The following is a 112497-nucleotide window of genomic DNA, read 5'->3' on the forward strand; positions in this document are numbered from 1 at the left end:
TTCTATATAATTATCTCTCACATTCTTGGTAGCTAAGCACAAGTCCCTGTGGCAACCCAGTTGTGTAAGAATAATCAGTCAAGAGAATAGACATATTTCTTTTGAGGGTGGGCGATAGCATTAAAAGTAAATTTTAAAGGCAGGAAGTAAAGACAGAAAACAAGGCATTTTACTTGGAAAAAAATGAATTGCAAGAGTTGTGTGGCATGACAACATGACCCAGAGACAAAAGCAGTAAGGAATTTCTAAAACTGGTTCTCTTGCATAAAAACAAGTCATTGCAGAGCATTCTGAAAAATCACCATGAATGGGGTTGAAGTGGAGAATCACCATATATTGTATCCACACTGTCTGGAACTTTGGGAGATCAAGGCCATTCAGGTGATGATAAATCTTCCGGTTTCCCTCTCTATAGTAATCTGATCGATTCATGTGTGAAACAAACCTTAGGGATAATGTAACCTTGGAATTCTGTACGGCACGTTGTGTCCTGTGGTAAGCTCTCAAGGCTCTCTTATTCCTATCGTTGAACCTCATGGACAACAGCCTTGGTATAGGGCATCTTCACCCTATCTTCCATGCCAGGGACATGGTTGGCACCTCCCACCTCATCAATCTATTGAACTTTTGTTGTAACAAAAAACAACATTAGGAGCTCTATTTCCAGATTTCTGAAACCACTACACATCTGACACAGTGAAAACCAAGCGGAAGGAAAAGTAAAACTCACGCAAATTCTCCTACTGACAGGAGCCCATCCTTTAACACTTCGACCTTTGCTTTTTACTTTAGGAAAATATTTAACTGGAGGGCATCCTTATGGGTGTTTTAAAAACTTTGTGTGGCATGTAGAACAGAGTGGAAACTTTATGCACTCCCCTCACACAATACATTTTTATTGATTGATTGAATTTATATTCCCACTCTTCTTTGCCATCTATATGGTAGGATGCTCATATCTCTGTTATTTCCAAACCTGGTAAAGACCAAGCCAGCTGGGCAAATTATAAGCTAATCCTGTAATTAATGTAGATGCCAAGGTACTAACAATAATTCTTGCCTGTAATAGTAATTTAGCCTGCAATATTAATACTAGAACATCAAAATCAGTTGGACTTCCCCCCCCCCCCAGGCTGCTTTAAATAATAAAAAAACCAACACAGCTAAAAAAACCATCTGAAATATATATATATTTCTGATACACACACAGGCAATTTATTTTTGATACACTGAAAAATGGATTTCGTCACGAATTTACAGATTGGATTAGAATTTAATTTCATTCTTTAAAACCTCTTAATACCACCAAAGAACTGATATTATTGCATGTTTTTGATGCATGTAGAAATGTAATAATAATAATAATAATAATAATAATAATAATAATAATAATAACTACTGCTTTATTTTTTACTTTTTCAGGCATAACTAGATTTATTATTTTCCTAAAGATACCTTTTGTAAAACAAAAACAAAATATATTGACATAGTATTTCATTTAGCTATGATCCTTATTATACTTCAAAATTACTGTCACAGCCTTAATTCATAATTCAGGTAATTTACTGTTTTGCAGATACTGTTTTGCAGTATCTGCTTCACACACACTTGTATAGGTATTATCACTTGACATTCCATTCATTTTTGGACCTTGTTTTACTTCTGTTCTGTTTACTGTGAATAATTGGCATTGCATAATGGCCAATGTGTGGCACTGAAAAGTGAGGATAGGAACAATGTGTGGCACTGAAAAGTGAGGATTTGTTGTTGTTGTTTAGTCGTTTAGTCGTGTCCGACTCTTCGTGACCCCATGGACCAGAGAACGCCAGGCACCTCTGTCCTCTACTGCCTCCCGCAGTTTGGTCAAACTCATGCTGGTAGCCTCGAAAACACTATCCAACCATCTCGTCCTCTGTCGCCCCCTTCTCCTTGTGCCCTCCATCTTTCCCAACATCAGGGTCTTCTCCAGGGAGTCTTCTCTTCTCATGAGGTGGCCAAAGTACTGGAGCCTCAGCTTCACAATCTGTCCTTCCAGTGAGCACTCAGGGTTGATTTCCTTCAGTATGGAGAGGTTTGATCTTCTTGCAGTCCATGGGACTCTCAAGAGTCTCCTCCAGCACCATAATTCAAAGGCATCAATTCTTCGGCGATCAGCCTTCTTTATAGTCCAGCTCTCACTTCCATACATCACTACTGGGAAAACCATAGCTTTAACTATACGAACCTTTGTTGGCAAGGTGATGTCTCTACTTCTTAAGATGCTGTCTAGGCCTGTCATTGCCCTTCTCCCAAGAAGCAGGCGTCTTTTAATTTCGTGGCTGCTGTCACCATCTGCAGTGATCATTGAGCCCAAGAAAGTAAAATCTCTCACTACCTCCATTTCTTCCCCTTCTATTTGCCAGGAGGTGATGGGACCAGTGGCCATGATCTTCGTTTTTTTGATGTTGAGCTTCAGACCATATTTTGCGCTCTCCTCTTTCACCCTCATTAAAAGGTTCTTTAATTCCTCCTCACTTTCTGCCATCAAGGTTGTGTCATCTGCATATCTGAGGTTGTTGATATTTCTTCCGGCAATCTTAATTCCGGCTAGGGATTCATCCAGCCCAGCCTTTCGCATGATGAATTCTGCATATAAGTTAAATAAGCAGGGAGACAAAATACAGCCTTGTCGTACTCCTTTCCCAATTTTGAACCAATCAGTTGTTCCATATCCAGTTCTAACTGTAGCTTCTTGTCCCACATAGAGATTTCTCAGGAGACAGATGAGGTGATCTGGCACTCCCATTTCTTTAAGAACTTGCCATAGTTTGCCGTGGTCGACACAGTCAAAGGCTTTTGCATAGTCAATGAAGCAGAAGTAGATGTCTTTCTGGAACTCTCTAGCTTTCTCCATAATCCAGCGCATGTTTGCAATTTGGTCTCTGGTTCCTCTGCCTCTTCTAAATCCAGCTTGCACTTCTGGGAGATTTTGGTCCACTTATTGCTTGAGCCTTCCTTGTAGAATTTTAAGCATAACCTTGCTAGCGTGTGAAATGAGTGCAATTGTGCGGTAGTTGGAGCATTCTTTGGCACTGCCCTTCTTTGGGATTGGGATGTAGACTGATCTTCTCCAATCTTCTGGCCACTGCTGAGTTTTCCAAACTTGCTGGCATATTGAGTGTAGCACCTTAACAGCATCATCTTTTAAAATTTTAAATAGTTCAGCTGGAATACCATCACTTCCACTGGCCTTGTTATTTGCAGTGCTTTCTAAGGCCCATTTGACTTCACTCTCCAGGATGTCTGGCTCAAGGTCAGCAACCACACTATCTGGGGTATATGGGACATCCATTTCTTTCTGGTATAATTCCTCTGTGTATTCTTGCCACCTCTTCTTGATGTCTTCTGCTTCTGTTAGGTCCTTTCCACTTTTGTCCTTTATTATGGAAATCTTTGTACGAAATGTTCCTTTCATATCTCCAATTTTCTTGAACAGATCTCTGGTTCTTCCCATTCTATTGCTTTCCTCTATTTCTTTGCATTGCTCGTTTAAGAAGGTCTTCTTGTCTTTCCTTGCTATTCTTTGGAAATCTGCATTCAATTTCCTGTATCTTTCACCATCTCCCTCGCATTTTGCTTGCCTTCTCTCCCCCGCTTTTTGTAAGGCCTCATTGGACAGCCACTTTGCTTTCTTGCATTTCCTTTTCATTGGGATGGTTTTCGTTGCTGCCTCCTGTATAATGTTACGAGCCTCCATCCATAGTTCTTCAGGCACTCTGTCCACCAAATCTAAATCCTTAAACCTGTTCCTCACTTCCACTGTGTATTCATAAGGGATTTGACTTAGATTGTATCTTACCGGCCCAGTGGTTTTTCCTACTTTCTTCAGTTTAAGCTTGAATTTTGCTATAAGAAGCTGATGATCTGAGCCACAGTCAGCTCCAGGTCTTGTTTTTGCTGACTGTATAGAGCTTCTCCATCTTTGGCTGCAGAGAATATAATCAATCTGATTTCGATGCTGCCCATCTGGTGATGTCCATGTGTATAGTCGTCTCTTGTGTTGTTGGAAAAGCGTGTTTGTGATGACCAGCTTGTTCTCTTGACAGAACTCTATTAGCCTTTGCCCTGCTTCATTTTGATCTCCAAGGCCAAACTTGCCAGTTGTTCCTTTTATCTCTTGACTCCCTACTTTAGCATTCCAATCCCCTATGATGAGAAGAACATCCTTCTTTGGTGTCACTTCTATAAGGTGTTGTAAGTCTTCATAGAATTGGTCAATTTCAGTTTCTTCGGCACCAGTAGTTGGTGCATAAACTTGGATTACTGTGATGTTAAAAGGTCTGCCTTGGATTCGTATCGAGATCATTCTATCATTTTTGAGATTGCATCCCAGTACAGCCTTCGCCACTCTTTTGTTGACTATGAGGGCCACTCCATTTCTTTTACGGGTTTCTTGCCCACAGTAGTAGATATGATGGTCATCCGAACTGAATTCACCCATTCCCGTCCATTTTAGTTCACTGATGCCCAGGATGTCAATACTTATTCTTGCCATCTCATTTTTGACCACCTCCAACTTACCCAGGTTCATGGTTCTTACATTCCAGGTTCCTATGCAATATTTTTCTTTACAGCATTGGACTTTCCTTTCGCTTCCAGGCATATCCGCAACTGAGCGTCCTTTCGGCTTTGGCCCAGCCGCTTCATCAGCTCTGGATCTACTTGTACTTGCCCTCCGCTCTTCCCCAGTAGCATGTTGGACGCCTTCCGACCTGAGGGGCTCATCTTCCAGCGTCATAACTTTTATATGCCTGTTGTCTTTGTCCATGGAGTTTTCTTGGCAGGGATACTGGAGTGGCTTGCCGGTTCCTCCTCCAGGTGGATCACGTTTGGTCAAAACTCTCCACTATGACCTGTTCATCTTGGGTGCCCTGCTCGGCATAGTTCATAGCTTCTCTGAGTTCTTCAAGCCCCTTCGCCACGGCAAGGCAGTGATCCATGAAGGGGGAAAAGTGAGGATAGGACCTGTGAAAAGTGAATGAGTAGACAGCAAGAATGTTTTTCTTTATGGAAGCGATGAAATATGACTCTTCAGCTGTCTGAAATATGACTCTTGGACGAACGGAAAAATCCACACAGGAATACAAATTTGTTTCAACCCGCTTATGGAGACAATCAGAGGCCACAAAGACAAAGAGAAAGGAAAAATATATGAAAACAACTAGAAGAGATGTGGAAAACAGGAAGAAAGGATTGGACAGAATTCTGAACATTACAGTATTTGGACAGATTTGTGGACTTTTAAAGCAGCAGCAAGAAGAGGATTGGATCCCTTTCGGAACTTGAAATATGGGTACCCCCAACAAAAAATTAAAATTAGGCTCTGTAATTCAGAACTTATGTGATTTGATTTGATATGATTGGTCTGTTAATAAAAATTATTTTAAAAAAATAAATCCGGCCTTTGGAAGGTCTGGGAATCAGCATGTTTTTACATGAGTAGAATGTGTCCTTTTATTTAAAATGCATCTCTGGGTTATTTGTGGGGCCTGCCTGGTGTTTTTACATGAGTAGAATGGGTGCTTTTATTTAAAATGCATCTCTGGGTTATTTGTGGGGCCTGCCTGGTGTTTTTACATAAGTAGAATGTATGCTTTTATTTAAAATGCAACATTTATTTAAAATGTTATTTGTGCAGTATAGGAATTTGTTCATTTTTTAAAAAAAAAATAGCCCCCCCACACACACACACAAGGTCTGAGGGACAGTGGACCTGCTGAAAAAGTTTGCTGACCCCTGAATTACAACCCAATGTAATGGGGTGTCAGATATTTTCACAGTTTAACAGCCATTTTAGAAGCGTGGGTCTTACTACTCATCCCCAAACATAGCAGCCTTAAAAATGTGTTATGTGGAAAACAGGGTTCATAAACATCTATATCCATTCAAAATGGAGGGTTTTAAAATAAATCATTCCAACTTAATAGAAAACAAAATTATGAAAGCTGGGTAAATTAAATTAAATGGGAAGTTTTTGCTAAGCTTAAAGACCACACTTCCCTAGCCAAACTGTCATTTTTTGTGATTTGAATATTCTGGATCTGCTACATACAATCTTCTTTATTTGTTTGAAGTCTAGGGCTACTGTACTTTTCTAATATCACACAGATGGATGAGCAAGGGGTCAAAAGGAGCAACATTTTATGAAGTCTTTTTTTTTACATTAAACTTATAACTATTTTTTTTGACAAAGTAATAATCATAAATAAATAAGTATAAAAATGTGCACCCCACCACTGAAATCATTCCGTTGTAACTATCCAACCCCACAAAATTTCAACAACTCTTGCGATGGTTTGACGCCTTTCTGTTTTAACAGTACAAATTCTACAAACACCTTCCATATCTCCTCAAAATCATTTCTCCTGCATATTCCCTGACTTACCTGCAATTATGCATAACTTCTTTTATCTTTATCATTAATATTTTGATTTTTCCAGTGTCCTAATTTCTTCCTCTATCTTTTTTATGTCTTCTTGTTTTTTCAATTTACTAGATTCCCAAATACTAATTCCCTTCATCATCGCTTTCATTGTATCCCATATTATTGCTTGAGTACTTTGTCCCTTCTCATTAATCTCCCATATGTCTAATAATTATTTCCCTATCTTATTTACTGTTTGACTGTTATTGAAGATCCTCGTGTCTAGCCTCCGTTTTATGGCTTCCTTATAATTTTTCTTTATTTTTAATACCATATTAACTAATGCGTGCTTGGTTATCTTTATTATTCCAATTTCAGTATTCATTATTTTAGATATTAAGTTTTTTGAAGCAAAGATGTAATTGATCGTTGAGTAGGACTTATGCATTGGTGAAAAGAATGAATAGTAATAATAATAATAATAATAATAATAATAATAATAATAATAATAATAGTGGCTTCCCCAGCCACTCTGGGCGGCTTCCAAAAAAATATTAAAATACTGTAATACATTAAAAGCTTGCCTAAACAGGGCTGCCTTCAGATGTCTTCTAAAAGTTTGGTAGTTGTTCTCTTTGACGTCTGGTGGGAGGGCATTCCACAGGGAGGGTGCCACTACCAAGAAGGCCCTCTGCCTGGTTCCCTGTAACTTGGCTTCTCGCAGTGAGGGAACCGCCAGAAGGCCCTCGGTGCTGTCAGGTAGAATGATGGGGGTGGAGACGCTCCTTTAGATATACTGGACTGAGGCCATTTAGGGCTTTAAAGGTCAGCACCAACACTACGAATTGTGCTCGGAAACGTACTGGGAGCCAATGTAGGTCTTTCAAGACCAGTATTATGTGGTCTCGGCGGCCGCTCCCAGTCACCAGTCTAGCTGCCGCGTTCTGGATTAGTTGTAGTTTCCGGGTCACCTTCAAAGGTAGCCCCACATAGAGCACATTGCAGTAGTCCAAGCGGGAGATAACCAGAGCATGCACCACTCTGGTGAGGCAGTCTGCAGGCAGATAGGGTCTCAGCCTGCATACTAGATGGAGCTGGTAAACAGCTGCCCTGGACACAGATTTGATCTGTGCCTCCATGGACAGCTGTGAGTCCCAAATGACTCACAGGCTGCGAACCTGGTCCTTCAGAGGCACAGTTACCCCCATTCAGGACCAGGGAATCCTCCACACCTGCCCGCCTCCTGTCCCCCCAAAACAGTACTTCTGTCTTGTCAGGATACAACCTCAATCTGTTAGCCTCCATCCACCCTCCAACCGCCTCCAGACACTCACACAGGCCCTGCACCGCCTTCACTGGTTCTGATTTGAAAGAGAGGTAGAGCTCCTGGATGCTGCCTGTGATCCGTGCCTCTAGCTGCAAGAACTTCAAAAGAAACATTTAGGATGAAGCGAATGCACATATTTCAAGGAAGGAGGGGGAGTAAAGACTGCTAACAGAAGAGATCTCTGATAAACAAGATGAGTCGGCAGAACAAGAATTAACCAGATGAGGACACACCAAGACTCGGAATGGCAAAGGGACTGGATGGGGGAGGGGAAAAAAACTTTACTTTCTTTCCTCTATGTGATTAAACAAGAATCCCCCCCTCCCTCACAAGTCAGAAATGTCGTTTGAAGGACTTAAGCTGTGGATTTATGTCTGTGTGGAGATAAACTTTCTAACCAAAGCATGCTTTAAGAAGAGCGTGGAATGTATAAGGGCTTTGGAATGATGCAGTTAAAAATACCGTCGCCATATTGGGAAGTTCTGTCGGAGGACTTAAGTCTGGGAGGAGAAAGAGAGAAATAGAGCTGCTTTTATATTGTGGGTGAAACTTCTCAGAGGGACTTAAGAACGACAGTTCTGTGATTAATGATGGAAAGAGCGATGTTATCTATGAATGCGATGATATATGGAAACCATCTCAATTTGAGGATTGGATGAACAGAAAAATTCACACAGGATTATTATTGGTGTTTATCGGTTTAAGGAGATTATCAGAAGAGATCATAAAGAAAAAAGAGAAAATGTACGAACAAGATGAGATGCGGAAACAGCAAGATAAGACTGGATAGAATTATGAACTTTGTTTGGACTGATTTGGACATTAACGCAGTAGCAAGAAGATGATCAGAATCCCCCTTCGGATCTTGAAATATGGGTCCCCTCAACAAAATTTAAAATTCGGCTTTGTAATTCGGAATTTATGTGATGTGATTTGATTTGATTGGTCGGTTAATAAAAAATATTTTTTTAAAAAAATTGTGGGACAGATGGTATTTTGTGGTTCGGTTTAGCAGGCTATACCCTGGATTTTGTGTTCTGCTCTTGATAGTGGGAGCAAATATTTATTATGGATAAAGGTGTCACAAATAAACAGCTAGAGGTGTTTCCACAGGCAAGCAACCTGACTCAGTTTCTGTAAGCAGGATTGGGGAGGGGTAGCAGAGCACACCTTAAGCAGGCCACCTGCCCCTATTCTGCACACAAACACCCAAACACACACTCTCCATCCCTGTGGAGCTAGAATTGCCCTCATGTGCTAGAATGGAGGTACAAAGTGGTTCAAGTCACAGGGCGGTTTCCCCCTCACATGCTTCCTGGAAAATCAGTGGAGATGTTTGCAGTTGGCTTGATGCTAAAGTGCCTGAGATCATGGGGACTGAAACATCATTCTGATTAACTCTAGCCATTGGCATTTTCAAATGGAGATGATGGGAGTTGCCATACATCCAGAATTTCCTGGACATAGCCGGAATATGGCAGTCGCAGTGTCTGGGAAGATGCTTGAATATCCAGGAAAATCTGGACATATGACAACCCACTTGAAAAATCTATATTTTGGTGAATTTCCTTTAAAATAGTTCAACTTCATTTTTTTAAAAAACAACAACTTGGGGGGGGTTCAACAAATTTACCAAGAAAAGCTGAACAAGTTTCACTTTTTGAAATATGGCAACCCTATGGGAGTTGTACTAGCAGCAATGTCTTCATGGCATATAGCGTCACTCCAGGGACTGATTTGTGTGCTTGTGGAATTAATGGATACCATTGGCAACCACTGAAATTACTCTGCTACAATTTGGGATAGTCAAGGGCTCTGAAATGTTCCTTTTAAAAAACAGTTTCAAGGTGCAATGACAGGGGCAGGATCCCCTTCCTCTATTTGTTAACTGGGGGGGGGGGTAGTTTAGCTGCTGCCTATGATAGCTATTCGTCTGCTTTAAAAATGAAGGAGGCAGATGACATTGCTACTACTTGCTGCCATGGGTAACTGTAGACTCCAAACTATTGGAAGTAGATTTTAGGGCCCTGTTTCGCCAAACTGTCTAAATCCACCAAAATTTTGATTATTTGAATTTTCAGTCTGTTCCTTGGTAGAATGAAGTAAACCTTTAGTAGTTGCTATCACTTCCACCAGGCAATGGACCTCCTCCTGTATCCATTCAGCCATTGATTTCTTCCCCATCCCAAAGTTCTGCAGCGTGGAGAGAGTGAAGTGATGCAGTTCCTTCCATTTCTTTTTATTCCTGGTGCTGATCCCTGGAAGGATGTGAATATCTGGTCATACTGCTTGGTGAGCTGAGGAAAGTATTATGGAGGTGTATGATTCATTAGGCAGCTGCCTTAAAAGACTGCTACTAAAAAAATGTTTGTGATCTTAGCATGCTTTAATGGGAGGTATAGGCAGCACACTTGCATGCTGCTTCCTACGAGTAAGCAAAGTGAACTAAGTGGGACTTCCTTTTGGATAGGCATGCATATGCACAGTTAGGTTGTAATACTGTGCTCTATCATGCATGTTTTCTTGAGAGTGAGCACCAATGAACTCTGCGAGAAAACATGTATGGAATCAGAATGTACATCCCCTCACAGAGTTCAGATTCTCAGAGTTCTCTGGGAAGAGGGACTGATTGTTAAACCACTCAGGGTATGGTAGTTGTGTAACAGGAATAAGGGTATCCAAACAACTCTCAACACCCTTAACAAACTACAGTTCCCCAGGAGTCTTTAGGGGAAGCCATGACTGTTTAAAGCACCATAATAATGTTTTAAACATATAGTGCAGATGGAGCCTGATAGCTGAAGGGGCTTACTTGGTACCCCAGTTATAAATGCTCACCTTAATACAGGAAGACTCTTTAACCCAATAATGTAACAAATAGATACTGTCACACTAACCCAGTTTTTCAAGGGACCTATGGGGTGTCAGTACGCTCCAGAAGACCTACGGTTTTCATTGTTATTCTATTTGAGAAGAGTTAAACCACTTCCAAATTCACTCATGCACTAAGTGGCAAGAAAATGGAAAGTTAAGGTGCCTCAGGTTAATTTCCATGCCACATATAAGCAATGCACACTGTATACTGTATGGTGCTCATATACAGTAAAGAAAGGAAGAAGTCAGCAGGTGAATATAAATATGTTTACTGAGCCCAACATTTTTTTTTAAAAAAGAACTCATTTAAAAAATAAAATAAAGCAAACCTATAGCAACAAATTAACTTGAAATCTGATGAGGACTCCCGGAATATCACTTTCATTGAAACCCTACAAAACATTATATTACTGTCAGGGAACTGACATCTAAAGCGCCGGAGGCGCAAAGGCTCACTGAGGGTGAGAGAGCAGTAGCAGCGGAAGAGGGAACCAGTAGAGGGCGAGCAAGAACTCCAAGGGAAAGTGAGTCGGAGGGATGGCTCAGAGACGCTTCAAGCGAAACCAGTGGGGAGGTCTCAGGACCTCCTATAGGGACACCCACACCTCGACGGAAACTGTCACGCCGAGAGGCCAGACGACGTGTTTCCGTTAAGGAGCTTTTATGTTGGAAACGTTTCCGAAAGCAGCCACTTTCGGATTCTACTAGTGATTGACGCAGCCATGCTGGAGGGGCTCCGTCACAGGCAGAGGTTTGAAAGCCTGATCAGACTCTGAGGGACTTGCATTTTACGCACAAGCAGCTCATCGTCCCATCACAGCAATCCGAAAGTCTCCGAAAGCCAGCTTGTGCAGGGAGAAGCATCATGAGCAATCCAGCCGGAACCGGGGGAGCAGGAGCAGCTGGAGGAGGTCCAAGCCTGGAAGAAAGGTACAGGGAGTTGGAGATCCAGTTGGCGCTGCAAACGGCGAGGCTTGAGGAGAGGAGGGCTCAGGATGCAGAAAAGGGAAAGGAGAAAACCACCCCGCTCGCCAGAAAGGTGCCAGGATTGGTGCAGAAATTCGGGGGGGATCCCAGGAACTATCATGCCTTTAGAACAGAGATGCAATACGCTCTAAACTTGCAGTTTGATGACTTCCCCGATGAGGAATCGCGAGTGGCGTATGTGATTGGCCATCTCGAATCCGGGGCGAAAGATTGGGTTAGACCCCTGATGGCAGCGAATAATGAGATCTTAAAGGACACGAGGAAGTTTTTTCGTGCCATGGACCTGATGTTTTCCAGCGATATTGAGCAGGGGGTGGTGCGAAGGCAGTTAATGGCTTGCCAGCAAGGAAGCAGATCTGTCCGTGAGTACTGGACTGAATTTACCATGTTGATTCACAAATTGGGGTGGGACCTATCGGCGGAGCCCATCCAAATGCTTTTCGAAGAGGGGCTTTCTTCAACCGTCAAAGATGAGCTTTCCCGGGGCCCCAGGGCGGAGTCTATGGACCAGTTAACCAAATCTGCGCTGGCCATAGGAGCGCGCCAGGAGGCGAGGGCTATGGAAAAGCGGGAAGGGAAAGGAGACCGTTGGAGGGAGTTCCGCATTCCAGACATTCCAGAGCCACCTTTCCCGCCGGCAGAGCCGATGGAAGTTGGAACAGCGCGGGCGCGCGCAGTTTCAAATCCCAGTGAAGGGCGGAAAAAGGAGGGAAAGAGCGCCAAGAGATGTTATCTCTGCCAACAGCCAGGGCACTTTGCCAGAGTTTGCCCACAAAGAAAGGAATGGCAAGGGATGGCAGGAGCTGTTGGGGGAAAGGAAGAGGAAGGCAAGGAGCAAGTAAAAGCCAACGCCTGGCTGCCACCGTTGGGGCACAGCAGCCAGGCCAAAGAGCAATGAAAGTGCCCATGCCAGAACCCCCCAGACCCGCCTTAGTGATAGAGGTGTTACTAGAACTGCCAAACGGACACCCACTAAAGGTCAAGGCGCTTTTGGATTCAGGCAGCTCCTGTAATTTCATGAGTAAGGAGTTTGCAGCTGAGCACCAGATACAGACTATCCCTTTAAGTAACCCCTTGCAGGTGACTACGATTGACGGCAGAGAGCTGTTGGGGGGAGAAGTTAGCCAACAGACTGTCCCGATGATAATGAGAGTGGCAAGGCACACCGAACAGATAGCGTTTAATGTGGCCATCCTGGGAGGAGCGCCCATCATTTTGGGGATGAGCTGGCTGGCGCTACACGATCCGCTAGTGGGCTGGCATCAGAGGGTGGTCTCCTTTGGGTCAGCGCATTGCCTAGAACACTGCAAGGAGGGGAAGGTTTCGGGAGGAGACAGAGTCACCCTAGCGGGGATGGAAGTGATGGACAAAGGGAAGGTGCCCCCGCAATACGCAGATCTGAGCAACGTATTCAGCGAAAGGGAAGCAGACAAACTGCCACCGCATAGACCCTTTGACTGTCAAATCAACCTACTCCCAGGGGCCCAACTCCCAGTAGGCAAGCTGTACGCCATGTCAGACAGGGAGATGCAGGAGCTGAGGGAGTTCATTGACAAAAACTTGAAGCGAGGTTTCATCAGAGAGTCCCGAGCGGTGGGGGGCAGCCCAGTGTTTTTTGTGGACAAAAAGAACACAGACAAACCGAGACTGGTGTGTGACTTCAGGGCCCTCAATGCAGTGTCGGAGCCCCTGGCTTTCCCTATGCCCCGAATTGATGACATTTTGACCAGAGTAAGGAAGGGAAAGATTTTTACTAAACTGGACCTGCGGGGGGCGTACAATCTGATACGCATAAGGAAGGGAGATGAATGGAAGACCACCATGTTTACCCCGTTGGGAGCCTTTGAATACCTCGTTATGCCCTTCGGTCTACAAGGGGGCTCCGCGTGTTTTCAAGCTTTTATAAACCACGTTCTGGGACCTTTGCTCTACAAGAATTGTGTGGCCTTTTTAGACGACGTGTTGGTGTATTCGGAAAATGAGGAACAGCATGTGAGGGACGTTCGAGAAGTGTTGGGCAGGCTGCAAGCCAACCAGCTGTGGGTGAAACTGGAGAAATGCCAGTTTCATACCAAGGAGGTGGAATTCCTGGGGTACCGCTTGTCAGACAAGGGATTGGCCATGGATCCAGGCAAGGTCCAAGCGGTACTGGAATGGAAGACACCGAAGACCAAGAAGGACGTGCAAAGATTCTTGGGATTTGGGAACTTTTATCGGAAGTTCATCAAGAACTTTGCCCACTTGACGGCGCCCATCACCGACTGTCTCAGCAGCAAGAAGAAATTTGTTTGGACGGCAGAGGCGGATCGAGCCTTTGAAGAACTGAAAAGGGCTTTCGCCTCGGAAGAACAACTTCTGCATGTGGATTTACGAAAACCCATGAGAGTGGAAACAGATGCATCCGACCGGGCGGTAGGGGCGGTCCTTCTTCAACCGGGGAGGAGTGCGTCGGAGTGGAGACCGTGTGCCTTCTTCTCGCGGAAGCTGAATAAGTCCGAGAGGAATTACACGGTGTATGACAGGGAACTACTTGCCATTCACGAAGCATTCCGGAGGTGGAGACATTTATTAATTGGGGCACAACACAAGGTGCAAGTGTGCACCGACCACAAAAATTTAGAGTATTGGAGAACAGCTCGAGTGCTCAACCAACGACAAGTGAGATGGGCACAGGAATTCTCCAAATTTAACTTTGAGATTTGTTATGTGCCAGGCCCAGAAAACGTCAGGGCGGACGCGCTCTCACGCAAACCAGAATATTGGGAAGGGGAGGGGGTGATCGAAGAGAGACATGTCATCCCGGAGGACCGCTGGGTGTGTGGGGCGGCGATGGTGGGGCAATGAGAACTGGTGGAGGAAACGGAAAATGATGAATATGCCCAGGATAAGCTCAGAGGTCTCAGGGGGGAGGGCGAGAGCCCCGGAGGTTTTGAGGAAAGAAATGGGGCATTGTATTACAAAGGGGCACTGTATATACCCGAAGGTGAATTGAGGGGGAGAGTACTCAAGCAGTTGCATGATAGCCCCACGGCGGGACATTTTGGGCAACACAAGACCATGTGGTTGGTTACCAGGGAATTTTGGTGGCCTAAGGTGAGGGAAGATGTAAGGGAGTATGTAAGAGGGTGTGACCAATGTCAGCGAGCCAAAGGGGAAAGAAGGGCGCCGGCAGGGTTATTAGAACCTTTACCCACACCAGAACGGCCTTGGGAAGCGATATCAATAGATTTTATGACGGATCTGCCAAGGTCCAAGGGGAAAACAGCCATCATGGTAGTAGTAGACCTGTTAACTAAGATGTGCCACTTTGTAGCATGCTCACATGCAGTCACAGCGGAAGAAACGGCGAAGTTGTTTGTGGAACATATCTTTAGGTTGCACGGGGCTCCCTCGAGGGTGATCTCAGATCGAGGCAAACAATTTACTTCCAGGTTCTGGAGGAAGCTCATGAGCTTGTTACACGTGGAAGTCAATTTTTCAACTGCCCGGCACCCTGAAACCAACGGGCAGGCGGAAAGGGCAAATGGCATTCTTCAACAATATCTTAGGTGTTATGTCAATGACAGAGAGAACGATTGGGTCGAAAAGTTGGCGTTGGCAGAATTTGCCTACAATAATGCGGAGAATGTGTCCACAGGGATGAGTCCCTTTTTGGCTAATTACGGGTGTCACCCCAGGGCATTTCCAGGGGAAGGAGGGGAGAGATGGAGCGTCCCAGCGGCTGAACATTTTGTAGAAGAGATGGAAGCCATCCATCAGCAGCTCCAGCTCAACTTAGAAAGGGCTAAGGCACAATATAAGAAGCAGGCAGACAAGAACAGAAGGGAAGGTGAAACCATAAGGGTGGGGGATCAAGTGTGGTTGTCAACCCAAGGGTTGCCGTTCAAAGGGGGTTGTAAGAAACTGAGGCCCAGAAGATTGGGGCCCTTTGAGGTGATTCAGCAGGTCAACCCGGTAGCTTTCAAACTCCGATTACCCAATCACATGAAATTGCACCCAGTGTTCCACAGGTCGTTACTGTCACCATACAGGGGAGGAGGTGAAGGGGAGCACGTCAGGGGACCAGCCTTGGAAGAGAGGGAACGCCGCAACCATGTAGCGGAAATCCTCGATTCCAGGTGGAAGGGAAATCAGGTGGAGTATTTAGTGGCGTGGGAAGGGGAACCGGAGTCAGAAAACACCTGGGTAAGTGCGCAGGAAGTCAATGACGAGGTTTTAACAGAAACGTTCCATCAAAGGTTCCCGAGGAAACCTCAGCCGATAGCAAGGTTTAGGAGGGAGTATTTCGGCACCACCGATGAGGAAGAGGAAATGGAAGGGTTCGCGGAGTCGGAGTTGGAAGAGGGAGTGGACTCTGATGACGAAGAGTACCTAGAGAGTAGGAACAGCAACAAGTGGAAGGAAGTGTTCGCGACGTCGGAAGATGAGGGAGGTTCTTTCAAGGGTTTTACCTCCTCACCGCCAGTAGGAGAGGAGACGGGAGGGGGTGAAGGGGGCCCTGGAGGGGAGGTGGATGTCAGGGAACTGACATCTAAAGCGCCGGAGGCGCAAAGGCTCACTGAGGGTGAGAGAGCAGTAGCAGCGGAAGAGGGAACCAGTAGAGGGCGAGCAAGAACTCCAAGGGAAAGTGAGTCGGAGGGATGGCTCAGAGACGCTTCAAGCGAAACCAGTGGGGAGGTCTCAGGACCTCCTATAGGGACACCCACACCTCGACGGAAACTGTCACGCCGAGAGGCCAGACGACGTGTTTCCGTTAAGGAGCTTTTATGTTGGAAACGTTTCCGAAAGCAGCCACTTTCGGATTCTACTAGTGATTGACGCAGCCATGCTGGAGGGGCTCCGTCACAGGCAGAGGTTTGAAAGCCTGATCAAACTCTGAGGGACTTGCATTTTACGCACAAGCAGCTCATCGTCCCATCACAATTACCAATGTTTTATTTTAATTTAACAAGAAGAAGAAACCCAGCAACACTCCACACCAACAAACAATTGTATGATCCAAAATAAAAATAGGGAATAGTGAGAGACTGCCAGGAAGTTGTGTATGTGTGTGTCTTACCTTTTGATATGATTTGGACAGATGCCTGAAATCTATTTGCAGGAGGTTCCCCACAAAGGACAATGGAGTAGCACCTGCTGGTAGTTGGCTTTGTTTCTGGTACTTTTTGAATTCCTTGTACATACTTGTCCAGGGTGGGACATGGTTGCTCCACATAAAAGACTTCCCTCTTGCAAGAATGCTTAAAGCTCATGTGTCCAAGGCAACATACACATGGATTTTCAGAGACACATATAACAGTTAAACAAATTTTGAGCTCGAGTGTGAGGAACTAGAAGAGCCAGTTTCATGGTGCTAAAAAAAAAATGTATGTGATGCAAATAAATCAGAGTGAGTGTTCATTAAATAGCTGGCTCCCCTGAAAACTCCTGGTGCTCAGAGAATGGGTGTAACATTATAATACTGACTATACAAACAGTATTCAAAGTGGACCTAGGACTGAAATCCAGAAAAAGGTAGAAATAGGAGGGTTCTTATATGCAACTTGGCAAGTGATGAGCAGAAGATGCAAGAAAAACATAGGTAGGACTGAGGAATGTTAGGGAAGTCCAAAGTTGATACAGTGCTGTCTTGAAGGAGTGTGGCTACCATTCATGGGGAAATGGAGAGAGAGATAAAAACTGTGTATGAAAGTGAAAATCTGTTACCTCCCTGGAAGAGCAAAGGAAGCTTCTTCTTTATGAGGGGACGCTCTTTTTGCAAATTGTCTCAGATGCCAAGTGTGGTGGTGCGCACAGGTATCAACAAAGAAGGGCATTAAACCATTAAAAAATCATAGTCCAAGATTTCTTGCACCTGTTTATCTAATATGTGGCAAGTTTCATGCCCCTCAAAGGGTCTACTATGCCCGTAATTTCATCCCATTTTACCAACAAATTAAAGGGGGAGGGGAGATACAGGTGTTTGCAGCAATTTGTTGTGAAGCTTTATAAACACCTTCAACAAGAAACTGACGTGTGATATTATCAAATGCTTTTTCTGCATCTGGAAACGTAACTACTCGTTCAAGATTTGTTTTTCATGCATAAATGAAGTTGTTGGCATTCGTCTGTCTCAGGAGACAATGGAGGAGTGCAACTTTGTGGGTGAAGTCAAACCACTGGAGGGTTACAGCACCTGCTGTGGCTGTTGAGACCAATAAGGAACAGATGCTGTATATAAAGGTGACCAGTTGAGCTGCTGCAGATGCACAGCTAGATTTATTATTTTTCTAATATTATCCTTCATTATGCAAAATCCATCTTGATCTATATGATTTTTAAATATGACCCGTTTTAGATTTTTTTAAAAAAAAATGCTATTGTTATAGACTTGTTACAGAATTCAATTTACCCATTTGTAATATCTCATTCTTCACTTTAGAAAGTTATTGTGCTAACATACTCCTAAAGGTCAAAACACTGAGATTCCATCTGCTCCCAAAGCTTTATTGATCTTTGCCCTTTTTACTGTATCTATCACTGGATTGATGCTTCTAATGTAGAAGTAGCTCAGTTGTGGTTTTCCAAGTGTTGCACTACAACTCTCAGCAGCCCCAGCCAGCATGATGTGAGCTATAGTTTGGAATATATAGTTTTTTCTAAGTACTGTGTGATTCAGATCTCCCAATAATCATATTCTTCCTACTTCACATATACTGAGAGGTATTGGCACCACCCATTTTGCTTTGTTGCTGTCACCGGATCATATTGAACCGTCTGATGAATTTCAGTGGCAAGTCTCCTTTCATCAGGCCACTGTCCTCATACAAAGTAAATATATCCTTGTCTTTGGCATCTCCCACCAGCTGGAAGGTGAAGTTCTGGAGCAGAGCACCGAAGAACAGGAACAGCTCCATCCGAGCCAGGGCTTCCCCTGGGCATGCCCGTTTTCCTGGGTGAAAAGAAGGGGGCAGTGCTCATCAGTCACCAAATACCTATATAGTGCCCAAGAAACTCAGCCAACACATTTTGAAATAATGGAACTGCATAAGAAAGACAGCAGTGAGACCATTTCTCAAGTGGTCCTGCAATTCTCTGTTTCCACTGTGATATGAAGGTGAAGTGTTTCGGGCAATATCTTTTTGGAGATATTGGTCTCATGTCATTTTCTCGATTCTTTGGCTGATTGGTGGACTTCTATTCTGAGCATGTTATATAACACTAAAGTACTGCTTGGCTTATTCTCCTGCCAGAAAACACAATAATGTGGCCTCCGTCTGTGTGTATGTGTAAATCTTTGCTGAAAGCTACACATAAGCAGTTTCAGAGCAAAGAAATATAAAAGATTATGTGAGTGTGAGTTACTCTTTCCTCTCATTTCATCATGCCAACTCTCTTTCTTAACACAGAGCCCAAGTGGTTCCTGTAGGTAGTGGTCCAAAAGTTGGGAACTGAACTGTCCCTTCCTCAGGCTGATGCTTACAAATTTTCTGCTCAAGATGCAGGAAATGGAGGACAGATGCAGAGAGAAATGTCTTGTGGGTAGACAATCCCTCCCCAAACCTCTTACTTATCTCCTGGCAGCACTATCACTTCCTGGAGTCCAGCTGCCCACCCATCCACATGCCAGCTGCTGGACCCAACCCCACAATATGAGAATCTAGGTCCATAGAGTCACCTGCAGAAAAAGGCATGAAGGCAGCCCTGTTCCGGAACTGGCCCTTCTCATCCAAGAAGTGACCCGGGTTAAACTCTTCTGGAGTTTCCCACTGGAGAGGATCAAAGTGCACAGTTGAAATCTCTGCACAGACTGCCGTGCCCTTCAGGGAGAAGATACAGATTTCATTATTTGTTTCAGCTTCATAAACATAAGACATTCTGCCTCTGTTTCAGTGATCTTTGACAGTGACTTACCAATCCTACCATTCCTGGTTATGGGACATTTATCTGATTCTAATAAGTTCGTGACTCCATGCACATATTATATGCCTTCTGTTCATAATTTTGATACAGTATAGTGTTATAAAAATACTGTCAGTATATTATTAGCCGACATGCTGCTTGTTGTTTTTCAGAGTCATATACATAATAAGCAGCCATCTTATGGGAGAGGCTGATTCCTAAGGTTGGTTGTCATATATAGAAACAAGTCATTGCACAGCATTCTGAAAAATCACCATGAATGTGGGGGTGAGGTTGTAATCAGCATATCTTGTCTCTGCACTGGCTGGGACTGTGGCAGACCAAAGTCATTGATGGGATGATAAATCCCTCCCTCCCCCTCTCCACAGTAACCTGACCATTTCACATGTGACACAAACCTGGGGGATAAGATAGCCCCGAAATTTTGTAGGACGTGTTGTTGCACGCGGGATGCTCTCAAGGCTCCCTTTTTGATATCGTTGAACCTCATGGAGAACAGCATTGGTGTAGGGCATCCTCACCCTATCTTCCATGCCAGGGATACGGTTGGCACCTACCACATCATCAATCTCCTGTTGAACTTTTTCTGTAAGAAAACAAATTCAGCTCTACTTCCAGAATTCTGAAACTCCTTCTCCTCTGACATAGTGATAGCCTTCAACATTCTCCAACCGGAAGGAAAAGTAACACTTACTGACATGAATTTGCATCCTGGCAGGAGCCCATTTTTAAAGATGGCATGCAAAGATGAAAGGAATTCGGCTTTTGTCCCCTTTGCTAAATGGGATCACCTTAGGTTACTAAAGAATGTGGGCTTTTTATCTTAGAGATGTTCATGAAATCATGCAAAACATGTTGAATAAATGGTGTGGAAACTTTATGCAATCTCCTCACACAATACCTTTTATTCATTCATTAAACTTTTACCCCACTCTCCCCCCCCCCAAAAAAAAAGGAGTCCTGGGGTAGTAAATCAGGGTCAACAAAGGCAAGGGCTCAGGCATTAGGCTCAGGACAGAAAAGATAAAGTTCTTCTTTACATGATGCATATTTAAAAGTCATAATTTGCTGCCACAAGACAAATTCATGGAGCCATTAGAATCAGAGTGAAAACCTCTGTTGGGGAGCCTAACGTCTGAATACCAGGGACTAGGAGGACGGTTGCTTTGAGGGATGGAGGAGGAAACCATTTAAAACTGATTCATACACGGAGTTAGGCTCGGATAGGATCGCCTCTGGTATCCAGTGGCTACATCTGTCTAAGGGGCTGGCGCTAATGTAACCCACTGCTTTAGATCATTTTAGCAAGAGCTGAGGCAGGGAGCAGCCAGCATTATGAGCAAATAGCCTGTTCTCCTTTGTGTAAGGCTGTGAACCCTAAGAATAGCTCAGTAGTGAAGTTTCCTTAAAGTTTTAGGTGCAGTTATTCATTACATCGTAAGGTCCTTCTTTGTTGAAGTATGTGTTTTATAAAGGGATGTAAGTTTTAGTTCCTGAGTGCCAAATTCGCTGGAGCGAAGTGCTGTGGAGTTGAGGTGAATGAGAATATGCCCTTTTCCCTCCGGGAAAGATAAACATCAGTGTCCAGGAAGACAGAACATGAAGGACAGAACGCTGGGAGGACAGTACTCTATTGTCATATTAATTTATGAGAATTTTATCAATTTTTCATAAATTATATCATTGATGTAGAATCCGTATTTATGTGCTGGTTACTTTTGGAAAATTGGAGATTACAGTCTCTGCTAACCCAGAAGTAGTTCCTCAGGTTAAGAACTTTACCTCAGGATGAGAACAGAAATCACACGGAGGCAGCAGGAGCCCCCATTAGCTAAAGTGATACCTTAGGTTAAGAAAGTTTCAAGCTAAGAACGGACCTCCAGAATGAATTAAGTTCTTAACCTGAGGTACCACTGTGTGGGAATAGATCGGCTGACCTAGGAGAAGACATTTTGTGAGCAAGTTGTACTGACTGTGCAGTTTTAATGTTTGTTTGTTTTTTCTTTCTCTTTACAATTACTCTTTCCACCTTGGAAAGGCAGAGCCTTTCAGTCTTTTGGGCAATTTATGTACCTTGCATGTGTGGCAATCTAGCCATCACCAGCAGGGCACAGCTCAAAACTTCGCTTGTGGACAATGACCCAGCAATAAAGAGTTCCTGCACAATCACAATAAGCTCCTCTTTGGTGTAGATGGCCTCTGGATTGGTTTGGTCCTGTAAAAAGGAAAAGGAAAAAGAGAAGAATTTAAAATATCCATTTGAAAGAGTAATGGAGGAAGTGAGACATCTCAATAAATGTAGTAAATGGATGGAGCACAATACTTGCATGGTTTATTGCAGTGTAAGTACAGTGTTGTTGTTTTTTAATTGAATATGCCGTATTTTTGGCCCTATAGGACGCACTTTTCCCCCTCCAAAGATGAAGGGGAAATGTGTGTGCGTCTTATGCGGCGAATGCAGGCTTTCACTGAAGCCTGGAGAGCGAGAGGGGTCGGTGCGCACCGACCCCTCTCGCTCTCCAGGCTTCAGGAAGCTATCCGCAAGCCTCACGCGCCCGGTGGGAGGTCCCACCGGGCACGCAAGGCTTGCGGGCAGCAGCCTGCAGCCCGAAGCACGGGGCGTGCTGTGGAGCACGCCCCATGCTTTGGGCAGGTGTCCGCAAGCCTTGCACGCCTGGCGGGAGGTCCCACTGGCGCGCAAGGCTTGCAGGCACCAGCCTCTTTTGGGGGCTGGGGTCGGGGGAAGCTCGGGCTTCCCCTGTGCCAGCCCCGCGCCTAGGGAGGAAATAAATTTTTTTCTTTATTCCCCCCCCCAAAAAAAATCTAGGTGCGTCCTATGGGGCGGTGCGTCTTATGGGGCGAAAAATACGGCAGTTTTATTCAGGGACATTTCTCTAGAAAAAGGGGTGCTGTTTCATGGAGTTGCATCCTCCAATTACATACAAATGAATATACCCCCCCCCAAAAAACTACTATACTCTATCAAATAACTCATTAATTATTTGATATGGTGTTTATTTGGGGGGGGTATATTCATTTGTAAGTAAGATCAGATTTTCAAATGATGCTAAAGGTCTTGTGGCATTTAATGGTCAATCCAATCGACTCAATCTACTTGCTGATCCAGAGGTGTTGCTGAAGGAGGGCATCGGGGAAACTGAAGCATTAGGCAAGCTGACCTGATTGGCAAATAATAAAAGTAAATCATAATTGTTGTGTCTGAATGCACCACCTGACATTAAGAATGTCAAACTCTGGAGGGTCTGAGACATCTCAGTCTTTTCCATGCAGTAACTCAGAAGGAACACAAAACCTGAATGGCTTATTGCAGCATATCTATAATGCTGAAAATAAAAACATAACTGAAAACCAAATAATAGAACCATAAAGAAAACAATCCCATGTATAGATATAATGATGGGCATTATTTTTTCATCTGCTCTCCTGTGCTTGGTTTGATGTCTAAATAAACTTGAGGGAAGATGCCCCCACCTGAGATTAGCCTGGAGATCATCACAATGGCCAACCACCACAGCCAGAATGCAGGATCAGAATGGGGGAGGGCAGCAGCCATATGAGACACTTTCAAATGTAGGCACAAACAAGAGACATCTCAGAAGCGTGGAGAAGGGTAATTATATAACCTCCTACCTTCTCTGACTTCATAAGGAAGCAGTCAATATAGTCACGGGGGTCCTGATAATCCAGGGTCTCTTTGTGGGATTCCACCCTCTCATTGATGAAAGCATACATTTTTTCAAAACTTCCTAAAATCTTTTTGTGCTGTCCAGGCAGGTAAGGCATTATTTTCGAGAACACATTATAAACCTGGAACAGAAACAATACATAACAACTATATATAGAATTTATCATTTTAGAACTGCCTGCTGAGTCTATGGATTTAGGGATGTTGGAGAAATCAACTGCAAAATGTTTGCAATCCATGGCTCCTTCAACAGGAATGACAGGATTTAAATTTAATAAACAAACAAACAATTGTAAATAAATCCTCTCTCCTCCTCCTCTTCCTCCTCCACTTCTTCTCGGTCTCCTTTATTTACAGTCTACTATAGTTACATATTCATTATCACTAGATCCTGCCCATATCCACTGAGGCAGAAATCCTAACTATGCCTGCCCAGAAATGAGGCTTACTGAATTAAACTAGGCTTACTCTGAGCTATGTGGGGTTAGGATCGCAGCCCTAATAGACTTCCTACTGTGAATTGTAAAATAAAACATTGTTTTTTAAAAAGCAAATGCATTGTTTATTTTTTGTCCTGCTTATTCTCTGAAACAAAATAATATAGAAATAGGTTCTAGATCTTTCTACAGCAAAGACTCATTTAAAATAATGTTAGGTTAATTGTACCTTGTATGCAAGTCTGGCCCATCCATGAAGTGGAGTGAAGCAGGTACCTCAGGTGGTACTTGAAGGGTACCCTCCTTATATGTCCTGCCCACCCCACTCCTTTTTCTGCTGGCTAAGAATTCACCTTGTTTTGTCTCAAGTCATGAAATGGGATGCACCACCCCTGCTTGAATGTTTTTGTGCTTAGTTGATACATGTACCATACATATTAACTCTGAGTAGACTAGAAACCAGAACACTACGGAGACAAGTTCAGTGGCAGAGCACCAGGTTTGCACGCAGTAGGGCCCAGGCTCAATCACTGGCATACAAGGAACTCAAGAGTAGCTTGTAGGAGCCATGCAGTCTGAGCTTGTAGCAACCAACCCATACGTCCTCACATGCTGAGCTTCTCAGACAGACCAGAGAGAAACAAAGGGTTAATTGCCCAGTCTCTCCCACACTTCTACTTATCTTATGCCTAGAAAGCACAGCTCCAAGCAGATTTGCACTTGGCCCATTCTTTCTAGGCACAGGTCTGACTGGTTCTGCCTTTGCCCTGCTGATTCCCCCCAGGAAACCCACTCTTTAGTGCTTAATCAGAACAAAGACTCTCCTCCCTAGAAGAGAGGGGAGTGGTTGTGGGCAGGAGCCCGAGCTCCACCTCCCCCACTCACCTGGCTGGCGCCCACCCCCATCGGCAGGCACCCAACCAGATGCCTCCGAGGGGGCGTTTTCAGCAGCCTAAATGCTGCGGCGCCAGCCCCTCCTCGGCCTCATTCTCCTTCGGCCCATCACGAGTCACGCACCCTCCACTCCCTTTGAGCTCAGGGCCTTAAATTTTTCCTATGGACCTTAGGTTGGTCACCCTGGTTGTCCGGGGGGCCTGGTAGGAATTTTTCCATTTGGCATTAGGCTTTTTTGTTTTTTCGCCTACCTCGTAGCAATCGTCACAACTTTCGTGGTATTGGTGGGTAGGTTAGGCATTGGAAAAATGTGTTGTGGTGTCGAAGAGCTAGGTGTGGCCATCGCCTATGCCTTCAGCATTTGGGGTATTCCGTTATAGGAATCTGGCGGTCGTGTATTCTGTCTGATGCCTGTTTGGCGGGAGGCCATGGCACGACCCTCAGTGACATCAGGGGAGAGCCTATAGTTGGATGAGCACCAACAGGCTCCACCTACTGGTGAATAAACCCCCTTTGATTTAGACATCCAATGCCTAAGCCAATACCTTTTCATTGCTGTAATCAATAAAGTTGTGGCCTTTTCTTGCCCATTAACCTTATATTTCGTGTCCTTGTGTATTCATTTCACATTGCGGGGGTCGGGTCCTCGAACCACAAACAGCAGTCTGCAGAAAACCTGATTGCTGTTTGTTCCAATTCAGTACCAAACAATGGGTTTTCCTGGGGGAAAGTGGTGGGGCAATCTGAGGTGTGGATAACCTCATAGTTGTGAGGGAAGCTTTTTAGTGATATCAATTGAAAGGCAATCCATGATAAGAATCAGTGCCATTTTTCTAGAAAGAGAGGCACCAGAACTCACCATGAACACCTTCCTTGTTCTCTTAGAATGCCAATAGCACGCACTTGAGAGGTGCCAGAACTGAGTTTCACTGAGTTCCAGCTGAAGAAAAGCCCAGGTAAAAATATTTTCCTTATACTCCCTGGGAAAGGGGAGTGTCCAAGTTTCAAACTCATTTCCCCTGCCCCAAGCAGATATTCAGCTCAGCTCTGACTGTCTTTACACCCATATAAAAAACCTTCCAGTAGCACTTCTGTTTCAGTGTATCTGAAGAAGTGTGCATCCACACGAAAGCTCATACCAATAACAAACTTAATTGGTCTCTAAGGTGCTACTGGAAGGAATTTTTAAATTTTGTTCTGACTATGGCATACCAACACAGCTACCTACCTATAACTAGAACCCTTTAGATAAGCAATCTTTTGATAATGAATAACTGGGAAAATTCACCACTAACCCGGGGAAGTCCTCCACCAACATGCCTACAGAAGAATTTCTCTAGGTCTGTATTTTGAGTGGTTAATTTGCTGATGCTTTGCAATTAAAGCCAAGATGTATGTGATATTGTGTCATGTGGAATTTAATGGAGACAAGGATCAGAGAAAGTGGAAAAGGTAAAGGGGAATATACCCCAGGGTGCACCTGGCTTATACCAGGCCTATGTCCATTAAGATGAACCAAGGTTCTGGGTCCATGGGATATACTTGTAAGAAGGAACAACATACCTGTCCCATATAACTCACAAGGTAACCCACAAAAGCCTCCATGATATGCAGCTTCTCCAGGAAGACCTGATCTTTGTACTCAAAGCGACTCCCAAAGACAACAGAACAGAGCACATTAGAAACAGCAGTTCTCAAGTGTTTTCTTATATCAAAGGCCTGCCCTGCAAGAGCAAAAGGACACAGTCAAAAGAGTTTGGCAAGGTGGATATTCTCTCCCTCTGCCTGCACGACAGAATAACGTAACGTAAACCAGAATTCCTTGCACAATTGAACCTGACACATGGTGCATTTTGTATTTCCCTTATACAGTGGTACCCTGCAAGACGAACTCCTCGGAAGACGAAAAACTCGCTAGACGAAGGAGTTTTTCATTTTCTTAGCCGCTTCGCAAGACGCATTTCCCTATGGCTTGCTTCGCAAAACGAAGCTTGCCCCGCAAGCTCCGGGGATAGCGGGGAAGCGCAGCGCGTCTTCCCCGCTGTCCCCGGACCCCTTTTGAACCAAGGGGCGGCAACGGGGAGAAGCAATCTTCTCCCCTCCGCCCCTTGCTTCAAAAGAGGGGACAGAGGGGAAGGCGCGTGCGCCTTCCCCTCTGTCCCCGGAGATTGCGGGGCAGGCAACGGGGAGAAGCAATCTTCTCCCCACTGCCCCTTGCTTTAAACAGGTCCGGGGACAGAGGGGAAGGCACACGGCGCTTCCCTTCTGTCCCCGGACGGTCTTCATAGGAACGCATTGATTGATTTTCAATGCATTCCTATGGGAAACCGTGCTTCGCAAGACGAAAAACTCGCAAGAAGTAAAAACTTGCGGAACGAATTAATTTCGTCTTGCGAGGCACCACTGCATTAAAAGATGATTAAGTTCCTTTTACATGGAAATGATAGTATCAGCAGCCCCTGTATTCCCTTTATTTAGCAAGATGTAAATGCAGCTTAACTGTTGAGGATAACATTATGGACTCCCCAAAGGAGGAAGATGTGCTACCCCATATCTGTGGTCAAGAATTCCCTGCACAAACAGAGCTTGGTGCATTCAAGGTGTACCTTACAACTCAGCCAAGTTCTTTAATAGGAATAAATTCATGAACACCTGTGACATAACTAACAGAAATCCCACTTTCTGGGACTGTTCCTGCCCTGAAGGACATCAAAAATGTGTTTGCAATAAGGATAACTTGGGAATACCTTTTGTGGTTGCCATTGCCTCCACCAGACAGAGAACTTCTTCCTGCACCCTCGCGGACATCGCTTTCTTCCCCATTCCAAAATCCCGCAGGGTGCTGAGTGTGAACCGGCGAAGCTCTTTCCATCTTTTCACAGATCTGCTGGACAGTCCTGAAAGCAAACAGGTGAAGACCCTTCCATTAGAAAGAGGTTTTCTCAGCAGGAAGTTTCTACATTGTGGCACTTTGTCCATTCAGACTATATTCCCATTTGTAGTTGTATCAAGCCATGGGTGGTTTGTATGTAACTTTGTATCACATAATAACAGTGCTGAACTATAGCGTGAACATGTTGTGTCGTTTCTCCATATTGTTAAATGGTGCTGGAGGAGAGAGGACAGGCAAACTCTTCTATGGGTCATGTCATATCACGGCTTTCATTAAAATATCTGTTATGGGCAAAATGTTGGATTTGGTAAAAGAATAAAATTTCCTAGATGCCTAGATCCAGGTTTGGGGCAAGTACTCTTTGGTAAGAGAGCCCCCAGCAGAGATTTAACATCACAAAACATGCAGCAAAGTAAAGCATGGGAATAGGCTTTTGGACCTTGAAAACATGCCCTTCTAACTTCTTTCCAAATTTTCCCAGCTATATGCTTATAAGTGGTAAGGGAAGGGGAAGAACAAAGAGTTTGGTAGCCCTTCCTTCCAAGCTGAGCTAGCTAAGCTTGGCATGACAGCTGACTTTATGATCTTAACACCTTCATGTGTTTAGAATTAAGCATGTTGGTTATTTGAGACTGACTATATCCCTCACAGGACGCGGGTGGCACTGTGGGTTAAACCACAGATCCTAGGGCTTGCCGATCGGAAGGTCGGTGGTTCAAATCCCCGTGATGGGGTGAGCTCCCATTGCTCGGGCCCTGCTCCTGCCAACCTAGCAGTTCGAAAGCACGCCAAAGTGCAAGTAGATAAATAGGTACCGCTCCGGCGGGAAGGTAAACTGCATTTCCGTGCACTGCTCTGGTTCGCCAGAAGCGGCTTTTTTAAAAATGAATATTTATTAGCATTTTCAAAAAAGAACAACACATATAACAACAAAGACAAAAATAAACAAAAAAATACAAAAATCCAAAACTTAAAAATAAAAACAATTAAAAACACCTGAAAGTTCAAATTCTTATTTTCTTTTAACTTGTTTCTCAGACCTCCTCACACCTCCCCTTCATGTATTCCAATTTAAATTATTGGCTCAGCAAATCCTTAATTTACTTCTCCATTTTAACTTAATTTATTCTAACATATTATTATTTTATTTTTCTTCTTTCTTCCATTTCTCCAATTTATATTTACAAACCTTATTTTCATTTAATTTAGCCATTAAAAAAATATCAATTTTAACTTAACCAAATTTACACATCAATATTTATACCTCATTATTTTTTCTTAAACATTTTAAACATTTTTCCTAAAGTCGACCAAAATTTCCCTTCCACATCTTTCCCAATTTCCATACCGATAGCAAAGCAAAGTAAAAATAAAGCAAACTATATTTATATACCCTTTGGATTCCCAAACTCCACCCAGAAGCGGCTTGTCATGCTGGCCACATGACCCGGAAGCTGTACGCCGGCTCCCTCAGCCAATAAAGCGAGATGAGTGTCGCAACCCCAGAGTCGGCCACGACTGGACCTAATGGTCAGGGGTCCCTTTACCTTTACCTTTACATCTCTCATAGTAAAGGAAGAATTCAGTTCAGGGCTCTTATTTTGGGTGGGAAACTCCTGTTTGCGGTAACATCTAGCTCCACCTGAGGTTGAAAAAGGGAGGGCTCGATGTCTGCTTATTCCTCCTTGGAGACCCCTGAAAATGAAGACTGCTTCTCCCATTAAAATGGAAGCAATAAAAAAAATAAGCACAGGACTCCTACCTACCTTTAAAATGGCTCACTGTATCACTGAAAGGCAAGGCAGGACGCCCACCAAATTCTTCAGCATGATCCAACAGAGCATCTTTCACCACTTCGTATCCACAGAGTACCACCATGGGCTTGGGACCCAGCCAGACAGTAAAGATAGGACCCCATTTATCATAGAGCTGATGGTAGAATTTTAAAAAAGCATGGATTATTAGGCAACACCTGTTCCGGATATATCAGTGGTGGCTGTCCCATTATGGCAACCAGGGTTTAGCCCTACCAAGTGAAAACCCAGCAATTTATTTTTAAATCCCCCCAATCTCAAAGCTATAGTCTTTTTTGTTCCACACACTCTCCCATTTCCATGAGTACTGGATACTTTTCTGTCAATCAGCTCTCTGCACCACTCAACTAACCACAATCCAAAAGTGTTGCTCTAGCTAGGAGGTCCCACACTTTTCTTTCTCGAAGCAGAAAAGCCTATTTTTATTTGACCTAGCTATGCAATTTCCCCCCTTTCATCTACTGACATTATTTCAATTCAACCAAGATAACTGAAGGCAAATGGCCTGATAATTTGATAGTCCCAGGGGCTAAGTGTTCTTTATTACTGCATTTGCAATAGTTCAAGATAAAGCCTATTTGAGAAAGAAACTGCTTTTGCAATTTTTATGGATGTTTATTGTTTGACTTGGTGATATTATCTTGTGTTGATTGCCGTAGTCATTGTATCACCACCCTGTTCCTTGTTTTATCAACAAGAAGTAGGGCAGCAATATGAGATTCTGCACATTTTAAATTGGAATGGAGCTGTGTGAAGAGAGCCTATTGGAAAGCGAAAGGGTGTGGTGGTCAGACATATTTGAGTAACTGAAGAAAAGGGTTTAGAAACAATGTGGGGCTGTTAAAGGGAAGGAGGAGAAAAAAAGAGAGGAGTTGATGAATCAGCCAAAGAAATTGCTATGTGAATTACTAAGTGCTGAAGACATTTATTTAAGCACAGATCAAGGGAAGAATCAGCAGACAAGTGCTGATTAATAAGGATTTGTATATAAAGCTGGATGGATTAATTGCAAAATGAAATATGAGTGAATGAAATGATCTGGTAAGAAAAAAGTAAATGAATTTAAAGCGACCCTAGGGAAAATTAAGTAACTTATAGAAAAGAAATATCAACTGAATTCTTTTGGAGAAATGGGTCAGGGGAAAGGCACCTACACCAGCCACTTCTTAACTCACAAAGAGAATGTTCTGTTCACAGCAGAAGGGTGGCTGGGTGACTATCCAGTCCTGGGACCCAAGGAAATATCTTCATGTTTAAAGTTTAATATAGGGGGCACTGATCCAACAGGAACTGAGCAGGAAGAGCAAACAGTCTGTCAATCATTATGGATGTTTATGGGGATATACACTGAAACTTTTTCAAGGGCATCATAGGAGGCTATTGACACTGGTCATGTGTCTCAGTCAAGGCAAATGCACAGCCTTGATCAGGAGGGCTAAACCAGTCAAGAGAATAAGACAGTGTGAACTCTGCTACTGCAGAAACATTTATATTTATATAAACGTTTACATTTATATACCACCCCTATCTTCCAAGGAGCTCAAAGTGATGTACATGGTTCTTCTCCTTCCCATTTCATTCTCACAACAACCCTTTGAGGTAGTTTAGGCTAAGAGATGGTGACTGGGCCATGGTCACACAGTAAATTTCATGGCCGAGTGGGAATTCAAACCCTGGTTTTCCAGGTTATAGTCCAATCATTACACACACACACACACACACACACACACACAGTGTGGACTGTGCTAGTGCTGAAACGTTTAAAATGAACTGACAATGTAGGAATACCCTGAATTTCCACTCAGGGTGAATGAGAGAATGAGCAGCCAGTTGAAATGCATTATTTAGAGCTTGGCTGAAACTTTGGGGCCAGCTTTTTTTAACCATTCTGGCGGGGCAGGGATAGAAATTCAGATGATCCCAAATATTAGGGGCAGGATAACTTTGGTGAAATTTCTGTGTGAGAGCATTCATAGTGTTCACCATATTTAACGTTTCTGAGGTGTCTGAGGGATTTTTCATATCTGAACCCCTTTAGAAAAAGTATTTCTTCAGGAAATGGAAGTCTTGCACAGAGGAGAAGAATGAATAGAAAGACAAACTCCCCCCCCCCCAAAAAAAAACCAAGGCAGACAACAAGTAATGCAAAATTAGAATTTGAAGAGCATACCTCTGAAAACATTAAGAATAAGACCTATTTAAATATCTAAAAGTGGGAAATTAGCTAGGGAAGAAGTTCAAATATCTATTTATTTATTCCATTAATATACCAGCATTATCTTCCAAGGAACTCAAAGTGATGTACATGGTTCTTCTGCTCCCCATTTCATTCTCACAACAACCCTGTGAGGTAGGATAGGCTAAGAGATGGTGACTGGCCCATGGTCACCCAGTGAGCTTCATGGCTGAGTGGAAATTCAAACCCTGGTTTCCCAGGTCATAGTCCAACACTCTAACTATTATGCCACACCCAAAGGGTTTAAAACATGTGCTAAGACAGGAGAAATGAACTCCAGAGAACCTGAATGAATTCTTTGCAGATGTATACATTGTTAAGGTGTAGGGCAGATACATATACCTGAGCTTACTTTTTTCTAGGAGCAGGTTTGGCCCTATCATGAGGCAGAGAGAGGCAGCGGTCTCAGGCAGCAAATATTATGGAGCAGTGAGTGGAGAGAGCGGAGAGTGTACATGCACTAACAGAGGTCACTGCCCTGAAGGTGCTATGGAGAATGTTAAGATAAGAGTCAATGGCATGCTGGACTTTTGTACATCGAACAGGACGGGGAGGAGGCAACTTTTGCCTTTTGTTTCAGGCAGCAAAACACCTTACGAAGGAAGTCTACAGAATGGAAGCAAATAGGGGTGGCATTGAAACGGGCAGGTTATTGTAGAACTGGAAAGTTGCCAACAAGGACAATTAAAATCATCAAGAGGCTGTGCCTCTAGGAAGAAAAATTAAAACATTTGGAGCTTTTTGTGTTTAGGGAACAATGTACTAAGAGGAAACATAACAGAGGTGAATCCAATTTATCATGGTGTGGGGTAAGAAGACTAGTTTGCTTTCCTGGCCCAGTGAAGCGGAATGGTGGGACAATCAGGATAAGCACAAAGAGCTCCTTCTCAGAGGCAGTACTACCGCAAGATGTCTGGATGGTCATCAACTTGGACAGATTTTAAAGTGGATTAGACAAATAAGGCTATCAATGGCTGCTAGGCAAGATGGTGATACATTACCTGCAGATGACACATAGTATGCCTTTGAACATTAATTGCTAACAGGACAGCAACATAACACCCCCCCCCCAACAGCATACAAATTGATATGGCTAATTTGACCCAACAACCCCTCACGCTCTCTCTCTCACACACAAACAAAACTCACTGTAATCAACCAAATGCAACCAACCAGTCTCTTTCGCTGCCAACAAAAAAGAAATAAATGAATACAGTAGTACCTCTGGTTACGTACTTAATTCGTTCTGGAGGTCCATTCTTAACCTGAAACTGTTCTTAACCTGAACCACCACTTTAGCTAATGGGGCCTCCCTCCGCTGCCGCGGCCAAGTAATTTCTGTTCTCATCCTGAAGCAAAGTTCTTAACCCAAGGTATTATTTCTGGGTTAGTGGAGACTGTAACCTGAAGTGTATGGAACATGAAGCGTATGTAACCCGAGGTACCACTGTAGATGCAAGAACCATCCATGTGATGCTAACACAAAACCCCACACATACACTATGCAAAAGATGCAAATATCAATACTACCCTTCGAAAGATCATTAGTCCCACCTCTCTCTCCCCACCTCTTCCTCCCTCCTCCCCCAACCTCACAGTGCCTATGATAGTAATGTCTCAACCAAGCATTACTGACCTGTAGATAGGGCTCTACTAACTGAAAACAGAGACATTATGCAGGAGCGAAACTCGGCTTTCTTTCACCTTAGTCAAAGACCCAGTTTGGCATATCCCCGTCCCCATTTATGTACACATACCTACAGGTTGGGAGCCTCAATGGTGCCCCCTGGAAGCATCACTTGGGGGGGGGCCCGGCTAGGCCCCCCCATAGCTACACCACTGCGTAATATGTCCCTTTGTTATCCATGAAAATCTATAGCAGCAATAATAATAAACACTGACTGCTAAGGCAGGGGTGGGTGCAGAGCAGAATTGCAGGAGAATGTACATCTTGGAGAATGGATAGGTCTTTCATCTAGTCCCTCAGGATTCTTTGTATGTTCTTAAAGATGGTGCTCTCTGCAGCCTCTCAGCAAGGCAGCACTTCCAAGAAGAGACAAAGAGAATGGGAAACGTTCCTTTTATTACTTCCCGTCTGTTCACTTATGATGCAGGAATATTTGGGCTTCTCAAAGCAGCAGACAGAAGCAGGCATACCCAGACTAAAGAAGGGAAAAATTAACTTTGTGCCTTCCTGTCTCTCTGTCCTTTTATTCTAAATCTGCTTCACGGCACGAATGAAAAGTGAAAGTGGTCTCCAAGAGGTGGACTTACCTTTGCATAGTTTCTGCTCAGAGGCAGGACGTCTTTCTGCAGAAGATTGCCCAGAAGAAACCAAGGAGTGGGCCCTGGAGGTAGTTGGGCTTTCTTCTTGTACATTTTGATGGAGAACAAGAGCAAGGTGAAGAGGAGGCTGAGAAGCAACAGAGCTTCCACCCCCATTTTTCTCTGTGTCCTTTTGGTCAGAATTCTAAGAAAATACTTAAGAAAGACGAGGTGGAAGAAAGCTGCCTGCTGGAGACCCAACCCAACTCGGACTCTGGATTATCTCTGTTGCTCTTCTGGTGTTCGTTTTTTAAATGTGGCCTTTAATAATTAACAGGGAGAGTTATTCATTAATATATATTGAACTTAACCTTGACTCATAATTAAAAGAGGAATGCCCTCTGGGGCACATGAGAGATAAGAGTACATGGAGGCTGCTGGCAAATATATGCTGAGAAGCCAGTCAGTAAAAAGGTGTGTTTACCTGCTGCAGGCAGTGGTGTAGTGTGGGTTGTCAGCACCCGGGGCAAGGCAAGTAATTTGTGCCCCCTAACCCAGTAGGGGCAGAGAGCTGCGAGTGTGAGCACGCCCCCCCATGTTGAGCCCAGTGCGGCTGGCCCCCCCTGCACCCCCCACGCTACGCCACTGGCTGCAGGGAGGATGTTTACCTTCTTTTTTGAATCTGCACATGCGCCTTTAAACACACTTTACTTATATCTATCATCTATCAATCTATCTATCTATGCCACATTAAAACTGTGAGTGAGGTATAGATGATAGATGTTTCCCAGCTGCCTTTCTTGGTGTGCTCACAGCAATGTAACTTTTTATCTGCAAGTCAGCAGGATAGAGTTGCTTGGGATGAAAATGGAAAGGTGGAGGTTGATAGCCTGAACACATATTCCACTATCACCACCATCCCACATACACGACACACACACCTGCATACGCCAGCTTCATCCTGAAAAAAGTCAGAATAATGCTCTGTTGATTAAAGGAGAATGCAATCAAATACATGCAACACCTAAAGAAATAAATTCAGAGTTTCTAATGTATTATTTTTTGTTGTATAGGAAAGAAAAGTAACCTTGATCTGTGAATGCTAAAGTTTATTTCTGCATTTGGTTCTTCTGCAGTTAGATCTAAATCCATGGCAAGCCTTTGCAGCTGAAAGAAATCAAGGATGTCCTTGATAGTATGAAGATGGAGAAAGTCAGGGGAGACATCAGGTAACAAACTTTTCTGCCGACAACGGTCAGTGGCTGGTTTCTTAATTGGATGCTTTTTCTTGCTAGGCCCCAGGCCCGAAGAGGAGGGGACATCTAGTTGGGCATACATCCCCTTGCCCCTAGCTGGGACACATGAGGTCTTCTTCTTCTTTGGTGATCAATCTTAGCAGAGTAAAATTGTCTTCCATGAACACGGTTTTAACAATGAGTCCATAAGTGACTGTGGAGTCCCCTGGGTCAAGGAGATGTAACTTTTTAGAAGGCATCTGAAAGCAGACTTGTATAGCTTTTTATATGTGTTGGAAGCCTTTCAGAGTGTAGATACTTGTCCAGCGTGGGACATGGTTGCACCACATAAAAGATTTCCCTCTTGCAAGAATGCTTAAAGCTCATGTGTACAGCGCACATATGTGTGGATTTCTTGAGACATGTGTAACAGTTAACAAATTTTGAGCTGAACTGTGCGTGTGAGGGACCGGAAGAGCTAATTTAATGGCACTTATTTATCTCCTAGAACAGGCATAGGCAAACTTGGCCCTCCCGAATTTTTGGAACTACAACTCCCATCATCCCTGACCACTGGTCCTGTTAGCTAGGGATGATAGGAGTTGTAGTCCCAAAACATCTGGAGGGCTGAGTTTGCCTATGCCTGTCCTAGAACCACCAGATTTCTCCCAGCACCCCAATCCCACCCACACATAGGCCACCAACCCCAATCGGACAACATGCGAACCTGGGCCCATCAGGTCACCTGCAGAAAAAAGGCATGAAGGCATTTATTTTTTATTTTTTGGAATTGACCCTTCTCCTCCAAGAAATGACCGGGTTAAACTTTTTTGGAGTCTGCCAATGGTGAGAATCAAAGTGCAAAGTTGTGAACAGTGGACAAACAGCAGTTCCCTTCAGGGAGAAGATGCAGATTACAGTACTCATAAATATAATAGGAAACAGCTTTCTTTCATGATGGAAGATATCACTGTCTCTTTTGTCAGAAAGTGATTTTTAAAACTGGTTCTCTAGCATAAAAACAAGTCATTGCACAGCATTCTGAAAAGTAACCATGAATGGGGTTGAAGTGGAGAATCACCATATATTGTTTCCACACTGTCTGGGACTTTGGGAGATCAAGGCCATTCGGGTGATGATAAATCTTCCCGTTTCCCTCTCTGTAGTAATCTGATTGTTCCATGTGTGAAACACACCTGAGGGATAATGTAACCCTGGAATTCTGTACAGCACATTGTGTCCTGTGGTAAGCTCTCAAGGCTCTCTTCTTCATATCGTTGAACCTCATGGACAACAGCCTTGGTATAGGGCATCTTCACCCTATCTTCCATGCCAGGGACATGGTTGGCACCTCCCACCTCATCAATTTACTGTTGAACTTTTGTTGTAATAAAAAACAACATTGAGAGCTCTATTTCCAGATTTCTGAAACCACTACACATCTGACACAGTGAAAACCTTCAACGTTCTCCAACTGGAAGGAAAAGTAAAACTCACGCAAATTCTCCTACTGACAGGAGCCCATCATTTAACACTTCAACTGTGGCTTTTTAGTTTAGGAAAATATTTAACTGGAGGGCATCCTTATGGATGTTTTAAAAACTTTGTGTGGCATGTAGAACAGAGTGGAAACTTTATGCACTCCCCTCACACAATACATTTTTATTGATTGATTGAATTTATATTCCCACTCTTCTTTGCCATGTATATGGTAGGATGCTCATATCTCTGTTATTTCCAAACCTGGTAAAGACCAAGCCAGCTGGGCAAATTATAAGATAATCCTGTAATTAATGTAGATGCCAAGGTACTAACAATAATTCTTGCCTGTAATAGTAATTCAGCCTGCAATATTAACTTTAGAACACCAAAATCAGTTGGACTCCCCCCCCCCCAAGACTGCTTTAAACAATAAAAGAGGCAATTTATTTTTGGTACGCTGAAAAATGGATTTCTTCCTAAAGATATCTTCTGTAAAACAAAAACAAAATATATTGACATAGTATTTCATTTATTTAGGATCCTTATTATACTTCAAAATTACTGTCACAGCCTTAATTCATAATTCAGGTAATTTACTGTTTTGCAGTATCTGCTTCACACACACTTGTAAAGGTATTATCACTTGACATTCCATTCATTTTTGGAGCCTTGTTTTACTTATGTTCTGTTTACTGTGAACAATTGGCATTGAATAACTGGCAATGTGTGGCATTGAAAAGTGAGGATAGCAACACATTATGCATTATGCGGACCCCCAGAATGAATTAAATTTGTAACCCGAAGTACTACTGTATGAGGAAAACTTTTTAAAAAACACACACACTGCAATAGTTGATGATGTGGAACATTTTATTAAGTGCCAATGAGCCCATGAACAGTTGACTGAACATTAGGGATTGAAAGGTCTAAGGCTCTTCCCGTTTGCCATGCTAAGAAAACTTTTAATACCTGATATCTAGGGCTACTACCCTTATGTGAAACTGAGAGGTGTTGAATGAGTGAAGGAAGGCACCTTGCAGGACTCCTGTTCTACCTACTACAAATATTCTGGGAGCCACTGACCACATTCTTTCTGCTTATCTTTTGTCACAAGATCACACTGAACGTCTGATGGCTTTAATCAGAGGACAGACATTTTTAGCACTGAACTCCATAAGCAAAGAGGCTAAATCAATATCTTTTGATGCTCCAACCAGCTGGAAGGTGAAGTTCTGGAGTAGAGTACTGAAGAACAGGAAGACCTCCATCCGTGCCAAGGCTTCCCCAATGCATGCCCGTTTCCCTGGCAAAGAAAAAGAAGGCACAGCTAAGCAAAGATCTACACAGTGTGTAGGAAACTTGGACTCAGCTCCAAAAAACAACGTTTTGAATGCATTCTAAACATGCAATACCAGATGACGACAGAGAGCAAAAAAAATTTATATGATAAAATAATTTGTTATAACGATTTAATTTCTGACTTATTTATAGCTTTATTTTTTCTGTGTGCAGATCCACTCCTAGTGAATTCATGCGATGTTGGTTTGGGGACTGGAAATACTGTTAGGTATCATTCATCAAGAAACAAGAAAAGTGGGAAGATAACTTTAAGGACGTTTTCTATGCATTCTGGTCAAACATGCCATGCAGCTTCTATACTGAGGCTTCCATATTGAGTTTTGGTTTTTGAACGTTTCAGAACTCGAATGGTCTTCCGGAATGGATTAAAATCGAAAACCAAGGTACCACTGTACTACTATTATTACCACCACTACTACTACATCTGAAGGCGGCCCTGTTTAGGGAAGCTTTTAATGTTTGATGTATTACAGTATTTTAATATTTTTTTGGAAGCCGCCCAGAGTGGCTGGGGAAGCCCAGCCAGATAGGCAGGGTATAAATAAAATAATAATAATAATAATAATAATAATAATAATAATAATAATAATAATAATAACAAAAAATTTTATTTATATCCCGCCCTCCCCAGCCAAAGCCGGGCTCAGGGCGGCTAACAAAAATTAAAAAGTACAAAAGTACAGTACAAACAACACTCTAAAATCATTCATTATAAAATTGATTCAAATCAAGCCACTGGCAACCATTGTGCCAGAGCTCCACGAAGATTGCCGAGGGAGGGAGTCAGGCTGTGCCCTGGCCAAAGGCCTGGTGGAACAGCTCTGTCTTGCAGGCCCTGCGGAAAGATGTCAAGTCCCGTAGGACCCTAGTCTCTAGTGACAGAGCGTTCCACCAGATCGGAGCCACAGCCGAGAAAGCCCTGGCTCTAGTTGAGGCCAGCCTAACTTCTCTGTGGCCTGGGACCTTCAAGATGTTTTTATTTGAAGACCGTAAGTTTCTCTGTGGGGCATACCAGGAGAGGCGGTCCCGTAGGTACGAGGGTCCTAGGCCGTATAGGGCTTTAAAGGTTAAAACCAGCACCTTAAACCTGATCCTGTACTCCACCGGGAGCCAGTGCAGCTGGTATAGCACCGGGTGAATGTGGTCTTGCAGCGAAGACCCCGTAAGTAGTCTCGCTGCAGCATTCTGCACCCGCTGGAGTTTCTGGGTCAGTCTCAAGGGCAGCCCCACGTAGAGCAAGTTACAATAATCCAGTCTGGAGGTGACCGTCACATGGATCACAGTGGCTAGGTCAGGGCGAGAGAGGTAAGGAGCCAACTGCTTAGCTTGGCGGAGATGAAAAAATGCTGCCTTTGTTATAGCCGCAATCTGCGCCTCCATGGAAAGGGAGGTGTTGAAGATTACACCCAAACTCTTAACGGATGGTGCTGGCACTAATTGCACCCCCGCAAGAGATGGGAGTTGTCCCCCCGATCCCATATCATCCCGTCCCAGCCACAGGACCTCTGTCTTCGAAGGATTTAGCTTCAACCGGCTCCCACGTAACCATCCAGCAACAGCTTCCAAACATCTGGTCAGTGTGTCTGGGGCCGAGTCAGGATGGCCATCCATCAACAGATAGAGTTGGGTGTCATCAGCATACTGATGGCAACCCAGCCCAAAACTCCGGACCAGCTGGGCGAGGGGGTGCATAAAGATGTTGAAAAGCATCGAGTATCGCACCCTGAGGTACTCCGCACACCAAGGAGTGGCGCGATGACAAATCCCCCCCAAGCGCCACCCTCTGTCCCTGACCAGAGAGAAATGAGCGCAGCCATTGAAGGACTGTGCCCTGAATCCCCACGTCGGCAAGGCGGTGGTCCAGGAGTTCGTGATCAACCATGTCGAAAGCTGCTGACAGATCTAGAAGAATCAGCAGCCCCGACCCGCCTCGATTATTATTATTATTACTACTACTAAAACTACTACGGGACACAGGTGGCGCTGTGGGTTAAAGCCTCAGCCCCTAGGACTTGCTGATCGAAAAGTCGGCGGTTCGAATCCCTGCTGCGGGGTGCGCTCCCGCTGCTCGGTCCCAGCGCCTGCCAACCTAGCAGTTCGAAAGCACCTCCGGGTGCAAGTAGATAAATAGGGACCGCTTACCAGCGGGAAGGTAAACGGCGTTTCCGTGTGCAGCTCTGGCTCACCAGAGCAGCGATGTCACACTGGCCTTGTGACCCGGAAGTGTCTCCGGACAGCGCTGGCCCCTGGCCTCTTAAGTGAGATGGGCGCACAACCCCAGAGTCTGTCAAGACTGGCCCGTACAGGCAGGGGTACCTTTACCTTTACCTTTAAAACTACTACTACTAATAATAATATAATGATTGGCCTGATGTATGGATGGGCAAGACATGAGATTCAGTTCACATTTAAAGCTCAGTCTATCAAATGCACCCTTTTTGAAACCATATGAGAACGGAAACACAACCAATCTTCAAGATTTTCACTTGTACAAATTTTCTGATGCAGTTCTCCAGCGACAGAATGGGAGGAATTCAACTTCATGTTTTCCAAATATTCCAGTTTATTGACCCTTTTCTAGCCTCTGACCCAAACACTGTCATATGTTTTTGTGCCATCCCCTACTCACAGAAAATACCAGGGAGGGAAATATAATTACAAGACTGGCACATCCAACCAGGGAATGACTTTTACTCTCATTTTACTTCAAATCACAGTGCCTTTGTGAGAAGAAGCCTATTAGAAGCTGGACAGAGGGCACGGCCTCCTTTTAACAAGTGGTGCATGCCATCAGCTTACAACAGGGTGCCATGTAATCCTTCAGGAAAATTGCAAAACATGGGGTAAAGGACCCCTGACAGTTAAGTCCAGTCATGAACGACTCTGGGGTTGCACTGCTCATCTTCCTTTGCAGGCCCCGGGTGCTGGTATTTGCCTACATACAGTTTTTCCGGATCATGTGGTGAGCATGACAAAGATGCTTCTGGTGAAACCAGATGTGATGGCCTGGGATTCTGATTCTGATGCTGATCCTTAAGAATCCCAGACTGCACAGGATCCCCCGCCTCCATAACCAGCTGAGCAAGGGCTGGGGCATGAGCCTGAAGGGTCCTCACCTGTGCTGGATCCTCAGGTGCAGGCACCAGCTGACTCTGCTCTGGCTCCTGAGGTGATGGAGGACCCATTGCCTACAGGTGCTCCACTCTCAGCCCCGTCAGAGGAAGCTGAGGTTGCCTCTGAGTCCGGTAACCCTCCAGCCTCTCCTGAGCTGCAGAGGCTCAGGGCAGAGAGGCAGAGGGAACTAAGTTCCTGCAGGAGGAGTACTCGCCTCCATGCCAGGAGAGGCGAGTCACCTGAGGATCCGGGCCACCCTATGCCTTGGGGCAGATCAAAGCCAGCCAGCCCCAGTCCCAAGTTGCGGGAGCAACATTGTTGGTAGCCAGTTCCTGCCTGAACCCTGTCCTGCTTTCCTGCCGGAGCTCCTGACCCACCCTGACTCCCTGCTTGCAAGCCTGTTCCTGACTTCACTCAACTCCCTGCCCTGCACCCAGCTTTAGTTTTGATGAACTGCCTCCATATTTCACCTTCGACCTCGGACTGTACTCGGACCTCCCCTCTCGGTTGACCCACAGGACCAGCACACCAGAGCAGTGCCCGGAAATGCCGTTTACCTTCCTGCCACAGTGGTACCTATCTATCTACTTGAACTGGTGTGCTTTCAAACTGCTAGGTTGGCAGGAGCTGGGACCAAGCAATGGGAGCTCATCCCGTCACGGGGATTCAAACCTTCTGATTGGCAAGAGGCTCAGTGGTTTAGACCACAGTGCAGCCATATCTCTTTCCGTACACTGTCTCTTGAAAGAAAGTGGAAATGGCATTGTTTGCACATAGGTTACCACAGGCTTGTATAGTTACCTGTTGAAAAGGGTATGAAGGTATCTTTCTTCTTGAACTGGCCTTTCTCATCCAAAAAATGTCCTGGGTTGAACTGTTCAGGAGTCTCCCACAGGAGAGGGTCACGGTGCACAGTTGTTAACATTGGAGCAACAACAGTGCCCTTCAGGGATAAAAGATGGCAGATTTACATTATTGGTCTCAATTCATGACTATCTAGGAAATAGCCATACTATGATAAAATGGTGAAGCTAACTTAGAAGAATGGGCTTCCAATAGGGATGAGCTGATTTCCTCTGGTCTGCTCCTGTATTACTCCATAAGTACACACTGCCTTACATTCAACTAAATGTAAGTACCCATTTATGTACCCATTTTAAATCTAAAACACCTTTTTGTGTGCTTTCTTGTGTGCTTCTGTGTGCATTTTCCCACTAAAACATTGATTTTAGTATATATTTTCCCCATAAAAGATACATTTTGTATGCATAGGTCTGTGAAAGACTAATTCCGTTGGTTCATTTTAAAATGTGAAACGAACAAACAAAATTCTCCTCTATCACTAGTTCCTTCAGCTCATTTGCTTAGGCCAACAAAATCACTACTGATCTCCACTACTGATCTCATCCCTGCCTCCATGAGGGCAGTCCAGGGCCATTTTTACAATCAGTTCCTAGAACTACTCCATTTCTTCTCCACAATTATCATGGCAAAATGCTGGGCCATCATACCTTAGGGAGGGTGAACCCCCTGAATTTGGTATCACAAGACGTTGTATGGGGAATGGCCTCATTACTTAATAGTGGGTATCGTAGAAGCTCATGGGTAACTGCATTGGTGAAAGGCATCCTCACACGATCTTCCATGCTAGGGGCACGGGTGCCACTCGTCACCTCATCAATTTCCTGTTGGACTTTTGCTGTAATGAAAAAGACTCAAGAGATGTATTTCCTGGATTCAGATTCTGCTTCTCATCTGACAGAGTGAAAAACTTGGGCACTCTCCGACATCATGAAAGCTCATGCAAACACAAATTCTCCTCTTGAGTGATTTCCACTCATTCCTTTGTACCTTACTACCACTTGATCTCCTGCTGGACTTTTCCTGTAACAAATTTCATTTGGAAAATGTGCTTCCAGAATTCTGAGGCCCCATCTCTTCTGGCAATGTTCCTACTCCTGGGCATAAGTGCCATTTGAAGACACCAGAGAGCCCTCAAAACCCTTTTTATTTTTTAACAATGAGGGGAGGTTCTGGCTGAAGCAGAATGCTAATGGAAACCTCCTAGTCCTTGGGATGTCTTTTCATGTGTGATTACTAGTGGAGCCCATCATAGTCCCATCCGCTTTAAACTTCTCTGGGATATCTAAATACCTTGAATATGTGGCAACTTAGCCATCACCATGAGGCCAGAGATCAAGAAAAAGCTTGTGGTTCCTGTCCCAGCTAAAAAAAGGCCAAACACTGTCATGACAAGGTTTTCAGTTCTGAAGGTGTCACCAGCAGGCTTTTTTTCCTATGAGGCAGAGGGAAAGGGGGGGGGGAGAGAAAATTTCACTATAAAGCAAATGGCAAAATGGAGACAGCTTAGCCTGTTCGAATGAACATCATGGGTGAAATCCTGCACTCACCCCAAGAGGTGTTTAATCCAATCACATCTATTTAAAATAGAATTACTTTAGAAATATAAAGAAAAGCACTTGCATATCATTGCTTTACAAACGTTGTGTTGTTTGATTACTGGAATGTTAGAGCTATCCAAGATTATATATGGGATCAGAAATTATAGGAGTGATGGCAGTAAAAGAAAGTGTAACTGGTTATGTATTTTTGTTTGGGCAAAGTAGCTGTCCATGTTACTCATATAGGCTGTAAACTGAGTGAACCAATTTTATTTTTATCGTAAGCACTTGCATTGTTTTGTACAACATTAAGCATAGACTTTAACACTGGGCACAGGATACCTCAGCCTAATGAATAATGATAATAATTAAAAATGTCTTGCAAGGAGTGGCCGAGAGAAGTTGCTAGGGGAGGAGGCAAAGACAGAGGGGCACTCTGGTTGGCCTGGTATCCCTTCCCCACATGGACTAGGACATGACTGTGCACCCATGCCAGTGCAAATAAATTCTTGACCCACATACCTTCTCAGACTTGATAAGAAAGCAGTCAATATAGTCACGGATGTTCTGAGGATCCAGCGTCTGCCTGTGTACTTTCACATTCTCACGGATGAAAGCACACAGCTCATCAGTATCAGAAAAAATCGTTTGGTGCCTTCCAGGAAAGCAGTCTAATATTTTAGGGACAGCAGAGTACAGCTGAAATGAAGATGACACATACAGCCTTAAATATTATGAATCCATCTGGCTCCTGGTGGAGTACAGGATCAGGTTTAAGGTGCTGGTTTTAACCTTTAAAGCCCTATACAGCTTAGGATTCTCGTACCTACGGGACCGCTTCTCCTGGTATGTCCCACAGAGGAACTTACGGTCTTCAAATAAAAACATTCTGAAGGTCCCAGGCCACAGAGAGGTTAGGCTGGCCTCTACTAGAGCCAGGGCTTTCTCGGTTGCGGCTCCAATCTGGTGGAACACGCTGTCACAAGAGACTAGGGCCCTGCGGAACTTGACATCTTTCCGCAGGGCCTGCAAGACAGAGCTGTTCCACCAGGCCTTTGGTAAGGGCGCAGCCTGACTCCCTCCCTTGGCGATCTGCACAGAATTTTTGCTTAATGGTTGCCATTAATTTGATTTTAATTAATTTTTATAATGAAATGTTTTTAGAATGTTGCATTATTTTATTGTTGTTAGCCGCCCTGAGCCCGGCTTCGGCTGGGGAGGCGGGATATAAATAAAAATTATTATTATTATTATTATTATTATTATTATTATTATTATTATTATTATTGTTGTTGTTGTTGTTGTTGTATAACTATGCCACAAAGATTCTGGCTGAAAGGTGATAAAGCAGTTGTTGTTTTTAATCACTTATTTTGGAAATCCAGCAAGAACTGTTGAGCTTCTGGTTCATTTTACCTCATTCCTAAGGGCTAGGGATGATGGGGCTTCCCTTGAAGATGATTCAGAAATGTCAACTGGTCCAAAATCCAGATTCCTGGTTCGGGTTCTGTTTAAGTCTCACATAACCTTTGTTTTTTAAAAGCTGCACACGTTGGCAATTTGTTTCTTGGCCCAATTCAATGTGTTAATATTAGTTTTTAAAGCCCTAAATGACTCAGGCTCCAACTACCTGAAGAAAATTATTTTTTTCCTTTCCTGCAGACTTCCTCGGGTGCTAAGAGTGGCAGAGGGGACCCTATTGGTTGTTGCACTGCCCTCAGAGGCTCATGGTCCAGAAAAAGGCATTGTCTGTGGCAACCCTTCAGTTGTGGAACTTCCTCTACACAGAGGTGTGCCTGGCATCTTCATTATACAGGATTTGACGAATGCTGAAGACATGCCTTTTCACTCCAGCTTTTGACATCTGAGGTGCATATAAGTGGTTTTCAACCATTTTTAACTTTGTGTTTCAATTGTTGTAACCTGCCCTGGGACCTTAGGGTGAAGGGCAGAACAACAAGAACAACGACATCCTGGGTAGCTTGTTTTAACTGATGATTTGGCGTGGCTCCCCACGCTTGGCAACTCCTCCCACCAGGATACCTCTATAGATGTACAAATGTGCCTCAGTCTGTTCCAACACTCATTCTCACTTTCAACTGGAATTTCCCATTCTCCTGCAATTGGTGCATTTTGCACAAGTCTTTCTTCTATTTTGTCATCCGCTAATGTGGAAATGTCTGCCATTTTAAATGCATATCATATTGCACAATAGACAGACCTATCCCAGTAATCAACAATTATTTAAAATTGAAAAATGAAACAAGTAAGGCTCCTGTTGGGACAGAAATTTATGTGGTTCCCTTTACTGATTGTGAAGTTTTATGAGGGCAGTAAATTTCAGGGGAGCAGTTTGCGATTCATAGCAACAATTCTCCCTTCCCCCCACACCCTCATGGCTCTTTCTTCAGTAGCTTGGGTAGGTACCATTTTCTTACATTAGGAAAAACCTGTATGCTGCTTTGTTCTGGGGTGTTGTGGGGATGGAAACTGTAGGGTGTAGCCCCTGTTGGTGACTGCCATTTTTTGTGGTGGCAGCCATTTCTCTCTTGCAATGTTCCACAGTTATATTGTATCCAGAGGGAAATGGTAGTCAGGCAACTAAAGGGGGTGGGGAAGCAATGGCAAAGTAAAAGGGGGGGCAGGAAAGGAAAGGGAGATCTGCTGCTGTCAGGGGCTCAGGAGCAGAGGCACAGGAGAGGGAGGAAATGGAGAGCGAGGGGGAGGAATCCGAGGGAAGAGTAGGCGATGACAGTGGTCCGAGGAATTCCCTGAGTCTCTCCAGCGAATCGGAAGAGCTGCTGTCAGGGGCTCAGGAGCAGAGGCTCAGGAGCAGAGGCACAGGAGAGGGAGGAAATGGAGAGCGAGGGGGAGGATTCCGAGGGAAGCGTAGGCGATGACAGTGGTCCGAGGAATTCCCTGAGTCTCTCCCTATCCCCCCCCCAGGATTGTGGTGGGGAACTGCCCTTGCCTGCTGTGCCCTATACCACCCCCGAATTTGTGGGGATGGGGGCACTAGGCACAATGCCCTCCTGTGGGATTTTGGTGCTCCTGGACGCCATCTCTGATCCGTGCCACTAGCTGCAAGAACTTCAAAAGAAACAATTTGGATGAAGCAAATGCACATATTTCAAGGAAGAAGGGGGAGTAAAGACTGCTAGCAGAAGAGATCTCTGATAAAACAAGACGAGTCAGAGGAACAAGTATAAATCATGAGAAGATACGCCAAGACTCGGCATGGCAAAGGGACTGATGGGGGAGGGGAAAAAACTTTCCTTTCTTTCCTTTATGTGATTAAACAAGAATCCCCCACCCATAAGTCAGAAATGTCATTTTAAGGACTTAAGCTTTGGATTTAAGGCTGTGTGGAGATAAACTTTCGAACCAAAGCATGTTTTAAGAAGAGCGTGGAATGTATAAGGGCTTTGGAATGACGCAGTTAAAAATTCCGTCACCATATTGGGAAGTTCTGTCGGAGGACTTAAGTCTGAGAGGAGAAATAGAGCTGTTTTTATATTGTGGGTGAAACTCCTCAGTGGGACTTAAGAACGACAGTTCTGTAATTAAATATGGAAAGAGCGCTGTTATCTATGAAGGCGATGATATATGGAAAGCATCTCGATTTGAGGATTGGAAGAACGGAAAAATTCACACAGGATTATTATTGGTGTTTATCGGCTTAAGGAGACTATCAGAAGAGATCAGAAAGAAAAAGGAGAAGTTATATGAACGAGATGTGATGTGGAAACAGCAAGATAAGACTGGATAGAATTATCAGTTTGGACTGATTTGGACATTAATGCAGTGGCAAGATGATGATCAGAATCCCCCTTCGGATCTTGAAATATGGGTTCCCTCAACAAAATTCAAAACTCGGCTTTGTAATTCAGAATTTATGTGATTTGATTTGATTTGATTGGCCGGTTAATAATTTTTTTTTTAAAGAAATCACTGGAAATTCGTGATTGTGTCAATTTCCATCTCAATCCTGTCGAAGACATTTTCAGAACATTATTTTCATCTGATAGTTAGGCAGGCACACATTTGTGAACCCTTTGTGCCATTGTTCATGCTACAACAAGCTAGGTTTTGTTTTTCCTTTTCATGGTAGAAAGGAAAATGTTTGCAACACAGAAGGAACAACCTACCAGTCCCAAGAAAGATTGAAAGAAGACCATTTGGTTCTCTATAATGCGTTGGTGCTTTAGGAAGGTCTTGTCTGCGTAGTCAAAGCGAGTCCCAAAGATGACTGATGAGATCACATTGGAAACAGCGGATGTGATTCTAGCTGTCGGATCAAAGCCCTGTCCTGTAGGAGGAACCGAAGACAGTCAGCAAGGCCTGATGAAAGTGGAGCCCACCATCTTCAGACCCCAATACAAAATTAACTCTAAAAACTGTTTAAGCAGTTTGAACCTGGTAGATTGCATTTCCATCTATCCCAAGAACCAAGTGTTAAAGAAATTAAAAGTAGTAGTAAAATGCTGTAATCAAGAGGGCTGTGCACAGCTGTACCCCTGACACCGACCTGATGTGAGGCCTGAATCTGGGTCCACAAATTGGCTCCGACACAATATTCAGGGCAACCTGGGCAACACTCAAATTGTATCCAGTCCTAAATCAATTCAGGGGGCTGTGCTAATTTTTATTTTTATTTTTAAACTCTAATTAAACATAATTTTTGGGAGGTGAGAGGCAGAAAAAAAGAGGCACTCGGTTTCTTCTCTCCCCCCCCACCTACCCCATCCATAGTCCAAATAATGAATCCCGCCCCCTCATTTCTCTGTCATAACATTCCGCTTAATTAACTCATTTGATGCCAATTCTGTTAGTATTGCCTGCAGCAGAGTTTCAGTTGGCTCACAAGGCCATAAAAATAAACCCAAGGAATGGAAATGTGTTGATGATTACATGGTACAAAGATGCTCCAACCAGAATCTATTGATGAGCATAGACTGAGCTCACAAAGACAAGAATTATGATGTTGAAGATGGAATTTTGAATAAGTTAGTAAGTATAAACACATTAGTATTACAGTGGTACCTCAGGTTACATACGCTTCAGGTTACAGACGCTTTAGGTTACAGACTCCGCTAACCCAGAAATAGTGCTTCAGGTTAAGAACTTTGCTTCAGGATGAGAAGAGAAATTGTGCTCTGGTGGTGCAGTGGCAGCAGGAGGCCCCATTAGCTAAAGTGGTGCTTCAGGTTAAGAACAGTTTCAGGTTAAGTACGGACCTCCATAACAAATTAAGTACTTAACCCGAGGTACCACTGTATTAGTAAATAGAATCAAAGAAGCCATGCATGGGGGGGAGGGGAGTCACAAGTGTTTATGGGAAAAGGTGTAACAATAGTTGATTAAATGTGGATATACAACTGCAATGTTAAAGGCGAAGAATACATGACGAGTTTTATTTATAGTATTTGAATATTCAAAGTTATGTGTCTTACCTATATCATTTGAATATGTAACGTATATAATTAAATAAATAAATATAAACCCAACAATTTTCACTGAAACAATTTGCACACAGTATAGTCTTCAGTGTGCACACCTAAGAAGTGTAGGTAGACTGTCATAGGCATTACTGGATTAGTGGAAAATATTAAGGTGGAAGTTCAACACATGAGTTGGGGTTCACATGAGCGTGGAGAGAGTTGAAAGGACAAATGGGAAAAGCTTGCCTCCCTGCTGCCACTGAGCCCAACAGCCACATATTCTAACTATGTCAGAAGCTTACATACTATAAGTGCCCATTCCAATATACTGGTACAATTGAATAAATGCCCTCTCCTTGCCCTGGGATAGTGCTTTCTCAGTTTTATTTTTTAATGAGCTAGGTGACCTTTTGTGGCTGCCAGTGCCTCCACCAGGTAAACAGCTTCTTTCTGCACCCTTTCAGACATTGATCTCTTCCCCATTCCAAAGTCTCTCAGTGTCATAACTGTGAAACTGCGCAGCTCTCTCCATTGCATGTCACTAGAGTTGTCTAGCCCTGGAAAAAAAGAGGGGAAGGTCATTCCGTCAGTTCTTGACCCAACAGGAACCAGCAGGAAGTTTCTACATGAAAAGGTGGTTCTGGTGCTTTCCACCTTAAAATTATATCCCCATTTGTAGTTACAGTTCAGCAACCAGTTGTTCCCATTCTCTCAATTATCCTGATAAGGTAGGCCACAACAGCCCAGTCCCAGGTAAGATCCTCCCCCTATTGTGTGGGCAGGTGGTCCCTCTCCCTACCCGGCCTGATCACCTTGGCAACGCCTCCCCAGGTGGGATTGGGCAACTGGCTGAGTTAGGCGGAGACCTCCAGGTATCCCACCTGGGGAAGATGAAGCCAAGCCTGTGGTAATGGTGCTACATAGGGTAGAGGGGCTGCACACGACCATGCAAAGGGCGCCCCCATTTAATGTGGGGAGCGGTCATTCTCTCAATTATCCACAACAGTCCCGTGTTGTGTAAGGGATTTTTGCTCTTTGGTAGAGTAAGTACGTCCAGTTCAGCATACTAATGGATGGCAGGAGACAGGACACACTGCCTTGCCTGACTCCAGGCCACAGTGTTGGCTGCTGTTGGGGTGGGAAAGTGAAATCATGTCACCCATGCTCAGAATGGCATGCTTTGGCCCAGGAGAGACGTAGCAACATATACAGTTGCTATTTTCAGTTTGCAGACTCAATAAATGGATGATGTTTTGAGTGGCAAGTTTATATTTATGAGTGTTTATGGGCGGGACAGTTTCCCTTGGGGGCCAGAAAGCAGCTTCTTTGGGGGGAATTGATTTTCAAAAATGGTTCTTGCTTGATAGTGTTTGTCTTTCTTTCTTTCCTAGACATGATGCTTATTATCATGGTTATACAAATAGCAGCTACAGAGAAGTCTGAGCAAAACTGTGACCATGGAGGTTAGACTCTCTCTACATGCCACCATGGTAACAAAAATCACCTCTCTGAGGCTTCTAATTGCCTCTTAAAAGCTCTCATTGGTGCACATGGGGAACAAATTGCCCTGAAATGCATATACAGCATTAGAAAGACACTTTTTGATGGCAAGTAGAGAGAGTCAAGCTTCTCCTTCCCATTGTCTATGGCCCCAAGATTTCTTTGTGCTGGCTATTTATGAACACAATGTTAATGGTACACACACAATTAGTTTGGCCCTGAATTGGGGACTGCATTACAAATCAAAGTAAAGCTGAGCTATACATAAAAAACAGGAAGAAATAGCCTACCGTGGCCTTTGGTCATTCGTTCACTGATGGGGCTGCTAAAACGCCCACCAAACTCTTCAGCATGATCCATCAGAGCATCTTTTACCACATCAAATCCACAAAGCACGACCATAGGTTTGGGTCCCATCCAGACAGTGAATATAGGGCCATATTTCTCAACCAGCTGAAGACACAAAGACAGTGTTATTTAATTAGGCAGTGAAACTTCCACTGGAGTAATTATCTTAAGGAACGGTTGCAATATCTCTTTGGGCACCTGCAGCTTGTTTTGTGCAGGGTTTTGCAGGCATATGCTTCAACAAGTCATTGATGCAGTAACAGTGCATTAGTGGCAGAATTCAGCTTTATTAGTTGTTCTGCAATACATCTCAGTATTATTACATTATTGCCATCTGGAGGGATACATTTATTTTTTTCATAAAATTTACATCCATGCATTGTATATACTGGAGTGCAACAAAAGACACACACACCTGAACATCTGGGCTATAACTAGCTACAGGATTTAAACAGGAAGCTATGGGACATGCACTGACTGGAACAAAACAGTGTGTCCATCTCAGGACTTTTGCAAGTGCAAACAGTATTCGAAATGGGATTGCGTATAACTACTCCAATGTCATCATGGGTATAGTGGTACCTCAGGTTACATACGCTTCAGGTTACAGACGCTTCAGGTTACAGACTCTGCTAACCCAGAAATAGTACAGAAATCACGCTGCAGAGGTGCGGTGACATCACGAGGCCCCATTAAAGTGCTGCTTCAGGTTAAGAACAGTTTCAGGTTAAGAACAGACCTTCAGAACAAATTACCGTATTTTTCACTGTATAAGACGCACCCGACCAGAGGACGCACCTAGTTTTTAGAGGAAGAAAACAAGAAAAAAAATCTCTCCTTCTCTGCGCAGCGCCTCTTTAGCGAAGCGGAGGAAGAACAGAGCCCCTTCCATTTATCCTCCCACTTCGCTGAAGACGCACTGCGCAGCTCTCCCTCTCTACACACGCTCCATAAGACGCACACACATTTCCCCTTACTTTTTAGGAGGAAAAAAGTGTGTCTTATGGAGTGAAAAATACGGTAAGTACTTAACCTGAGATAGCGCTGTATCATGAATGCGCAATGAAAAGGACATCTGGATGGCTTCTTGGAGAATGGGCTGCTAGAATGCTGTTGTTCCTGAATGAGGAGGAACCACATTTAGAACTGCCTCCATAAAAGAAAGAAAACCTTCTGAAATAAATCTTATGTTCAGCCCTACCAACTTCATCAAGTGTTTGATTCACTTTGCAAGACAGGTATATAAAGAAAAGAAATTTAGCTGCCCCTTTAACAGGTATGACACTGCAATAGGTATCACATCATACATTTCAGTATGATCAACCACTGCTTCATATCTCTAAAGCATAACCATATAATTATGTCCAGGCCAATCAATGAATACAGAGCCATGCTTCTTGACATGCTGCCTGGTTCTGCTTCAGCTTGTTATTTATCACATTTGGGGACAACTGCCCTAAGTGATCTTCTAACAATTATTTAGGTTACAGTGCAATACTGTTATGGAAGTATATTGGAATTTACTCCCATGTGACCTACCAACCACAATCAGGGTTTTAAAGTATGCACAGAGTCTCCATGACTAGTGGAGAGCTTTTCACATGTTATAGGTATCATGCAGTGGAAGGGACAGGGCTTGGCAATGTGCCTACACTACCTTTGACTGGTTGTGTTTGCACATATACCCGAATACAGCTAGCTTGCAACTTAATGGTTTCAGAATTCCATCTTGGAAACCACCCTGTAATCGGCAGATGATGAGCAGTATAGAAATTTAATTAAAAAAAAAATGAAATTAAGTAAAAATCAAATGTATATTGCTGCTGCTGTGGTTTTTCTAAATGGATATTGTTATTTATTGTGATTCCTTTAATGGGCTCTTCAGTTAGGGTGCCTCCAGACTGTCATTATTTTGCAAGAGGGATTCAAGCACATACCATAATTTTGGGTCTGTGCAGTTAACATAATCCTAGTGCAATCAATCCACTTTAAAAAGAGGACTTTTTGCTGTTTTGAAAGCGATGGGGAAATACATTGAAAAGCCTGGGATGAATAAATGACTATAAGCAACCTGCAAGCTAACCAGGATGAATGAAGAATGAATGAATCCTCATTATCATAGAACCACCCTGCAAGCAAATCAGAACAATTGTTCAATAAAAATATTTTTTAAGCTTTGTGCAAGCAAATCAGAATGAATGCTGAATAAACCAATGGTCTGGAGGGATCTTAAGTTGATTCAGGGAAGCTCTAAAGAGCATGCAAAATAGACACATGCCAACAGTAAACAAAAACCTAGTAAAATCAAGTAATAAACAATGCAAATAAAAATAAGGAAAGAGAAAGCAAGCAGAAATCTGGGCCTTTATTGTAAGGTAGAATGGAAAAGTATATAAGCAAAAGAGGGAACAATTAACCTTCTGTCTTTCCTCTACACATTGCTTCATTCCAGACAATGGTTGTTTATGCCATGCCACAGGGACATGGGAACAGAGAGAAACCGCAACAAGAAACAGCTTTACCTTTGAATAGTTTTTGCTCAGAGGCATGACATCTTTCTGCAGCAGGTTCCCCAGGAAGAACCAGGGAGTGGGGCCTGGAGGTAGCTGACTTTTCTTCTTGTACATTTTTAAGGAATAGAAGATGAAGATGAAGAGAACCCAGAGAAGGAGCAGAGCTCCTGTTACAGCCACTTCCATCTTCCTCTGAGGCTCTTCTTTTGGTCAAATATATCCAGGAAACTACTAAAGAAAGACAAGGTGAAAACACAGCTGCTTATTAGAACCCCAGCCAAGCCCCACTTCAACCTTCTCCAAATAATCTTAGCTCCTTTATTTCCAGTATGTGTTTCATTAGGAAAGGTGGGTTAATCATCCACATAAGCTCTAGACCTGGGCTGAAAATAGGTTAATTTCTATGCTCTTCAACATCAAGGTTGGGTACAGACTTACATGTAACTGATATGAATGCTCATTTCCTTTAACACAGTCGTACCTTGGAAGTCAAATGGAATCCGTTCCTGAGGTCCGTTCAACTTCCAAAATGTTTGAAAACCAAAATGTGGCTTCTAATTGCCTGCAGGAAGCTCCTATAGCCAATCAAAAGCTGTGGAAGCCCCGTCAGATGTTCAGCTTCCAAAAATAGTTCACAAATTAGAACGCTATGTTCCAGGTTTGCGACGTTCAGGACCCAAAATATTCAAGAACTAAGCTATTTAAAAACCAAGGTCCAACTGTAATATATATTTTTAAACCACAATATCCACATTCAAACACAACCACCCGCCCAGCACCGACAACCTCACCCTTTTATCCATCCATGGGCATCCTAATGATGGTAAGGATGATAGGCCAGACCCCTCGGTGAGTAGATTCCTAGTCAGATCTGAACTGGCATCTCCCGATTTCAACCAGCATCTAGAAGTAATTGCTCTACTTCGCAGCAAATAAATTCTGGAAATGCCACCAAGTTTTGACTGAAATCAAGTGAGCCACGCACCCACCCTGAAAGGAAATATATAACTCTCCACTGCCTTATCTACCTTTGTCAAATGTAGTGCAGCAAATCATACGAAGACTGAATAAATTGGGAGAGCTTTCATGGCCAATGAACAAGCCGACCTGAAAGTCACATTGAGCTTGCCAGTCTGGATGAACAGGAAGTGTGTTACAACACAGATAGTGAAGCAATCACCCTTGTTAAAAGAAGCATTAGTTCAGACTGCATGGTACAAATAACCGATGTGCAATCGATAACTGCTATTGAAAACATTGTCAATATTTGGTGCGTTCGTCCTTCATGTTCAGTCACGTTCAGTCACAAGTTTCTTACCTGATGCATCTTCCAACTTGGACATAGGATATGATGAAGGAAACAGGATATTTTTGTAGTAAGTTAATATATTTGAGAAATACTTATTGTCATGCCTGCCTCTAGAAGATTTTCGTATCAATTAAAAATTAGGGCTTTATTTGTGGAAAAACTCCTGAGTAATCTTATTGTGCCTTAAAATATTTATGTTATCTCAACAAAACATGTAACTAAACTTAGCAAAACGCTATGGTCTAACACACAGCCCAAGGGTCACATGCAGCCCTCAAGGTCCTTTTTGGTGGCCCTTGGCAACATTTGATGCCCCCCCCTCAGCGCTCAAATTCCTTCCCAAAGCCAGGTAAGCAAGACACTGGGATCTAGGAAGGAGGCATGAAGGCCGGCTCTGACAGGGTCCCAGAGTCCTCCTGTCTCCATCACATAGCCTAGCTAGTGCTTTTCCAGCTTTGAGAAGGAAGTGAGGGGGCTCTAGAATGCTGCCAGACCCTCACGCCTTCTTCTTCCCAAAGCCTAGCACCACGCTTAGGCAGCATGAAGTTTGGTGGGGGGTTGTCAAATTTGGGCTCACTTGCTCCTGCTGTGCTGCATGGCAATGAATGACCCATAAGTACTCTTGCAGCCCACTTGCAATCAAAGGCTGGACCTACCCATCCATGAACAACAGATGGGTAGGGGAAGAACTTTTCTCTTGCTGTGAAATTTAAATGAAACTGAAATTTAATCCAAGCCAGAGGAAGCAGGAGAAAGTTCAACTATCCTCTCCTTCAAGGGTTCTTCCCCTCAAAGTATTCAAATTCAGCTGCAGAAAACTTTTTATTGGCATCTATAGCATTAAGTAACAGGTAGAAATGTGCTCTGTCAGTTCTTCCATGCACATCTTTTCCTGCATTCTTTCGACGAATGGAGGTGGGGGAGACAAGAAGCATATTTTGAGCAAGAAGCCCCAAAGGCAACTTCCTTCTCTCCACATTCTTCTGCTGCTACCCCACCCCTGACCCCAAGCAAGTAAACATGCTGACCTGGGCATCTTCTATATAATTATCTCTCACATTCTTGGTAGCTAAGCACAAGTCCCTGTGGCAACCCAGTTGTGTAAGAATAATCAGTCAAGAGAATAGACATATTTCTTTTGAGGGTGGGCGATAGCATTAAAAGTAAATTTTAAAGGCAGGAAGTAAAGACAGAAAACAAGGCATTTTACTTGGAAAAAAATGAATTGCAAGAGTTGTGTGGCATGACAACATGACCCAGAGACAAAAGCAGTAAGGAATTTCTAAAACTGGTTCTCTTGCATAAAAACAAGTCATTGCAGAGCATTCTGAAAAATCACCATGAATGGGGTTGAAGTGGAGAATCACCATATATTGTATCCACACTGTCTGGAACTTTGGGAGATCAAGGCCATTCAGGTGATGATAAATCTTCCGGTTTCCCTCTCTATAGTAATCTGATCGATTCATGTGTGAAACAAACCTGAGGGATAATGTAACCTTGGAATTCTGTACGGCACGTTGTGTCCTGTGGTAAGCTCTCAAGGCTCTCATATTCCTATCGTTGAACCTCATGGACAACAGCCTTGGTATAGGGCATCCTCACTCTATCTTCCATGCCAGGGACATGGTTGGCACCTCCCACCTCATCAATCTATTGAACTTTTGTTGTAACAAAAAACAACATTAGTAGCTCTATTTCCAGATTTCTGAAACCACTACACATCTGACACAGTGAAAACCAAGCGGAAGGAAAAGTAAAACTCACACAAATTCTCCTACTGACAGGAGCCCATCCTTTAACACTTCGACCTTTGCTTTTTAGTTTAGGAAAATATTTAACTGGAGGGTATCCTTATGGGTGTTTTAAAAACTTTGTGTGGCATGTAGAACAGAGTGGAAACTTTATGCACTCCCCTCACACAATACATTTTTATTGATTGATTGAATTTATATTCCCACTCTTCTTTGCCATCTATATGGTAGGATGCTCATATCTCTGTTATTTCCAAACCTGGTAAAGACCAAGCCAGCTGGGCAAATTATAAGCTAATCCTGTAATTAATGTAGATGCCAAGGTACTAACAATAATTCTTGCCTGTAATAGTAATTTAGCCTGCAATATTAATACTAGAACATCAAAATCAGTTGGACTTTCCCCCCCCCCCCAAGGCTGCTTTAAATAATAAAAAAACCAACACAGCTAAAAAAACCATCTGAAATATATATATATTTCTGATACACACACAGGCAATTTATTTTTGATACACTGAAAAATGGATTTCTTCACGAATTTACAGATTGGATTAGAATTTAATTTCATTCTTTAAAACCTCTTCATACCACCAAAGAACTGATATTATTGCATGTTTTTGATGCATGTAGAAATGTAATAATAATAATAATAATAACTACTGCTTTATTTTTTACTTTTTCAGGCATAACTAGATTTATTATTTTCCTAAAGATACCTTTTGTAAAACAAAAACAAAATATATTGACATAGTATTTCATTTAGCTAGGATCCTTATTATACTTCAAAATTACTGTCACAGCCTTAATTCATAATTCAGGTAATTTACTGTTTTGCAGTATCTGCTTCACACACACTTGTAAAGATATTATCACTTGACATTCCATTCATTTTTGGAGCCTTGTTTTACTTCTGTTCTGTTTACTGTGAATAATTGGCATTGTATAATGGGCAATGTTTCGGAACTTGAAATATGGGTACCCCCAACAAAAAATTAAAATTAGGCTCTGTAATTCAGAACTTATTTGATTTGATTTGATTTGATATGATTGGTCTGTTAATAAAAATTATTTTAAAAAAATAAATCCGGCCTTCGGAAGGTCTGAGAATCAGCATGTTTTTACATGAGTAGAATGTGTCCTTTTATTTAAAATGCATCTCTGGGTTATTTGTGGGACCTGCCTGGTGTTTTTACATAAGTGGAATGTATGCTTTTATTTAAAATGCAACATTTATTTAAAATGTTATTTGTGCAGCATAGGAATTCATTCATTAAAAAAAAAAATAGTCCACCCGCCCACACACACAAGGTCTGAGGGACAGTGGACCTGCTGAAAAAGTTTGCTGACCCCTGAATTACAACCCAATGTAATGGGGTGTCAGATATTTTCACAGTTTAACAGCCATTTTAGAAGCGTGGGTCTTAGTACTCATCCCCAAACATAGCAGCCTTAAAAATGTGTTATGTGGAAAACAGGGTTCATAAACATCTATATCCATTCAAAATGGAGGGTTTTAAAATAAATCATTCCAACTTAATAGAAAACAAAATTATGAAAGCTGGGTAAATTAAATTAAATGGGAAGTTTTTGCTAAGCTTAAAGACCACACTTCCCTAGCCAAACTGTCATTTTTTGTGATTTGAATATTCTGGATCTGCTACATACAATCTTCTTTATTTGTTTGAAGTCTAGGGCTACTGTACCTTTCTAATATCACACAGATGGATGAGCAAGGGGTCAAAAGGAGCAACATTTTATGAAGTCTTTTTTTTACATTAAACTTATAACTATTTTTTTTGACAAAGTAATAATCATAAATAAATAAGTATAAAAATGTGCACCCCACCACTGAAATCATTCCGTTGTAACTATCCAACCCCACAAAATTTCAACAACTCTTAACCCCCATTCAAACCTCCTCGTCTGACATCTTTAGAGGTGTAGAAATACTTTTTTGTTTTGCAATGATGTTTATGAGTAAGTCTTACTGCCTTTGAACAGCTTTGCTGGTTTTTTTATCATGCAACTTCCAATTGTTCATTGATATTTTCTTTACTTGTTTTTTACCATATCACTATTACTATATTAGTGAAATAGTCCATATTTTGCTGTTTCGTTGCATTTACTGCAAGCGACCTTTGAAAGATTTTGTGTTGGATAGCAGAGCAAATCTGATCTTTTGGCCATTTAAGTACCTTGAATGTGTGGAAATTTAGCCATCAAAAGGAGGCTGAAGACCAAGGCACTGCTTGAGTTTGATGTCCCAGCAATAAAGAGTCCAAACACGCACTGGACAAGCTCTTCGGTGCTGTAGATATTCTCAGGATTGGTTTGTTTCTGTAAACAAGGCAGAAGGGAAAGGAGGGTGGAGAAATTGAAACATCTCATCCTATTCCACACAATAGCCTTGGTGGTCTGGTCTGTCATGGCCTTGTCTTCTCAAGGCTATAAATGGAATGAACTGTGTTAACTTCAAACACAAGATTTACATTGCTCATTGCAATATAAAGATATTGTTGAATATAAAGACATCATTGAGAACCAGCGTGAAGGGAAAAGAATTTCAGGCCACAATCTCATGTATGATTTCATTTTGGTCAGCTGCCTGGGTTGATGTCTAAATAAACTGGAGGACAGATGTTTCCATCTGAGATTAGTTTGGAGATGGACTTTAGCAGCCACCAAAGCCAAGAGAGGGACAATGGTTCAGAATGTGGGAGTGCAACAACAATGAGGGACAGTTTCAAATTAACTACAAATGAGAGACCTCTCAGAAATGTAGGGAAAGAAAGTTGTGGATCTCCCTACCTTCTCTGACCTGATAAGGAAGCAATCAATATAGTCACGGAGATTCTGAGGATCCAGTGTCCTCCTGTGGGACTCCACTCTCTCACAAATTAAGGCCTTCATTTTTTCACAGTCTGCTAATATCTTCCTGTGCTGTCCAGGTAAGTAAGCCATTATTCCTGGGAGTAAATTATAAATCTGGAACAGAAACAATGGGAAAATGAGGAAATTAGATAAAATGCAATCATAAATGAGATAAATGAGAAATGAGATAAACTGTATTTGATTCTCTCTCATTCAGAGGTTATTAAATTAATGTGGCTTTAGGAGGTTACATGACCTACATGAAGGGTTGTGGTGTTAGAGCTGTGTGGTATGGGGAGAAAACCATATGGGATCCTTCGCTTTGCCTATGCCCTTGACCTACCTACTTTTTTTGCTGTCTCCACTGCCATATAACCAGTAAGACTTCCTCTCTGGATTTACTACATGTGTGTATAGAAGTATTCACTTCAAAATTCATGTACCCAACAAACCTCATCACATGAGCAATGGTTGAAAAAAATGCTTCCTTTCATTCCCTGATATCTGTAATCTTAAATGTGTCTACTCCCACAATCTTTTCCACATTTATTCAAAAGCAAGTCCCACTGTGGCATACTACCCTGTGACAGGATGCAATATAAGCAGGAAAGAGACACAAATGAGATGCCAAACATCGTTTGGGGCAGCGAGTGCTGTGTCTACTCAGAAGTAAGTATTATTGAATTACTCCCAGATAAGTGAATTTAGGATAGCAAGTGGGTCTGTCTCCCATTAGGAAACCCAGCGGAATATCCCTGTGAAGTATATCTTGGACACATTGGGAAGGGACCCTGTTTCTAAAATGATCTCTGCATATATCTCTGCAAGGTTTGTTTTCACCAGACTTTCCATGCTTCAAGTTTGGAGAGTTCTGATCATCTCATACTTCTACTGCTTTTCATAGTCATTTCTGATGGTTCCTCTAATTCTTTGTGTTGTTAACCTTCATTCTTTCACAGCCTCTGAGTTGTTCCCACAAGCAAGTTAAAAACAAACAATGATGTGTTTCTGTGTGGATTTTATTTCTATGATTCCCCTCTATAAGTTCACAGCATCTCCTCACACACTGGTGTTTTTGCCAAATCAATCCAAAAGTCTTTTCACTGCTGGCAGCCTCCATCTTCACTCAGTTCTGATAAAATCAAGTCTAAGCGTCTGCTCGGTAATTTTCCCAGACCAGTTGCATCAAACATTAGCCTTTCCAGGGGAGATTTACCAAATCAAACTGGAAACACAAATATAATGACATATTAAAGGCTCACCTCCCCCTATTAATATTTGTAATTCTACAGCCCAGTCCTGACTTCCAAACATGGCAGATTTCCAAATTGAAAGTGCGACACAGTTCCCACATAGATTCCAGGAAACCGTCCTGGGTTTTTTAACGTCTCTCTGGTGGCTAAAGAGATCCTGCTTCTGTCTGATGTCAACAAATTGGAGAATTTTTTATCCTCTTCCAAGCAAGTCAAAGATAGAAAGCCTTAATTATATAGTATTATTATTTCCACACAGTTTATAGTTTTAGAGCCATATTATGTTAACAAATACAAAACTTTCCAACCTCACTTGTTATAGATAATCTAAATGGTTCTTCTGGTTTCTTGTTGATTTTTTTTTTTTTGTTTGCCAAATAATATAATAAAGCAAAGTACAGTAATAAGAGAGGCTCCGGCCCTCTTTTCTTTCCACTCCAACATCCCGACTTAGATGTTAATCCTTCTTCCACTCAGTCTTTATTGGCACGTCATTGGCTGGGTTAATTAGCAGAGTAATTCCTCCCTCCTCACTTGAAGCGTGTCCAAAACTTAAATCCAATTTTTCATCTTAAGAAATGGAACTTGATTCGCCAGCTCCTCCTTCCTTCCAAATTTGGGGCTGGTTTGTTGGGTATCCGTAGATGAGACTGTGTCTTCCCATACCCCCAGGAAGATTTTGGGAGGCTGATTACTCCCATCTCAGCCTCTAATTACCCCATGAGAGCCAGAGTGATTGACTTTTCAGCCATCTTCCATGGCGCCTCAAGCATAAGTCCCAGAGGTGGCAACTGTTAGAGTTATTCAGCAGAATCCCTGATCTAGACCTTATTTAGAACAGTCTTAAAAACTAGTTACAATAAAATAAATGTTGCAAAACAACAAAGTAACACATTGCAAACAAGCAATGGGGTCAGTCCTTTATGGAGTTCACTAAATCTTCCACTCTTTGGTCCCAGAAGGAGATCCTGAGCTTCTTCATCCTTAAAGAACTTCTCTGCTGCTGCTGCTGCTGCTGCTGCTGCTGCTTCTACTGCTAGTAGTAGTAGTAGTAGTAGTAGTAGTCGTGTCCAACAAGCACACAGAGAGACTTTTCAAGTTTCAGCTTCCTGCTGTGAGAGCTCTGCCACTCATGTATCCAGAAATAAGTCATCAGGTCACTTATCTCACTCCAATGGAAAAATAGGAGCCTTCTCTGATGCTTTTGTCAGAGTGCAACATTTTTGCTTAAGGTTACAGCATTCAAACACCGCATTTTATGTAAACTTACAACTTTAACAAAAATGTGATGATATTTTTGGCATTATTTGCATAAAGACATGCCACTGGGGTGAAGAACTGAATTGGAGTGCAGTTTGTTATGTGGGAGAAAGGCCTGTAACAGATCACACTGAGATGAATTGAACCCCATTTTACATCCCTGCTGGTGACATAAGTAAATTTGAGAAAGCATGCCTGTTTGAGTGCAGAAATCGTTATCAGTAGAAACACAGAGGTGGAAGAAAGACCCTCAGGTTCAGCATGCAGAAGGAACGACATGCCTGCATTGATAAAGTACGGTGGCAGCCCATGAAGTCCTGCATAATACGCAGGTTCTCCAGCAGCACCGGATCTTTGTAGTCAAACCGATTCCCAAAGACAACTGAAGAGAGGACATTTGAAACAGCACATGTGAAGCTTCTTCTTGGGTCAAAGGCCTGCCCTGCAATAAAAACAAGATACAGTGAGTGGGGCCTGGCAAGTTGGTAGTAGTAGTAGTAATAATAGTAGTAGTAATAATAATAATAATAATAATAATAATAATAATATACCCCTTCCATCTGACTGGGTTGTCCCAGCCACTCTTGGGCTTTTTTTTTGTTTGTTTGTTTTTCTTTTTGGGGGGCTTTTTTTAAACTGATTTATTTTCCTTTTGGCATCTCCCTGGAATTTACATGACACCTTCTGAGATTTATTATATTTAGTAATACAGAAGTACAGTTTAAGTGTGAGGATCATAGAATTAAGAAATGGGAAGCCGAGGGTCATCATTGCAGGAATCCCACTCACAGCTGTCCCTGCTTGGGCTCGAGCCACCAACCTATGTACGTATATGTGAAATCTAATGTTTAAGTATTCAGTGTTTTGTGATTTATTCTAATATGGTAATGGAATAAAATTTATTTTAAAAAAGAGATAGATAGGTAAATAGATAAATATTTGATATGTCGTTGTGGAAATGGCAGTCTTCTGGCCTGGTAATAAATTGGGTTTCCCCATCTCACTTCTGATTCCCTCCCTTTGCAATAGCAAGATCTTTTGTTTTGTTTTCATTATAAAGGGAGAAAACAGCAGGGTGAGAAAGATTGGTTGCAAACCATTTTGAGTACTGGTCTAGTTAGAAACCAACACACAATGGTTTCATTTTGCAAGTGATTGGTTTGCATTTCGTATACGTAACTCCCAATTCAAGTACTTACACCCTGCATCAACATGACAGATGCCACAAGGGCAGGAGGACAATGAGAGGAGAGAGAAAGAACTACCTTCTTATCCCTCTCAACAGCCAAGTGGGTGAGAAAAATTCCCTAGCTTAGCTTTAAAAACAAATTAATTATAGAACCATTCCCCCAAAAAAGAATATAAAGCTTGCCCAATATTTAAAGAGAGAATTAAAATCAGTCTGAAGTAAGAGGAGACAAATTACAATCACCAACAACAATCACAAAATAAAAAACCACTTCCTGTATTGAAGGATGGCAGAATTTTCTTTGGAAGACATTAATAATAATAATAATAATAATAATAATAATAATAATAATAATAATAATTTATTATTTATACCCCACCCATCTTGCTGGGCTTCCCCAGCCACTCTGGGCAGCTTCCAATTTTTTTTAAAAAAAAACCTGTAATACATCAAACATTAAAAGCTTCCCTAAACAGGGCTGCCTTCAGATGTCTTCTAAAAGTCTGGTAGTTGTTATTCTCTTTGACATCTGGTGGGAGGGCATTCCACAGGGAGGGCACCACTACCGAGAAGGCCCTCTGCCTGGTTCCCTGTAACTTGGCTTCTCGCAGTGAGGGAACCGCCAGAAGGCCCTTGGTGGTGGACCTCAGTGTCCAGGTAGAACGATGGGGGTGGAGATGATCCTTCAGATACTGGGAGCCAATGTAGGTCTTTTAAGACCGGTGTTATGTGGTCTTGGCGGCCACTCCCAGTCAGCAGTCTAGCTGCCGCGTTCTGGATTAGTTGTAGCTTCTGGGTCACCTTCAAAGTTAGCCCCATGTAGAGCGCATTGCAGTAGTCCAAGCGGGAGATAACCAGAGCATGCACCACTCTGGCGAGGCAGTCCGCAGGCAGATAGGGTCTCAGCCTGTGTACCAGATGGAGCTGGTAAATAGCTGCCCTGGACACAGATTTGACCTGTGCCTCCATGGACAGCTGCGAGTCCAAAATGACTCCCAGGCTGCGTACCTGGTCCTTCAGGGGCACAGTTACCCCATTCAGGACCAGGGAATCCTCCACACCTGCCCGCCTCCTGTCCCCCCCAAAACAGTACTTGTCTTGTCAGGATTCAACCTCAATCTGTTAGCTGCCATCCAACCTCCAACCGCCTCCAGGCACTCACACAGGACCTTCACCGCCTTCACTGGTTCTGATTTGAAAGAGAGGTAGAGCTGGGTATCATCTGCATACTGATGAACACCCAGCCCAAACCCCCTGATGATCTCTCCCAGCAGCTGCATGTAGATGTTGAAAAGCATGGGGGAGAGGACAGAACCCTGAGGCACCCCACAAGTGAGAGCCCAGGGGTCTGAACACTCATCCCCCACCACCACTTTCTGAACATGGCCCAGGAGGAAGGAGCGGAACCACTGTAGGACAGTGCCCCCAGCTCCCAGCCCGTCAAGACGGTCCAGAAGGATGTTATGGTTGATGGTATCAAACGCCGCTGAGAGATCCAGCAGAACTAGGAAACAGCTCTCACCTTTGTCCCTAGCCCGCCGGAGATCATCAACCAGTGCGACCAAGGCAGTTTCAGTCCCATGATGAGGCCTGAATCCCGACTGGAAGGGATCCAAATGGTCCGCTTCTTCCAGGCGTGCCTGGAATATGGCTCAAGAGTACCTTGTGTGGCCACCAATTCTTCTACCAGGCAAAGGGCTTCCTCTTGTATCCTCTCAGACATTGTTTTCTTTCCCATCCCAAATTCCCACAGGGTGGATAATGTGAACCTGCGCACCTCTCTCCATTTTGCCTCATTTCTGTTGACCAGTCCTGAAAGGAAACAGGTGGAGAGCTCAATGTACAGAAACCAGCAGGAAGTTTCAATATGAGAGATGGTGCCTTCCTCCTTCAAGCTATATTCCCATTTGTAATTGGAAACAGGGGTGGTTCCAGACAACTGGTTTATTCAGCATTCAGCCTGATTTGTTTGCAGCCTGATTTGCTTGCACTGAGATTATACAACTGGTGCATGTTCACTGCTCTTTGCTTGCACAGCACAGACTTCCCACCAATCAATACTTATCTCACACTGTATAGTGCATTTTCTGTCATAAACTGTGTTTACTGCATACCCTCCAACATTCAACACTAAAAGTCCAATTGTTTTAATGTGGGTTTGCTGAGCTCGTAGGCCATAGCACTTAAATCCACTTAATTGTCCCGATCTGGATATAATGTGCCTGTATACTAATAAGTAGCAATGACAATGTAATCAAGCGAAGTAAATAATATAACTCCTAACTCAAAGTTTCCATGTAAAAAAAGTGGTATATTTGCTAAATTTTTGACTATGTTATTATGAAACTGTTACTATGTCATTTTACTGTTATCATGAATTTTTTTGTAGTGTTTGAAATGCATAGCTGTCAAGTGTCCCTTATTTGAAGGGACAGTCCCTTATTCCAGCGCCATTTCCCGCTGCTGCCCTTATTGATGGATGTCCCTTAAATGTCCCTTAAATGATGTCCCTTTAATTTCAAAGGAAGCAGCTCCTCTCCCTCCCTCCCTGCCGGCCAGGAAGGCTCCAACTGTGTTGCTTGGCTGTGTTGCTCACCCAATAAGAAGTATAAGAATGACTGGGGGGGTGGAGCTTGCATGCCTTGTGTGTGGCTAGTTAATGTAAGCTGAGGGGTTTTTTGAATGCTGAGCGCCATTTTGTTGCATGTGCTGCTGCAAACTTTGCAGTGCAAAGCCAGGCTGGGGAGCCATCTTAAGTTGAGGCTGCATGTGATTCAGATTCTATTCAGTTGAACCTCTGGTTACAAAGTTGGTTGGACAGTGTTTTCGAAGCTACTGTACCAGCATGAGTTTGACCAGACTGCAGGAGGACAGGAATACTGGAGTGCCAGGAACAGGTGAGGCTGCAGGTCCCTTATTTTGGCTGCTGGTCCCTTATTTTCAAGGCTGCTGGTCCCTTATTTTCAACTTTGTAAGTTGACAGCTATGTTGAAATGTATTCTTTCTTTGTTGTAAGCCATTTTGAGCGTGATTTATTTGTGGAAAAGGGGCATACAAATCAAATGATGAATGGATAAAAGATGCAGCAAGCAAAAAGAAGAAGAAAGGGAGATAAAACATTGACAGAACCATAGATCTGTAGAGATGGAATGGACCATGAGGGTCTTCTAGTCCAATCCCCTGCGATGCAAGAACCTTTCGCCCAATGTGGGGCTCAAACCCACGACCCTGAGGTTGAGTCTCATTCTCTACCAACTGAGCTATCAGATCACAATCATCCTGAAAAAAGAAAGAGCAACAGCCAAAAAAGAAGAGCAGACTGCGTATCAATCAGCAGCATGAGCATGGACATCCCCACAAAATTTCCCTCGGATTTTCATTCCCTGTGTAAACGGACCCACATAAGATGTAGACAATGATTTACCATAATCTATCTGGAATGGGGGGGGGGCAGCAACTTGCAGCAATGCTATATCAGCAGTTCTTCACACACGTCACCTTTTCACACACTCAAGCACTGGTTTGCCAAAACATATTGTGCTATCAGTTGGTTTACATAGGTAATCCAAACTTAAGCACAGAAATGCAATGCACCCCTTACCTCGATATTCGTTCACTCTTTCTATGAAGGGCATTGCAGGACGCCCACCAAATTCTTCAGCATGATTCATAAAAGCATCTTTCATTGTTTCATATCCACAAATCACAACAATGGGCTTTGGTCTGACCCAGACAGTAAAGATGGGGCCATATTTATCAATGAGCTGAAAGTAGAATCAAAGACAAGCAAGGTTCATTGGGCAATGCTTCCTTTTGACACATAAATCAGGGCAGGGGTGGAGAAACTGTGTTCCCTGGGCCAAACCTGGCCTGCCAGGCTTTTTCTCACAAAATATATTGACCCACCTCTCAGCTGGCATCATGGCAATCTTAGGGCAGTGGGGAAGATTCACAAAAGCTTGCATAAACTTCTCCTATGCAATCTATGGCGTGATTCAATCTGGAATGCTGTGCACAGTTTTGGTTGACTAAGGTGAAAAGGAGATATTGTAGAGCTGGTGGGGGAAAGTCCCCAAAAGGAAAACTAAAATGATCAAGCAACTACAGCAGCTCCTCTGTGTGGAAAGGGCACAACATCTGGATCTTTCTTTTTTTAGGAAAAAGTTGAGTAAGAGGAGACAAGACAGAAGTGTGTAACAGTGTCATGGTCTGAAGGAAGCGGAGAGAGAGACTTTGCTCCCTCTCCCATCTCTTTCCTGGCAGTCACCCAGTGATGCTCTGTAGTGGGAAATTCAAGAGAAACACAAGGAAATACAGTCATACAGCTTAATTCTCAAACGTTTTGGCTCCCGAACACCGCAAACTTAGGACTGTTTCGGTTTGCGATCTATTTTTGGAAGCTGAATGTCTGATGGGGCTTCTGCTGCTTCTGATTGGCTGCAGGAGCTTCCTGCAGCCAATCAGAAGTTGCACTTTGATCTCCGAACGTTTTGGAAGTCGAATGGACTCCTGGAAAGGATTCCATTCGACATCCAAGGTATGACTGTACTTCTTAGACACAGCACAGAGTTTGGAATTCATGGGAGGCCCAGAATTCGAAGGCCATTGACATAATCGTCTTGTCCATCTCTCTGGAGGAAATAAAAACGCTTGCTGGCAATGTGACGGCACGTAAGATGTGGAATGCTTTGAAGAGAGTGCATCTGCCGGTCATCCCAGCTCAGAGTCTGAATGCCCAGGGTGTGAATGTATCAGAGGCCGTGGCTGTTTCCCAGAATGCGAGTGAATGCAGGGATGCAGAGGGCACCGGTTGCAAGCTGCAGAGGGAGCAGACTGTGATGTCAGCCCAGGCAGCATTCCAGCCTCCAGGGGGAGCCAAGGAGTCGGCAGCTGAGAGCTCTGTTTCTCGTGGGAGCCAAGGTCATCTCCTTTGCAGAGGCCGGAAGGCCAGAGGTAAACAAAGACAGATGCCTGCAGATGGCCCGAAGCAGAGGGGGTGTGTGAAAAGCACATGCCAGTGGAAAACAAGGCTTTGTTAGCAGGCACAGCTTCACCAAAGGCTAAAGGCAAGTCTGATGGCCAGGAGCAGGGGGGCAAGCTGCAAAAGCCCACGCCGGTGGAAAACAAGGTTTTGCTTGCTGCAAAGACTGCTCCAAAGGCTAAAGCCAGGTTTATTGTGGACTCAGGTGCGAGTCGCCATTTATCGAAGGATCGACACCTATTTATCTCCTTCACACCTCAAGAAGGAGAGATCCACCTGGCTGATGGAAGGATGTTGCAAATTGCAGGAGAAGGGACTGTTAAACTTGCAAGTTTGCACACAACCATCAGTAATGTACTTTATGTTCCAGGAGCTACGGACAATTTGCTGAGTGTCCCACAGCTGATTCTGCGTGGTTTTGAGGTTTCCTTCAAGAGGAATGTCTGTGTCATCAGGAAAGGCAAAGAGGACATTTTGCATGCAAGGTTTATAGATGGTTTATTCTGTATAACTTATGATGACAATGCTGTTGTGTCTAATGTTGATTCTTGTTGTGTGGCACAAACTAACAAGGTTCTTCATGCACGATGTATTCATGAAGCACATCGAAGATTTTGTCACATGTCTTGGCAAGCGCTAGCCAAGATTCCAGAGTTGGTTGAAGGTTTGAACATCAAACCTTGTAAATATCACATGAAATGTGTATCTTGTGCAGAGAACAAGGTGAAGGTTGCTCCAAAAGGCAAGGAGTCTAGCAGGCAGGCTTCCAAACCCTACCAGCTAGTGCATGCAGACCTGGTTGGTCCACTTGCGCCCTCTTTGGGAGGACAAGGTACTTAATGGTTCTAATTGATTCTTTTTCCAGGTACATTCATGTGTTTATGCTTGAGCAGAAATCGCAAGCATTCCCTAAGTTCAAGGCATTCTGTGCTTGGTTGGAGAATGTTCGTGGTAAACGTATCGGCTGTCTTTTTACCGATCGGGGCAGGGAGTTCACTTCTCAGCAGTTTGAAGCTTTCCTGACTGAGAAGGGAATCCAGCATGATTTGTCAACGCCTAGATCGCCATGGATGAATGGACTTGCGGAGCGAGCAAATCAAACTTTGCTTCAAGGCCTGAAAACCTTGTTGCATGATGCCAACCTCCCTGAGAAGTTTTGGGGGGAAGCTCTGTCAACAGTTGTTTATACCGTTAATCGGAGACTGTCATCACCTATAGGTTGCACTCCGTACGAGAAGATGTTTGGTAAGAAACCGAACGTCAAGCACATGAGGATCTTTGGTTCTGACATGTGAGTACACACCCCACAAAGCAACAAGCTTGGGAAGCGTGGGGCACATGGTTTGTTCATGGGGTACGAAAAAGGTGCATACAGGGTATGGATGACTAACTCTATGTCCATTAGGTTCACCAAGAGTGTTGAGTACAATCCTAAGTGGGGGGGAAATGTGGGAATTTTCCAGAGTTACCCAGAGGAGGATGGAGGTGGTGTGCACAAACCAGATAATGTTGAGAAAGCTGAGGATGATGATGGCCAGAGTTCAGATTCCAGTTCAGTTGGTGGCGCTGCTGCTGCTGTCAGTGACAGTGATGACACAGCAGACTACAAGAGCGCAAAGGCCTCAGTCAGACCATCTGATGCGTCTGACAATGAACTGGAAGAACCACTGTTCACCATTGGCTGATGCTCAAGATAGCTGCAGAGGAGAAACTGCATGTTTCCCACCATGATATTAATACAGCTTTTTTGTACGGGATTTTGGGGGAGGAGCTGTATATGATGGAATGCAGATACAGAAGGGAATGGTCTGTAAACTGCGGAAATCCTTATATGGTCTCAAGCAGAGGTCCAGGCGTTGGAACACAAAACTCACTGAAACATTGCTTTCTCTAGGTTTTCACCAGGGCAAAGCTGATCCATGTGTGTTTGTCAAGGAGGAGGGGCAAAACAAACTGTATTGTTTATGCTTTGTTGATGATCTTCTGATGGTTTGGAAGAATCAGGCTTTTTACCAAAGCACCCTAGCTCAGCTGAAGGAGCACTTTGACATGAAGGATCTTGGTGAGGTATCCAACTATCTTTCTCTGCAGGTGGAGAGGGACCAAGCAGGTAATTTTCTGGTATACCAAGCACAGAAAATTGCTGATGTATTAACCAGGTTGAATTTGGTTGATGCAAACCCAGTAGACACACCGATGGTGACAGGTTACCAGGTAGATAGTACTGCTGAAGCGTTCTCTGACACTACGCTGTACAGATGTATTCTAGGCAAGTTGAATTTCATTGCTAGATGCTCAAGACCTGACATTGCTGTAAGCACTAACCTGCTTAGAGACATGCTAACAATCCTACTGTTCAGGATTGGAAAGCTCTGAAGCGCATAGCCCGTTATTTGAAAAGGACTATGCACTACAGGCTGAGGTTCACCAGTCAGAAGACTGGAGGTCTTGAAATCTTTGCAGATGCAAGTTTTGGAAGTGACACCACGGATGGTACAAGCACTTCTGGAGTATGCTACATGTACAACCACTATCTGTTTGACTGGTTGTGCAAAAAGCAGACAACAGTGAGCCTAAGTTCCTGTGAAGCAGAACTCAATGCTCTGTCATTTTCACTCATGGATTGTGAATGGTTGATGCAACTGTTTAAGGACATCGGGGTTTCTGTGAAATGTCCTATACAAGTGTATCAAGACAATAGATCCTGTTTGGCTTTGCTGAACTCAGAGAGTTGCAAGCAAAGAACCAAGTATTTGCAGATTAAGCTACATCGTGCAAGAGAGTGTATTCAAAAAGGACTGATTCAGGTGTCCTACATGGCAGGAAATGAAATCCCTGCTGATCTGTTGTCTAAGGTTGTTAACAGAGAACAACTTAAGGTTTACGTACAGAGGTTGCAATTGGGTTGAACCACAGGTACTACAGGTTACACGGAAAGGGGGGGGATGTTAGGATATTTCTGTTCCACCTTAAGAGAGAGCAGGCTTGTGAGTCACAGAGTCTGCGTATTTCCTGTTTCTCAGGATGTTTATGTTTGCTGTTGCTTTTGTTTTCTCTCTCTGTGCCAGAACACGGTAGCAGTCGGTCATGTTTTTCTTTGTTCTGACCAACGCTGAATAAACATTCTAAATGATACCCTCCTGAGTGCAACTTTTGCTGTGTGAATTCTGCTGACAGAGTGCGCACGAGCCCAGGAATATGGCAATCTATTTCTGAGGTTTGATGTCGCTAATTGCTGATACTGCGTGACCACGGGAGGTCGATGGATCGTCTGGCAGCCGGCTTGGGGGCTAAGATGGACTTTATCTCCCTGGCAGTATCCCAACACTCAGTTCCACCAAGACAGATTTCCTCAAGCTATAATATGGCCATCAACTGTAGCTTTATCCTCCATCAAAATTCATGGCTGTTATTCATTCATTCATTATTTTTTACTTTTTAAATTTCTATTGTGCTCTTATTCTGAGGATTATATCATCATCATATTATTATTAATATTAATTTAAAAACATAGAAATTCATAGCATAATAACAACAAAAACAATACCCCCCTCCAAGTTTGAAAGGTATAGATTGCTTAATTAGCCAAAGGCCTGGGTGACAATGAATATTTTTGCGTGGTGCCTCAGGATATGTAATGAAAGCGCCAGGTAAGCTTCCTTGGATAGAGCATTGCACAAATGGTGAGCCACCACAGCGAAGGCCCGTTCTCATGTTGCCACCCTATGTAGTTCTCACAGAGAAGGCACAAAAGAAGGTCCATGTTGGTTCATATGGATCCCCATACTCTCTACAGCCTTATAGCATGGGAAAAGACAAAGAGGATGGGAACTTTCCTATCATAAGCTCCATTCTGTTAACTGAAGGCTTCACAAAGCAGCAGACACAAGCAGACATACATAGACCAGACAAGGAAGAAATTAAATTTGTGTCCTCCTCTCTGTGTGTGTGTCCTACTATTCTAGGCAAAATCCTATTCATTACATGGCATTTATGGACAGGGAAACTCACCTTTGTATAGAACTTGTAGAGAGGCAGGACATCTTTCTGCAGGAGATTTCCCAGCAAGAGCCAGGGAGTGGGACCTGGGGGTAGCTGGCTTTTCTTCTTGTACATTTTGAAGGAGGAGAAGAGTACAGTGAAGAACAGGTAGAGAAGGAGCAGAGCTCCTGCCCCAACCACCTCCATCTTTCACTGAGCTCTTCTTTAGGCCAGAAATCCAAGAAAATGCTTAAGAAAGTCAGGAAGGAGGCAAGGCCATCAGCTGGAGACCCAGCCAAACCTGTCTCTGGAATATCTCTAACATTCCAACCCTGTTTTTATTCTTTTCCATGTGATTTTTTATTATTAGCAAGAGCTAGTAACTCATTAAAAGAATGTCACTCTGACCTGAACTCCGAGTTAACCCCCTAACCCTTGGAAATGTGAGATCTCGTGAATGGAGGCTGGGCACTGATGCACATTCATTGTGAAGTCAGCCAGGGAAAACATTTTCTTTTCTGGTGCCAGTCAAAGTCAGCAATACTGAGCTGGATAGACCTTTAGTGCAGTTTCCATTTTTATACAGGACTATGAAGTTTGTGCTTCATAGATGTGGCTCTCACCTGCTGACTGCTATGCATCTCAAGTAAGGCTTTCTTAGCTGCATTGCCCCATGTATGGGACTGGCCATAAGCCAAGAGGCTCAATTAGTGATTTATCTTTTTTTCTTTTTGGGCATCTAGCTGCCCTGATCTTTCTGCAATTGTGTTTTTTCTCCACTGACTTCACACTGTGGGACTGGAGAAGTGTTTCCTTAATTTGGCCCAATTGGCATTTAGCCCAGGTAAGTGAGAATATTTAAGAAGAGGTTTCTGCAGTATCTGAGGCACTATTGGGTTGAGGACACTCTTTAGTCACCTTCCATGGACTCTGCCTTTGTGGGGTGGGTCCTTGGAGTGCCTTTCGACTTGGCATGCTCATTAAGGTGAAAATAGGCTGAGGGTGTGCATGTCAGGTGAACATACCAGTGGAAGCAGATTTAGGGAAGTGCAACGGGTTTGGTGACACTGGGCACAGAGCTTCTGAAGTGCCACTTTTATTTATAATGGAGCACAAGAGGAGGGGGGCAAATTTTTGACCCCTGAAATTTGAGACCCCAAGATCTGCCACTGACACCAGGGAGGGAGAATGCTTTCCAAACCTCACTGAATTACCACAGCATGTGGTCATAAACATGCCCAGGAGGTGGGTTGGATATGTTATGTTTTATTATCACATTTTTGTATTGCATTAGGTTGTTATAAGGTATACATTCTTTGTTTCGTCAGCTTGTAAACCGCCTTGAGTATTGTAAGCTAGAAATAATAATAATAATTAATAATAATAATAATAATAATAATAATAATAATAATTTATTATTTATACCCCGCCCATCTGGCTGGGCCTCCCCAGCCACTCTGGGCGGCTTCCATAAAAACCAAAAATACAGTAAAATCACACGTTAAAAACTTCCCTGAACAGGGCTGCCTTAAGATGTCTTCTGAATGTCAGGTAGTTGTTTATTGCTTTGACATCTGCTGGAAGGGTGTTCCACAGGGTGGGCGCCACTACCGAGAAGGCCCTCTGCCTGGTTCCCTGTAGCTTTGCTTCTCGCAATGAGGGAACCGCCAGAAGGCCCTCGGCGCTGGACCTCAGCGTCCGGGCAGAATGATGGGGGTGGAGACGCTCCTTCAGGTATACTGGACCGAGGCCGTTTAGGGCTTTAAAGGTCAGCACCAACACTTTGAATTGTGCTCGGAAACATACTGGGAGCCAATGTAGGTCTTTCAAGACCGGTGTTATATGGTCTCGGCGGCCACTCCCAGTCACCAGTCTAGCTGCCGCATTCTGTATTAGTTGTAGTTTCCGAGTCACCTTCAAAGGTAGCCCCACGTAGAGTGCATTGCAGTAGTCCAAGCGGGAGATAACCAGAGCATGCACCACTCTGGCGAGACAGTCCGCAGGCAGATAGGGTCTCAGCCTACGTACCAGATGGAGCTGGTAAACAGCTGCCCTGGACACAGATTTGACCTGTGCCTCCATGGACAGCTGTGAGTCCAAAATGACTCCCAGGCTGCGCACCTGGTCCTTCAGGGGCACAGTTACCCCATTCAGGACCAGGGAATCCTCCACACCTGCCCGCCTCCTGTCCCCCAGAAACAGTACTTCTGTCTTGTCAGGATTCAACCTCAATCTGTTAGCCGCCATCCATCCTCCAACCGCCTCCAGACACTCACACAGGACCTTCACTGCCCTCACTGGTTCTGATTTAAAAGAGAGGTAGAGCTGGGTATCATCTGCATACTGATGAACACCCAGCCCAAACCTCCTGATGATCTCTCCCTGTGGCTGCATGTAGATGTTGAAAAGCATGGGGGAGAGGACAGAACCCTGAGGCACCCCACAAGTGAGAGCCCAGGGGTCTGAACACTCATCCCCCCCCCACCACTTTCTGAACACGGCCCAGGAGGAAGGAGCGGAACCACTGTAGGACAGTGCCCCCAGCTCCCAGCCCCTCAAGACGGTCCAGAAGGATGTTATGGTCGATGGTATCAAACGCCGCTGAGAGATCCAGCAGAACTAGGAAACAGCTCTCACCTTTGTCCCTAGCCCGCCGGAGATCATCAACCAGTGCGACCAAGGCAGTTTCAGTCCCATGATGAGGCCTGAATCCCGACTGGAAGGGATCCAAATGGTCCGCTTCTTCCAGGCGTGCCTGGAGTTGTTCAGCAACCGCTCGCTCTATCACCTTGCCCAAGAATGGAAGATTTGAGATTGGGCGATAGTTGGCCATTGTGGCCGCATCTAAAGATGGTTTTTTAAGAAGCGGTTTAATAACTGCCTCTTTCAGTGGGTCTGGGAAGGCTCCCTCACGGAGGGAAGCATTCACCACCCCACGAAGCCCATCGCCCAGTCCTTCCCGGCTAGCTTTTATAAGCCAGGATGGGCAAGGATCCAGGAGATAGGTGGTTGGTTTCACTCGTCCAAGCAGCCTGTCCACATCCTCGGAGGTAACAGATTGGAATTGATCCCACTCAACTTGACTAGACAGAACTCTAGCACGCTCCCGCCCTGGCCCTGCTCCCATGGTGGAGTCTACTTCTTCCCGAATCTGAGCGATTTTATCTGTAAAAAACTTTGCAAAATCATTGCAGGAGAATATGTGGCCCATGCTGGGCCCCGATGTTACAGGTGGTTCCGCTAAATTGTGAACCAGCTGAAAAAGTCTCCTGCTGCTGTTTTCTGCAGATGCAATAGAGGCGGTGAAGAAGTTCTTCTTCGCCGTCGCTATCGCCACTTGGTAGGCTCGACGTTGAGCTCTAACCTGTGTCCGGTCAGATTCGGAATGAGTTATCCGCCACCGGCGCTCTAGCCGTCTCAACGATTGTTTCATTGCCCTCAGATCCGTGGAAAACCACGGGGCTCTCCGGGCTCCATGCAATCGGAGAGGGCGCTTCGGAGCCAAACAGTCAATAGCCCTGGTTAACTCCACATTCCAGCGGGCCACCAGGGAATCGGCTGAAAGGCCATCAACAAGGGATAAAGCATCCCCTACCACTCTCTGGAAACCATTTGGATCCATTAAGTGGTGGGGGCGGACCATCCGAATTGGTCCCACCTCCCTGCAGAGGGGATGGGTTGCAGAGAAGTCCAGTTGCACCAGGAAGTGATCTGACCATGGCACTTCTTTTGTTTCACTTTTACTTAGTGTCAGATCACCAACATCCATAGAGGTAAACACCAGGTCCAAGGCATGTCTGCGGCTATGGGATGGGCCAGACTTATTCAGGGACAGCCCCATGGAGGCCATGCTTTCCACGAAGTCCCGAGCTGCCCCTTGTAAGGTCGTGTCGGCATGGATGTTAAAATCCCCTAGGACGACCAAGCTAGGTGTCTCCAGGAGAACATCCGCCACGACCTGAAGCAGCTCAGGCAGGGAATCCTTGGTGCAGCGGGGAGGTCGGTACACCAAAAGGAATCCTGTACTGCCCCTATTGCCCAACTTCCAGAACATGCACTCAGAAAACTGGGTCTTCCCAATAGGACGCCTGGTGCAAACTAATGACTTTCTAAAAATCACTGCAACCCCCCTCCCCGCCCACATGACCTGGGTTGCTGTGCGTAAGAGAAACCTGGTGGACAAGCAGCGGCAAGGACAGGCCCATCTGCTTCATCCAACCAAGTCTCTGTTACACATGCCAGGTCAAGTCCTCCATCCATGATCAAGTCATGGATGGCAGTGGTCTTATGAATCATTGACCTGGCATTGCACAGCAGCACCTTCAGGTCATGAGGGTATCCCTTGCTGATTCTAGTACCCATCCGGTCAGGACCAGACCCGGAGGCAGGAATAGTCCTCAGACAACGACTAAACCTGCCTCCTCTGTAATGACATGGTCTGGTCTTAGCGTAACTCCTCCTCCTACCCGTGATCACTGAGATCGGTTGTCCCAGTGCATTCCCCCCTGTGGAACATGCCCCAGCCATTTTGTGGGCTGGGGCCCACTCCCCGGCAGCCCTGACCCCTCCCCCTAAGAACAAAATAACAACTTATACAAACAAACAAAACCAATAAAACAATACAAAAAAATGTAAAAATTACAAAAACATCAAAATAAAAAATAATAATTCCCCAAACCCAACCAAACATCCATCCCACCCCCACCCCCACATACAAAAAATCCAAAAGAATTTTTAAAAAAACATTTTAAAAACACTCTGTGCCCCTCCTGCAGTAACACTGTCCTAGTGAGGCCTGTCAGGCCCTGCCCCAGGCCAGATGGTAAGTGGCAAGAGCAGGGCCCTCAAGCACTCACTCAGGGGAGTCCTCCTGGGCAGCAGGCAGCAAGCACCATGCAGTCCTTATGAGGCTTCAGGCCCCACCCCAGGCCAGATGGTACGTGGCAGAAAGGAGCAGGGCCCTCGGCACTCACTCAGGGGAGTCCTCCTGGGCAGCAGGCAGCAGGCACCACGCAGTCCTTATGAGGCTTCAGGCCCCGCCCCAGGCCAGATGGTAAGTGGCAAGAGCAGGGCCCTCAAGCACTCACTCAGGGGAGTCCTCCTGGGCAGCAGGCAGCAAGCACCATGCAGTCCTTATGAGGCTTCAGGCCCTGCCCCAGGCCAGATGGTAAGTGGCAAGAGCCAGTAGAAAGACAGTACGGTGGGGTAATCCATTCTGGGCTAATCTTTCTGCTTCCTGGAACACCACAAGAAATTACTGGGTAATCTGACCCATCACTCTGACAGTATCATGACCAGATGCAACATAAGGCAGTGCCAGAATTCTTGTGCAGAAGAAGAATCCAGTTTGACACAAGTGTGAAAACCTTCACCTGCTGAAATTCCCTCTACTACCCTACTATGAAAAGCACAAGAGAGTTCTCGCCTTCAATTCAGAACATTTTAATCATAACCTCTATATTTGCTTCTGACAAAACAAAAAATAGATACAAGTTCAGAAAGGTGGAATTTCTGGTTCTGGATGTATCTACAACCTTTGTCATCTATCTTTTTCAGAGGCTGTTTAGGCTTCTCCAGGGTTATCTGGAGGATAAGATGAGGAATCTGATTGCTTTTCTGCAATTGGCACATCATCTAGTTTCACCCTCAGAGAGGTGGGATTCTGGCTTCTAAAGGATCTGTGACTTTTGCAATCTGACCAACACTTCTGGCAAATGGAAAGAAAAACCTACAATTCTCCTGGACCAACACTGCCCCTTCACCTACTGCCCCTTCACCTTCAAAAGCATGGAGCTGTACTCACTTCACTAGTTTTGGCAGCAAAATCACCACCTTTTTGACTTGCTTTGCAGAGGTGACTCAGCCTACTGAGCCTTATCATCATGAGTTCGTTGCAGTTTAATATTATGTCACAGTGACATCTCTGCAAGGGGCTTTGAACTGGCAAGGCAAGCTTCCCCCTCACACAGTGAGCACAATTTGGACAGTGAGGGCTTGGGACTTAGGCTCTTTTTGTGGTATTTGGGGGGGGGCACTACATAGAATTAGTCAGGAAAATGTGGCCAGCAGCAATGCATTGCCACTTCCAGGGGCTTTTTTACTTAAAACATTTCAATGAACACAGCAAACACTGTCCTTTCTAGCTGCTTCAAGTGGCTGGAAATAGTTTTTAAGAAAAAGGGGGAAATTGACAGAAAGCCCACAGACTGCCGTGTTAAAATGAAGGGGTGGGGTGAATAAAAATAACCATCCCCAGAAAGGTCTATAGACATGCAATCTGATTTGAATGCTTGTGTTCCAATCTGGGCATGATCATTAAAAAAAGAGAAAATGAAAATGAAATCCACTTTCATCCCTATTAGTAGTTGGACAATATATTAATATAGCATCCAAAACCAGTTTAAAGTCTATATTGTGCTGTCGGTTTCATAATTTTTGACCTGGTAATATATTGTGAATCACAATGTGTGTGCGCGCGCACGTGTGCCATGCAAAACCACAATGGGGGGAAAACCATGAAGCCAGCCAATGCCTCTACATAGCTCCATCCTTATTTCAGGCATTGTGATATATCAGTATATTGCAATATTTACCTGGGGATATTTTGCAATGTTGAAATGCAGATATTGCCAACAGCCCTATTTGTAGTTAAACTGAAATCAAGAAGCCATGTATACTTGAGAGAATAAAGATCCCCTCAATTTAATCAGTAGAAGAGAGTGAATGTTTATAACAGTATACAGTGTTACCTCAGGTTACAAATGCTTCAGGTTACAAACTCCACTAACCCAGAAGTAGTGCTTCAGGTTGAGAACTTTGCCCCAGGATGAGAACGGAAATTGTGCGGTGGCGGTACAGCAGTAGCAGGAGGCCCCATTAGCGAAAGTGCGCCTCACGTTAAGAACGGTTTCGGGTTTAGAGCAGACCTCCGGAATGAATTAAATTTGTAACCCGAAGTACTACTGTATGAGGAAAGCTTTTTAAAACACACACACACACACTGCAATAGTTGATGATGTGGAACATTTTATTAAGTGCCAATGAGCCCATGAACAGTTGACTGAACATTTGGGATTGAAAGGTCAAAGGCTCTTCTCGTTTGTCATGCTAAGAAAACTTTTAATACCTGATATCTAGGGCTACTACTCTTATGTGAAACTGAGAGGTGTTGAATGAGTGAAGGAAGGCACCTTGCAGGACTCCTGTTATACCTACTACAAATATTATGGGAGCCACTGACCACATTCTTTCTGCTTATCTTTTGTCACAAGATCACACTGAACGTCTGATGGCTTTCATCAGAGGACAGACATTTTTAGCATTGAACTCCCTAAACAAAGAGGCTAAATCCATATCTTTTGCAGCTCCAACCAGCTGGAAGGTGAAATTCTGGAGCAGAGTACTGAAGAACAGGAAGAGCTCCATCCGTGCCAAGGCTTCCCCAATGCATGCCCGCTTCCCTGGCAAAGAAAAAGAAGGCACAGCTAACCAGTTACCCAAAGATTTACACAGTGCACAGGAAACCTAGGACTCAGCTCCATTAGTCAAAAAAACGACGTTTTGAATACGTTATAAACATGCAATACCAGATGACGACAGAGAGCAAAAAAAAAATTATATGATAAAATAATTTGTTATAACGATTTAATTTCTGACCTATTTTTAGCTTTATTTTTCCTGTGTGCAGATCCACTCCTAGTGAATTCATGCGATGTTGGTTTGGGGACTGGAAATACTGTTAGGTATCATTCATCAAGAAACAAGAAAAGTGGGAAGATAACTTTAAGGACGTTTTCTATGCGTTCTGGTCAAACATGCCATGCAGCTTCTATACTGAGGCTTCCATATTGAGTTTTGGTTTTTGAACGTTTCAGAACTCGAATGGTCTTCCAGAATGGATTAAATTCGAAAAACAAGGTATCACTGTACTACTATTACTAGTACTACTACTACTAATAATAATATAATGATTGGCCTGACGTATGGATGGGCGAGACATGAGATTCAGTTCACATTTAAAGCTCAGTCTATCAAATGCACCCTTTCTGAAACCATATGAGAACGTAAACACAACCAATCTTCAAAATTTTCACTTGTACAAATTTTCTGATGCAGTTCTCCAGCGACAGAATGGGAGGAATTCAACTTCATGCTTTCCCAAACATTCCAGTTTATTTACCCTTTTCTAGCTCCACACTAGTCACTCCGCACAGTGACTCCTGACCCAGATGTACTTTAATTTTTTCCAAACGATATCATATGTTTTTGTGCCATCCCCTACTCACAGAAAATACCAGGGAGGGAAATATACCGGTAATTACAAGACTGGCACATCCAAACATGGAATGACTTTATAGGTCTCTCATTTTACATCAAATCACAGTGCCTTTGTGAGAAGAAACCTATTAGAAGCTGGACGGAGGGCACTGCCTCCGTGTAAAAAGTGGTGCATGCCAAAAGCTTACAACAGGGTGCCATGTAATACTTCAGGGAAATTGCAAAACATGGGGTAAAGGACCCCTGAGAGTTAAGTCCAGTCATGAACGACTCTGGGGTTGCAGTGCTCATCTTCCTTTGCAGGCCGAGGGTGCCGGCATTTGCCTGCATACAGTTTTTCCGGATCATGTGGCGAGCATGACAAAGATGCTTCTGGTGAAACCAGATGTGATGACCTGGGATTCTGATTCTGATGCTGATCCTTAAGAATCCCAGACTGCACAGGATCCCCCGCCTCCATAACCAGCTGAGCCAGGGCTGGGGCATGAGCCTGAAGGGTCCTCACCTGTGCTGGATCCTCAGGTGCAGGCACCAGCTGACTCTGCTCTGGCTCCTGAGGTGATGAAGGACCCATTGCCTGCAGGTGCTCCACTCTCAGCCCCGTCAGAGGAAGCTGAGGTTGCCTCTGGGTCTGGTAACCCTCCAGCCTCTCCTGAGCTGCAGAGGCTCAGAGCAGAGAGGTGGAGGGAACTAAGTTCCCGCAGGAGGAGTGCTCGCCTCCATGCCAGGAGAGGCGAGTCACCTGAGGATCGGGGCCACCCTATGCCTCGGGGCAGATAAAAGCTGGCCAGCCCCAGTCCCAAGTTGCGGGGGCAACATTATTGGTAGCCCGTTCCTGCCTGAACACTGTTCTGCTTTCCTGCCGGAGCTCCTGACCCGCCCTGACTCCCTGCTTGCAAGCCTGTTCCTGACTTCACCCGACTCCCTGCCCTGCCCTGCACCCAGCTTCAGCTTTGATGGACTGCCTCCATATTGCACCTTCAACCTGGGACTGGAATCGGACCTCGCCTCTCGGTTGACCCATGGGACCAGCACACCAGAGCAGCACACGTAAATACTGTTTACCTTCCTGCCACAGCGGTACCTATGTATCTACTTGAACTCGTGTGCTTTCAAACTGTTAGGTTGGCAGGAGCTGGGAAGGAGCAATGGGAGCTCATCCTGTCACAGGGATTCAAACCTTCTGATCAGCAAGCCCAAGAGGCTCAGTGGCTTAGACCACAGCGCAGCCATATCTCTTTCCGTACACTGTCTCTTGAAAGAAAGTGGAAATGGCATTATTTGCACATAAGTTACCACAGACTTGTATAGTTACCTGCTGAAAAGACTATTAAGGCATCTTTCTTCTTGAACTGGCCTTTCTCATCCAAGAAATGTCCAGGATTGAACTGTTCGGGAGTCTCCCACTGGAGAGGGTCACGGTGCACAGATGTGAACAATGGAGTAACAGCAGTGCCCTTCAGGGTTAAAAGATGGCAAATTTACATTATAGGTCTCAATTCATGACTATCTAGGAAATAGCCACACTATGATAAAATGATAATATGGGGAAGCTAACTTAGGAGAATGGGCTTCCACTAGGGATGAGCTGATTTCCTCTGATCTGCTCTTGTATTACTCCACAAGTACACACTGCCTTACATTCAACTAAAATACACATTTATGTGTATTTTAAATCTAAAACACCTTTTTGTGTGCTTTTTAGTGTGCTTCTGTGTGCATTTTCCCACTAAAACATTGATTTTAGTACACATTTCTCCACAAGATACATTTTGTATGCATAGGTCTGTGAAAGACTTATTCTGTTGGTTCATTTTAAAATGTGAAACGAACAAAAAAAAATTTCCTCTATCACTAGTTCCTTCAGCTCATTTGCTTAGGCCAACAAAATCACTACTGATCTCCACTACTGATCTCATCCCTGCCTCCATGAGGGCAGTCCAGGGCCATTTATATGATCAGTTCCTGAAACTGCTCCATTTCTTCTCCACAATTATCATGGCAAAATGCTGGGCCATCATACCTTAGGGAAGGTGAACCCCCTGAATTTTGTATCACAAGACATTGTACAGGGAGCGGCCTCATTAGTTAATAGTGGGTATCGTAGAAGCTCATGGGTAACTGCATTGGTGAAAGGCATCCTCACACGATCTTCCATGCTAGGGGCACGGGTGCCACTCGTCACCTCATCAATTTCCTGTTGGACTTTTGCTGTAATGAAAAAGACTCAAGAGATGTATTTCCTGGATTCAGATTCTGCTTCTCATCTGACAGAGTGAAAACCTTGGGCACTCTCCGGCATCATGAAAACTCATGCCAACACAAATTCTCCTCTTGAGTGGTTTCCACTCATTCCTCTGTTCCAGAGCCTTACCACCTTGTTGATCTCCTGCTGGACTTTTCCTGTAACAAATATCATTTGGAAAATGTGCTTCCAGAATTCTGAGGCCCCATCTCTTCTGGCAATGTTCCTACCCCTGGACATAGGTGCCATTTGAAGACACCATGGAGCCCTCAAGACCCTTTTTAATTTTAAACAATGAGGAGAGGTTCAGGCTGATGCAGAATGCTGATGGAAACCTCCTAGTCCTTGGGATGTCTTTTCATGTGTGATTACTAGTGGAGCCCATCATAGTCCCATCCACTTTAAACTTCTCTGGGGTATCTGAATACCTTGAATATGTGGCAACTTAGCCATCACCATGAGGCCAGAGATCAAGAAAACGCTTGCGGTTCCTGTCCCAGCCAAAAAAAGGGCAAACACTGTCATGACAAGGTTTTCAGTTCTGAAGGTGTCACCAGCAGGCTTTTTTTCCTATGAGGCAAAGGGAAAGGGGTTGGGGAGAGAGAAAAAAATTCACTATAAAGAAAGATGGCAAAATGGAGGCACCTTAGCCTGTTGGAATGAGCATCATGGATGGAATCCTGCACTCACCCCAAGAGGTGTTTAATCCAATCACATGTATTTAAAATAGAATTACTTTAGAAATATAAAGAAAAGCACTTGCATACCATTGCATTACAAACGTTGTGTTGTTTGATTACTGGAATGTTAGAGCTATCCAAGATTATATATATCTGAAAATATATGGGGTCAGAAATTATAGGAGTGATGGCAGTAAAAGAAAGAGTAACTGGTTATGTATTTTTGTTTGGGCAAAGTAGCTGTCCATGTTACTCATATAGGCTGTAAAGTGAGTGAACCAATTTTATTTTTATTACAGATAGGTAGCCGTGTTGATCTGCCATAGTCAAAACAAAAAAAATCCTTCCAGTAGCACCTTAAAGACCAACTAAGTTGGGTCTTGGTATGAGCTTTCGTGCGCATGCACACTTCTTCAGATACACAGTGTGCATGCACACTTCTTCAGATACACAGTGTGTATCTGAAGAAGTGTGCATGCACACGAAAGCTCATACCAAGAACTAACTTAGTTGGTCTTTAAGGTGCTACTGGAAGGAATTTTTTTGTTTTTATTTTTATCGTAAGCACTTGCATTGTTTTGTACAACATTAAGCATAGACTTTAACACTGGGCACAGGATACCTCAGCCTAATGAATAATTATAATAGTTAAAAAAGTCTTGCAAGGAGTGACCGAGAGAAGTTGCCAGGGGAGGAGGCAAAGACAGAGGGGCACTCTGGTTGGCCTGGTATCCCTTCCCCACATGGACTAGGACATGACTGGGCACCCATACCGGTGCAAATAAATTTTTTGACCCACATACCTTCTCAGACTTGATAAGAAAGCAGTCAATAAAGTCACGGATGTTCTGAGGATCCAGCGTCTGCCTGTGTACTTTCACATTCTCACGGATGAAAGCACACAACTCATCAGTATCAGAAAAAATCTTTTGGTGTCTTCCAGGAAAGCAGTCCAATATTTTGGGGACAGCAGAGTACACCTGAAATGAAGATGACACACACAGCCTTAAATATTGCAAATCCACAAAGATTCTGGCTGAAAAGTGATAAAGCAGTTGTTGTTTTTAATCACTTATTTTGGAAATCCAGCAGGAACTGTTGAGCTTCTGGTTCATTTTACCTCATTCCTAAGGGCTAGGGATGATGGGGCTTCCCTTGAAAATGACTCAGAAATGTCAACTGGTCCAAAATCCAGATTACTGGTTCGGGTTCTGTTTAAGTCTCACATAACCTCTGTTATAAAGCAGCTGCACATGTGGCCAGTTTGGCTCTGGGCCTAGTTCAAGGTGTTAATATTAGTTTTTAAAGCCCTAAATGACTCAAGCTCCAACTACCTGAAAGACAGCTTCCTTTCCTGCAGACTTCCTCAGGTGCTAAGAGTGGCAGAGGGGACCCTATTGGTTGTTGCACTGCCCTCAGAGGCTCATGGTCCAGAAAAAGGTATTGTCTGTGGCAACCCTTCAGTTGTGGAACTTCCTCTACACAGAGATGTGCCTGGAATCTTCATTATACAGATTTTGAAGAATGCTGAAGACATGCCTTTTCACTCCGGCTTTTGACATCTGAGATGTATATAAGTTGTTTTCAACCGTTTTTAACTTTGTGTTTCAATTGTTGTAACCTGCCCTGGGACCTTAGGGTGAAGGGCAGAACAACAAGAACAACATCATCCTGGGTAGCTTGTTTTAACTGATGATCTAGGCATGGCTCCCCACGCTTGGCAACTCCTCGCACCAGGATACCTCTATAGATGTACAAATGTGCCCCAGTCTGTTCCAACACTCATTCTCACTTTCAACTGGAATTTCCCATTCTCCTGCAATTGGTGCATTTTGCACAAGTCTTTCTTCTATTTTGTCATCCGCTAATGTGGAAATGTCTGCCATTTTAAATGCATATCATATTGCACAATAGACAGACCTATCCCAGTAATCAACAATTATTTAAAATTAACAAAAAACGAAAGAAGTAAAGCTCCTGTTGGGACAGAAATTTATGTGGTTCCCTTTACTGATTGCGAGGTTTTATGAGGGCAGTAAATTTCAGGGGAGCAGTTTGCGATTCATAGCAACAATTCTCCCCTCCCCCACACCCTCATGGCTCTTTCTTCAGTAGCTTCGGTACCATTTTCTTACATTAGGAAAAACCTGTATGCTGCTTTGTTCTGGGGTGTTGTGGGGATGGAAACTGTAGGGTGTAGCCCCTGTTGGTGACTGCCATTTTTTGTGGTGGCAGCCATTTCTCTCTTGCAATCAGGGGCGCCGACTTATAAAGAATATTGGGGGGCGGGGGCCCATACCGACTTATAAAAAATATTGGGGGGGCCCAAGACCTCCAAACCGCTGCTGCTGGGGGAACGAAAGGGGCGAGCCCCGGGCTGCCCCGACCTTAAGTGAACCTGTGAGGGCCCGCCCTTTGCGGCAGCCAATTGGCTGCCGCCGTGCGCAGTGAATATTAATGAGCTAGGGAGAATCCCCGCTTCTCGCGGGGCTGACGCCAGCCCCGCGAGATTGTTGATGGGTCGAGAGCCCGCAACCCCACCCCCTCCCTAGATCGGGAGTGGCTTTGTTTTAACTCATTACTGAATGTATTTTAAAAGGTAACTATCGTCAAACAAGGAAAATAAAAAATACCAACATAATTTTGTGATTTTACAAAGCATAATATAACTAATAATGTTCTTAAATTATTGGGGGGGCAGAGCCCCCCCAAACGAATTTTTGAGGGGGCTCGGGCCTCCTCAGGCCCCATGGAGTCGGCGCCTATGCTTGCAATGTACCACAGTTATATTGTATCCAGAGGGAAATGGTAGTCAGGCAACTAAAGGGGGTGGTGAAGCAATGGCAAAGTAAAATGGGGGGCAGGAAAGGAAAGGGAGATCTGCTGCTATTAGTAAACAGCCCAGGTAAGTCTTCCAACATTTCTGCTGCCTGCCCTGCTCAAGGGTCCAGTTTCTCCCCTAAAATCCCTGGAACTTTGTGGTTGTGTCAATTTCTATCTCAATCCTGTCGAAGACATTTTCGGAACATTATTTTCATCTGATAGTTAGGCAGGCACACATTTGTGAACCCTTTGTGCCATCATTCATACTCCAACAAGGTAGGTTTTGTTTTTCCTTTTCATGGTAGAAAGGAAAATGTTTGCAACACAGAAGAAACAACCTACCAGTCCCAAGATAGTCTGAAAGAAGTCAACTTGGTTCTCTATAATGCGTTGGTGCTTTAGGAAGGTCTTGTCTGCGTAGTCAAAGCGAGTCCCAAAGATGACTGATGAGATCACATTGGAAACAGCGGATGTGATTCTAGTTGTCGGATCAAAGCCCTGTCCTGTAGGAGGAACCGAAGACAGTCAGCAAGGCCTCATGAAAGTGGAGCCCACCATCTTCAAACCCCAATACAAAATTAACTCTAAAAAGTGTTTAAACAGCTTGAGCCTGGTAGATTGCATTTCCATCAGTCCCAAGAACCAAATGTTAAAGAAATTAAAATTGGTAGTAAAATGCTGTAATCAAGAGGGCTGTGCACAGCTCTACCCCTGACACTGACCTGATGTGAGGCCTGAATCTGGGTCCACAAATTGGCTCCGACATAATATTCAGGGCAACCTGGGCAACACTTAAATTGTATCCAGTCCTAAATCAATTCAGGGGGCTGTGCTAATTTTTATTTTTATTTTTAAATCTAATTAAACATAATTTTTGGGAGGTGAGAGGCAGAAAAAAGAGGCACTGGGTTTCTTCTCTCCCCCCACCCACCCCCGCCACCTACCCCATCCATAGTCCAAATAATGAATCCCGCTCCCTCATTTCTCTGTCATAACATTCCACTTAATTAACTCATTTGATGCCAATTCTGCTAGTATTGCCTGCAGCAGAGTTTCAGTTGGCTCACAAGGCCATGTTGAAACTAAATAAAAATAAAAATAAACCCAAGGAATGGAAATGTGTTGATGATTACATGGTACAAAGATGCTCCAACCAGAATCTATTGATGAGCATAGACTGAGCTCACAAAGAATTATGATGTTGAAGATGGAATTTTGAATAAGTTAGTAAGTACACATTAGTATTACAGTGGTACCTCAGGTTACATAAGCTTCAGGTTACAGACTCCGCTAACCCAGAAATAGTGCTTCAAGTTAAGAACTTTGCTTCAGGATGAGAAGAGAAATTGTGCTCTGGTGGTGCAGTGGCAGCAGGAGGCCCCATTAGCTAAAGTGGTCTTCAGGTTAAGAACAGTTTCAGGTTAAGTACGGACCTCCAGAACAAATTAAGTACTTAACCCGAGGTACTACTGTATTTGTAAATAGAATCAAAGAAGCCATGCATGGGGGGGAGGGGAGTCACAAATGTTTATGGGGAAAGGGAAAGGTGTAACAATAGTTGATTAAATGTGGATATACAACTGCAATGTTAAAGGCGAAGAATACATGACGAATTTTATTTATAGTATTTGAATATTCAAAGTTATGTGTCTTACCTATATCATTTGAATATGTAACGTATGTAATTAAATAAATAAATATAAACCCAACAATTTTCACTGAAACAATTTGCACACAGTATAATCTTCAGTGTGCACACCTAAGAAGTGTAGGTAGACGGGGGCCACTAGGGGGCGCATCAGAAGATGGCTGACAATACCATCTCTCCGGCTCACATGAGGTAATTAAGAGGCTGTAATGGGAGTATGCAGCCTCCCTTGTTACCCCAAGCGGATGGGGAACGCTGCCTTGCCTGCTGTGCCCATAATACACCCCTGGATTCGAAAGGGGGTGAGGGCACTAGGCACAAAAGCCCTTGTGTGGGTCGGCTCTCCTGGACGCTGTCTCTGATCTGCACAGCTAGTTGCGGGAGCTCTATATAAACAATCAGGACAGAAGCAAACACACATACTTCGAGCGAAGATCGGGAGTAAAGACTGCTAACTAAAGGGATCTCTGGGAGGTGGAGCGATGGGCTGGACTTAACAATAAATCAAGAAGAATAAATCAAGAAGACTCATCAAAGGATTGGTATGTCGGAGCGAGACTGAAAAGGAGGGAGGGAGAAAAACTTTTCTTTTTTTGCCTTATGTGAGTACCCAATAATCCCCCCCCCCAAAAAAAAAGAATCGTTGCAATTACTGATTACAAGCAGGAGGAATAAGAACTGTGTGGAAATTAACTACTACGCAAGGACGTGACTTATGGGAGCATTGGGAAACGAAAGTAAGTCCTTTGTGATGCAGTCATAAAAAGAGATTCATTGTGGCAGGCTCGCCCGCAGGAATCCAGGGGGAGGAGGGCTAGGCTGTTACTATGTTGGAGTGTGGGTTCAGCTTAGCAGGGCCCCCTGAGAAAAATTTATGAGGGAGCAGCGGACCTGGGGAGATCAAGACAGACTGCCGGAATGTTTTGAACGGAGGTGTTGAAATGGCGTCTGTCTACTTTTATGGCTCTTAGATGAGTGTAAAATCCACACAGGACATAAGACGTTTGTTTTCAACCCGCTTGTGGAGATTATCAGAGATCACAAAGAAAGAAATATATGATAACAACAAGAAGATGAGGAAAACAACAAAGAGAAGATTGTGAATATTATTTTGACAGAACTGTGTAATTAAAGCAGCAACAAGAGAGATGATCAGATTCCCTTTCGGAGCTCAATTTGGCTCTGTAATTTGGAATTATTGTGAGTTGGAATTAATGTGATGTGATTGGCCTGTTAATAAATTTTTTTTAAAAAAAAAAAAGAAGAAGAAGTGTAGGTAGACTGCCATAGCCACTACTGGATTAGTGGAAAATATTAAGGTGGAAGTTCAACACATGAGTTGGGGTTCACATGAGCGTGGAGAGAGTTGAAAGGACAAATGGGAAAAGCTTGCCTCCCTGCTGCCACTGAGCCCGACAGCCACATATTCTAACTATGTCAGAAGCTTACATACTATAAGTGCCCATTCCAATATACTGGTACAATTGAATAAATGCCCTCTCCTTGCCCTGGGATAGTGCTTTCTAGGTTTTATTTTTTAATGAGCTAGGTGACCTTTTGTGGCTGCCAGTGCCTCCACCAGGCAAACAGCTTCCTCCTGCACCCTTTCAGACATTGATCTCTTCCCCATTCCAAAGTCTCTCAGTGTCATAACTGTGAATCTGCGCAGCTCTCTCCATTGCATGTCACTAGAGTTGTCTATCCCTGGAAAAAAAGAGGGGAAGGTCATTCCGTCAGTTCTTGACCCAACAGGAACCAGCAGGAAGTTTCTACATGAAAAGGTGGTTCTGGTGCTTTCCACCTTAAAATTATATCCCCATTTGTAGTTACAGTTCAGCAACCAGTTGTTCCCATTCTCTCAATTATCCTGATAAGGTAGGCCACAACAGCCCAGTCCCAGGTAAGATCCTCCCCCTATTGTGTGGGCAGGTGGTCCCTCTCCCTACCCGGCCTGATCACCTTGGCAATGCCTCCCCAGGTGGGATTGGGCAACTGGCTGAGTTAGGCAGAGACCTCCAGGTATCCCACCTGGGGAAGATGAAGCCAAGCCTGTGGTAATGGTGCCACATAGGGTAGAGGGGGCTGCGCATGACCACGCAAAGGGCACCCCCCATTTAATGTGGGGAGCGGTCATTCTCTCAATTATCCACAACAGCCAAGTCCTGTGTTGTGCAAGGGATTTTTGCTCTTTGGTAGAGTAAGTACGTCCAGTTCAGCATACTAATGGATGGCAGGAGACAGGACACACTGCCTTGCCTGACTCCAGGCCACAGTGTTGGCTGCTGTTGGGGTGGGAATGTGAAATCATGTCACCCATGTTCAGAATGGCATGCTTTGGCCCAGGAGAGACGTAGCAACATATACAGTTGCTATTTTCAGTTTGCAGACTCAATAAATGGATGATGTTTTGAGTGGCAAGTTTATATTTATGAGTGTTTATGGGCGGGACAGTTTTCCTTGGGGGGCAGGAAAGCAGCTTCTTTGGGGGGAATTGATTTTCAAAAATGGTTCTTTGGAGAAGCGGGCCACAGCAAACAAGAATGCCTTGCTTGATATTGTTTGTCTTTCTTTCCTAGACATGATGCTTATTATCATGGTTATACAAATAGCAGCTACAGAGAAGTCTGAGCAAAACTGGGACCAAGGAGGTTAGACTCTCTCTACATGCCACCATGGTAACAAAAATCACCTCTCTGAGGCTTCTAATTGCCTCTTAAAAGCTCTCATTGGTGCACATGGAGAAGAAATTGCCCTGAAATGCATACACAGCTTTAGAAAGACACTTTTTGATGTCAAGTAGAGAGAGTCAAGCTTCTCCTTCCCATTGTCTATGGCCCCAAGATTACTCAGACTTCTTTGTGCTGGCTATTTATGAACACAATGTTAATGGTACTCACACAACTAGTTTGGCCCTGAATTGGGGACTGCATTACAAATCAAAGTAAAGCTGAGCTATACATAAAAAACAGGAAGAAATAGCCTACCATGGCCTTTGGTCATTCGTTCACTGATGGGGCTGCTAATACGCCCACCAAACTCTTCAGCATGATCCATCAGAGCATCTTTTACTGCATCAAACCCACAAAGCACGACCATAGGTTTGGGGCCCATCCAGACAGTGAATATAGGGCCATATTTCTCAACCAGCTGAAGACACAAAGACAGTGTTATTTAATTAGGCAGTGAAACTTCCACTGGAGTAATTATCTTAAGGAACGGTTGCAATATCTCTTAGGGCACCTGCAGCTTGTTTTGTGCGGGGTTTTGCAGGCATATGCTGCAACATGTCATTGATGCAGTAACAGTGCATTAGTGGCAGAATTCAGCTTTATTAGTTGTTCTGCAATACATCTCAGTATTATTACATTATTGCCATCTGGAGGGATACATTTATTTTTTTCATAAAATTTACATCCATGCATTGTTTATACTGGAGTACAACAAAAGACACACACACCTGAACATCTGGGCTATTACTAGCTACAGTATTTGAAAGACTCTCCTCCCTGGAAGAGAGGGGAGTGGTTGTGGGCGGGAGCCCACGCCCCTCGGCAGGCACGCAACCAGGTGCCTCAGAGGGGGCGTGTTCAGCAGCCTTTTGCTGTGGCGCCAGCCTCTCCCCGGCCTCATTCTTCGCAGTCAGCTATTACTAGCTACAGTATTTGAACAGGAAGCTATGGGACGTGCACTGACTGGAACAAAACAGTGTGTCCACCTCAGGACTTTTGCAAGTGCAAACAGTATTCAAAATGGGATTGTGTATAACTACTCCAATGTCACCATGAGTACAGTACAAATAATCATGAATGCGCAATAAAAAGGACATCCTGGGAGAATGGGCTGCTAGAACGCTGTTCTTCCTGAATGAGGAGGAACCACATTTAGAACTGCCTCCATAAAAGAAAGAGAGTCTTGTGAAATCTTATATTCAGCCCCACCAACTTCATCAGGTGTTTGATTCACTTTAACAGGCATGACACTGCAATAGGTATCACATCATACATTTCAGTATGATCAACCACTGCTTCATATCTCTAAAGCATAACCATATAATTATGTCCAGGCCAATCAATGAATACAGAGCCATGCTTCTTGACATGCTGCCTGGTTCTGCTTCAGCTTGTTATTTATCGACAACTGCCCTAAGTGATCTTCTAAAAATTATTTAGGTTACAGTGCAATACTGTTATGGAAGTATATTGGAATTTTCTCCCATGTGACCTACCAACCACAATCAGGGTTTTAAAGTATGCACAGAGTCTCCATGACTAGTGGAGAGCTTTTCACATGTTATAGGTATCATGCAGTGGAAGGGACAGGGCTTGGCAATGTGCCTACACTACCTTTGACTGGTTGTGTTTGCACATATACCCGAATACAGCTAGCTTGCAACTTAATGGTTTCAGAATTCCATCTTGGAAACCACCCTGTGATCGGCAGATGATGAGCAGTATAAAAGTTTAATAAATAAATAAAAAAGTAAAAATCGAATGTATATTGCTGCTGCTGTGCTTTTTCTAAATGAATATTGCTATTTATTGTGAGTCCTTCAGTTAGGGTGCCTCCAGACTGTCATTATTTTGCAAGCAGGATTCAAGCACATACCATAATTTTGGGTCTGTGCAGTTAACATAATCCTAGTGCAATAAATCCACTTTAAAAAAGAGGACCTTTTGCTGTTTTGAAAGCGATGGGGAAATACATTGAAAAGCCTGGGATGAATAAATGACTATAAGCAACGTGCAAGCTAACCAGGATGAATGAAGAATGAATGAATCCTCATTATCATAGAACCACCCTGAAAGCAAATCAGAACAATTGTTCAACAATGATATAACTTCTTTTTAAGTTTTGTGCAAGCAAATCAGAATGAATGCTGAATGCTGAATAAACCAATGGTCTGGAGGGATCTTAAGTTGATTCAGGGAAGCTCTAAAAAGCATGCAAAATAGACACATGCCAACAGTAAAAAACAAAAACAAAAAAACCCCTAGTAAAATCAAGTAATAAAAAATGCAAATAAAAATAAGGAAAGAGAAAGCAAGCAGAAATCTGTACCTTTATTATAAGGAAGAATGGAAAAGTATATAAGCAAAAGAGGGAACAATTAACCTTCTGTCCTTCCTCTACACATTGCTTCATTCCAGACAATGGTTGTTTATGCCGTGCCACAGCGACAAAGGAACAAAGGGAAACCGCAACAAGAAATGAATTTACCTTTGAATAGTTTTTGCACAGAGGCAGGACATCTTTCTGCAGCAGGTTCCCCAGGAAGAACCAGGGAGTGGGGCCTGGAGGTAGCTGACTTTTCTTCTTGTACATTTTTGAGTATGAAAAAATGAAGATGAAGAGAACCCAGAGAAGGAGCAAAGCTCCTGTTACAGCCACTTCCATCTTCCTCTGAAGCTCTTCTTTTGGTCAAATATATCCAGGAAACTACTTAAGAAAGACAAGGTGAAAACACAACTGCTTATTAGAACCCCAGCCAAACCCCAACTCCAACCTTCTCCAAATAATCTTAGTTCCTTTATTTCCAGTATGTGTTCCATTAGGAAAGGTGGGTTAATCATCCACATAAGCTCTAGACCTGGGCTGGAAATAGGTTAATTTCTATGCTCTTCAACATCAAGGTTGCATACAGACTTACATGTAACTGATATGAAAGCTCATTTCCTTTAACACAACCATTAAACACAGTCGTACCTTGGAAGCCAAATGGAATCCGTTCCTGAAGTCCGTTCAACTTCAAAAATGTTTGAAAACCAAAATGTGGCTTCTAATTGGCTGCAGGCAGATCCTGCAGCCAATCGGAAGCCACAGAAGCTGCAGAAGCCCCGTCAGACGTTCAGCTTCCAAAAAATAGTTCACAAACTAGAACGCTCTCTTCCAGGTTTACGGCATTCAGGAGCCAAAATGTTCGAGAACTAAGCTATTCAAAAACCAAGGTCCAACTGTAATATATACTTTTAAACCATAATATCCACATTCAAACACAACAACCCGCCCAGCACCGACAACCTCACCCTTTTATCCATCCATGGGCATCCTAATACCAGTAAGGATGGTAGGCCAGACCCCTCTGTGAGTAGATTCCTAGTCAGATCTGAGCTGGCATCTCCCGATTTCAACCAGCGTCTAGAATTAATTGATCTACTTCGCAGCAAATAAATTCTGGAAATGCCACCAAGTTTTGACTGAAATCAAGTGAGCCACGCACCCACCCTGAAAGGAAATATATAACTCTCCACTGCCTTATCTACCTTTGTCAAATGTAGTGCAGCAAATCATACGAAGACTGAATAAATTGGGAGAGCTTTCATGGCCAATGAACAAGCCGACCTGAAAGTGACATTGAGCTTGCCAGTCTGGATGAACAGGAATTGTGTTACAACACAGATAGTGAAGCAATCACCCTTGTGAAAAGAAACATTAAATTAGACTCCATGGTACAAATAACCGATGTGCAATCGATATCTGCTATTGAAAACATTGTCAATATTTGGTGCGTTCATCCTTCATTTTCAGTCACGTTCAGTCACAAGTTTCTTACCTGATGCATTTCCAGCTTGGACATAGGATATGGATGAAGGAAACAGAATATTTTTTAAGTAAGTTAATATATTTGAGAAATACTTATTGTCATGCCTGCCTCTAGAACATTTTCGTATCAATTAAAAATTAGGACTAAGCTTTATTTGTGGAAAAACTCCTGAGTAATCTTATTGTGCCTTAAAATATTTATGCTATCTCAACAAAACATGTAACCAAACTTAGCAAAACGCTATGGTCCAACACACAGCCCAAGGGTCACATGCAGCCCTCAAGGTCCTTTTTGGTGGCCCTTGGCAACATTTGATGCCCCCCCCCCCAGCGCTCAAATTCCTTCCCAAAGCTAGGTAAGCAAGGCACTGGGATCTAGGAAGGAGGCATGAAGGCTGGCTCTGACAGGGTCCCAGAGTCCTCCTGTCTCCATCACAAAGCCTAGCTAGTGCTTTTCCAGCTTTGAGAAGGAAGTGAGGGGACTCTAGAATGCTGCCAGACCCTCATGCCTTCTCCTTCCCAAAGCCTAGCACCACGCTTAGGCAGCATGAATTTTGGTGGGAGGTTGTCAAATTTTGGGCTCACTCACTCCTGCTGTGCAGCATGGCAATGAGTGACCCATAAGTGCTGTGTTAAAGTACTCTTGCAGCCCACTTGCAATCAAAGGTTGGACCACCCTGGTATAGAACAAGATCATCCATGAACAACAGATGGGTAGGGGAAGAACTATTTTCTTGCTGTGAAATTTAAATGAAATTGAAATTTAATCCAAGCCAGAGGAAGCAGGAGAAAGTTCAACTTTCCTCTCCTTCAAGGGTTCTTCCCCTCAAAGGTATTCAAATTCAGCTGCAGAAAACTTTTTATTGGCGTCTATAGCATTAAGTAACAGGTAGAAATGTGCTCTGTCAGTTCTTCCATGCACATCTTTTCCTGCATTCTTTCGACAAATGGAGGTGGGGGAGACAAGAAGCATATTTTGAGCAAGAAGCCCCAAAGGCAACTTCCTTCTCTCCACATTCTTCTGCTGCTACCCGACCCCCGACCCCAAGCAAGTAAACATGCTGACCTGGGCATCTTCTATATAATTATCTCTCACATTCTTGGTAGCTAAGCACAAGTCCCTGTGGCAACCCAGTTGTGTAAGAATAATCAGTCAAGAGAATAGACATATTCCTTTTGAGGGTGGGCGATAGCATTAAAAGTAAATTTTAAAGGCAGGAAGTAAAGACAGAAAGTATGGCATTTTACTTTAAAAATAAAAGAATTGGAACAGTTGTGTGGCATGACAACATGACCCAGAGACAAAAGCACAATTCTAAAAAGCTTATGATGACAAGAAAATATATCAAGATAGACAGTCCTTACAGACCCTCCAAGTTTCCCTATTTTCCAGGGAAAGTCCTTAGGATGTCCCTATTTTCATCAGAGAAAAGTTGGGGGGTATGGAGTTATGCAGCCCCTGGGTCATGGAGATGTCACTTTACAATCTTTAGAAGGCATCTGAAAGCAGACTTGTATAGTTTTATTTTGTTTTTATATGTGTTGGAAGCTTCTCAGAGTGTAGATACTTGTCCAGGATGGGACACGGTTGCTCCACATAAAAGATTTCCTTCTTGCAAGAATGCTTAAAGCTCATGTGTAGATATGTGTGGATTTCTTGAGACACGTGTAACAATTAACAAATTTTGAGCTGAAGTGTGAGTGTGAGGGACTGGAAGAGCTAGTTTAATGGCACTTATTTATCTCCTAGAACAGACATAGGCAAACTCGGTCCTCCAGATTTTTTGGAACTATAACTCCCTTCATCCCTCACTACTGGTCCTCTTAACTAGGGATGATGGGAGTTGTAGTCCCAAAACACCTGGAGGGCCACGTTTGCCTATGCCTGTGCTAGAACTACCAAATTTCTCCCAGCACCCCAATCCCAACCACACATAGGCCACCAACCCCAATCGGACCTGGATCCATCAGGTCACCTGCAGAAAAAGGCATGAAGGCATTTATTTTTTATTTTTGGAATTGACCCTTCTCCTCCAAGAAATGACCGGGTTAAACATTTTTGGAGTCTCCCAATGGTGAGAATCAAAGTGCAAAGTGGTGAGCAGTGGACAGCAGCTCCCTTCAGGGAGAAGATGAAGATTACAGTACACATAAATATAATAGGAAACAGCTTTCTTTCATGAAGAAAGAAAGCACTGTCTCTTTTGTCAGAAAGTGATTTCTAAAACTGGTTCCCACCATGAATGGGGTTAAAGTGGAGAATCACCATACCGGTATATTGTATCCACACTGTCTGGGACTTTGGGAGATCAAGGCCATTCAGGTGATGATAAATCTTCCTGTTTCCCTCTCTGTAGTAATCTGATCGATCCATGTGTGAAACACACCTGAGGGCTAATGTAACCCTGGAATTCTGTACGGCACATTGTGTCTTGTGGTAAGCTCTCAAGGCTCTCTTCTTCATATCATTGAACCTCATGGACAACAGCCTTGGTATAGGGCATCTTCACCCTATCTTCCATGCCAGGGACATGGTTGGCACCTCCCACCTCATCAATCTATTGAACTTTTGTTGTAACAAAAAACAACATTAGTAGCTCTATTTCCAGATTTCTGAAACCACTACACATCTGACACAGTGAAAACCAACCGGAAGGAAAAGTAAAACTCACGCAAATTCTCCTACTGACAGGAGCCCATCCTTTAACACTTCAACTGTGGCTTTTTAGTTTAGGAAAATATTAACTGGAGGGTATCCTTATGGGTGTTTTAAAAACTTTGTGTGGCATGTAGAACAGAGTGGAAACTTTATGCACTCCCCTCACACAATACATTTCTATTGATTGATGGAATTTATATTCCCACTCTTCTTTGCCATGTATATGGTAGGATGCTCATATCTCTGTTATTTCCAAACCTGGTAAAGACCAAGCCAGCTGGGCAAATTATAAGCTAATCCTGTAATTAATGTAGATGCCAAGGTACTAACAATAATTCTTGCCTGTAATAGTAATTTAGCCTGTAATATTAACACTAGAACACCAAAATCAGTTGGACTTTCCCCCCAAGGCTGCTTTAAATAATAAAAAAACCAACACAGCTAAAAAAGCATCTGAAATATATATATATTCTGATACACACACAGGCAATTTATTTTTGATACACTGAAAAATGGATTTCTTCGCGAATTTACGGATTGGATTAGAATTTAATTTCATTCTTTAAAACTTCTTAATACCACCAAAGAACTGATATTATTGCATGTTTTTGATGCATGTAGAAATGTAATAATAATAATAATAATAATAACAACAACAACAACAACAACAACTACTGCTTTATTTTTTAGTTTTTCAGGCATAACTAGATTTATTATTTTCCTAAAGATACCTTTTGTAAAACAAAAACAAAATATATTGACATAGTGTTTCATTTAGTTAGGATCCTTATTATATTTCAAAATTAATGTCACAGCCTTAATTCATAATTCAGGTAATTTACTGTTTTGCAGTATCTGTTTCACACATACTTGTAAAGATATTATAACTTGACATTCCATTCATTTTTGGAGCCTTGTTTTACTTCTCTTCTGTTTACTGTGAATAATTGGCATTGAATAACTGGCAATGTGTAGCATTGAAAAGTGAGGATAGCAACACATTATCACCCATGCAACCTACTAGCAACTACTAGCTGGGATGATGAGAGCTGATGTCCGAGAATATCTGGATTAGCCTGTTCAATTTCTGCCTTGTCCAGAGGTGCTAACTTTAATAAAATATCAAGGGGGGGGGGAGGTAAGCCCTGCCCTGCATAATTGATCACAAGATGCGGCATATGCACCCCATTTGAAGGGCATTGTCTACCAACTCGGTGGGCAGCCTCTTCAAAAATTTTACTGGGGGGGGCGGCTCCTATGGTGTGTTCCACCTAAGCTTGGAATATTTGGTTTTCCTCAGTACTGTTGGATTCAAATCTCTCAGTGCTTCCATTCTACTTACTACAAATAGTTTTGGAGGCACTGCCTTGATCCCTTCTGCTTAGTTTACCTCACTGGATCACTTAGAACGTCTAATGGCTTGCATTTGTAAGCATGCGCTCTTCATTTTGTACTGCATATGAAAAGATGTTACATCCATTTCTTTGAAATCTCCCACCAGCTGGAAGGTGAAGTTCTGGAGCAGAACAGCGAAGAACAGGAACAGTTCCATCCGAGCCAGGGCTTCTCCTGGGCATGCCCGTTTTCCTGGCAGGGAGAAAGAAGGCAGAGCCAATCAATAATCAAAGACCAAGACAGTGCACAGCAAACACAGCAAACGCTGGCATTTAAGAGTTTTTTTTTAAAAAAAACCAAAACAAAACAAAGCAAGCATAACAAGGGCAGCAAGGTCAAGGTGGTTCAGCAAGTGGGTTTTTGAACTGTTGGTTTCCAGTTTGTCTTGTTTCTCTGACTCGTGGGTGGCATTTCATTGTAGACATGTTATGTAGCATCAAAGTACAGCAGGATTTGGAAGACCTGCTTGATGCTAATCTGGAATAGGCATGTTTTAAAAGCTAATTAAGACAGACCAACAATCTTTTTCAGGTAATAGCCTGGAGGCAATGAGTCATTGGGATGCGGGTGGCGCTGTGGGTTAAACCACAGAGCCTAGGACTGGCCGATCAGAAGGTCGGCATTTCAAATCCCCACAATGGGGTGAGCTCCCATTTCTTGGTACCTGCTCCTGCCAACCTAGCAGTTTGAAAGCACATCAAAGTGCAAGTAGATAAATAGGTACCGCTCTGGCGGGAAGGTAAATGACATTTCCATGTGCTGCTCTGGTTCGCGAGATGCGGCTTAGTCATTCTGGCCACATGACCCAGAAGCTGTACGCCGGCTCCCTTGGCCAATAAAGCGAGATGAGAACCACAACCCCAGAGTTGGCCATGACTGGACCTAATGGTCAGGGGTCCCTTTACCTTTTAATGAGTCATTAGGGCAACAGAAGATCCAAGGAACTCAGTGTAAGACAGCAAATGTGTGGGACCTCTTCATACAGATAAAGCCAAGAACCTAGACAACATGTGACCTATTTCTGGGATCTGTGTGTGTGAAATTGCTCTCATTTGAAAAGTAGAACCAAATCAGTTTTATGCAAATCTGTGTGAGTTTGTGTGTAGAAACCCTTGCTCAATGGCTTCACATATGCATATTAGGTCCAAAGCAAATATTCCATCACTTCAATTCCAGCATTTATTTATCTCCTAGAATGACCAGATTTCTCCCAGCATCCCACTCCTACCCACACACCGGCCACCAGCCCCAACCCCACAACACGAGAATCAAGTCACCTGCAGAAAAAGGCACGAAGGCATTTCTTTTCCGGAACTGACCCTTCTCATCCAAGAAATGTCCAGGGTTAAACTTTTCTGGAGTCTCCCACTGGAGAGGGTCATAGTGCACAGTTGTGAGCATTGGAACCACAGTGGTGGACTTCAAGGAGAAGATAGATGTTGCATTATTTGTTTTGGTTTCACAGTCATATAAGAAAGGACATTCTTTTCAGAAAGACAGTGATTGCTGAAGCAGTCTGTCTCACATAATTGCACAGCATTCTGAAAAATCACCAGAAATGGAGTAGATGGGGGAAACTTACTATGACTTGTCGCCACACAGCCTGGAACTATGGCAGATCAAGGCCCTTCATGCGATGCTAAATCCCTCCCTTTTCCTCCCCATAGTAAACTGATCATTTCATGCGTGAATCACACCTGTGGGATGATGTAGCCCCGGAACTCTGTACGACACGTCGTTGCACGTGGGAAGCCCTCAAGGCTCCCTTTTTCAAATCGTTGAGTCTCATGGATAACGGCATTTGTGAAGGGCATCCTCACCCAATCGTCCATGCCAGGGATGCGGTTGGCACCTACCACCTCATCAATCTCCTGTTGAACTTTCGCTACAATGGAAAGCATTCAGAAAATGTACTTCCGGAACTCTGGATCTGCTTTTCAGCTGACACAGTGATATTTTCTCAAGCAATTTCTCTTCCAAAATGCAGGGAGCATCATCTGAATATTTGTGAATTATTCATATGATTTATGCTGTACTGTATTTGTGGTTTTCTACTATGTTCTATCATGCGATTATTATTAATTGTTTGTAAGTCACTTTGGGATTCATCTGAGTGGAAAGCTGCATGAAAATATAAAAAATTGTATGTCAAATCATCTTTCTCTTAGAAACTAAGGCTAAAGTTAACCCCCATTCAAACCTCCTCGTCTGACATCTTTAGAGGTGTAGAAATACTTTTTTTGTTCTGCAATGATCTTTATGAGTAAGTCTTACTGCCTCTGAACAGCTTTGCTGTTTTTTATGATGCAACTTCCAATTGTTCATTGATAATTTCTTTACTTGCTTTTTTATCATATCACTATTACTATATTAGTGAAATAGTGCATGTTTTGCTGTTTCGTTGAATTTACTGCAAGTGACCTTTGAAAGATTTTGTGTTGGATAGCAGAGCAAATCTGATCTTTTGGCCATTTAAGTACCTTGAATGTGTGGAAATTTAGCCATCACCAGGAGGCTGAAGACTAAGGCAGTGCTTGAGTTCGTTGACCCAGCAATAAAGAGTCCAAACACGCACTGGACAAGCTCTTCGGTGCTGTAGATATTCTCAGGATTGGTTTGTTTCTATAAACAAGGCAGAAGGGAAAGGAGGGTGGAGAAATTGAAACATCTCACCCTATTCCACACAATAACCTTGGTGGTCTGGTCTGCCATGGCCTTGTCTTCTCAAGGCTATAAATGGAATGAACTGTGTTAACTTCAAACACAAGATGTACATTGCTTATTGCAATATAAAGATATTGTTGAATATAAAGACATCATTGAGAACCAGTGGGGGGGGGAGAATTTCATTTTGGTCAACTGTGTTTCTCCTGCCTGGGTTGATGTCTAAATAAACTGAAGGAAAGATGTTTCCATGTGAGATTAGTTTGGAGATGGACTTTAGCAGCCACCAAAGCCAAGAGAGGGACAATGGTTCAGAATGTGGGAGTGCAACAACAATGAGGGACAGTTTCAAATTAACTACAAATGAGGGACCTCTCAGAAATGTAGGGAAAGAAAGTTGTGGATCTCCCTACCTTCTCTGACCTGATAAGGAAGCAATCAATATAGTCACGGAGATTCTGAGGATCCAGTGTCCTCCTGTGGGACTCCACCCTCTCACGAATGAAGGCCTTCATTTTTTCACAGTCTGCTAATATCTTCCTGTGCTGTCCAGGTAGGTAAGCCATGATTCCTGGGACTAAATTATAAATCTGGAACAGAAGCAGTGGGGAAATGAGGAGATGAGATGAACTGCAATCATAAATGAGATAAATGAGAAATGAGATAAACTGCATTTGCGTCTTTCTCATTCAGAGGTTATTAAATTAATGTGGCTTTTGGAACTTCTCTGCTACTGCTACTGCTGCTGTTGCTGCTTCTACTGCTACTACTAGTAGTAGTAGTCATGTCCAACAAGCACATACAGAGACTTTTCAAGTTTCAGCTTCCTGCTGTGAGAGCTCTGCCACTCTTGTATCCAGAAATGAGTCATCAGGTCACTTATCTCACTCCAATGGAAAAATAGGAGCCTTCTCTGATGCTTTTGTCAGAGTGCAACATTTTTGCTTAAGGTTACAGCATTCAAACACGGCATTTTATGTTAACTTACAACTTTAACAAAAATGTGATGATATTTTTGGCATTATTTGCATAACAACATGCCACTGGGGTGAAGAACTGATTTGGATTGCAGTTTGTTATGTGGGAGAAAGATCTGTAACAGATCACACTGAGATGAATTGAACCACATTTTACATCCCTACTGGTGACATAAGTAAATTTGAGGAAGTATTCCTGTTTGAGTGCAGAAATAGTTATCAGTAGAAACACAGAGGTGGAAGAGAGACCCCCAGGTTCAGTATGCAGAAGGAACGACATGCCTGCATTGATAAAGTACGGATGTAACCCATGAAGTCCTGCACAATACGCAGGTTCTCCAGCAGCACCGGATCTTTGTAGTCAAACCGATTCCCAAAGACAACTGAAGAGAGGACATTTGAAACAGCACATGTGAAGCTTCTTCTTGGGTCAAAGGCCTGCCCTGCAAGAAAAACAAGACATGGTGAGTGGGGCTTGGCAAGTTGGTAATAGTAGTAGTAGTAATAGCAATAATAATAATAGCAATAATAATAATAATAATAATAATAATAATAATAATAATAATAATATACCCCTTCCATCTGACTGGGTTGTCCCAGCCACTCTGGGGCGCTTTTTTTGCCTTTATGGCAAAGCTGATATATTTTCCTTTTGATATCTCCCTGGAATTTAAGGGACTCGGGTGGCGCTGTGGTCTAAACCACAGAGCCTAGGGCTTGCTGATCAGAAAATTGGTGGTTTGAATCCCAGCAATGGGGTGAGCTCCCATTGCTCGGTGTGACGTTAACATATGAGAGTGCTGGAGGTGAAATAGTTAAACAGGTTACCTAATCAGAACCCAGGGGGGTGGAGTCAGAGGGACTATAAAATCAGCTCTGGGAGGGGTGAAGGGGGAGTTCGATGGGAGTTGGGTGGTTGGTTGGAGTGGGAGTGAATTGGGATAGAGTCTGTGGGTAGGTTGAGTTAGTGTAGCGAAAAAAGCTGAGTCAGGAACAGTTAAGAGCTAGGAAGACAGGTAAATATGTGAGAGGTGATTTAGTGAGTGAGAGCAGGTAGTGGAAGTTATAGGTCTGGATAGGCACCCCATGATTGTAATTGACTGAGACGGTTTATGAAACCACACACTTGTTAAACTGCAATAAATAAACAGAAGTTTATGTTCCAATTTGACCCTGACTGGACTCAGTATTTTACCAGGTAGGGCCTGGGTGGTGGCAGCGAGAAATAAAGTGGTGGCACAGGGATCAATAGATGGTGAAACGTCCGGGGACCCTTTGTGATCCCTGTTCCTGCCAACCTAGCAGTTCGAAAGCATGTCAAAGTGCAAGTAGATAAATAGTTACTGCTCCAGCGGGAAGGTAAACGGCGTTTCCGTGCGCTTCTCTGGTTCGCCAGAAGTAGCTGAGTCATGCTGGCCACATGACTGTATGCCACATGAGCTGTACGCCGGCTCCCTTGGCCAATAAAGCGAGATGAGCGCCGCAACCCCAGAGTCATCCACGACTGGACCTAACAGCCAGGGGTCCCTTTACCTTTACCTAAATTCCTTGTACATGACACCTGCTGATATTTATATTTAGTAATACAGAAGTACAGTTTAAGTGTGAGGATCATAGAATCATAGAAATGGGAAGCCGAGGGTCATCATTGCAGGAATCCCACTCACAGCTGTCCCTGCTTGGGCTCGAGCCACCAACCTATGTACGTATATGTGAAATCTAATGTTTAAGTATTCATTGTTTTGTGATTTATTCTAATATGGTAATGGAATAAAGTTTATTTTTAAAAAGAGATAGACAGGTAAATAGATAAATATTTGATATGGTGTTGTGGAAATGGCAGTCTTCTGGCCTGGTAATAAATTGGGTTTCCCCATCTCACTTCTGATTTCCTCCCTTTGAAATAGCAATATTTTTTGTTTTGTTTTTATTATAAAGGGAGAAAACGGCAGGGTGAGAAAGACTGGTTGCAAACCATTTTGAGTACTGGTCTAGTTAGAAATCTGGATCAACACACAATGGTTTCATTTTGCAAGTGAGTGGTTTGCATTTCATATACGTAACTCCCAATTCAAGTGCTTATGCCCTGCATCAGCATGATAGATGCCTCAAGGGCAGGGGGACAATGGAGGAGAGAGAAAGAACTTATTGTCTCAACAACCAAGTAAGCAGGTGGCAAAAATTCCCTAGCTTAGTGTGAGGAATATGTGTGGTTGCTCACAAAGGTAACAGCCAGGACTCCCATCTGTCTTTTATAGGCTTTATTTTTATTTTTTATTAAAGATTTTGTTGATTTACAAAAGTGAGCAATGTCTCTCTCTCTTTTTTTTCCCCATGTAACATTTTTACAAATCATTTTCATTTGTTGAGACATTAGGAAGAAAAGGGGGAAAGAGGTGCAGGGGGGAGAGATGGGTGAGAGTGGGGTCGGGTGGCAATGTTTCTATTTCACTTACTGTATGTAGGATTTGGTGTCAGCGTTGCTTGTGTGAGTTCTTTGCTGTTCGCTTGTGTTCCTTTGGTGGTGAGAGAGGTTGGGGTTGGCCTAGGGTGTGGTTATTCATTTGTGCTTGGCTGTGGTGGTCTTTGTTTTCATGTGTGAGTGGGGTGGGTGGGTGTTTTGGATCAGGTTAGCCATATTGATTTGTATGCTGTTGGTGGATTATTGTCGTTGTCTTGTTGGGATGTGATAAAGGGGAGCCATACCGGGGTGAAGGTGTCTTCTTCTATTTGTCACCATGTCAGTTTCAGTTTATTGGTTAATTTTTTCTAGTAAGGCTGTTTCCCATACTATTTGGTACCATTGGTCCATGCTTACTCCTGACAGGTCTCTCTAGTGTCTGGCTAGGATGCTTCTGGCTGCTGAAAGTAGGTGGATTATGAGTTCTTTGTGGTGTAAGTGGGCATTATTGTTCAGTAAAGCCAATTCTGGGGTGATTTCTAATACTTGCTTGGTTATTTTACTTATTTCTCGTACGGTTGTTGTCCTGAATGGTTGGATTTTGGGGCACTCCTACCACATGTGGAGGTATGTGCCTGTGGAGGTGCACCCTCTCCAGCATTTTGGTGAGGTTCCTGGGCATATTAGTGCTAGTTTTCTTGGTGTTAGGTACCACCTGTAGGTGAGCTTCAGAGTGAGTTCTTTTCTTTTCATTGATATGGATTTAAAGGGGGGTTTAGTCCACATTTTGGTCCCTTGAGTGGGGTTAATCTCATAGCCTATGTCATCCTCCCATTGTTTTTTGATTGGGTCTAGGGAATTCATGGGATTTTGTAGTAGTATTTTGTATATTGCAGATACCATTCCTCTGCTGTTTCCCTTTGTTGTTAAAAAGAGGTTTTCAAAGGTCGTCAGTCGCCTAGTTGCTGCTGATTTTACTGCTGGATTGTTTAAGCAGGCATGTAATTGGTGATGTGTTAACCAGGGCATTTGGGTGTCTTCTAGTTTGTTTTGTATTTCTTGTGTTGATAAAGGTTTGTTATTTTTGTAGAAGTCTATTAGGCAATATAGGCCTTTGGTTTGCTAGGTTTTAATCTGGAGGTTTTGTGCTGTGTGGTGGAATAATGGGTGGTATGCCAAGGGAATTAGTGGGGATGGGGTTGGGGATAGTTTGCCTATTAGTGTTTTCCATGCCTTGAGCGTGGTCTGTGTGTACCTGTTAAGTGTTGTGGGAATTTTCCTTAGTTTGTTCGGCAGGAGAGGGTATACTGTGGTGCAGGTATTTTCAGTTGTGTCCCTCTCAAGGTGTATCCATTGTTTTGTCTCATCTTCTAGTATATATGGGATTATATGGCATATTTGGTTGGCAGTATAATATCTTTCTATGTTGGGGATTCCCCATCCTCCTTCTGAGGTGGGGAGGTGCAGGTATTTGGGGCTTATTCTTGGGTTTTGTGTGAGAAGATAAAGGAGTGTAGTTTTCCCTGCCATCTGCCTAGTTGGGTTTGAGGGATCCAGATTGGGAGGGTTTGGAATAGGTAGGTTAGTTTTGGGAGGGTTTTATAGGTTTTATTGAGCGCAAAAACTATGTACAGTGCAGAAGTCCAAAATCCATGTCTGCCTCAATCACTAGCAGATTCCAGAAGTGCCTTCTTCCTGTTTGCCCTCCAGCATATAAGCCCGGGAGAACCCCATCTCCGCCTCTTTTCCTTACGTGTAATTCCCTGGCAAAAACTATGCAATGGAAGAGGCACGTCCAACTCCCTGGAAGCGGTGTCATGGCTCATCTCAGCCTGACTGAGCCTTTGCATCCTCCCCCCCCCCTTTCTCTCATCGTCCGTTTCTCCTAAAGGCTCACTTTCACCAGACTGATGAGGTGCAGCTGCTCAACAAAGGAGGAGGCTGTCTGTACGTTCCTGTCTCTCCCACTCCCTTGAAGGCAGACCCCTGACACTTAGCTTTAAAAACAAATTAATTATAGAACCACCACCTCCAGGATGAATATAATGCTTGCCCACTATTTAAAGAGAGAATTAAAATCGGAGAGGTCTGAAGTAAGAAGAGACAAATTACAATCACCAACAACAATCACAAAATAAAACCCCACTTCCTGCATTGAACGATGGCAGAATTTTCTTTGGAAGACATATGGCTCAAGAGTACCTTGTGTGGCTGCCAATTCTTCTACCAGGCAAAGGGCTTCCTCTTGTATCCTCTCAGACATTGTTTTCTTTCCCATCCCAAATTCCCGCAGGGTGGATAATGTGAACCTGCGCACCTCTCTCCATTTTGCCTCATTTCTGTTGACCATTCCTGAAAGGAAACAGGTGGAGAGCTCAATGTACAGAAGTCAGCAGGAAGTTTCAATATGAGAGATGGTGCCTTCCTCCTTCAAGCTATATTCCCATTTTGTAATTGCAAACAGGGGTGGTTCCAGACAACTGGTTTATTCAGCATTCAGCCTGATTTGTTTGCAGTTCGCTTGCACTGAGATTATACAACTGGTGCACATTCATTGCTCTTCGCTTGCACAGCACATACTTCCCACCAATCAATACTTATCTCACACTGTATAGTGCACTTTCTGTCATAAACTGTGTTTACTGCATACTCTCCAACATTCAACACTAAAAGTCCAATTGTTTTAAAGTGGGTTTGCTGAGCTCATAGGCCATAGCACTTAAATCCACTTAATTGCCCCAATCTGGATATAATGTGCCTGTATACTAATAAGTAGCACTGACAATGTAATCAATATAACTCCTAACTCAAAGTTCCCCTGTATATTAGGTCACCAAGACTTAATACTGACAAATTATAGGGCAGTGCACTAGCCCTGGTGCTGGAGGAGAGAGATCTCTGTGTGTTCACATCATGCTACATCTGCCATTAAATCCCTGTTATGGACAGAGGAGCAGGGACTAAAACATCTGCCAGTATTTAGATCTTGTTCTACCCAGGATTGGGGAAGAGAAACTTCCCTGAATAGGAAAAGCAGCTGGTTTGCATAAAGTTCCTTTTCAAACTTTTACTTTTTCTTTGCCTGAGGTTGTGGGAAATTGGTAACTACCGCTTCTTTTGACATGTTATTAATTCCTAGTGTTGAGAGCCTTGTAACTGGGAATTGCATCTCAAATCAAAATGGAGCTTGATCATGTGTTATTCATTGTTAGTACAAATCATGCCAAAACCTGGCCATTGCACCAGTATTCACTGAACTACAGTCAAGGTTCAAATCTGGTCAGCAGCATCTCAGTGCAGCAGGAATAAACCTTACAAAATAAAAATGAAAGACATCTGATTGCAAATTAAAGGAATTACTCAGTTTATTACTATACGAACATTAATGGTATTATCAAATGATATGAATCGGAATCATGAAAGTTTCTGGAACTTATATATTAACTAATAAGATATAATATTTCAAAATAAAGCAAGATACATATGATTGAATTTAAGCAAATGGCTATAATGTGCATATAAGATGAAAAGCTGCACTGACAAAGCAATCAATCTAATAATGTAACTCCTAACTCCCTCTAGCCCAGGCTTCCTCAAACTCGGCCCTCCAGATGTTTTGAAACAGACATGCAGTTTCCGTCGCCCAGCTTGCGCAAAGGGGTGAAACGTAAGGAGGGGAGGGGAAGATTTGGGGTGTCTAAGTTCTTATGTTGGGGGAGAAACCGGAAGGGGCCACTCCCGGAATCTGCAAGTGACTAAGACAGACATGAACTTTGGGGTTCTGCACTGTAAATAGTTTGCACCAATAAAACCTGTAAAAGACAGGTCGGAGTCCTGCCTGATTACTCACGAGCAACCACCACCAGGACCTGACTATATATCTTTATCTATAGTACTGAAATGTGGTATATTTGCTAAACATTTTGCTATGTTATTATGAAGCTGTTACTGTTATTTTGCTATGTTACCATGAATTTTTTTGTAGTGTTTGAAATGTATTCTTTTTGTTGTTGTTGTTGTAAGCCATTTTGAGCGTGATTTATTTGTGGAAAAGGGGCATACAAATCAAATGATGAATGGATGAAAAGAAGCAGCTAGCAAAAAGAAGAAGAAAAGGAGATAAAACATTAAAAGAACCATAGATCTGTAGAGATGGAAGGGACCACGAGGGTCTTCTAGTCCAATCGCCTGCAATGCAAGAACCTTTCGCCCAATGTGGGGCTCAAACCCACGACCCTGAGGTTGAGTCTCATTCTCTACCAACTGAGCTATGAGCATGGAGCTGGACTTCCCCACCAAATTTCCCTCTGATAATCTATCTGGAATAGGGGGGCAGGAGTAACTTGCGCCAATGCTATATCAGCAGTTCTTCACACAGGTCACTTTTTCACACACTCAAGCACTGCTTTGCCAAAACATCTTGTGCTATCACTTGGTTTTTTGTTTTTTGTTTGGCTGCATGGCTGTTGTTCTGTTACTCTTTTCACAATGCCAAGGTCTCCATTTGTGGCGATCACACAGGGTCCCCGGATGTTTGACAGTCTATTGATCCCTGTGCCACCACTGTGCTCGCTTCCCTGCTGCCACCAACCCATTACTCTCAGGTACACACTGAGTCCAGACAGTTGTCCAGACAGTTGTTAAAATTAAACCAAACAAACAAGTTTATTTTATAAGCATTAACAAGTTTCTGGTTTCTCAGATAATTTTCTTATCAGTTTCTTAACCTTAGTTTCTTTACCGGCCTATACCTTCCTAATACCTTCTAACAGATTATCTCAACTGTTTGACTGACTCCACTTAACAGATTCTCTCACTCTCTCACATCAGACTATCCCAACCCACAGACTTATCCACCCTCTCTCTTCTCTAACTCCAGACTGACTTCTTAACAACTCTAACTCTAACTCCTTCCCTTGGGTTCCTATTGGTTAATCATTTTACACTTAGTTAACCCTTTCCTTATGAAGCCGGTATGATGTCACACACCTAGGAGGGCAAACGCCACACCATTCATCGAACCTAAAGCTACAAACATGTTCACATGTTTTGATCCAGCATGGCTGCTCTACTTGTGTACCTGAAACATGGCATAACTGCTGAGCATAATAGACAGGGAAGTGTGGCAGGGCCTAGGTTAACACAGGTGATCCAAAAATAAGCACAGAAATGCAATACACCCCTTACCTCGATAGTTGTTCGCTCTGTCTATGAAGGGCATTGCAGGACGCCCACCAAATTCTTCAGCATGATTCACAAAAGCATCTTTCATTGTTTCATATCCACAAATCACGACAATGGGCTTTGGCCCGATCCAGACAGTAAAGATGGGGCCATATTTATCAATGAGCTGAAAGTAGAATCAAAGACAAGCAAGGTTCATTGGGCAATGCTTCCTTTGGACAGATACCTCAGGGCAGGGCTGGAGAAACTGTGTTCCCTGGGCCAAACTTGGGCACAACATCTGGAGCTTTCTTTTTTTTTTAGGAAAAAGGTGAGTAAGAGGAGAGAAGACAGCAGTGTGTAACAGTGTCATGGTGTGAAGGAAGCGAAGAGAGAGGTTTTGCTCCCTCTCCCATCACACAAGATCTCTTTCCTGGCCGGTCACCCAGTGATGCTCTATGGTGGGAAATTCAAGAGAAACACAAGGAAATACAGTCATACCTTGGTTTTTGAACAGCTTAATTCTCAAACATTTTGGCTCCCGAATACCGCAAACCCAGAAGTGACTGTTTCGGTTTGCGAACTATTTTTGGAAGCTGAATGTCCAATGGGGCTTCTGCAGCTTCTGATTGGCTGCAGGAGCTTCCTGTAGCCAATCAGAAGTCATACTTCCATTTCCAAATGTTTTGGAAGTCGAATGGACTTCTGGAAAGGATTCCATTTGACATCCAAGGTATGACTGTACTTCTTAGACACAGCACAGAGTTTGGAATTCATGACTGCTAGATGTAATGATGGACAGTTTTAACAGCTGATAAGACAGAGACACAGCTGGGACACCAGTTAAAGTTGGTAGTAGGCACTCAGTTCCACCAAGAGAGATTTCCTCAAGCTATAATATGGCCATCAACTGTAGCTTTATCCTCCATCAAAATTCATGGCTGTTATTCATTCATTCATTATTTTTTACTTTTTAAATTTCTATAGTGCTCTTATTCTGAGGATTATATCATCATCATCTTATTATTAATATTAATTTAAAAACACAGAAATACATAGCATAATAACAACAAAAACAATACCCCCCTCCAAGTTTAAAAGGTATAGATTGCTTAATTAGCCAAAGGCCTGGGTGACAATGAATATTTTTGCCTGGTGCCTCAAGATATGTAATGAAAGCACCAGGTAAGCTTTCTTGGATAGAGCATTGCACAAATGGTGAGCCACCACAGCAAAGGCCCATTCTCATGTTGTCACCCTATGGAGTTCTCACAGGGAAGGCACAAAAGAAGGGCCTCGGATGACGATCACAGGGTCCATGTTGGTTCATATGGATCCCCATACTCTCTACAGCCTTCTAGCATGGGAAAAGACAAAGAGGATGGGAACTTTCCTATCATAAGCTCCATTCTGTTAACTGAAGGCTTCTCAAAGCAGCAGACACAAGCAGACATACACAGACCAGACAAGGGAGAAATTAATTCTGTGTCCTCTCTCTGTGTGTGTCCTACTTTTCTAGGCAAAATCCTATTCATTACATGGCATTTATGGACAGGGAAACTCACCTTTGTATAGAACTTGTAGAGAGGCAGGACATCTTTCTGCAGGAGATTTCCCAGCAAGAGCCAGGGAGTGGGACCTGGGGGTAGCTGGCTTTTCTTCTTGTACATTTTGAAGGAGGAGAAGAGTACAGCGAAGAACAGGTAGAGAAGGAGCAGAGCTCCTGCCCCAACCACCTCCATCTTTCACTGAGCTCTTCTTTAGGCTAGAAATGCAAGAAAATGCTTAAGAAAGTCAGGAAGGAGGCAATGCCGTCAGCTGGAGACCCAGCCAAACCTGTCTCTGGAATATCTCTAACATTCCAACCCTGTGTTTATTCTTTTTCATGTGATTTTTAATTATTAGCAAGAGCTAGTTACTCATTAAAAGAATGTCACTCTGACCTGAACTCCGAGTTAACCCCCTAACCCTTGGAAATATGAGATGGCGTGCATGGAGGCTGTGCACTGATGCACATTCATTGTGAAGTCAGCCAGGGAAAACATTTTCTTTTCTGGTGCCAGTCAAAGTCAGCAATACTGAGCTGGACAGACCTTTAGTGCAGTTTCCATTTTTGTGACTTTATGTTCCTGCTCATTTTTATACAGGAGTTTAGTGTGTTGACATACCTACTGATCAGTTTGTGCTTCATAGATGTGGCTCTCGCCTACTGACTGCTATGCATCTCAAGTAAGGCTTTCTTAGCTGCATTGCCCCATGTATGGGACTGGCCATAAGCCAAGAGGCTCAATTAGTGATTTATCTTTTTTTCTTTTTGGGCATCTAGCTGCCCTGATCTTTCTGCAATTGTGTTTTTTCTCCACTGACTTCACACTGTGGGACTGGAGAAGTGTTTCCTTAATTTGGCGCAATTGGCATTTAGCCCAGGTAAGTGAGAATATTTAAGAAAAGGTTTCTGCAGTGTCTGAGGCACTATTGGTTTGAGGACACTCTTGAGTCACCTTCCATGGACTCTGCCTTTGAGGGATGGGTCATTGGAGTGCCTTTAGACTTGGCATGCTCATTGAGCTCATTGAGGTGAAAAAAGGCTGAGGGTGTGTGTCAGGGAACTGCCATCGGTTCAGGAGGGAGAGAGGAGGAGGCACAGACTGGGCGTCAAGAAATTACTTTGCTGGGGAAAGTTTAAGAACTGCCCACTCACGGATTCTTCCAGGGAAAGAGCCAGCCACAGGAGAGTGGTGCTCTGGACAGATAAAGTTTATTTTAGCAGCTAAAGCAAGGCTTTACTACCAAGTAGGCAGGTATTTGCCTGCTTGCTCTCGAGCAATCGCTTGGAACCCTTACAGTGTGCATGTCAGGTGAACATACCAGCGGAAGCAGATTTAAGGAAGTGCAATGGGTTTGGTGACACTGGGCACAGAGCTTCCGAGATGCCACAGATTTTATTTCGAATGGAGCACGAGAGGCTGGGGTGCCAAATTTTTGGCCCCTGAAATTTGAGACCCCAAGATCTGCCACTGACACCAGGGAGGGAGAACGCTTTCCAAACCTCACTGAATTACCACAGCATGTGGTCATAAACATGCCCAGGAGGTAGGGTGGATATGTTATGTTTTATTATCACATTTTTGTATTGCATTAGATTGTTATAAGGTGTACATGCTTTGTTTCGTCAGCTTGTAAACCGCCTTGAGTATTGTAAGCTAGAAAGACGGTACGGTGGGGTAATCCATTCTGGGCTAATCTTTCTGCTTCCTGGAACACCACAAGAAATTACTGGGTAATCTGACCCATC

The 112497-nt window shown here is 43.5% G+C and overlaps 3 protein-coding genes across 3 annotated transcripts; all 3 read right to left on the reverse strand.

Moving 5' to 3' along the window:
* Positions 1-18061: 18061 nt before the first annotated feature.
* On the reverse strand, positions 18062-34005 carry LOC309360629 (cytochrome P450 2B4-like). The gene is made up of 9 exons (XM_081895313.1): positions 33748-34005; positions 29190-29352; positions 27278-27427; positions 26094-26254; positions 23145-23321; positions 21567-21708; positions 19892-20079; positions 19249-19390; positions 18062-18522 (listed from the first exon to the last, which is right to left on the reverse strand). The coding sequence occupies exons 1-9, from the start codon at positions 33913-33915 to the stop codon at positions 18326-18328; spliced, it is 1488 nt and encodes a 495-aa protein (XP_081751439.1). The 5' UTR covers positions 33916-34005; the 3' UTR covers positions 18062-18325.
* A 3302-nt stretch (positions 34006-37307) lies between these two features.
* Positions 37308-72025, reverse strand: LOC309359248 (cytochrome P450 2G1-like). The gene is made up of 15 exons (XM_081892708.1): positions 71761-72025; positions 66370-66532; positions 64431-64580; positions 61861-62021; positions 59004-59180; positions 58391-58532; positions 53142-53335; positions 50562-50724; positions 49179-49328; positions 47479-47639; positions 43853-44029; positions 43083-43224; positions 42440-42627; positions 41730-41871; positions 37308-37758 (listed from the first exon to the last, which is right to left on the reverse strand). Exons 1-15 carry the CDS (start codon positions 71935-71937, stop codon positions 37571-37573), a joined length of 2475 nt encoding a protein of 824 aa, XP_081748834.1. The 5' UTR covers positions 71938-72025; the 3' UTR covers positions 37308-37570.
* Positions 72026-78739: 6714 nt separating this feature from the next.
* On the reverse strand, positions 78740-111032 carry LOC309361625 (uncharacterized protein). The gene is made up of 18 exons (XM_081896692.1): positions 110768-111032; positions 109227-109389; positions 106242-106391; positions 101921-102081; positions 101075-101251; positions 100478-100619; positions 99695-99882; positions 99275-99416; positions 98006-98189; positions 95010-95064; positions 90388-90550; positions 88958-89107; positions 86098-86258; positions 83736-83912; positions 82681-82822; positions 82031-82218; positions 81323-81464; positions 78740-79190 (listed from the first exon to the last, which is right to left on the reverse strand). The coding sequence occupies exons 1-18, from the start codon at positions 110942-110944 to the stop codon at positions 79003-79005; spliced, it is 2850 nt and encodes a 949-aa protein (XP_081752818.1). The 5' UTR covers positions 110945-111032; the 3' UTR covers positions 78740-79002.
* Positions 111033-112497: the final 1465 nt, after the last annotated feature.

This window comes from Podarcis melisellensis, assembly GCF_964234715.1.
Source record: "Podarcis melisellensis genome assembly, chromosome: 2".
NCBI classification, from domain to species: Eukaryota; Metazoa; Chordata; class Lepidosauria; order Squamata; family Lacertidae; genus Podarcis; species Podarcis melisellensis.

Bases quoted from the DNA above. Each gene is read 5' to 3' on its own strand.
- LOC309360629 (XM_081895313.1), bottom strand. From the start codon at position 33,915: ATGGGGGTGGAAGCTCTGTTGCTTCTCAGCCTCCTCTTCACCTTGCTC. The intron at 29,353-33,747 runs GTAAGTCCACCT...TTCTACCATCAG, and splicing joins TGAGCAGAAACTATGCAAAG to CTCTATGATAAATGGGGTCC. The intron at 18,523-19,248 runs GTGACTCTATGG...CTTTTCACCCAG, and splicing joins CTTCATGCCTTTTTCTGCAG to GAAAACGGGCATGCCCAGGG.
- LOC309359248 (XM_081892708.1), bottom strand. From the start codon at position 71,937: ATGGAGGTGGTTGGGGCAGGAGCTCTGCTCCTTCTCTACCTGTTCTTC. The intron at 64,581-66,369 runs GTAAGGGGTGCA...GTTTCCTTTCAG, and splicing joins AAGAGTGAACGAATATCGAG to GACTGGTCAACAGAAATGAG. The intron at 44,030-47,478 runs GTAGGTTGTTCC...TCTTCATTTCAG, and splicing joins TTCAATCTTTCTTGGGACTG to CTGTACTCTGCTGTCCCTAA.
- LOC309361625 (XM_081896692.1), bottom strand. From the start codon at position 110,944: ATGGAGGTGGTTGGGGCAGGAGCTCTGCTCCTTCTCTACCTGTTCTTC. The intron at 99,883-100,477 runs GTACTTAAATGG...TTTCCATTGTAG, and splicing joins TAAATTTCCACACATTCAAG to CGAAAGTTCAACAGGAGATT. The intron at 89,108-90,387 runs GTAGGCTATTTC...CTTTTTTTCCAG, and splicing joins ACGAATGACCAAAGGCCATG to GGATAGACAACTCTAGTGAC.